This window comes from Cricetulus griseus, chromosome 4 (genome assembly GCF_003668045.3).
Source record: "Cricetulus griseus strain 17A/GY chromosome 4, alternate assembly CriGri-PICRH-1.0, whole genome shotgun sequence".
In the NCBI taxonomy this organism is placed as follows: domain Eukaryota; kingdom Metazoa; phylum Chordata; class Mammalia; order Rodentia; family Cricetidae; genus Cricetulus; species Cricetulus griseus.
The window spans coordinates 37,141,468-37,285,646 of NC_048597.1; the positions used below are offsets into that span (position 1 = coordinate 37,141,468).

Below are 144,179 nucleotides of genomic sequence, written 5' to 3' on the forward strand. Positions count from 1 at the left end.
ACATTAAATGAAATAACAATATTGAAAACTGAAGTAGAAAAGGATTCTCATTAGGGGGTCTTTGCATTTTAAAAGCTTTAAAATTAAAATTGCTGCAAGTAATTTCCATAAAGAGCTGAAATTTTTGGTTTAGACTAGATTAGAGGCTGCATTAGGCGCCGAGAATATATTGCCTATTGTCCTCAACCTGAAAGGTTTGACTGTTTCATGTAAAATTTCCATAAAATGGAATATTTTCTGAACTTTTACTGTTATTTGTTGGAAGTGCCTTTCTGTCACCTGTGACTTAAGTCAGCGGGGATTGTTGTTTTCTTGAGTAGCAGTGTAAAGGAGAGAAAGTAGAAAAGAAAGTCAGGACACATGACCTTATCCAGTTGTAACTCATTCACCACCAGCTTTAGAATTAGCAAGTAAGTACTTATAGATCAATTACCACTTTATTAGAAAAATGGTTAATATCTGTTAACTGCTTATTGTGTGTGATGATGATATTCAAAATAGCATCTGAACTTATGTCTATTCATACTTCCCTCTAAATAAACTTTGTGTATTAATTGACCTCTACTGGATCCACCATGATCATGTATATAAAGCTAATAGCTCAATGACTATATTTTGCTTTGTGTTTTCTTTGTGCATCCATGCTCTCAAGTGTCATAGCTCTTAGGTTCAAAGTTTCAAAGAAAATCAATTTTCTGACAAAAGATGATGTGCACTTGAAATCCTATAAAAAATAAAGATTTCTGTTCTTATATTAGCAAATTCAAAGCCAATGCACCTATAGCAAAGGATATATTCACAATAATACAGTCTGACATAATATCCATTTGACATAATATGAGAGCCTTCAGGAATGGAGATTTGAAGAAATAGCTAGGCTGTTTGTGCTTACACTGTTAAAGAATTGGATAGTTGTGCAGAAGTTTCATTGGACAAGGCAGATTTAACAGAAAGCCTATTGAGACTCTGTTCTCTGTCAATGTATCTTCAGAGACAGGAATATTCATTTTGATGATATATAAGTCAAACTTTGCTGTAATAAGATGTGTGTTTATGTGTGTGCATATGTATGTGCAAGTGTTCTTCTAAGTACAAGTGTAGATGCACATATATGTACTTGTTTGTGGAAGGCAAAGGACAGTCTTGGACATTATTCTTCAGGTACTTGTCATAACAGTTTTATGAAAGCCACTCACTGGCCTGGAACTTGATAATTAAGCCCCAGGGTTCTATGCCAGGCTTTTTATAACAGTGGCTCTAAGAATAGAACTCATGTCCTTGTGGTTTGAAGGTAAGCATTTTATTTACTAAACTATGTCTCAAGACCTCTGGTATGATTTTGACCTGTTGTGGAGAGAATAAAGAGCAGGATTCAGTTTCTTTTTGCTGTTTTTTAAGATGTTCAAAGACCATGGTTTGTATAGTATTTCTTATCTCCATCAAATCTATCATTAACAATATGTAGCAAATAATTGTACCAACTTCATGCCTCAATTTGCTTTATGATATAAATGTTTCAAATAGGAAAATTAAGTAATCTAAGTCTACAACATATCATTTTGCTTACTATGTCTAATTGGAGTATAAATGTTGCTGAATTATCTTCTCAAAAGAGGTCCTGCAGCCATTATGCTTCATTAATAACTTAATGCATACAATGCTCATATGTGATAGATGATATCTAGTTTCTTTATAGTGTTTTATTTAATATTTGTCAACAGTTCATGAAGTTTTTTCTAGTAATTTTATTTTGTTCACATTACAAAGAAGGAAAATGAGATAATGAGGAAAATGAGGGAAAAACAAAGGTATGAGCTTCCCTTTCAAGTAACTTGCTCAACTTTTCTTTTTTTCTTTTTTCTTTTATTAATTCAAATTAGGAAGAAGCTTGCTTCAGATGTAAATCCCCTCTCCCTCTCCCTCTCCCTCCCCTCCCCCCAACATCCCACCTGCCCCTAGCCATTTCCCCTACACTCCCCAGGCAGGGCAAGGCCCTCAAAAGGGGCTCCCCAAAGTCTAACACATCATCTGGGCCAGGCCTAGGCCCTTCCCCATGTATCCAGGTCAAGAGAGCATCTCTTCACAAGGGATGGGATCTCAAAATCCCTTCTTTTTTTTTTTTTAAAAGACCTTACATATTTAATACAGTGTGTTACTCCTGTACAAATGGAAAAAATTAAGTTCAACATTTCTAGACCAATATGGCTGTTAATTTTTGTACAATGCAAACTCAACACGGTAAACTGGGATACTTTTTTCCAAAGTTGACAGCACAGCTAAAGTTTCCAAAAATTCAAAATTCAAATTATACATATATATATTAATATATATATATATATATGTACACACCAATAATGGCAGTATGTTATGCATCAATAGCAGCAACAGCTTTTCCAGGTTCTGCAGTCATTTGAACAAAATTGTAGAGACATCCAGCACACTCCATTTAAAAAGAAATATAAAAAACAAAATCCCAGAAAAACAGCACAGTTCTGTTACTCTTGTGGTACGTGGCACCATTTTTTTTTTAAATTAGCTTCTCAATCATCATCTGGAAGGAAACCATTCTGAGCAACATCATTAAAAACAGCTCTGATAAAGCACAGTCACTATGTATCATAAAGCAGGTCCACATATGAGTGAGTACATATCATGTTTGTCTTTTTGTGATTGGGTTATCTCACTCAGAAAGGTTTCTTCGAGTTCCATCCATTTTCCTGAACATTTCAAGATTCCATTCCACTGAGTAGTACTCCATTGTGTAAATGTACCACATTTTCTGTATCCATTCTTCAGTTGAGGGGCATCTAGGCTGCTTCCAGTTTCTAGCTATTACAAATAATGCTGCTATGAACGTGGTTGAACAGATGTCCTTGTTATATGAATGTACTTCTTTTGGGTATATACCTAGGAGTGCAATTGCTGGATCTTGTGGTAGACTCATTCCCATTTTCTTGAGGAGTCGCCATACTGATTTCCACAGTGGCTGTACAAGTTGGCACTCCCACCAGCAGTGGAGAAGTGTTCCTCTTTCTCCGAATCCTCTCCAGCATAAACTGTCATTGGTATCTTTGATTTTAGCCATTCTGATAGGAGTAAGATGGTATCTCAGAGTTGTTTTGATTTGCATTTCCCAGATGGCTAAGGATGTTGAACACTTTCTTATATGTCTTTCAGCCATTTTAGATTCCTCTATTGAGAATTGTCTATTTAGTTCTGTACCCCATTTTTTAATTGGATTTTTTGGTGTTTTCAAGAATAGCTTCTTGAGTTCTTTGTATATTTTGGAGATCAGCCCTCCAGTCAGATGTGGGGTTGGTGAATATCTTTTCCCAGTCTATGGGCTGTCATTTTGTCTTGCTGACTATGTCCTTTGCCTTACAGAAGCTTCTCAGTTTCAGGAGGTCCCATTTATTAATTGTTGATCTCAGTGTCTGTGCTACTGGTGTTATGTTCAGGAAGCAGTCTCCTGTAATGATTAATTCAGGGTATTTCCCACTTTATCTTCTGGTAGATTCAGTGTGGCTGGGTTTATGTTGAGGTCTTTGATCCATTTTGACTTAAGTTTTGTGCAGAGCGAAAGGCTTGGGTGTATCTGTAGTCTTCTACATGTTTGCATCCAGTTATGCCAGCACCATTTGTTGAAGATGTTCTCTTTGTTCCAGCATATATATTTGGATTGTTTGTCAAAAATCAGGTGTTCGTAGGTGTGTGGGTTAATTTCAGGGTTTTCAACTCTATTCCATTGGTCTAACTGTCTATTTTTTTGCCAATACCAAGCTGTTTTCAGGACTATAGCTCTGTAATTGAGTTTAAAGTTAGGGATGGTGATGCCTCCAGAAGTTCCTCTATTGTACAGGGTTGTTTTGGCTATCCTTTGTCTTTTGTTTTCCCATATAAAGTTGAGAATTGTTCTCTCAAGGTCAGTGAAAAAATATGTTGGGATTTTGATGGGGATTGCATTGAATCTGTAGATTGCTTTTGGCAAGATTGCCATTTTCACTATGTTGATCCTGCCTATCCAAGAGCATGGGAGATCTTTCCATTTTCTGGTATCTTCTTTAATTTCTTTCTTTAGAGACTCAAAATTCTTATGGTACAGCTCTTTCACTTTTTGGTTAGTGTTACCCAAAGGTATTTTATGTTGTTTGTGGCAATTGTAAAGGGTGATGTTTCTCTGTTTTGTTTCTCTACCAATGTGTCATTGGTATATAATAGGGCTACAGAGTTTTTTTGAGTTAATCTTGTATCCTGACACTTTGCTGAAGGTGTTTTTCAGCTGTGGGAGTTCCGTGGTAGAGTTTTTTGGGTCAGTAATGTAGACTATTATATTGTCAGCAAATGATGAGAGTTTGACTTCTTCCTTTCCGATTTGTATTCCCTTGATCTCCTTTTGTTGTTTTATTGCTGTAGCTATAACTTCAAGGACAATATTTAAGAGTCATGGAAAGAGTGGACAGCCTTGTCTTGTACAAGATTTTAGAGGAATTGCATTGAGTTTCTCTCCATTTAATTTGATGTTGGCTGTTGGCTTGCTGTATATTGATTTTATTATGTTGATGTATGTTCCTATTATCCCTGATTTCTCCAAGACCTTTATGAAGGCATGCTGAATTTGGTCAAAGGCTTTTTCGGCATCTAGTAGTATGATCATGTGGTTTTTTTCCCTCAGTCTGTTAATATATTGTGGATTACATTGATGGATTTTCATCTGTTGAACCATCCTTGCATCCCAGGGATGCAGCCTACTTGATCATGGTGGATGATTTCTTTGATGTGTTCTTGGATTCGATTTGCCTGTATTTTATTGAGAAGTTTTGCATCAATGTTCATGAGGGATATTGGTCTGCAGTTCTTTTTCTTAGTTGTGTCTTTGTGTGGCTTGTGTATCAAGGTTATTGTGGCCTCATAAAAAGAGTTTGGTAATGACCTTCTGCTTCTATTGTGTGGAATACTTTGAGGAGAATTGGTATTAGCTGTACTTTGAATTTCTGGTAGAATTCTGCACTGAAGCCATCTGGCCCTGGGCTTTTTTTGGTTGGGAGACTTCTAATGACTGCTTTAATTTTATGAGAGGTTATAGGTCAATCTAAGTTGCTTATCGGTTCTTGATTTAAATTTGGAAAGTGAAATCTGTCCAGAAAATTGTCCATTTCCTTTAGATTTTCAAATTTTGAGGAATATAGGTTTTCAAAGTATGAACTGATGATTCTCTGGATTTCCACTGTGTCTGTTGTTATGTCCCCCTTTTCATTCCTGATTTTATTAATTTGCATGTTCACTCTTTGTTGTTTGGTAAGTTTGGATAAAGGTTTGTCTATCTTGTTGATTTTCTCAAAGAACCAACTTTTTGTTATATTGATTCTTTGTATTGTTCTCCTAGTTTCCATTTTATTGATTGCAGCCCTCAATTTGATTATTTCCTAGCATCTGCTCCTCTGGGGTATATTGGCTTTGTTTTTGAAAGCTTTCATTTGTGCTGTTAATTCTCTAGTGTGATTATTCCCCTGTTTCTTCATGTGGGCATTTAGCGCTATGAACTTTCCATTTAGCACTGCTTTCAGACTATCCCATAGGTTTGGATTTGTTGTGTCCACATTCTCATTGGATTCTAGGAAATCTTTAATTTCTTTTTTTTTATTTCTTCCTGGACCCATGAATTGTGCAATTGGGTGTTACTTAATTTCCATGAGTTTGTAGGTTTTCTGTAGTTCTTGTTGTTGTTGAATTCTAATTTTAAAGCCTGGTGGTCTGATAAGACACAGGGCGTTATTTCAATTTTTTTTCAATATTTGTTAATATTTGCTATGTTGCCAAGTATGTGGGCGATTTTAGAGAAGGTTCCAAGTGGCACTAAGAAGTTAAATTGTTTTGTATTTGGGTGGAATGTTCTATAGATATCTGTTAAGTCCAATTGCCCCATAACTTCTATTAGTTCTTTTGTTTCTTTGTTAATTTTCCGTCTGGTGTTCCTGTCCAGTGGTGAGAGTGGGGTGTTGAAATCTCCCACTGTAAGTGTGTGTGGTTTTATGTGTGATTTGAGTTTTAGTAAAGTTTCTTTTACAAACGTGGATGCCTTTGTATATGGGGCATAAATGTTCAGAATTGAGACTTCATCCTGATGGATTTCTCCTGTGATGAGTAGGAAATGACCTCCTTCATCTCTTTTGACTGATTTTAGTTTAAAGTCCAATTTGTTGGCTATTAGGATTGCTACCCCTGCTTGTTTCTTGGGTCCATTTGATTGGAAGATCTTTCCCCAACCTTTAATTCTTAGGTACCGTCTGTCTTTGAGGTTGAGGTGAATTCCTTGTATGCAGCAGAAGGAAGGATTCAGTCTTCTTATCCATTCTGCTAATCTGTGTCTTTTTATAGGGGAGTTAAGACCATTAATGTTGATGGATATTAATGACCATTGATTATTGTTCATTCTTGTTTGTTTTTGATTTGGTGATGGTGGCAAGATTATGTGTGGGATTCTATCCCTTTTTTCTTTTGACTGTTGGTAAGTTGGGATTATCTATTGCCTATGTTTTTCTGGTTGTAGTTAACTTCCCTGGGTTGCAGTTTACCTTCCTGTAGTTTCTGTAGGGCTGGATTGGTGGATATGTATTGTTTGAATCTAGTTTTGTCATGGAATATCTTGTTTTCTCCATCTTTAATGATTGAAAGCTTTGCTTGCATAGTAGTCTGGGCTGGCATCCATGGTCTCTTATTGTAGATAGAATATCGATCCAGGACCTTCTGGCTTTCAGAGTTTCCAAGGAAAATTCAGGTGTGATTCTGATAGGTTTGCCTTTATAGGTTATTTGACCTTTTCCCTTTGCTGTTCTTAAAATTTTCTCTTCGTTGTGTATGCTTGTTGCTTTTATTATTATGTGGCAAGGTGACCTTTTTTTTTTCGGTCCAGTCTATTTGGTGTTCTGTAGGCTTCTTGTATTTTCATTGGCATACCTTTCTTTAGGTTAGGAAAGTTTTCTTCTGTGATTTTGTTGAATATGTTTTCTGCACCTTTGAGTTGGATTTCTTCACCTTCTTCTATATCTATTATTCTTAGCTTTGGTCTGTTCACAGTATCCCATATTTCCTGCATATTTTCTGTTAGGGATTTGTTGGACTTAAGATTTTCTTTGGTTGATGAATCTATTTCTGCTAGTGTATCTTCAACTCCTGAGATTCTCTCTTCCGTCTCTTGTATTCTGTTGGTTATGCTCACATCTGTAGTTCCTGATTGTTTACTCAGCTTTTCTATTTCCAGCAGTTCCTCAGATTGTGCTTTCTTTATTGTCTCTATTTCAGTTTTTAGGTCTTGAACTGTTTCTTGTATTTTTTGGTTTGTATTGTCTTCAATTTCTTTAAGGGATTTTCTCCTGTCATCTTTGAGGTCCTTTATCATTTTCCTGAAGATGTTTTTAAGGTCATTCTCTTCTGGTTCATCTGCATCATGATGTTGAGGTCTTACTGGTGTATGGTTCCTAGTCTCCGGTGGTGTCATATTGGGTTTTCTGTTGCTGGATGTGCTTTTACCTTGTCCTATTCTCAAAAGTGTTTCTTTTTCTTCCTGGTGGGTGTGGGACCACAGTTCCCTTCTGGTAGATGCAAACAGATCCAATACTCTGATGTCGGTCCTCTTCTCGTGGATGGAGGTGTCACTGTTACCTGGGTGTGGGCAGTGTTTTGGGCGTGCCTGGTCCCGCCAGGTCAGCAGTTGGAGGCAGAGCTGTCACTGGGCCTCGGGGTGTTGGATCCCACTGCCAAACTCCGTATGGCATGCAGGTTGCTTTTGTCAGATGACTCTGAGCAGTGATGATGAGCTAGAGCCAGAAAAAGACCCTGGCCTACCTGGGTAGGTGGATGGAGGCCGGGCTGCCTCTGAGTGTTCAGTGTTCAGAGCCCGCAACCGACAAATTGGGTCTGGCATGAAGCTCGCTTGCCTCAGATGACTCTGAGCAGCGATGATGAACCGGAACCGGATACAGTTCCTGGCCTACCTGGGCTGGCGGATGGAGGCTGGGCTGCCTCTGGGTGTTTGGTGTTCGGAAACTGCCACCTCTGAACTGGGTCCAACTTTTATTTTCTTAACAACTTAACTACTTAAACTTGGACATATCAAGCTCTAGATACACATCACACTGAATGACACTCATTAATAACTGTGTTTTAATTCAAGGATTCAGTGGCCACACTTGTCTAAATAAAACCCACTATATTTGATATGGTGACAAAAATTACATCTTATTTAAAATGTTTTTACAATCTGACAGAGGGCTGATCACTAAAATATACAATGAACACAAATGGACTTTGGGAGCCCATTTCCTATGGAGGGATACTATTGTAGCTCAGATACTGCAAGGAGGGCAAAGGCCCTTCCTCGAATGATATGATGGACAATGAAAGTAGCCTGTGGAGGGCCTCACTATACCTAGGGAGGAGGTGGGGTGGGTTGAGGGGGTTGGTGGGGAACATGGGAGGATGGGAAGGTGAGGGAATGGGGGATGGATATGTACATATGAGTAGTAATTAAAGAATAAAATAAATACAATGTTTTTAATTAAAAGAACTCAAAGCTGGAAGCAATCTATGTTAATTTCAATCTCACATCATTGACAAAAGCATAACTTATCTTATGGTCATACATAAAAAAGAATAAAACATTCTACTATAAATCATCAGTTGTTATTTAAGATAAAGTCCCAAGTCATAGAACTGAGAATTTAATTGCATTGTAATAAAACATCATGTAGGACTCCTCATGAAGTTAATACAACTTTTATTAGGAAAAAAATAATAGATATAAGATTGACCAACAGAAATAATTTCAAATCTCGATAAGTTTCAGTTTTTTATATGTTCTGATAAATTAAATAATGAAATTTACAGCTGACTTTATTGTATTTAAATTCAATTAAAAACCTGGAAGTAGAAAAAAAGAGATTGCTTGTGTCTTGACTTTTGAAAATATTTGAATTTTGAAATGAGATACAATTTATTATTTTGCTGGGTGTTGGTGGCACACACCTTTAATCCCAGTGCTCGAGAGGCAGAGGCAGGTGGATCTCTGTGAGTTCGAGGCCAGCCTGGTCTCCAGAAGAAGTGACAGGATAGGCTCCAAAGCTACACAGAGAAACCCTGTCTCAAAAAACAAAACAAAAACAAAAAACAATTTATTATTTTATGTAGATTTTTATTTTGTAAATGTAGTCAAGTATTCTCCCCAGGTTTTAAAAGAAATTGCACAAAGCTATTTTCATGAAATGTAATTAGGAACTGATAAACTAGTAAACTCTAGACAGCCCAGGAAGAAGTTTCTCATGCAGGACAATCAATGTGGGATGGATGCAATCATCTGTCTAATCTCTATGTTGTTCAGGGTTGAATACATGTTTTAGTAAAGTTTGAAAATAATGAAGACATTAAACAGAAACACAGTCAGAGTGTCTTAACAATACTGAGGAATGCATATTCAATGTGAAATAGAAAATTAATTCTGTTTTTTCTTCATGGAATTGTAATAAGACCTAGATTGTTATACTGGCATTTGGAATATTAATTTATTTCAAAGTGCAAAATTGCTATATTAGGTTTAATATGAAATGAGTTCACTAGGTTTTGGTTGATCGGTCATAATATTATCTCCTAGGCTTTGAGTATTACTATAAACCATACATTATCTTTATTCTTAACACAGAAACTGTTCTGTTATAATCTGTGATGTCATCCATTTCTTTTGGCTGTTGCTGCAATTTCTTATAACATCCTATGGACTCATTTTTTTGGAAATTACCATTATAATTAATAACATGTTTGTTTAAATATTCAAAGATGTAATACACATACATGATTTGCATTTTCTTTGGATACATGTGCATGGCAAATGTCTTCTGAAATCTCTGTCTACCTCATTTTTTGAAATGTGACCTCTCACTGAGCCTGCAGATGGTCAACAAGCAGCAGATTTCCTCCTGCCTCAGTCTTCCCAGCTCTGGAATTACAGGTACACACCTCTGTGCCTAGCTTCTTGCATACATGATGGGACTGAATTCAATTCCTCATGCTTGCATGGCAAGCACTTTACCAACTAAGCCATTGCTCTACTCCATGATTTACCTTATAAAACAGGAAAATAACCCTTTTGAGAATAAAAATAATTCTAGATATGAGTGTGTGAGGTCCTGTGTTGTGGAATAGATTGTAGATGGATAAATAAAATGCTTTAAGATAGTTACTTAATAAAAGAATTGGAAAGTGGGAGCAATTAATTTGAATTTTACTTCATATTTCTTAAAATGATTTTAATGTTTTAATGAAAATAATGTTAAAATTTTATTTTAAAGTGAAACTAATAATAAAGTCATGTTGAAGCTTTTAGACTTGTGTGTGTGTGCCTGGTATCCTCAGAAGAAGAATGTGTCAGATGACCCAGACCAGAGTTACAGAATTCTTGTGAGCTGCCATCTGTGTGCTGTCAACTGAACCGAAGTCCTTTGCAAGAACAAATGCTTTTAATATCAGAATCATATCCCTACCCTCAATAGAGTTCAGTTTAAAGAAATGCATTGAAAAGAAAACTACCCAACTAAAAAACATTGTTTTTTTTATAAGGAACTCATAGCATGACTTTTTAAGACTTTGAAAACTAAAAAAGCAAAACCAAAGTAAATAATTTTTCCTTTAATATGTAAGATTGTAATATACATACATCTTTTCCTTTCTTCCCTCCAACCACCCCCTTACTCCTCTTTGCTCCTAGAATATTCATAGACTCCCTTTTCATTAGTTGTTGTTACGTGTGTGTGTGTGTGTGTGTGTGTGTGTGTGTGTATAACACACATATATTACTATACATAACCTGCTCTGTGTGTATGATACTATTTGTATGCATATTTTCAGCACTGACCACCACAATGTTCCCAGAGCTTTAGGTGTGGAAGTTGTTTTGTAAATGTAACCATTGACACTGGGCTCCACAACTCTGTATTTCCCTCTGAAGTTGTTTATATTTATTTCACTCAGAAATCAAGCAGAAATTACAAAACACTTGCTTGTTTGATATATGCCCCGCTTACTTAGTGAAGTTTTCAATCAGGTATAGTAAGAGTATTTTATTATCAGTAGATCTTCATTTCTGAAATAACTTTGCAACTTAAAACTTATTTGAAAAGTCTTTTTCTACTTTACTGTGTTGTATCTTGCTACTAAAATCTGTAGGGTACAGATGTCTCAATATATAAGCATACATACACTATTTCTGTTTCTTTGAGATACGCTCTTACTATTTAGCCTGGGCTGGCCTAGATTTTGTTATGTAGACCAGTCTGGCCTTGAAGGCCTACTCTTACACCAACTTCTGCCTTGCAAGTGCTAGTATTAAAGGCCCACACTAACACATAGTTTGACCCCATCTTTGATTAAATTTAATTTATTTTGAAATGTGGTTCTTTGTTTCTGGAATTATTTTTATTTGCTATTCAAAATGAAAAATCATCCCTGAAATTCACTTTTCATGCACACAGTAGTATTTCTACATAATTGCTTATTTTGTTGTTTGATTATCTTTCAATTTATTTGAATTTCTAGAGGGAACTAAAGGATTTTTAAATGTGCAGTTTCCCTTTAAATATTTAACATGCATAAATTTTTGATTTCTAAAAACTTTCAGTGACCATAATTCAAAAGCATGAATGCTTTTTTTTTTCATGGTACAGTCATTAGGGATACTTGTTTCAACTTCTATTCTGCAAAATTGAGTAAAAGTCATAACAATTAAATGGCTTGATACATCTTTTATATTTTTACTGTCAATAACAAAAACAGTGCATTAATAAGAATGAAACAATCTCATTACACTGCTCTTATAATCAACTTTCTTAGAATTTCATCAGTGGAGAATAGCATATTTGCAAATTGGTTTTATGAATTTGTATTAGTATAGCTTCCTATGACATATTTTCTGCCAGTGCAGTTGCTCTAGGATCTGGTAAGAGTGGAGACATTGAATAAAGGAGATGAGTATATTGCATGACACTAAATCCAAAGGACACTGGATTCTGTAACTTTAAAACTTTTGCTGTCATGTGGAAAATATTAAGCCATTTCCTTCTGGAATATATGGTTCACTGACACCTTTCAATATAAATATCTTTTATTTTTCTGTTCAGGTAACATTTGCGTTTGTCTGCTTTGAAAGTAAGAGCTTATATACATGAATATTGTGCATTTGTATCATAAAATACATGATAGGTAGTTGAATAGAATTAAATGTTTTTCATCCGTATTAAGATACCAATGCCTGTGTGCTTCCTTATACCATCTGATGATAGGGTTTTTTCTATCCTTTCATTTTCAGGTCATAACTAATTCTAAATATCAGGTGCTTTTCTTGTAGACAATATAAAGTTGGATTTTGACTCTCAATTCCATTAGCCTATAACATTTGTTTGAGTGCTGAGGACATAATAGTTAATGTTACTATTTTTAAAAATATGTGTTGACTGCCAGAGGAGAAAGGAAACAAGCAAGACCCCAAGAGAAGAATGCATAGTCCCTCAGAGTAGGGGAGAGGGACAAGAATCTCTGAGCAAATTGGGAGCAGGGTGGCAGGGAGCAGAAGGAGGTGTGGAGGGGAGAAAGGGAGGGGGAGGAGAAAAAAGGACTGAGACAGGGGAGGAATATAGGAGGGCAATAAAGGAGATGCCTTGATAGAGGGAGACAGTACAAATTTGGAGAAAGGTCTGGCACAGGGGAATTGTTAGGGTACCCAACTAAGAATTTAGGCAATGGTGGAGAGGAAGCCTTTGATGACCTTCCTCTATAATGAGATTGATGACTACATTGGTTACCATTCATAGAGCCTTCATCCAGTAGCTGATCCAAGCAGAAACAATCACCCACTATTAAGCACTGAACCATACTCCTGGAATCCAGTTGCAGAGAGGGAGGAGGAATGAGCAAAGGAGCCAGGAGAAACCCAAAGACATAGTTGTCCTGACCTAGTAAGAGCACGGACTCCCTAGTCGTAAAGCTGGGGAACCAGCATTGGTTCGAACCAAGCCCTCTAGATGGGGGTGCCAGCTAAGAGTCCAAGACAGTCTATGGGACCTCTAACAGTGGAGCCAGTGTTTATCCCTAGAGCACAAATGGGCTTTGGGAGCCCCTTCCCTATGGAGGGATACTATTGCAGCCCAGAAACAGCAAGGAGAGCCTAGGCCCTTCCACAAATGATATGACAGACTTTGACAGTCACCCCCATAGAGGGCCTTACTATCCCTGGGGAGGAGGTAGGAGGTAGGTTGGAAGGTTTGGTGGGGAACATGGGAGGATGGGAGTGCTAGGGAATGGGGGGGATGGATATGTAAATATGAGTACCTCTAAAATAAAAAATATAATTAAAAAATGTATGTGTTGATTGCAGTTTTTGCTGGTTATGTTTGTGGCAATTTGAATAAGATTTACCTTCATAGGCTCTTACATTTGAATGCTTAGTCATCAGTGAATGACATTACTTGAATTATTTGAAAAGGATTAGGAGATGTTGCCTTATTGGAACTGTTGTTGGTCACTGGGTGTGGGCTCTGAGGATTCAAAGGCCCAAACCATACCCAGTTTCTCCCTGTCTACTTGCTGCCAGTGAGTCCACATGTAGATCTCTTCCAGTCTCCAGCACCATGTCTCCCTAAGTACTTCTATACTTCCCATCACGAGAAGTGGATAATGGACAAAATCTGTGAAACTCTAAGCCAGCCCTAATTAAATGCTGTCTCCTATTAGAGTTGCCTTGGCATGGTATCTCTTCACAGCAGTAGAACAGCAACTAAAACAATGTGCTTAACTGTACACTGTATTTCATCAGTTATAGCTTCATTCACTTTGTTTGTTAGAATGATTGACTATGGTCTCTTCCCCTTATCAATTCAAAGTATTCTCTTTAGGGTTGGTTTGGTGGACAATTACTATTATTTATTTTAAGGCTGTTCATGTCATGGGAAGTTTTTCTTTTTCTTTCAACTGTGGCAGGTAGTTTTCTGAGTACAGTAGTCTAGGTTGTCATTCCTGGCCTTTTAGAACATGAGGTACTTTGTATAGTGGGAAATTACCAATACAGAGCCAAGTAGAAATATAAGGGTATTTAATAGGGAAAAGCCTTAGTTACAGAACGACCTAGCCAGCCAGTGCAGCAGCAGTCTGTACACAAGCCAAATGGGGTCAAAACGAAACTGAAAGCAAAACTCAGCCAACTGAAACTCTTACTCTACATCATCCTGACCATGCCCCTGCAGGCGTGGTCAGGCAGACCTGTAGCCAGCCCCTAAGCAGGCATGGCTACAGGTTCCCCTACAATTCCCCTTTTAGTATAAAAGAGGATTAAAACTTAACAGTGTAAAGTATCCATAATTAACAATCATAAAGCTGAAATATAAGAAGATACAACAATCTGCTTATGTCACATCCTAACTATTTTAACTAGATCCTAAAGTCATCTGAAAGAGGTGTCCAAGCTTGAACACCTCTTTCCAATCCTAACCATAAACGATAAGAAGCTATCCCTAACTAGGTATATACACTATCCTAAATGACAACAATGGGGAAAGGGAGCATAGCATTCTCCAAGTTACTTCCTGCTGAAATGGGACGATGATAGCCTTGTGGGGTCCAATAGAAAGAAAATATTAGTATAGTGAAAGTCTTGAATGGATTGTATCCAGTCCATGTTAGAAGGGATTCACTTGATTGAAGATCTCTATTGAAATCCTCAACTTGATTGAAGTCAGTACCCGAACCTCTGGCCAGAGTGCCAGTTGAAATGAGCAAGTTGGATCCAGTGCAGTCGAGGAGGTGTGGCCCATTTTCTTTTCCAGGGTATCCAGGGATTGCTGTCAGGCAGGTCTTCATTGGCTGTGTGGGACTCAAACAAAAACAGTTAGCAGAGAAGTGTTGTTTGTGATGTATACATACTGGGAAGGGCAACCATGGGAGAATAACGATTATGAGAGGATGTACATCTTGAAAGAAAGATCCAAGAAAAGACAAAGACAGTCCCCAAATTCTTCTTTTATTGTGTATTACATCAATTGGCTTCTTGATACAATACAGAAACTCTAAACTTTAGTTAAATAACATGCTTGGATTTTAGAGGAGGAAAGGCAAATCCACCTCTAAATCCAGCATTGGTTTAATTGAATAGGAACTAGGAAATAAAGAGAAATAGAGTTCTCTGAGAGACAGCTGTAAAGTTTACCATATGGCACGTTCCTTTTGTTTGATGGTTATAGCTACCTTTTCTTCTTAAGAATCTACCCATGCAGTGTCCTTTGCCTTCTGGAGATGAGTTTTTCCTCTGAAGATAAAACCAAAACACTTCCCTTTCCTTTGGGAGGTTTCTATTTAGTTTATAAGATATACCTTAGTAGAATACCTGTCATTTGTCCTCGTTGAGAGGTTTTTCCTTCTCCACTCGAATCTTGATCAACTTTGATGGTATCCAAAGTTTTTCATCTCCTGTGGAAAACAATGCAAAACCCCTACCCCAACGTAACACATGTCCTGGTTTCCATACAGAGGTCAGTACATCTTTGAAGTATACCGGCTGATTCAGTTCAGCAGTTTTTTCTGTAGTCCAGTGTCTTTCCAAAGCTGTTTGTCCTTTTTCATTGGCATTAAGAAAGTTTAGTGTTAATAAAGCATTATGCAACCTATGTTTGGGGGGTTTAGTCTTCCAAGCTTGTTTGTTGAGCATCTCCTTTTGTGTTCTATTAGATCTCTCAACCACTGCTTGTCCTATAGGATTGTGTGGTTTACCAGTAACATGCTTTATGTTATAATATTTGAAAAATTGTTCCAATTTTGTAGAGACATATGCTGGAGCATTGTCAGTTTTTATTTGTGCAGGTATACCCATAACTGCCATCACCTCTAGCAGGTGTGTAATAACAGAATCAGCTTTTTCAGAGTTAAGAGCACTAGCCTATTGGAACCCTGAGAATGTGTCTATAGTATGATGCACATATTTCAAATTTCCAAACTCTGCAAAGTGAAAGACATCCATCTACCAAACCTCCTTTCTCCTAATGCCCTTAGGATTACAACCTGCTGGCAATGAAGTTTGATTATAAAAGGAACATGTAGGACAGTTTTTCACTATCTCCTTGGCTTGTTGCCAAGTGATGGAGAAGTCCTTTTTCAAACCTTTGATATTTACATGATGTTTCTTATGAAATTCTGAAGCTTCTAGCATACTTCCAATTAATAAACGATCAGTCTCATCATTGCCTTGTGCTAGTTGGCCTGGGCAGACCCATATGGGATCTGATATGTGTAATATATATAGGATTACTTCTGTTTCTGATAGTTTCCTGTAATTGTAAAAAACAATGAGGTTAATTCTGTATTACCAGGAATGAATTTTGCAGTCTTAATGTGTAACACAACTCTCTCTGCATATTGGGAATCAGTAACTATATTAAGAGGTTCTGTAAAATCCATAAGTACCATGAGAATTGCATACAATTCTGCCTTCTGTACAGGTGAATATGGACTTTGAACTACTTTACTTACCTTACCTGCTTTATAACTTGCCTTAACTGATTTGTTGGCATCAGTGTAGAAGGTAAGAACTCTAGAAATGGGAGTTTGTCTTACAATACGTGGAAGAATCCAGAATGTCTTTTTTATGAATTAATTCTGTCAGTTTTGGGATAGTTGTTGCTAATTGTTCCCAAAAAGTCAGTAAGAGCTATTTGCCAATATTCATTATCCTTCCATAAGGAGGAAATTTCCTCATTAGTTAAAGGTACTATGATTTCTGCTGGATCTTTTACAGTCAGTTGACAAAGTCTTAATTTTCCCTTTAAAATCAAATCAGAAATCTTTTCTATATATGCTTTCAATTTTTTTATTATGTTTATGTGGCAGAAATATCCACTCCAATATATTGTCTTCCCTCTGCATCAGAATATCCAGAATACAGTCTAAATCAAGGTTTATCCGAGCTGCATGTGCATCCAATATTCTGTTTTCTACCCATTGTAACTCTTTTTCTGCCTCAGCAGATAACATTCTCAGACTGTTCAGGTCCTTATCCCCTTTAAGGGCCATTTTTAAAAGCTTTAAGTTATGCCCTTTTACACCAATAATGGTCTGTAATTGAGAAATTTACCCTAAAAATTTCTGAAGAGAATTAAGAGTTGGATAATGATCTCTCCTAATTTGTACCTTTTGAGGTCTGATTCTTTGTAAGTCTATGTTGAAAGCTAAATAGTTAATAGAATCTCCTCTTTGTATCTTTTCTGGGGCAATCTGTCATCCCCAAGGAGGCCCAACTTCCTTCACAATTTCAAACATACATTCCAAAGTTTCTTTATTGGAATCTGATATAAGAATGTCATCCATGTAATGATAAACAAGAGATTGTGAAAATTTCTTGTGAATTATTTCCAAAGTTTGCTGTATAAAGTGTTGACATAAAGTAGGACTATTTAGCATTCCTTGTGGCAAAACTCTTCACTGATATCTCCTAACTGGCTGTGAATTATTAAGAGTTGGTACAGTAAATGCAATTTTTTTCTCTATCATTTTCCTGTAATGGTATTGTGAAAAAACAGTCTTTTACATCAATGACTATGATAGGCCATCCTTTAGGTATTAAGGAAAGTAATTGTGGGGAGCCACAGCCCCAAGATGGCACCTGGCTCGATGCCAGGGAGACGGAGCTTAGCTGTAAACAAGCCTTATTTGGAAGCGCTTAGTGGATCTGGTGTGCCTCCTCCAGCTGTGACCTATCCGGGATCGCCAGGTGGCATGAGCTAATTGGGTAATGAGCTTGCTTTTAAGGGCTTGCTGTGGGGCTGGGAGAGAGAGGAAGCTGAAGTAGTGGTAAGAGGAGAAGCTGATGTACAAGGTTCCTGAATAAACTGCTTGAAGAAGAGTCAAGAGTCTCTGCATTCCAGGTTGCAGAGAGCCCATTGGTTGAATTACCTTATTTATGGCTCTCAGGTCTGTCAGCATTCTCCACTTATCTGACTTCTTTTTGATAACAAATACAGGAATATTCCAAGGACTGGTAGATTCCTCTATATGTCCAGCATCTAGCTGTTCCTGTACTAATTTTTCTAAAGCCTCTAGCTTCTCAGAGATCATAGGCCATTGTCCTACCCAAACTGTAAGCCACTTCAATGGCAGGGCCTTTGGCTCCTCTGAAGGTCCATCATTTATACCTAGTTTCTGTACAGCATGGATGGTTGGTAACCGTTTTCCATGGTGTCTTACCAGATCTTTTCTACTATCTAAAGATTGTACATAATTTGTATCTGACATTGAAGTAATATTAATCTGAGTATTCCATTGCTGTAAGAGATCACGACCCCAGATATTTAAACCTATATATGCCACGTATGGTTTCAGTCTCCCTTCTGTCCTTCCAGTCCAATGTAGACCACTGAGTTAACACTCTGTCGAACTCTAGATAGAGTCCCAATTCCTAAAAATTGTACATTTGCCTTTCTAAGGGGCCATTTTTGAGGTCAAGACTATTGAGTAATAATAGTTACATCCGCCCCAGTGTCTACTAAGCCAGAAATAACCTTATTATTAATTTTCACTTTCAACAGAGGCCTTTTATCATTAATAGGAGCTTGCCAAAATATGTGTTTCTCATTTTGTCAATTCACACTTGATTCTTCATCACTATTCAAACTACCATCTAGAGCAGTATCATTTCACAATAGGCAAAGAACTATCTATTTGTCCTGTGAGAGATTGTCTCCCACTGTTACTTTGAATGACACAACTTTTCTTGTTGTGGGGGCCTTCTTGAGTACCCCCCTCGGGGTTTCCCAGCCTTAACAGGTTTCCTTATATGTCCCTGGTCGATCTACATTCATTGGTCCAGTGTCTGCCCTTACCACATCTTCTAAACAATCCAGAAGGCAGTGGCCTTCCGTATGAGGCATTGTTAAAATTCATTTGTCTACAATTTCTCTTACTATGTCCCATTTTACCACAGTTGAAACATCTAGGTTCCTGGTGCCTTTGTGGTCTCCAGGGGAAGTCTCTTCCTACCCAAGATTCTGGTTCATAGTAGTAGTAACCTCTAACCTCTTAGTAACTATGTTGACCTCTGTAAGGTGCTTTTCCTTCCCAAGCCCTTGCATTCTCACATTTAGAACTTTTAATTTCCTGTTGCCTTTTTAAACCTTTTGAAATGGTTTTAAACCTTTTCCTACCCAAGCTCCAGTATCTTGCACATTATAATCAATGTTGGTTGCATGCAAAACCCATTCTTCTAGTGGAGCTGATCTGATCTTTAAAGGCAAAGGTATTCTTTTGCTTATTGGGTTTGCTTTTCATAAGCTATTGTATATAATTGCTTGTCTTGTTCCTGGATATGTTACCTGTAATTCTACTGCCCTAATTAACCTTTGTAAGAAGTCTTGGAACTGTTCTGTAGGTCCCTGTTCTATTCTGGTATAAGCTTCTAAGCATTCTCCTGGCTCACGAACTTTATCCCAGTCATTTAATGCTGCTTTCCTGCATAGGGACAGTATATCATCATCATATTCAGCCTGAACCTGGGGGTCAGCATAAATTTCCTCACCAAGAATCTTATCTAGTGGGGGCTTCAAAACCTTCCTTTATGCCCTGATGCTCAAGGAGCTTCACCTCTTCTCTCACCAATGCTTTCCACTGGATTTGGCATGAATTCTCAAGTACAGCTGCTACCAATCGTTCCCAATCTGTGGGTTTCACCCTGTTAAAGGTTGCCCATGAATGTAATAGCTGTTTTAGTATGGGCTATGGAGACCATATGAGATAACTGATTCTTTAATATTCTTAAGATCCTTCAGCTGTATAGGTTGCCATTCATAAGCCATCTGTCCATGAGGGTGTTTCTTAGAAGCTGGCTTTTCTACCATGGTAGCTGGGTACACTAATCGTGTAAGAGTAACAACCTTAGAAGAATTGTCATGATACCTGGGTGGAGTAGGTTCCTTGGATTGGAGTGATTCTGCCTCTGAGGCATCCCAATGATTTTTAAGCCTAGTAATGATATCTTTATGAAAAGTTTCAATCTCCTTAATCATAAAAGATTTCAAGCATGTTAGTAAATCTGTAAATTGCTCTAACTGCTCATCTACATGTTTTTCTAGGTCTTTAATAGATCATCCTTAGGCAGCATCTGGATGGAATGGAAACTGCCTTCTAGGTATTGAAGTCTAGATTCAAGTTCATGATTTGCTGATTTTGATTCCTCAGCAATCGACTGTATGACCTATGTAATCTGACAGCCCTGTACTGTAAATTATCTTCCAAACATTCAAATCTAGACTCAAATTTCTGATCTGCTACCTTGGATGCTGCAATAATTGATTGAATGGCATTGTCCAATTCTTCAACCCTATCCTGGGTATTTCGCACCTTTGCATCTAGTTGCTGGGTAACATTGCCTATCTGAGTTTCTAGCTGGCTGCAGATATTCTTTCAGTCATCACAGTCTTCTGACAGCCTAGCCTCTAAGGCCTCAGACATGGAGGTTCTCTCTGTGTTTTTCTTATCATAAATATCATCCAATTTCTGTTCCACTCTCTGCACAATTGTGGTCTGACCTAATCTGTTCTCCAAAACCTTATTGTGTAAAGCTTTATTTCCTGTAAGTAGGTGGTTAGGTTATCCTTATCCCTGTTCCTGAGTCCTCTGGCTAGTAATACTATTTGTACCAGCAAGCTAACTGCTATTATAAGCAGTAATAGCTGGTAATTGGCAGATTAGCATCCTCCTTAAACATTGAATTCATGTAATAAGTAAAAATATTACCAGTTTTAGCAAATGATAAATATTCCATCATAATTTTACCTGATTTCTACTCCAGATGTAGTAACTATCTTTGACCAGCATGGTGACACAGGTGTTCAGCCACTGGCTTGGCGTTTGGCAGCAGTCGATCAGCAGTGGAGAGAGGTCACAAAAGTGGCTGCACTTATCTTAGAGAGTATACAGTATATGGCTTTGTGGCAGCAACCACTGAAACAGATGTGGCTTTACCGCAGCAGTGGGCAGGGGAAGCCTCTGCTGAAAGCCGAGGCCTACCTTGACTCTAGGCAGCTAGAAACTGTCTCCAAGCTGGTTGGATGGTTGTGAGCAGCTCAGCTGCAGCAGGTCGGCTGCTAGCTGGGAGCACCTGTGGAGAGAGGAGGCTTTCTGGACCTAGGCCACAGGCCGGGTTGAACCCATAGCCTTTCCCAAATGGGGTATAGGTTTCCAATATCCCGCTCCTGACAACCAGATATAATAGGAAATTACCAATACGGAGCCAAGTAAAAATATAAGGGTATTTAATAGGGAAAAGTCTTACTTACAGAGCAACCTAGCCAGCCGGTGTGGCAGCAGTCTGTAAGCAAGCCCAAAAGGGTAAAAACTGAAAGTGAAACTCAACCAACTCAAACTCTTTCTCTACATCACCACCTCACAGGCGTGGTCAGGCAGACCTGTAGCCAGCCCCTAAGCAGGTGTGGCTACAGGTTTCCCTACAGGACTTGGCAGACTAGATACTACATTAAGATGTAAGTAATATAGTTGAGAAGAAAGACAGGATGCCACAGGCAAGGAATGAAATCAGGTATTAAGAGGGGTTCTGTGTTTGTTCATGAGATATGTCCCTCATCAGAGCCTGTAGGTTGTGTGCTGCACATATCCAGGAAATTGGGGCAGTTAACACAGATTATGTCAGGATACTAGGTGTGGGGACCTGGTCTAGATCTGTGGATAAGGTATGGTGCACGGAAGTAAGGGTCAGGCAGACTCAACCCACAGGGCCCTGATGTAATATCAAAGCTGTTTATTAATTTAAATAATAGAGAAGATATATAATGAAAATAAAAGGGACTCCAAAACTTTCTTATAACAATTAAAAGATGATTTTTGTGTGTGTCAGAATATAAGCATCAAGTATTAGGAGATGTACAGGGTTTAAGCAATCACGAAAACTCCTAGTTTGGATATACCTACTCAGGAAAACACAAATGCATCAGAAGTGCCCTCAATGTCTGTAGTTCCTAGATGAACAATACAATACAGCACAGAATGCAGGAAAACAGCAAAAAGGTAATAAAAATGAAGAAGGAAGTTTATTCCAGGACTAGAGGAGTCAAAAGACCAATTAGTTAAGGTATTTCTATAAAATATTTCAGAAACATAAAATTTGCTGTAATCTGTATTCAGGTTTGAACACTGTAATACTAATTAGCTTAGGATTTTCAGGTTGTCATTCATATAGATTCTAATTAAGACATTCTTGTTTAAACATTTTATACCTTTATATTTAATATTTGAACATTATAATTTAATGAGGAGTTAAATATAATTAAATGGCAGTTTAAAAATAATGTTTGGTAGCTATTAATCCTCTTTTCAGTGGACCTTTGTTAAGTAATATTTGAACTAAATTTAATCCCCTGTAATTCTCCCTTCTTCCTTAGTATAATGGTTTTGCAGTAACAGCCTGTAGAGAGGAAATTAAAGTAAAATTCATATAGTTGGCTTCATAAGCCAATGCAACTCGTGGCTTTGATTTGGCTTTCAGCCTCAAAATCTGTAAAAAAATGGTTGGTTTGTTTTGTTGCTGTTGTGGAATTACAACAAACTCAAAATAGTCATATATAATTTAACCCATTGAATTACCAATAAAATTGACTGCCAAACTACAAGCAATGCATTTTGGGGCATATACCCAAAAATGCACATTCATACAACAAGGACATATGTTCAACCATGTTCATAGCAGCGTTGTTCATAATAGCCAGAACCTGGATGCAACCTAGATGCCCCTCAACTGAAGAATGGATAGACAAAATGTGGTACATTTACACAATGGAGTACTACTCAGCAGAAAAAAGCAACGGAATCCTGAAATTCACAGGCACATGGATGGAACTAGAAAAAAAAAAAAACATCCTGAGTGAGGTAACCTGGCTACAAAAAGACAAAAATGATATGTACTCACCCGTATATGGATTTTAGACATAGAACAAAGGATTACCAGCCTTCAATCCTCTTCACCAAAGGAACTAGGAAACAAGAAGGACTCTAAGAGAAAAATGCATGGTTCACAGAGAATGGGAAGGTCCAGGATCTCCTAAGCTAATTGGGACCATGAGTGTAGGGGAGAGGGAGCTGGCAGAATGAGAGGAGGAGAAGAGGAGGGGAGAAGAGGAAATGGAGGAGCAGAAATATTGAGGGGAGAATTGAGGGGAGCAGGATGAGAGATATCATCACAGAGGGGAACCATTATAGGTCTGAGGAGAGATCTGGCACTAGGGAGATTTCCAGAGATCTACAGGGATGACACGAACTGACAATCTAGGCATTGGTGGAGAGGCTACCCTAAATGCCCTTCCCGTGTAATGAGATTGATGACTACTTTATATGCCATCCTAGAGCGCTCATCCATTGGCTGATGGAAGCAGAGGCAGACCCCCACAAGTATACACTGAACTGAACTCTGGAATCCAGTTGGAGAGAGGGAGAAATGACATTCTTTATTAACCTTTTGAGGACGCATCCTTCATTTCTTCTTCTGTTGAGAAAGTGCTTTGGACAGAGGATAAGGTAAGGAACAGATAATCATTTTCCAGAGTCGTACCACTTCATTATCTCATCTGTAATGCATCAGTTTCAGTATGTGTTTGCCACTCAAATGATACTTTCTGTCAGACATTGTTTGGAGCCTTTTGAAAAAATGCCCAAGTCATTAAAATCACTGAAATTCAATGAGGACATAAGCAGTTATTCTCTCATACCCACAAAGAAGGCAGTGCATTAGAAATAGAAAGTAAAGTTAACCTTTGTTTCTGTAGCCTCCCAAGGAGATTACACGTGAAATGATTTATAACTAAACCACAGCTGGAGGTATTACCAGAATACCTTCCATGAATAGAGTGACTTGAAATGTCAGGTGTAGAAAGGTGAGAAATGATAGATTTCTCCAAAGTGAATGAGTATGACAGTAACAATTATGTTAATGCGCCTACAAGATGTTCCCTGAAGATTCTTCCGTTAGCTCCGGGTGTGTACAGCTAAGGCACTAGGGATTCTACTGTGGAGAGATGAGCCAGAGAAATGAATCAGTAATACTCCACACTGATATTAAGGAAAGATACTTGTATCTCTCCTGGAATTGAAAATCTTCTTGAAGATTTGAGTGATAAGTACCATCATAGGTGTACAGGCTGAACAAACAACAAAAACTCACCCTCTCTCATGAAAAAGCCCTGTTTCAGTTTTTCCTTCATAGGAAGCTTTTATGCAACTATGTGGCTAGGTGGGAGAGACAGGGCTTTTGTTACCATAAGTGATAACTAAACCAGTTAAGGTTTACTGTTGGGTTAAAGAGAAGCTTTGTGGTGTTCTGTGGTTAACTGAAAAGCATAGATGAATTAAAATAAAAAGTAAAATCATGTTTCATACACACACATTTCCAGTTATATTAATTATTATAGAAAGTTACTCTATTCAATTTTTAAGGAAACAAAACTTACAGATTAAGTAAATCTCCACTGTAAGATAAAATCATTTCATTTTTTTTCATTCTAGGACACACACAAGAAGTAGATGTGGTCATATTTGTAAAGTTTACCTTTCTCAAAGTCCACTTATAAGTTTTGTATTTGAATATGCTTTCAGATAAATCAAATATGATGTGGTTTGGGGTTAAACCTTGGGCTGATGTATATTGGAAAAGACCATCCTGCAATATCATTTGTAATATTGGGGCTGCAGTGAAGATATTTTCAGTCTTCAATTTTGATTCCAGGAATATATTTGCTGTTCCTGCCAGCCTAGGTCACATTCTCACAGATTTCTCATACTTTATATCCTTGGAAATTTTTATTTTATTTTGTCTTGGTGATGGGAGTGATATTAAAGTTTAGTTTGAGCTAACTCATAAGGAAATAAAGATTGTATCAGATACCTATTAATTCAAATGGACCAATGAAAGAGATAATACTCTGCCAGCCAAAATAATATCCTGCACTAACTTAACTAATGCAAACTTTAAAAATGTATCAGAAATTTGAGAAAAAGGACTTTCATAAATAGTTCACTTGTGTTAGATAAGAGAGCTTTGGATTCAAATGGTCTGTTAATCAGTTAATAGAAGCTTTGCCCAGCTTTTTTCATCCCCCTCTGTCTATCTGTCTATCTGTCTCTCTCTCCGTCTCTCTCCCTCTCTCCCTCTCCCTCTCTCTCCCTCTCCCTCCCTCTCTCTCTCTCTCTCTCTCTCTCTTTCTCTCTCTCTCTCTCTCTCTCTCTCTCTCTCTCTCTCATATGCACGCATGCACACACACACACACAGAGTGGAAGATATATACACACAAAGGTCCACAACCTATTTTCAGTTTTTGTCTTTTTTTTCATGACTTATGCCATTGTAAGACATGAGGACAAGCCTACCAAAATTGGAATCATTCAACAATATTAACAACGTAAATATATACACAGAGAAACTCTTTAAAAACACACATAGAAACAACTTGGTATATTGAGGTTTTAAACAAATGAGGTTCATCTGTGATTCTTCATAGAAAATATGGATTACAAACAGGAAGACACACTAGATTCATTCCTTTAGTATGATGTTTAAAGTATTATGCTTAAAATACTTGTATCCAAGTTGAGATTACTTATTCCAAAGCAGCAAGCAAAACACAGGTTCAAAAGAAATGTCCCAGCCATCAGAAATGGCAGCAGGGGTAATCAAGTTTCACATCAATTGGTGAATGGGTATAAAGGACTGTAAATAATAAATAAACATGAAATGCCATTAAACTGTTTAAAACATAATCTTACTTTATGAAGTAAACAAAGGCAGCACTAATTCATCCATTAAGACCTGTATTTATGATGTGTGCAGCTATTTAGTAGAAAGGCAAATTATAAAAATATAATGAGTGTATCATGTATTGGACAATTGAAATTGGATACTGGTAAAGTAATGATATTTCCATCTGTCATTCTCACTTGCCTTATTACTTGAAACTTTTATAATCTGCAACATCCTATTGCACCCTTTGGCCTTTTGGTTGATTATTTTTAACCTTTCAAAAGTAGATATGAAGAATTAAGGAAATTGTAGTAAAATATGCGACATGGCTCCCAACAGATGGTGGCTTCTGCAATTGTAATAATTTTATAATGTATTTATGTACTTCCCATTAATTTAGGAACATATTACTGTGGTATTTATTTATTTATTTATTGGTTTTTTGAGACAGGGTTTCTCTGTGTAGCTTTGGAGGGTTTTTATTTTTTATAATTGTAATTAGACCAATTTTAAATTATTAACAGGCTTCTTTTACATGTCAAACCCAGTTCCCTCTCCCTCCCCTCCTCTCCTGCCCTCCACCCCCTATCCCAGCCCCTTTCTTCTCCCCAGTAAGGGTGAGGCCTTCTATGGGGGAATCTTCAGAGTCTGTCTGAAGGACCTAGAGGGATCAGAGAACATCTGATCAAAGTTCAAAAGGCTAAGTAACAGTGGAAATATAAATGTATTCTGGAAGCATCCTAGAAGCACAAGATTAATATGCTGGTAAGCAGGGTCTAGGGGGAGTAGGACCTAGATCCTCCTAGATCCTCCTCCGTGTATCCACCCTCTATGTGGAATGGACTCCTAAAGTCCATTCGTATACTGATCTACTACCAGAGGTGTGTGTTTTAATTGTAGGTAAAGTTGGCAGACTGATATCAAGCATATCTTACAATATCCAGGCCTAGCAAAAGATAGCTGACAGTTCTATTTTCCTTAATATATTCAAAAAATATTATCTTCTCAAAATGACTTAAGGAACGATTCATTAGCCCTTTAGGGAAACATTTTTGCTGTCTTCCATCGATCAATGAAGAGGAAGTATTTAGTACACAGTTCTTAATGTAATGATCCAAAATTAGGAAATTGACATATGAATAATGAAGTGAATGGATATTATTTCTTTATTATATTTCATTCTCTTGTTTCGTTTTACTCATGCAAAGTAAGTTTTCTTAGGATTTCTATGATGAAGAGGTATGATGATATGTTCATATCATCATGGGCTGAAAAGGTGGCTTAGTTGGTAAAGTGCTTGCAGGATTCCCTGTTACCCATGTCTGTAGGAATGGTGTTCATCTATTACTTCAGAGATGGGTAGGGGACGGAGTCATGCAGATTGTTAAAGCTCATTGGCCAGGAACCCTAGCTGAATTGATCAGTTTCAAGTTCAGTGATAGACCCTTTTTCAAAAAATAAATGAGGTGAGCATTCAAGGAGGTACCCCACATTGGCTTCTGGCCTCCCTGTGCACAAACATCTGAATGCTTATGATTATATAGTCATATTAACAGTGACATACACTATACACAAGTCCTCTGCATCACACACTCACAGGTGTATACACACACACACACACACACACACACACACACACACACAGAGAGAGAGAGAGAGAGAGAGAGAGAGAGAGAGAGAGAGAGAGAGAGAGACTGTGATAGATAGAAAAAGTTTTTTTTTTTAAGAAGACAGTGGTGTCTTCTAAGTTTAGTGTCCAGACAATAAAGTATATGGCTAAGAAAAATTGAACATGCAGCATTCATGCATATAGTTGTATGTCAGAGATAGAAGAACATCTGATTAAAGTCCAAAAGGCTAAGTAACAGTGGAAATATAAATGTATTCTGGAACTAGAAGCACAAGATTAATATCCTGGTAAGGTTCAAGTGATTAGGGGTATCTCTGACTGATAGGTGATGTCTCCTTGTATATCATGTTTCTTTCTCTAGCTTGGGACCACCCCTCATGACCTCATTTATCCTTAATTCTGTCCTAAAGACCTTTATATACACCAAGGGACAATATGTCAGCAAACTCATATGGAGAAGATGTAATTCAACTCACAATGCTATTAAAGCCTAGGAAATTTATTTAAGAAAATTAAGAATACCTTTATTAACTAGAGAAATGTTTTGCAATGTTCCCTTTAGATACTTAAGATTATCTTTACGGAAAAAGACTATTATGGAATATTTCATAACTTTTTTTACAGTAAATGAAACTCCAAACATAAATTGATATTTTAATTCAGTTATGCTTGTTTTCCAAATTCATGTATTTGAACATAGTTCATTGCTTGTCTTTCCTATCAACATAAGGGAATAAACATTGTTGAAACCATATTATTTGAATTTGAAACATTGTTCCAAAGAATAGTAATGCCACTCTGAATTATTTAGGCATTTTATTTTAAGGACTAGACATTTTTATTATATTATAATACTAGAAATCAGGATGAATACCAGTATTTTTTCCTAAAATTAATTAATAATTTTATTAGTAGTACTAACACTAACTTAAACAAACAAAAAGTAATAAAGTTTTGTTCTCTTTGGTCACTCTTCATAGCTCTTAAAGGCTTATAGACCATCTCTATTAGGATTAACCTCTTGATTAATTGGCCTTGACCAGTTTGTGTTACACCATACTTCAAAATCTATGTATGGCTATTTTATTTCAATATTGATAATTTCTTTTTAGATGTACAACTCAGTTGTAGTATGGAAGATTGTAGCAATCTATGTCTAAAATTGTTTATTATTCAAATAGAAACCATCTTGCTTAAAATCTAAAAATGTGAGAGCATACTGAGAGGGATGTTGTCTATTCTGGATACTTGAAAGTTTCTCCAAGCAGAGAATGAAGTTTTCAAATGCTCTTTGTGCTAAAATGCAAAGCATTGTCATAATAAATTGATGCATAAAAAGTCATTCAATTAGATTATTCTCCCTCTTTTAAAGGAGAACTGCAACTAATGAGCTTAATTGCTTCTGAGAGTTTGGGGCAATTTTTATTCTCCCCCCCATCCCAAATGTTTTATGTTTCATTTGAGCAATAATAGGTCTCTGATAATGCTTCTATACTCCAATTAGAGAGGTAAAGTATAAATTAATACTAAGCAAGCTCAACCAAGTGAAAATTGCAAATATTTTCTAAAGAGAAATTCTAAAGGTATGAGATGCTACTGTTAAAATACTGTCAGTATACAGTGTGCTAGAATTATTGAATTTCAATTAACAAATCAGAAAGAGTACATATGGGCAACAATGAAGGACAGACTTACAAATACCAAGGATGATTATTTTGCTGAAAAATTGTAAGCATTTTTAATTAGTTTTTATTTAAATTAAAAACAATCTTATTTTACATACAAATTCCCATTCTCTCATTCTCCCACCATCCCCCCATCCCACCCCTAATCTACTCCTAAGGGGGTGAGGCCTCCCATAGGGTATCATAAAAGTCTGTCACATCATTATGGGCAGGACCTAGGCCTTCCCCCTTGTATCTAGGCCTAGGGAGTATCCCCCCATAGTTAATGGGCTCCCAAAGCCCATTTGTGCACTAGCGATAAATACTGATTCCACTGCCAGAGGCCCCATAGACTGCCCAAGCACACCACTGCCCCCTGCCCTTGTTCAGGTGGCCTGTTTTGGTCTCGTGCTGGTTCCCCAGCTGTCAGTCTGGCATCTGTGAGCTCCCACTTACTCAGGTCAGCTGTTTCTGTGGGTTTCCCCAGCATGGTCTTTACCCCTTTGCTCATCACTCCTCCCTTTCTACAACTGGATTCCAGGTATTTGTCTCAGTGCTTAGCTGTGAATCTCTGCTTCTGCTTTGATCAGCTACTTGATACAGACTCTATGATGGCATTTAGCAAACATTTTTGCTCTTCAGTGCAGATAGTCTTATGCTAGAGAACGTTCTGCTTTGTAAAATTGCAGCATATATAAATCTTGCATGGGTAAATTTGACCTTACCGTTTTTTTTTTTCATGGTAAAGAAAATATTGGGGCTCAAATTCAGGGGTTTGCATATGTTTGGCATTTAATGTGCCATTGAACTACAATCCCATCCCTCCATTTGTTCTTCTTAAAGCTTAAATTGAATCTTTTATCAATAATACACTTAGGTGACAGCTTCTACTATAGTGCTATCAAATGGATTCAGGAAACTGTATCTTAGGTGATGTACCTCAAATCATACCCATCAAGCATATTGACACTGAGAAAAAAAAACAAACTATGTGTATGATGTGTGTGTGTATATATGTTAAACAATGTGCACTGAGATATAGTTTCTAATCAGAATCGAATGTCTAATCCAGACTATTCATGCTTAGAGAATGCATATAATTAGGGGTGAAGAGTAAAAAATGATTTGTAACATATGAATGCATATTTCTGAATGTAAGCCCAATGTGCCTCATATTGGAAGCATGATGCTCCTCTTACTCAAAGTCCTCTGCCTCTGTAACCTCCTTCAGGTGCCTACTCTACTGGGAAAAAAACTATTGTGGGAGCCACTTCCTTTAATGTCAATTCAAACCTCCACACTTGTTGTCTAGACTTCTTGGTACAGCTGAAAATGGGTGTAGAATAGCTTGCATACAAAGAATTAGCATGAGACAAAACAGAAGAAACTTTTTATGATGAATGCCCACTATGGCATCAGTTATTATTCAGTCATTCCCTCTGACTCTTCTAAACTCTTCTAAGCAAGATAGGCAGTAGCATTTTCAAGCTCTTGCCATGTCCTGGTGTTCACCAGAATGGCACAGTGCAGAGGTGATCTGAAAGTATGCTGAAGAGGACAGCATAACCTGTTTCCAACCAGGTCAACACTTCATTATCATTAGTACATCTGAAAGTGAATTTATGATCTGTGTTTTTAAGATTCAGCTTCTCAAATTGTCTGGAGCCTCTTGGAATTTTAAAACAATGATTGCTTTATTTTAGATGTATGACTATTGCACTGTATTCATAAGACTGCCTGAAGAGTCCAGAAAAAGACTTCAGAATCATTGGAACTAGAGTTACAGAGAGTTGTGAGCTGCCATGTGAGTTCTGGGACCTGAATCTGTGTCCTCTATAAGAGCAGCAAGTATTCAGTAGAGTGATCTCTCCAGTCCCTGTTGGGTCATGGTTTTTCAATAGACTTCTATTACATAAAAAACAAACAATGCAGTCTAAAATTCAATATCTTATTAGTGTGATCTTATGACAAACATATCTATAGATATTTAAGATTTTTCAACAATAATATTTTCCTTTTCTTCATTATGTAGAGCTGAGTTCTCAGACTCATTTTCACATCTGAAGTTACTTTGTAGTCTTTATCTTATTTCACTTTGCTTTTCCTGCTCATTCAAATTCCAAAATCTCTTCTGGACACCATTCATTTCTCACTTTCTCTTAGATACTATCTTACCATGTGAATAGTAGTAGTTTTCTAAGTTTCTAATGCTCTCCCCATCCAGAAACAAACTACGGAGTGTTTAATACTGCTGCTGAATTTGCCTTAGGTGTCTTGTTTTTCTTTAAGTAGCCACATTTTGATATGTTAAGGTATTATTCCTATCATTTTGTAGCGTCTGTAGTGGTATGATATAAACTTTGGTGTGTTTGGGGCAAAAATTAAATCTGATATTCAAATAATTGCATATTAAGCGTATTAAATAGTAAAGTCGTAATAGGTTACAAACATATATGAGTCACTAGATGTGAGTTAGTAATTTATACTATAAATATTCAGAAAAGTTTAATGTGAGATTCACTCTTGACATCCCATAATTTGTTTAGTATTTAAGTCGAAAAAGGAAAATGCATTGTACTCCTTGTTGAATTTAAGCACCGTCTATAAGATCCATCCTCAAATCATTTTTTAAAGGGCAAAAAGAAAAGATTGACTAATAATTAAGAAATATTACCATGTTAATGAATAGAAACCAAATCCCAGGTAAAATGACCAGTTAACAAAAATAACAGATGGCTTGCTGCCAGACATCTGCAAACCAAGGAGGACCGAGTTTCATTTTCTAAGACATGGAAGTTTCCATTAAGCCATTAAAGTAATCGGATTTCTTTAAAAAAAAAAGTCTAACATTAGAGAACTCTTACATAGAAAGTCCCCTTACAAATAGAGAAGTTGGAAAATTATCTTCACATTTTGTCTTATGCTGCTTTTATAGTCAAGTGGAAGAGAAAATACAACTACAGTAATAAAAGGGTAAGAACACTACAGCCAAGCAATTTCCCCATTCCTAATATAAACTTCAATTATTTCTTCCTCCTTAATCACAAATACAATCCAAAGCATAAACCAAGGATGAACTTGATCTCTCAGTGAGTTTTTGGCATTTGACAATTACAGAATTAGGTTCATCAAGTAGGCATTGATGCTAGCATTAGCTGGGAGTGGATAAATACTTATAAATATTGCATGCAAAAGAGAAGCTGCACTTAGATGCATGATTAATTGTTCTGTTGTTAGTCATCTAGTGTATCTTTTTGCCTGGAAAAAGCAATTAGAAATACATTTCCGACTATCCCAGACAGACCTTTGATGCTTCATAGCGGAAAATTAAAATTTTAGACATTGCAAATAATGTAATAAATATATTTTCAGTGACCACATTATAGAAGTACCTGGAGGCTGCTCACATACTCATGAGATCACAAGCTGGCATTTCTTCCCTTGTTTTGATAGTCTATTTTTATGAAGCCATGAAATTATTTGTTTTGATAGTGGATTCTCTCCCTCCCTTCCTCCCTCCCTCATTCTCTCCCTCTCTCCCTCCCCCACTCTCTCTCTTTATCTCTCTCTATGTGTTTGTGTGTGTTGTGTGTGTGTGTGTGTGTGTGTGTGTGTGTGTGTGTGTGTGTGTGTGTGTGTGTGTGTAAGAAAGGGGAAACAAAAGATAAGTTCACCCCAGTAAAGTTAGTACAAATGCACTAAAAAATTTCAACTACACAACAGAACCATAATAAGCCTATATGCATTCAGGTCAGGAATGTAAAACAAGATTCTGGAGATGAATTTTTACTATTATGCTCCCAGAGTCTTTTCATAACCTTTGGGTAAAATTGATTTTTTAATATGAAAAAAACTTTCAGTATATCTTTTACTCTAAAGTTTTATTATATGTACTACAAACTAGATATTATGAATCAAGTAAGTTATTGCAGGCTCAAAAGTATCACATTATGTTTCTCTCTGAAAGGCAGCTATGACTCATATTATTATGAACAATTGACTTAAGAAAATATTATATTTAAAATAGTCATTTAAAGTGTGCGGATGATAGGCAGCTAACTTTCTGCTACTAGGAAGTAAGAAACTATGCCTTCTGATCTATAAGTTACCTATAGAGACTGAGAGCAGGAAACTCACTGTCTATAGATGTCAATGCATGGCTCAAGTCAGAATGCCCAGGCTATATAAAACATAGAATGCCCAGGTTCTATAAAAGGCATGGAGATAGAAAAGGGATTTGTAGTGTGTAATGGATGGGGACAGGGGTAAGAAATAGATGAGCAGATAGGGAGCTCATGGACCCCAGACTGACAGCTTGGAAACTGACAGCATAGGGCAGAACCAGGGCCCCAGCAGTTAGAAGGCCTGGGCAATCTATGGGTCCCTGGTAATGGAACAGCATTTATATCTAGTAATATCCTAATGGACATTAGGACCCCATTCCTCATAGAGGGATACTCTTTCAGCCTAGACACACGGGGGAGGGACTCCAAATGATGTGACCGACTTTTCTGATCCCCCATAGAAGGCATCACCCTTTCAATGGAGTGCAAGAGGGATGGGATTGGGTTCAGTGTGGGGCATGGGCGAATGGGAGGGAGAGGGAACTGGGATTGATATATAAAATAAGGTTTTTTCTAATTTAAATTTAAAAAAGGCAAAAAAGACTGTGCATAATGCAAAAAAGAGTGACTAGAAACCATTTTTATACATGGATGAAAATGTCAATGAACAGATTTAATTAATAGAAAGAAGAAAAGAAGGGAATCCATTAACCTTTTTTTTTCTAGACATTTCTTTGATTTCTTGTTAAGTACCAGCAATTCATTTTTTTTCCAGAGGTAGAAAAACAACTCAGCCTTCATAAAAAAAATGTCTGGTTTCTCCATTACTACATGTAGCATGCTCACTATGACTGAAAATAAAAAATTAAAATTGGACTATTGTATGAGCAATGTCTTTTGTGTATCACTCATAGTACTTCTTGACAAAGTGTATATTAACTTTTAAATTTTGACACCAAGTTCTAAATGCTAAATTAGTAAAATTTCCTACTGGCATGATCATAAATTCCAGATAGGCAAAACCAAAATAAAAGCATACTTCTGTACCTCAAATTCTCTCTAATTGCTAACTTTTAGAACAAAGTTTAGATCAGAATAATAGTGTATGTTTTAGATAAATGTCCCAAATTGCTGTTGATAAACCTCAGAAGTGCATGTTATTACATGTAGTGATAAAATGTACTCTTCTGTGGATTCTAAATCTCACCATTTTAAACTCTTTGACTGTGATAATAAGAGTAATTTTAAAGAAAGAAAAGTGATACTCACAAGAAAGAACATAAAGAGGAAATATTCTTACATAAAACACAATAATGTCACTTTCAAAAACACATTTGATGTAATTTCATCTCTCCCTGTTAATCCTATATATAGTTGTGGCCAGTGCAACAATTTTATTCAGAAATAAACTGCCTGAAAAAGTCCTAAATTAAATGTTTTTCTATTAAAAAATTTTGTAGCTTATTTTCCTTTAACTTATAATGAAAGTCTAAACTTTATCTAACAAGAAATTCTATAAATCTCCTAAAATTCAGGAATGCTCATAGAATGTTTTCCTAATAAGTAAATTTCACATTATCTTGGAAAGCATGAGCTATTAAATAATGTTTTTTCAGGTGAACAAATCTTTTTGGATTTGATAGGGAGCTTTTTGAGTTATCTATACATAGTCTTTTGCTATGTTTAGTGTGCATAGAAAAGTCTATTAAGACCCGGTACATTTTCTGAGTTGATTTGAAATACATGAATTTAATGACAGAATACATAACCAACATGACTGTTTCTATAGGACAAACATTCAAGGTTGGCAGCCATATCTTCTTAGGAAAAGCATTTTCATTCAGTAAAATTTATCACAAACCTCCCAACTAAATCAGACACAACTTTTACATGCCAGATTAAGGTTTGAGGAAGCCAGAGATAGTTAAAGTATCATTATCTATGACAGACTATTTCTATTAGTATACATCGATTGCCCATCTGCTGGGGAAAAGGCTGGATTAGACACATTAATGTTCCCATGCTAGTATGAGTATTTTACAGTCTAATTCTTTAAGGTGATTGTATGGCTGCTCCAAGATGACTTATTCATTCACTACTGACAGTACTGTTGTTTATTTTCAGTAAGAAGAACCTACTTCATTGACTTCTACTAATCTAATTGTTGAGAATTTAACTTAAATTAAGAGTGGTGAGATGACCTTGAAAATCTACTGGACCTCCTGTAGTAAGTAGTTCAGTACTTACCCCTAGCATAGGTGTGGACTTTGGGAGCCCATTCCACACAGAGGAATACTCCCTGAGCCAAGACACATGAGGGTGGGCCTAGGCCCTATCCCAAAGGACATGATAGACTCTGATGACACCCTATGGAAGGCCTCATCATCCAGGGGGAGGAAAAAGGATATGTGATAGTTAGGGAGGGGGGTAGTAGAGAAGGAGGGGAGGGAGAGGGAACTGGGATTGACATGTAAAACAATCTTGTTTCTTATTCAAATTAAAAAAAACAACTGAAAAAAAGAGTGGTGATGGCATTTTGACAGTTAATTTCATGCACATTTTGCAGTTCCAAGTTACTTGTCATATGTCAATTACTTTCTAGAATACTATATTAAAACTTAGGATGGTTGACGCTTAATCCCCACTCTCAAATGTATACAACTCTCAACTACTGACCCATTTCAGCTCTTTCCTCCAAAGTCTTTGTGCTATCAATGAAACACCTTCCTTTCTGTTTGAAAAAGAAAGTAAAACACCAAGCCATTCTATCTCTGAGAATGATTCTATCGTTAGCAGCTTCCTGTCTCTCCCTGTGGTTTTCTGAGTTGACTTGCTTCTGTTCAGTGATGTTTAGTGTATACAAATCTAATGGCATGAGAAATAGTACCCATCTGCAGAGGCTCTCAAAGGGCATTAGATGAGGTATTCATGGCATGCAGGACATAAGTGTCACGAGATAAGGGGATGAGATTACACAAAGGCACAGCTCTATATCATGGCATCTTAAACTTTTTCAGCTTGGGACTCTTTTCAGACAAGATTTTTTTTTAACAATTCTGGCATATGTGTTAATAAAATATGCCAGGTAATCAAACACATCATCAATAAAGGTATAATAAATAATTAATGATATCATTATTGATATGTTTTATTTTTACATAGTTTATATTACACATACTTTTATCATTTATTAGAGATGGGAACAAATTTACATACTAATGGGACAGATGATTTGTTTGTTTTTGCATAATGAATTACATCTTGCCTGAATATTTTTCCTTATGAGATGTAGAATATCATCCAGGGTTTGCTGCGGTGATTGACATTTTTCTTTTATAATCCTCAGGACTGACAACAGTACTCTACAAAATCACATAGTATAAATTAGCAAGACTATATACAGGGCTATATGTTGGACATCATTGAAAATTCTTAAGAAAATAAATATAAGTAAAATTTTTATTTTTGCAATCTGGCCATTATGCTTTTATTCTGTTTTATTTTATGTATATGTTTGTATGCATGTGCACACGTGTATGGGTGAAAAGGATATGTGCATTTTGGTACACATGCACACATGCGAGAGTAACCTCTGATATCAGTCCTTGCATTCTACATTGTTTGAGACAGGGTCTCTATTTTTTTTTCTGTGCCATGGATAAGTGGACTCCTAAGCATCTCAAAATTCTCCTGTTTCTGTTTACTATCTCCTGTAAGATAACAGTGAAGTAATACATCTCTTTATGCTTTCCTTCATATTAAGAAACCTAGAAGATATCTTGCATGATATTTTGTACTTATGAGGTGCTAAGTATCCATTCTCAGCGGATAGAATGTTGATTATTCGAAGGGGGACATGTGTGAGAGTGGTACTCTTCACTCGTGTGTGGGAAGAATATATCAGGCTAGCATAATGCCTTTACTGAACAGTTGTGAAGGGTGTTACTATCATCTCTGTAATTAGTAGATACAGTGCCTAAACCCATCTAGCTAAAGTACCTGAGCTGATCCAGCAGCCTGACAAAAGAATAGAAGGAAATATTCTTTTTTGGTATGAAAATTTTGGAAACTCTACCACAATATGTTTTTAATATATATGATGTTGAACAAAAATGGGATGACATAATAAATCATTTAATGTTTTGACTGTTCAATCAAATCATTAAAGTTATTTAAATTTTCTTGATTAAATTTAATATACTAGATTATTTTCTTTTAATACAATACAAAATTCATATGGAAGCTAAGCTAAAAAGTCCCACTAAGGGTATAGGGATGGCATCTGCATTCAAACATTTGATCTTAGAGAGGTGTAAATTAATTTTCTAAATATAATAAATACTAAAAAAGAAAACTTATCTGAATAGAACTTACTGTTCCAGATGACAGGAAGCTTATTAAATAACCTCCACTCAACAATTATGATGGGAGTGCAATATGTGGGAAAAATAAACTAAAAAGTTAAATAAATTCTAACGAAGAGTTATGCCAAAGATTTTATTTTACAAATTATGGAACTGTTTTAACTAATTTCAAGTGCTGAGTATGTGTAATCTAACTTTCTAAAACTGTATTTTAGTTTAAAATATTTGTCTGTGTATCTGTGTGTCGATAGGTGCTTGTGAGTCCAGATGCCCTGTTAAGTGTGTAGGATCCCCGGAGCTGGAGAGAAGGGCATTGTGAGCCTATGAATGTGGGTGATGGGAACAGGGTTTGTTGTCAGGAAGATCAGTATGTACTCTGACTGCTGAGCCATCTTTCTAGCCCTATGTAATCCATTTTAAAAGAAAACCCCTTCTGGTTTTGAAAAGTCATTCAGGCACTGTTCTCACAGACACTACATAGTTCTTTACATTTGAAGACTTTCTTCTCCTGTTGGTAATGTAAGGAAGTTATTAAAGCAATACCTCACTCTGTTACAAACCTGCTGTTTATTCAGACCTCCAGCTTTTTCATAATTCCCACCCAGGGCATCTTATTATCTTATTACACTTAATCAGCACATTTCCCATGCCTGCTTCAAACACATTCTTTCTCAGAACTCCCACTGTTTTCTGATTTTGATTTTATAATCTAGACAGTTTTGAGGAGCTTTGAATAGATGTTTTTCATGACCTTGGATATGACTATGTGTGTTTTCCTCATGATTAGTCTGAGGTCATTGTTACTAGAAGCAATAGGGAAAATTCTGTGAAACTACAATTCATGGGTAGAGCTTTTTTTATGAATGGTAACATTAAACTTTATTAGCTTGTAGGGAGAGTGCTTTGTCTACTACAAATCAGGTTTTTATTCCTTCTCTATAAAAAAGCCACTATATAAACAAGTTGTAATTCTTTTGCATTATGTATTTGTTCATTCTCTATTATTTTATTTGCTCAATGTGATATTTGCATCATTTTAGCATGGGGGGTAATTTATTTTATGTTAAAATGCAATATTATCTTCATAATTTGGGCCCTAAGTTGTCTCAATTTGGGTTACTAGGTAATTTTTAAATTCACCTATCATGACAGTCTGACATATTTTCATATTTTGAACATTTCATAATTGTTTTGTCTTGCAAGATGAACCAGGCTCACTTTGGATGTTATATATTCTAGTTCACAATAATACTTTTGTCCAAGAATATCTGGCCTCTTGTATTTCATAATGTCAATTTCACTGTTTTTTTTTTATGTCTTCAGCTCTGCACTCAGTAGGCAGAGCTATAAATCATGTAGCTGACCAGCAGTCTAAACATTTACCCATACATATCTATGAATTTATAGTGTATATTTGAGAAAACCATATATCCAAATAGCATGTTAATATATTCATGTCCATCAATATAGAAATCAATTTAAATATAAATTTGTAATGATGTCTCTGCCTTTAATCAAATTCCTTATGATTTATTTTCATTTTCTTTCTGTAATCTCTGATTTTAACATAGAAAATGTGGCTACTCTCACAACTTCCTAAATAAATATACATTTAAAGTTTGTAGAGCAAAAAGAAAATGTTATCATGGGGAAGGACCTAGGCCTGGCCCAGGATGATGTGGTAGACTTTGGGGAGCCCCTTTTGAGGGCCTTACCCTGCCTGGGGAGTGGAGGGGGATAGCTAGGGGCAGGTGGGATGTTGGGGGAGGGGAAGGAGATGGAGAAGGGATTGACATCTGAAGCAAGCTTGTTTCTAATTTGAACTAATAAGATAAAATAAAATAAAATAACAATAATAAAAAAAATGTTATCTAAGTACATTTTGTATCCTGCCATTTTACTGAATTTCTCTGTTGGTAGTTAGTACAGTTTTGGATGCCTTTTTCTTTATATGATCATGTCATCCATCAGAAAGCAGATTTATATTCATGTTTTTAGCCTTTCTTCAGTTTTATATGGTATAGTAATAACCATATCAATACATTCTTTATTTTTTACTGTGTTTTGATTGTTTAACATTTCCTTTCAACTTTCAGGGCTCTACTGACATTACACATCTGGTCTTAACTGCTGCCTAGTTTTCTTATCTTATAAATCCAACATCTGTGCCCTGTCAGCATGAATATGAGGTTTACATTGTTTCTTCAGATAGTCTTTTTTTCCCTTAGGTTTTAGCATTCCTCATAATTTTTTATTCAGTCCCAAAGACCTTGGAGCAGGGAAATAGTTCCTCACAGTAAAATGATCTCTGGTATGGTCAATTTGTGCATGTTAGTGATGGTTGTGATTATGAGTGTAGCAAGGAGTCCTTTTCTCCCCTTCTTTGTTAGGAGACATTTTATACTGTTGCTCAGAAAGATTGGTTTTTGCTGCATTCTAGCTTTAATCAATTGTCACTACTATGGGTCCTACTGGTGAATTCGTAGAGAATCCAGGATGGATCCTGTTGTCAATCCTTTTAAGTCTTAGTCTAAGTCTGTTTGTATTCCTGGGCTTTGGCTTTCCCTGTGTGACTGTCCCAGCTTTCCCGCTTGATAATTACTCTATTCATTGTGCAGGTTTTCTTATTGTATTTCCTTGAAAAACTACCTTCTGTAGAACTTTTGTTCTTAGTCTCCTTAACTTAGGCAGGAAAGCTGGAGCAAGAGTAGAATTTCTTTCTACTTGGTACTGGGCTTCAGAATAGCATTTTGAAAAATTATTCCCCATATTTCCAGGTATTCATCAGGGAATTGAGTCTGGTTGTGAACCTAAATAGGTATTTTTTTCTGAGTCTCAGTAGTTGGTTAGGTTCTTACTGTTAGAAAACAGTGGGTTTATAAAATAGTTGTGTATGTAGATGTAGATGGTGTAGTGGTTGCTTTTGTTTTACTTGTTTAGCTCTTTTTCTCTTTGGCGGCCAGCCACTCAGCTCGAAAATAAGTCACACATAGTCTTATTCTTACTTATGAATGCCCGGCCTTAGCTTGGCTTGTTTCTTGTCCAAATTTTCTTAAATTATCCTGTCTCCCTTTTGTCTCTGGGCTTTCATCTTTCTGTATGCTATATACCTTTCTTTCCTTCTTACTTCATTGCTGATTGTGTAGCTGGCCCCTGATGTCCTCCTCTCCTTCTCCTTTTCTTGCTCCTCCATTTATTCTCTTCTATTTAGTTTCTCTGCATGCCAGCCCCACCTATCCTTTCTCCTGCCTTGCAGTTTGCCATTCAGCTCCTTATTAGACCAATAAGGTATTTTAGACAGGCAAAGTAGCACTGCTTCACAGTTAAACAAATGCAACATAAAGAATGCAACATATCTTTGTATCATTAAACAAATATTACACAGCATAAACAAATGCAACACAGCTTTAACTAATTTTCTACAACAGAATGGCCTTGCAATGACAACCCCAATAAATTCTACAGTACCCAGCATTCCACACTCACTGTGGTGTTCATGCTGGAATCTTACCAGCTCATGGATTTAGTGGCTGCTCCTCAAGTTGAACAAATGTCAGAAGTTGTATCTCTTTGGGTGTGTGTACTTATCTAGATTCAGGAAAATAGTCTGCCTTTTGACTTTAGTTATTTGTGAATAGAAATTGTTTTTTTTAATACTGTTTCACATTTATTCCCTATCATAAGGAGAGGAGAGATGAAGTTGAGAATCTTTATACATTTGATCTGAAACCAGAAGCTGGCGATTTTGTTTTATTTTTGACACATTTTAGCCACAACTAGATAATCAAATTTCAGGATTTTAGCATAGCTGAGATCTTTACTAGCATCCTAATATATACAGTAGCAATAAAATGAATAAATAGTATTCATATATTATCATGAATCCAAAAGAAAAATAGCCAACAAAAGCATCTTTAAAATGAGTAAGATCCTACCCCTTGTTTTTCCTGAGGGTTATAGACAAAAATAAGCTACATCCTTTCCTTCTGATTTGGAGCTGTGCTAGATTCTAATGTCCTTACTTAAATGTTCAATTATCATAACTCATTTTCCAAATTTACTTAAAATCTAAGACAGATCTTTTCTTCTTGGGTTTCTTCTGAGTGCTGAAAATTTAGAGTTGATGTGACAGTAGTTGAGAAAAGACTGATGGATACAACAGTGTGTAGTCAATCTGTCTTACTTGAAAGATAAATTGTCCAGGCTAGTAAAAGCATGGTCAGTGGATGATTTTATATGGTAATATTGTATAGCAAGCATTATCTCAGCAGAAGACATGCTTCCAGACCTGGTCTAAATTACATGACATCTTATAACTATTTGACTCTATAGGATAAAATACAGATTAGCTCCTCAGAACTTCTTGGATATAATTTTACATCTGCCACCAAGTCTTTCATCACAAATCTACTTACTCCTATTGTACAATGCCAATTTTATGATAGTCCAAAAGGAATTGTTCTCAAGCCCACTCCTAAAAAAACATATATTTTCTCAAAATGTATATTTCAATAAGATATTTTCAAATCTCAAATAAGTTTATTCAATAGTATTTTATTAAAGTCACATATATTGGTATTAAAAATTATATGTGATATTCTATTATGTGAAACAACATATATTTTAAATCTATTTATGGTCTATTATAATTTTGAATGCTTATTGTAATAAACAGGGTTTCCATTATTCTTTTTATGTCCAATTACTTACTTAGAACACATGATTAAAATGGGAATTGTTGATTATAAAAATCATATACTTAAATTCTACATTATAATACTTTTTAAAGGAAAAGGTTTGTTTAGCACAGATATAAACCTAGATTATCCTAGGCTAACTTTACTATGTGATACTATAGTTGTGTAACATTTCTTCCCTCATTTAGCTATAATTGTAATGCACTAAAATATGCTGTTTCAAAACAGCACTCACTCTGATTTATAATATTATAGATCACTTGTGTGTTTTAATTTGTATTATTGAAACACAAATATTTGTGTGAAACACAAATATTATAGTTCAGATTGGGCTGAACTCCAATGAGAAGCTCCTCTGATGGTCTACCTTGAGATAATCCATATGGTTGGATTGACTTTGAATGTTATTGGGACTGGAAGGTAGAAAAATGATTGTATACTTTGTGTTTGGGGGTTGGAGTGATTTGGGTTTTTCCATGACACCTTTTGTATTCATGAAGAATAGGAAAGAACATGTAATAATAATTTTGGAACAGAGAGGGATGACAAGATTCAATGCAACCAGAATTTTGAGTTTATTATTGACAGAAATCACAAGAATAAGTGTAGCCTTTAGGATCCAAAATTCACTTTACCTCTAGGTAAAAGCAACAGAGCCACACAATAAATGAAATTACCCACAGAAAAGAGAGGAAATTGAAGCCATCAGATAGTCTGTGAAAGAATGGAGATAATAAGTTACATGACAATGTCAGAGTTTACCCAACTATATTTTTACCTAATTTGACATTGACTTTGTAATATTTGACATTCTAGTTCTATAGTAGTCTATATCTTGTCTGCTTAATTTTTACAGCTCATTATGTATTGGATGTAGTATCATTTGAGTATTGACTTAATATTTATGATAATTTATCTTGAACATTGGTCCATATATCTAATATATATTTTCACTTCATAAGATGCTTTCCTGAACTATTCATTATTAGGATGTACTTCTGTATTTGGTTACAGCTCTTTCTCTTTCATATACTGTAAACTACTTTGTCAATAATATGTGTTGAAAATATTTGTTTCAAGTATGTGCCATATTTTATGACCTGGTTTTGCCTACAAGGTATGTACTGATGCAGAGATGTTAATAGTATTGATGCAAACTAAAGTGTCATAAAATTTTATCTCAGAAATTCTATTGTCCTATTTTGGAATTTCTAATTTCTTCCTGACTCACATAAGGAATGTTTTTTTTTAATGTTTTAATTTCATGAGTTAGTTTCACATTTAAATTCTTAATTCACTTGGAGTCTTCTCATCCTTCATTTTTTTGTTGTTGTAGAGTAGGAATTAATAATCCAGTTTACTTTTTTTGCATTATCTTCTGGCACTTTTTAATATATCACTTTGCAGACACATATAATTTTTGTTTCTTTGTCTTTGGATAGGATTTCTCTGTGTATTCCTTGTTAGTATTCAGGCATGTGTACTAGCCTGTCCTTGGGAGCACCATTTGTGCATATTTACTATGTTCTTTCTCTCCCTCTGTCTGTTCCCCTTCTCTCTCCTTCTCTCTCTCTCTCTTCACCCCTTTCTTCTCTCTCTCCTCTTTTCTTTCTCCCATCCCCTGCTGCTCCTGTCTCTGGAGGCTATTCTTCTCCACTATCTTTCCCCTTTTTATGATCCCTTCCCCTAATAAAAAATCCCTCTGCCTGAACACTGGCCCATGGTGTCTTTCTCTCCCACATGCACCCTTTCTGAAATTACAACATCCCTGGTTGTCCTGGAACTTGTTCTACAGATCAGGCTTACCTCAGTCTCAGAGATCTGTCTGCCTCTATGTCCTAAGTGCTGGGATTAAAGTAGTATGCCACTACTGCCTGGCATATTTATAATGGTTTTTAAAATATTATGCTTTCTGATGTATTATTAGTATTTAACAAGTGACAAATGTGTTAATGTTTCCTCTTTTCTAGTAATTATGTCCTTTTTTTCCTCATAGTTTCACACAGATAGCACAGTACTAGATTAAAAAAATGAGATTGAGTTTCTTATCCTAAATGTTCTTTTACAAATATAATCTTAATATTTGGGAATATCCTGTTATAATACCCACGGGATGATTGGAAATGACTGTTTTTGTTGTCAGTTTAGGTTGTGTACAAATATCAGTATAGAAGAAATAAAACTGTTTTTAAAGTACCACAACTCTTGGTTCTCACATGACTTCTGTCACTCACTGAATCTAGTAGATGCTCCTTAGAGTTGATGAGTCAATGAGACAGCAAATAAATAGGGAAAGGTGTCCGCATGTAAATGGCTATAAGACAAGTGAGTTTGGCTTTCACAAAAATTCTCTGGACTGTACAAAAGAAGAAAAGTAGTATAGTTTATTTATAACTGCATATCCTTGGCTTATCACCCACATTTAAATATTTTTATAAATTCTCAGAGGAGTTATTGAAACCAGTTTCCTGAAGGACTTTTATATTCTTTTTGTTTGTTTGTGTTTTCAAGTCAGGGTGTCTTTGTATGTTTTGAAGACTGTCCTTGAACTCCCTTGGTAGACCAGGCTGACCTTGAACTCATAGAGCTCCACCTGCCTGTGGAGAACTGGAATTAAAGGCTTGTGCCACAACCACCTGGCTGGCTTTTGCATTCTACATGGGAATCTATTTCTCTGAAGGGCTGTTACCTAGTTTGAGAGAATCAATGGTTGTTTAAATACAATGGAAGCTTCTTTTAATAATTGGTTCTGATTTATCAGTTGATAGTGAGACTCCTATGTTGATATGACTGGACTCTTTCTTGTCTGTCTCAGATCTCAGAAAAAGACCAAACCATTCTGTCTACTTATGTAGTACATAGTGTTGTCTTGCTCCCATACAAATCTGTGATAGTATTTACTATTTGTTTCTTCCTTGAGCTTAAATATTGAATTATGAAGCAAAATTGAGAATGAACTTTAATAAATGATACATCCTTTAGCTTTGAATCTCTCTTCATTCAACAACTAAGACTATTATTTTACCTTTGTTTTAACTTTAGTTAATTCCTGGTTACTGAGAGTCCTTAGGATGGATGCAGCAATGGTAGTAAATTATCTAACAGAGACATTGGGGTACATGACACCAATTAGAAACACATTTTTAGATATTACTGACAAAATAACATATGAAACATATGATGTAGCCTAAGGAAAAGCTGGAGTCATTTTTATACTGATGTGTGGTGTGCTGGGCCATCTGCAAAGAGGGAAGCTCAGCTGTGAGAATAATTTTAATGAAGCATATTCTCATTTGATTATAGACATGAGAGCACCCCTTCACTGTTTATGGTACCAATCTTCAGCAGGTAGTCTTCAGTTGTGTAAAAAGCAAGCTGAGAAATCCATAGTAAGCAAACCAGTAGGGAATATACTTCTCCATTGATCCTGCCTCTGCTCCTACCTGAGCTTCAGTCCTCACCTCCCTCAATTACAGGTCATGAAAGCCAAAGGAACCTTAATCTCACCAACTTGCTATTGGTTGTGGCATTCATCACAGAAAAAGAAAGCTGACTAGAGCATCAAGATAAGAGTATTCAAGACTGGATAACCTTCTGATTTATCTTAAGATCATAAGAAAAGCCAAGGGTTGTCCAAAGAGCATTGATTATAGTATAAATCAGGCTGTATTTGAATTAGGTTTTCTCTAACAGTGCTACAGTTTAGGATAATTTGTGTGCCAATTCTGGATATTATTATCCAGTGAAAGGGAGTTTAAATATCTATTATAATAATTCAAAGTAATATGAATTTAAATACCTAAATTGACAGTTGTTTAGGAAAATATTTAGATCTGGTATATTTCTATTTTGAGATGTAATTCTTCCATTGAATACATATACATACATAGTAGCACAATGGGTAAGCTGCTATTTCAATGATGAGACAGACCAAATTCTGTAATGAAAGAGATGAGGTTAATTTTTAATGCTCTTTGAAGATAACGTGGGCCAAAGATTAGCTAACTTTTTAAAATCAAATATAAATTATTTAACCTAATCTAAGTTTCACAAAGCACATCTTACTACTGGGTATTATATCAATAAGCTCCTATTTGTCATTCTTATGCTGCTTTTGGTTCTGTGGATTCTTATACCAAAGAAAATAATGGACATTTTAACATAAATTATATCACACACACACACACACACACACACACACACACACACACACACACATATATATATATATATATAAATTCTATTTATACAATGACTTATGCAAAAAATTTTAAAAATCTAATAAATACAAAATTTTAATAAGAGAATCAGATAATTTTTGATCATCTTAATCTTTAAAATAGGCATAGTTCATGGAGGATTGTATTCAATGGTATGTTTTCACAGAGAAAATTATTTATAAGACTTTAATTTTTATGAAAGAGACAAAACTGAAAATTAGATTTCTTTAATTATTCAGTCTACGACATTTCAAGGTTTTAAATAAAAATAATAGTGATTCATACTTTCTTCCCCACAAGGTTATTTTAACTAAGAAGAATGAGAAGCATAGACAATGCAGAGTGTGGAAGGTGAGCAGGATATAGTGAGTTTTAGGGCAAAAGCTCTTTGTGGGAAAGGAACAGACAAAGATATCTGAAAGTTGGTTCTGGAGAAGATGCTGTGCTTAGTGGGGGTGTATGAACCCTAGGTGGATTCTAAATGTATGCAAAATAGGTGAAACTTAAGGACCAATCAAGAGAAAAACAGCAAGGATGAGCAAAACTGAGAAGGGTTCTCATTTAGGACTTGGATGCCCTATTCCCATTCATCAGGAATTGCTGTGGATGCCAAGGAGGGGAAAATGCAGAAAATGTGGTGAATACTTAATAGTCCTCAGGTTTCATGCCACATTCCTAGGTACAAGTTCCAGTGCCAACTTGGGTACCCCCATATCAATCAATTAATTTCTAGATAGATTTGAATGACAAAAGTGGTATTAATATTACAATATATTCTTCAGTTCCATTTACCTTTATAACTTGTTCAATAAAAAATTACATTATCTTGTACCTGGAAAATGTTTCCAAAAGAGACATAGTACCTTCAACTTGGCCATGTGTGTGGATGCCAGCAGAGTAAGGCTGGAATACTGGTCTTATCCTTCTGTATCCTTGGCATGTGACTGGGAAAGAAGACTGATGGAAACATGGAGGCTAAATGAATGTTTCCATGCAAGGCAGGATTAATGCTATTGTCAGTTATATAAACTGTTCCTTCTTATGGATACTGAAGAACTTCAAATATGAAACATGAAGAGAGTTGCTTGGGAAAACCAGAAATGGTCAAAGTCAAGTGAGTCAATGAGGTTAACAAAAAAGAGAATAAAGTTCTGTCTTGCTTCTAAATATAGGTCCAGAGGGAGAATTTCCAGAGCTCAAGAATGATTCAGAATACCCCAAGAAGAAGAGTTGTGAGTCATTGTCATCAGATTGCTACAATATTTTATAAATAATAACACAGTCAATATAAATATGACTGAAGATACTCATGATTGTAACATAACTTTGGAATAAAATTAAATTATTGAAGATAGGTGCATGCAATTCAAGTAGAAGGATGAAACATTACAAGTGACAATGAGGTCATATACTACATAGAAAAATCACAAGCAACCCAAATGACATTCAGCATATATAATAGCACTATTTGTTTAATGTTTGAACATCATAGAATTATGCACACATGGCTTTATTATTTTGAAAATTGTTTGATATTTACTCCACTTGCTTGACACACACATTTTAAATTCTTATTTAAAATTGGAATGTATTAAGTAGTTTTTTTTTTATCATTGGGGGTCTTTATTACCTCTTTCTGTTTATTAATCATGTCTTTTTCAGTTTGTTTTTGTTTAAATTAGAAACCATCTTATTTTACATATCAATCCCAGTTCCCTCTCTGTCCCATCCTCCCATGCCTCCTATCAACCACTCTTTCCTGCCCCATTGCCATTCACTATTCACTCCCCAGCAAGAGCGAGGCCTTCTATGGGGATCACCATAATATGGCACATCATTTGGGGTGGGACCTAGGCACTCTACAGTGTATTTAGGCTGGGAGAGTATCCTTACATGGAGGAATGAGCTCCCAAAGTCAATTTGTGTACTAGAAATAAATACTGATTCCACTGCAAGAGATCCCATGGACTGCCCAGGCCTCCTGTCACCCAATTTCAGGAGGCCTGGTTTGGTGCTATGCTGGTTTCCCAGCTGTCTGCCTGGTGTCCATGAGCTCCCACTTGCTCAGGTCAGCTGTTTTGGGGGATTTCCCCAGTATGGTCTTGACTCCTTCGCCCATAACTCCTCCCTCTCCACAGCTGGATTCCAGGAGTTCAGCTCAGTGCTTCACTATGAATCTCTGCTTCTGTTTCCGTCAGCTACTGGATGAAGGCTCTAGGATGGCATTTAAGGTAATCATCAATCTCATTGTACGGGAAGGACATTTAAGTAGTCCTTCCACTATTGCTTAGATTCTTAGTTGGGGTCATCCTTGTGGATTTCTGGACATTTCCCTAGTGCCCCATTTCTCTTTAAACCTATGGAGGCTCCCCCATAATATTTTTCATTACATAGTGGATGATAATTTTATTTATCTATGTATTAAGAATTTTTGGTCAAATAAAAACTTTTGTTTACTTCTAAAATATTAGATCCAGTGTTTTATTTCCACTCTTCTCTTTTTTAGAGACTGTGATATATTGGCCAGGCTGGGGCTATGTACAAATAGAGAAATGAAAATGAAAACTAATATAACTGCTTCTTTTATTTTTAATTTTTTTGCCTCATGGTGACAATTGATGAAATATAGTTTGGGGTATTGTAGTCTGTATGTCACTTTACTTGTGGAATTCTTCAGATAGATATTTAAAGTTTGTCTCTTTGTATGAATTGAATTAACAATTCAAGGTCAAAGATTTATGTAACTATTTATAATAAACCTTGCAGAAGTATTCTGTAGGCTTCAAAGATAAGAAAACATATAGTATATTAATTCTCTAATTGTCTAAAAATAGGCCACTTCATCATAAGTTAATGAGCTGTCCACACACCTGTGGCAAGCCTTCCTACCACAGTGACAGCAAAGCATTCTTATTTAAGGAAGATCAATACCTGTGGACATTTTTCTTTTATGCACTCTAGTTTACAACTCACTTTTAATATCATTTAAAAATACATAAGCAAATCCTACATGACATTTTTATTACCATTGTAATATCTCAAGTTTAATTGGTAGCAATAAATATAGTCATGTGCAAACTTAGAAGGGGGCAAGAAAGAAAGAAGAAAAAATTCCAACAACCAAAATAAAATGAAAGAAATTAAGCATAGCTTAGATTTATACAGTATTTTAACATCAGCAGGTAAATGGCATTTTTGTGAAAGATACCTGTTTACATGATGAAATTGAAAGAGTTTAATTCTCAGATGATCTCTATGTGTTCTTTTTTATTTGTTCTTATTTATTTCTAGATAGGAAGATGTAATTGAAACATTTCTCAAGAAGTCATCATTGGTATATCCATGTTTAAATTAATACAGTTGATCAATTTACATAATTTAAATAGTCCAAATAAAGTTCATAAAAGAAGGAACCAAAGAAAATTTTAGTGCCTCTGAAAGTATGCTTCATCCTCAATATATATGCTTAGAATCTCACATATGAAAGGTTTCCAGAAAAGGCTAAGTTCATATTACACATACATATTATTATGTGTACCTGTATAGTACAGATATATGTATAATTGTGTGTATTAAACATACATGATTTTCACCTTAAGCACTGCAGTTTTTTTTCCTTTTAAGATGTAAAGAGTGGTTTTATTCTTGTATCCCAGTAAGTGGATAGAAGCAGGTTGTTCTCTACATGCCATGGAGACATAGGAATCAGCACTATCCCCTGAGTGGTTACAAGACAGGGAAGCATTAGCAGTCCAAAAGATGTATGATGCAGGGTTTGGGATGTGAGAAGTGGAACAGAGAATTTGAGTAGGAAAAAGCCCCTTGGGGAGGTAAAGGACCGTCAAGGTGTCACCTATATCCACCACTAGATCTGCCCATTAATTTATGAGTGAGATTAATCATTATAACTTAGGAATCATATTTATGTTGCACATTTTTTCTTTTTTATTAAAGGAGAATTATTTCCTATTATGATTCTTAATTATGGTTTCCCTTCTCCTACTCCGCCCATTTTTACATTACCTCAATGTTTACCTGGATTCACTCCTTTTCCATCTCTCACAGAAAACAAAACAAAAAATGTCCTCTAAGGGATAATAATAAAATAAGAAAGATAAAATCAAAAGAAACACATCAGATTAGGATAAAGCAAACAAACAGGAGAAAAAGATCCAAAGAAGCAGATATAGATTCGGGGACACATTTGTTTGCATACTCATAATCCCATAAAAACACAGAACTGGAATCCACAATGTATGCATGGGGTAAAATAAAAAAGAGAGAAAAAATAAAAAAAAAGATAAAATAATTTAAAAAAGAAAAAGAAAATAGCCTGTTACATGACATTATGACATAAGGAATCTCTAAACATGCTGTTGAGGGCATTTTCGGTTGATGATCTACTGTTGGGCATGTGCTCTGCCCTTAAGAGTAGTTGCTTCCCCAGTGAGTCTTCTTTGGAGAAAACTCATTTTTCATTTGCAAGTGAAACTCTTTCAGAGAAAACTAAATTTATATTTGTAAGTGGTTATCAGAGATAGCTTCTGGCTTGTGTCCACTTCTCCTTTCAGCTTTGGAGCTCCATCTGGTACAACTTTTTTAAAGACTGGGTTCTAGGCATAAGAGTGCCCTCTTCTCTAGTACCATTATCAGTAACAAAGAGAGAGCATACTCTTTATTCCATACTGTTATTGTGAGAACAATTATAATAAAAACTACAGGGTGAATTACAACTACACCATGCTGTTTGCTATTAGATGACTCCTTTTCTCCGGAAATGCAATTATTTGGGATGGTGGAATGTGACATTATTTAGAGTAGAACAGACGAGATTTGGTACTCATAGAAAAAAGTGAAGATCCAAACCCAAAACACTGTCCAGGACTCATAGCATAGAGTAGATAGAGCCTTCTTTAGTGGGAATCTCCATCAATGGCTCCTAAATGCCATTAGGAAATCAAAACAGTGGGCAACTATTAGGTTCTTTCTGGTTCATATTCCTCAGAGATTTATTTAAAATTAATTTTAACCTTGAGTTTTCATAAGTTATTTACTAAGAAGCAGAATGTGTGTGTGTGCACGCATCAGTATGCATGTGTTTAAATTGCCAGGGTTGTTTGAACTGTTTAACCATATAGATAATACTGGCATCTTTTGTAGTTCCCCGTTGTCTCTTGTTTTTGTGTTATAAATGACAATGCATCTATGAAAACTCATGAAACCTTTGAATCAATGACAGCCAAATAGCTATTGCCCTTTTTATGAGAAGATGCCAAGATAACATGAAATGATAGGAATTATAGCTATATAAAAGTATTTTAGAAAACAGACCCTAATACTTTGAAACACTCCACTTTTCTTATCTTTGTGTCCAAGACAACTCAGGATTTCTGAAACACTTCCACTTTGCAGTTCATTTTGACCATTATACATTTTAGTAATCCAATCATCTGAGCTTTTAATTTCTTACTGTGTTTGGAAAGAGCTTTTGCCAAGAATTAGAAGTCCAGCAGAGTGACATCCACTTTTTCTTGGCATCTAGCAAAGAATGGCTTAATCCCTAAGTACTCACAGCATGCTCAACCAAGTCATTACATAGCACCATGTAAAAACCTTATGATTTACTTAATATACCTCCTAGACTATGCTTTTTATTTTTTTCAAAAACAGTATCATGTCATGACTGTTTCAAATCATGTGATCTCAAAGGTTGTTGCTTTCTGTATGCTTTCCATTGGGGGTTAAAGAATTTTGAAGCGTATTTAAATTTTCAGGGCATTATACCAAGGTTATATCATAAAATTGATAATAGAATATTTACATTTAAAATTAACAAAGACATATAATAGAAACACATGAGATATCTGTGCCACTAATAAAGAGACTTGGATGTAGAGAAATATCATACATTTTGCACATTACAACCACAATGACTTATAGAGATATATAATCTAGAAAGCGGCTGCTCTTTTGACTGTAATGACAGGTACCCCTTGTAAATCATCCACAGACACTGAGGATGCACTCATAAACCATCACTTACAAGATGGTCATCACATTACCCTTTTCATTGCTCCATTCCTTGGCTCTAGAAGAAACTTTGTAAGTTATATTTTAATTCAGTCTTTCAAAAGCAATGTGTTTTCCTGGTTCACCTATGATACTCATTAAAATGTCATCACATTAAAAAAAACTGAAATCTATCTATCTATCTATCTATCTATCTATCTATCTATCTATCTATCTTCATCTCTCTATTTTATCTACCTATCTGAATGACATTCATCACATGGAAGCTGACATTTATTTTTCTTTTAGGCAATAAAACAATAATACCACTTCTCTTTACAAATAATTTTCCTTTGTTTTTGTTATAAATAGTTTAAAGTAGGTTTCATCATGTGTGTTTTAAAATATATTTAGTTCTCTTTGAGTTATGCAGAACATTCAGAACAAAAGTAGAAGACCAGAATTTTAAATACATGAGAGCATCTGGGAACTGTTTTTGTGTTCCAAATTGAAGATTTATTTGTAACTCCTCAGCCATATCTATTGTTTGAGTCCACAGTTTCCTTCCTTTGGACACAGTCTGTAAACACATTCTGTAAGGAGGTGAAAGAATGTAGATGAGAAGATACTTATGTCCACATGTTTGCATAGTCATAGTCAAGAGAAGTGTCTTTTCTGTCACATGTCCCCCAGCATTCTTTTTTTTTTATTATTGGATTTTAGAGACAGGGTTTCTCTGTGTAGCTTTGGAGCCTATCCTGGCACTTGATCTGGAGACCAGGCTGGCCTCGAACTCACAGAGATCCACCTGCCTCTGCCTCCCGAGTGTTGGGATTAAAGGCGTGCACCACCAATGCCTGGCTGTTCCTGCATTCTTACATAGGCCATTACTGAATGCAATGTTTCTTTTTTTTCCACCTCTTGTTTTTCTAAGATACACTGCTTATTTTCTCATTCTTGAGTCTCTGTTAAAATAATTTCAATGTTTTAAAAAGATACCTCTGGTACAGTAAACCTCTGAATTATTTCAGAACTCTGACTATATATCTGTTATTAGTAGTCTTTCATTATACTTTTCTATGAAAAACATGATTTTATTTTATTTTATTTTATTTGGGTTTTCAGCACTTGATAATGTTTGATACATAGTTGGATAGCAACACATTTATGTGGAATGTGTGAATTATGGGAAAAATAAAGTTCACTTGGTAATTGTATTAGCATAGCTATGTTTTATTATGTTGATCAATGTTTTTCAAGATTGTATATTAGACCATCAATTGCATGGCCACTGTCCACAAGAGCCAGAGAAAGATGCTGGATTCCCTGGGACTACAGTTATATATAGTTGTAAACACCTGTGGTGGCTAGGAATCAAACCTGGGCCCTCTAGAAGAGCAGCAAGTACTCGTAATTGCTGCGTCATATTTTCAGCTTCCTTCTTTCCTTCCTTCCTTCCTTCCCTCCTTCCTTCCTTCCTTCCCTCCTTCCTTCCTTCCTTCCTTCCTTCCTTCCTTCCTTCCTTCCTTCCTTTCTCTTTCTTGCTTCCGTCCTTCCTCTACCTTTCTCCCTCCTTCCCTCCCTCCCACTCTCCTTTCTTTCTTTTAGTTTAAATTAACACTTTCCACTTTTACACATCAGTGGGATATTTGGGGAGCCATTCTCCCAATTTTAAGCAGTCCCTCTTTTGGAATGTGTGGAGATGTATGGAATAAGGAAGTAAATTTAATTGCATAGTTTTAGCTTCATTGTCAAAGATTAGGTGTTCACAGGTGTGTGGGTTAATATCATTGTTTTCAATTCGATTCCATTGGCCTACATGTCTATTTTTGCACCAATGCCAAGTTGTTTTCATTACTATAGTTCTATAGGATAGCTTGAAGTCAGGGATGGTGATGCATCCATAAGGTTTTTATTGTACAGGGTTGTTTTGGCTATCCTGGGTCTTTTGTTTTTCCATATAACATTGAGGATTGTCCTTTCAAGGTCGGTGAAGAATTTTGCTGGGATTTTGATAGGGATTGCATTGAATCTGTAGATTGCTTTTGGTAACATTGCCATTTTTACTATGTTGATTCTACCTATCCAAGAGCATGGGAGATCTTTCCATTTTCTGGTATCTTCTTTAATTTACTTTTTAATGTCTCAAAGTTCTTGTCATATAGTTCTTTCACTTGTTTGGTTAGTATTACCCCAAATTTAAAAAGTATTAGAAAACCCATAAATTTACAAAATTCACAAGGTCCAACCTAAGTGCTAATATAAACAGAAACAACTGCTGGGAAGAGGAGATTCTCCAAGGGTCTAGCTCCCAGCCACTGGTACAGCCAGCTCCAGGAATGAACTTTCCTGGTTCATGTGTGCTCTTCAGTAATGCAGTGGACCTTGGAACATCACGTATCTGTGTATCATTCCTCATCTATGCTTGTATAAACAGTGTGATATTTTCATGCTCAGAATGTAACTATTTAAAGAAAAACAAACTATACATTCGTAGTCACCAACATGCTGTAATCGATCACATTCATACTACCTATCCTAACTCTAGAGAACCCATCATGTCCCAGGAATATTTCTCATGGTCACTTTGTTCTCCTCTTGCACAGGACTTTAGGAGCTTCATGAGGGGAACAGCCTCCTCTACTTCATGCTCCCCTGTCTTAACTCAGACCCAAAGCAATATATATGACCTAATGACCTTGGATTTAAACACCTGAAATTGTGGGCCTGAAAATGTAGAGACATCAAACAACGTGTTGAAGACCACACAGCTAAGAAACTGAAGGGTGGCATTTGAAGTCAGGCAGAAGTTTTGGGGTTATTACAGTGCTGGGAATGGAGCCCAAGAAGCTAAATATGCTGCTGAGCTTTCTGCCACTTAATTTAACCTCGACTGCAGCACCATAGCACATTTTCTTGAGGCAGGGTCTCAGCATGTAGCCCTTGTTGGCCTGGAACTTGCTTTGTAGACCAAACTGGCACATAACTCACAGAGATCCACCGACTTCTGTCTCCAGAATTCTGAGATTTAAGCTATATGCCGCCATGCCTGGGTTAATCTTGTTAACATTTTTGTTATTACATTTATTTAAAAATCACTTTTAACATATAATGCAAAGTATAAATAAGTGTGAAAGTAGAGGTTATTAAAGAGAACATACAGCAGCATTATAGTTAGGACAGTGTGCTCAGGGTTTTAACATATTCTAGCTTTACTATCTTAGTCAATGGAGATGATTAATTAGTCCTTGTTATATTTAATCATTAACTAATGATTCATGTTTTTTTTCTTTAAAGGACAATTCACAAATAATATTTAAAAATCAATGAAATGATTCCTAGGGATATTCTGCTATACTCACAGATTGGTGACTGGCACAGTTGTCATCAGAGAGGCTTCATTTAGCAACTGATGGGATCTGGGGCAGAGAAACAAAGCCAAACATTAGGCAGAGCTTTTTTCCTCTCCAAGTATATAAAACTTACTTATAATTCAGAGGTGGACAAGTTCTTTTTATTTTTTCTCCAAAGCCCAGGGTGGTGATTTCTTAAAATCCCACCCCAATTCCATTACTTGCCAAATATGATGAAGAGAAATTTAAAATAAACTCCATTATTTGGTGGCTTCTGTTTCTATTCTATTTTTCATCTCAAGCATTTTAATTTTTCTTAGAAATGTACATCAAACCTGATATTCATTTAAAATGCACATCTCACAGTTTTCCCTCATGGATTAATTGAATTATATGTTCTGAAAATGGTTTTGCTGTTGTTTTTCTGTTTGTTTGTTTTGATGTTTGTTATTATAACTGGAGAGCCCATTGTTTATTTAATGACAAAATGAAAAACTAAAATCCACAGAGTTAGGACCCACCTTATTCAGAGACACTGATGTTCATTATATTTAATTAAACTTATGCATTCAGCTCAAATATGGTTTACTTTATTAAAGTTTTAGATTTGATAAAAGTGAAAATAGAAGTTATGATGAATGACTGAAAAATACATGTGCCATCTTTGATTATTTGTGTTTGTGTTTTTTAAAACAAGTGACAAAGTAGTTATATATAGTATGTGATAGGAATGATATAGATATTTGTGAAGTTTATTAAATACTTGGATGTAATTGAAGATAGCATCTAAAAAGACTTGCCTTTAGAACCAATATGCCATGGGTTACAGTTAGAACTTCTCAAATATCTGACATGTACTTATTCTTTAATACAAGGTGACTTTGGGAAATTTTTTCTCTATATGACCTTCTTGACAAAATGAAAGAAACTACATATAGGTACAGCACAGAGATAACACATTTTATATTCTTATAGAGGTACTTCTCCAACTGAAAATTGTTCTTTTTTGTCATGAGTCCATCAGCAGACAAAGCAAGTGAAGAAAGTGATTTTCATCATTTATCTATATTATACAATCTATGTTATTCTTAAAAAATTGATTCACAGACCATGATCTAGCTGGTTATTAATTTGATATATCCAACGATAATCTGAGCTGAAATATAGATAGATGAAGTTGTGAGAGAGCAAAATGAGAATAACCTCTACTTCCATAGTTCATTCTGCAGGAGACTAAAACAAGCAAAGAGAAACATATGACACCATATGTGAAGTATAGTTTTTTGTCAGAGAGTAATCTAAGAAGAATGAATACAAAATTACCTTTGACACAGTCTACATCACATCATGGGTAGGACTCACATTTGTTTATATGTGATCTGATTTTGACACAATGAAGTTAAAATGCAGACTTTGTAGATATTTCTGTTTGTCCAAAATTCACTCATATTCCTTTGCCTTTTAAAATTGTAAATATATTGTTTTCCCATATAAAACATTCTGATTATGGTTTCCCCATCTCCTCCCAGTTCCTCCCATCTCCTCACCCAACTGAAATGACATCCTTCCTTGTTCTCTCTCATTAGAAAAAAAAATATATATATATAAACCATACCTGAAAAGTGATGGGGGAAGTGCTTCTATGTATCAGGTTGTCTTATTGGATGATAAATAAAATACTGTTTGGCCAATGAGGCAGCAAATTAGTCGAGACTAGGAGTCAAGGAGGATTCTGGGAAATGTAGTAAAGAACTGGTGATCCAGGCAGGAAGTGACTTAGCAGGGAGACTCATATATAAGAAAGGGCAAGAAGGAAGTTGCCCCTTCTCTCTTCCTCCTGGTCTCTGCTCTGGAGTTGCCATGTGATCCGCTGGCAAGAGAGCACACCAGCAGAAGGCATCCACCATAAGATGTCTTATAAAATATATAGATTTATGATAATTAAGACTGGGCTAGTAGAGGCGAAATCCTAGTCATTGGCTAAGCAGCATTTGTCCCTAATATAAGTCTCTGTGTTACTTGGGACCTTAATGTGCAGCAGGCAGAACTTGGGCGGCCTGGCAGAAAGTGCCCACATGGAAGCAAGGCTCGGGTGGCTTGGAGTAAAAGTTTACTGTTACAGAAAAGGATAGGAAAAAACAAATGAGCAGAAAAACAAGAACCAAATAAAAAGAACAAGAAACACATAAAGATGGAGAAACATAAACATTGGCACACAGAAATTTCTTAAGAAATGCAAAATAGGAAACTATGATATGTAAGTAACAGACTTGTAGGGTGAGATAAAAAATGAGATTAAAATAACTCAAAAATACCATTGACTTTGATTTGTGTCGGGCATCTACTGTTTGGCAGCAGGACAGGCCTTAAATTTTTTTTGTTTATGCAGGGTGACTACTAATTAAAACAAATTTTCCATTTGTGAGTGATTGTCAATTATAGATAGCTTCTGGGTTAGAGATTTGGGCTTGTGTCCACTTCTACTCTCAGTCCTGGGTCCCAATCAGGCCCAGACCTTGCAGGTCCTATGCTGCCACAATATTAGTAATTTCATATGTGCATTGGTCCTGCTGATTAGGCAGCCTTGTTTTTTTGTGTCCTCTATTCCCTCTGGGTCTCAAATTCTTTCCTCCTTCTCTTCTCCAGGATGGTAACAGAGCAGGGATGCAAGGAAATTGATGGAGATATCACATTTAGTATCTAGTGTTCCAAGGTCTCTCACTCTCATTCAATGGCTGTGGGTCTTTGTATTTTTACCCATCTACTGCAGAAGGAAGCTTCTTTGAAGATGGTTGAACAACAAACTGATCTACGATTATAGCAGACTGTTTTTAGGATCCATTTTGTTGTCCCTATTGCTCTAGAAGAGCAGGTTTTCCCTAGGTTTCCGGGATGTTTAGTCTCAAGTTCTTGCCCACCTGAGCTGTGTCAGGGATAGGTTCCATCTCATGAAATGGGCCTTAAATCCAACTTGATATTGATTGGTTAGTCCCACAAGACACTTTTGTGCTAGCACATCTGGTATGCTGGTCAGCATTGTAAGTCTAAGGATTTGTAGCCAGGGTGCTGTTTACCTTTCTTCTTTGGTAGAGTGCAGAGTACCAGGAACACTAGTCAGTAGGAGTCAAGGCACTAAGTAGATACCAGCTCCATTCCTCCATGTTCAGTGAGTTGTGAAGCAATAGAAGAGCAAGAAATAATCTTGAAAAAGCCTGGATTGTTTGGGGATTCCCATAGGATCTCTTTCACCAACAACTAAAGTAGATGTAACTCAGTCCTGGAACTGGGAATTTCATTTGGTAAAGATAAATGTCCATTTGAATCATGTTCAAGGCTTATTAAGATTGCTTCTTCCATGAAATCCTCTTGAAATAATTCATTATATGCTATGAGTCTATCTCTTAGAATCCTGGAAATCCCGAGACTTAAAATCCATTAAAACATTTATCAGCTGTAGGAGTTCCCTGGTAGAGTTTATCAGGTCACTCATGTTGACTATCATATCATCTGCAAATAGTGAAAGTATGACTTCTTTCTTTCCGATTTGTATCAACTTGATCTCCTTTTGTTGTCTTATTGCTCTAGCTAGAACTTCAAGGACAATATTGAAAAGGTTATGGAGAGTGTGGACAGCCTTCTCTTGTCCCTAATTTTAGAGGAATTGCATTGAGTTTCTCTCCATTTAATTTGATGTTGGCTGTTGGCTTGCTGTATATTGCTTTTATTATGTTAATATATGTTCTTGTTATCCCTGATCTCTCCAAGACCTTTATCATGAAGGGGTGTTGGATTTTGTCAAAGGATTTTACGGCATCAGCAAAGTGGCAGGATACAAGATTAACACAAATAAATTGTAGCCCTACTATATAAAGATGATACATTCGTGGAGAAAGAAATCAGAGAACATCACCCTTTATAATTGCTATGAACAACATAAAATACCTTGGAGTAATACTAACCAAAAAAGTGAAAGACCTGTACTGTAAGAATTTTGAATCTCTAAAGAAAGAAATTAAAGAGGATACTAGAAAATGGAATGATCTCCCATGTTCCTGGATAGGTAGGATTAACATAGTAAAAATGGCAATCTTGCCAAAAGCAATCTACAGATTCAATCCAATCCCCATCAAAATCCCAGCACAATTCTTCACAGACCTTGAAAGAACAATTCTCAACTTTATATGGAAAAACAAAAGACCCAGGTTAGCCAAAACAACCCTGTACAATAAAGGAACTTCTGGAGGCATCACCATCCCTGACTTCAAGCTCTATTACAGAGCTAAAGTTCTGAAAACAGCTTGGTATTGGCACAAAAATAGACAGGTAGACCAATGAAATAGAGTTGAAAATCCTATATTAACCCACATACCTATGAACACTTGATTTTTGACAAAGAAGCTAAATTTATATGATGGAATAAAGAAAGCATCTTCAACAAATGGTGCTGGCATAACTGGATGCTGAAATGTAGAAGACTGCAGATAGATCCATGTCTATCCCCGTGTGCAAAACTTAAGTCCAAATGGATCAAAGACCTCAACATCAATCCAGCCACACTGAACCTATTAGAAGACAAAGTGGGAAATACCCTTGAATTAATTGGTGCAGGAGACTGCTTTCCTGAACATTACACCAGTAGCACAGACACTGAGATCAACAATTGATAAATGGGACCTCCTGAAACTGAGAAGCTTCTGTAAGGATAAGGACACAGTCAGTAAGACAAAATGGCAGTCCATAGACCGGGAAAAGATATTCATCAACCCCACATCTGTCAGAGGGCTGATATCCCAAATATATAAAGAACTTAAGAAGTGAGTCACCAAAACACCAAACAATCAAATTAAAAAGTGGGGTACAGAACTAAATAGAGAATTCTCAATAGAGGAATCTATAATAGTTGACAGGCCCATAAGAAAGTGTTCAACATCCTTAGCCATCAGGGAAATTCAAATCAAAACAGCTCTAAGATACCATCTTACTCCTGTCAGAATGGCCCAAATCAAAAACAACTCTGAGATACCATATTATTCCTGTTAGAAAGGATAAAATAAAAAACACCAATGATTGTTTATGCTGGAGAAGATGTGGAGAAAGGGGAACACTCCTCCACTGCTGATGGGAGTGCCAACTTGTACAGCCACTTTGGAAATCAGTATGGTGACTCCTCAGGAAAATGGGAATCAGTCTACCACAAGATCCATCAGTTCCACTCTGAGGCAGAGAATCAAAAGAAGCACATTCCTACAACAAGGACATCTGTTCAACTATGTTCATAGTAGCATTATTTTTAATACCCAGAACCTGGAAACAACCTAGATGCCCCTCAACTGAAGAATGGATAGAGAACTCTGGAACTTAGTTGCGGAGAGGGAGGAATGAAGATCAAAGGGGTCCGGACCAGGTTGGTGAAACCCAGAGAAATGCTGGCCTGTACAAGGGGGAGAACATGGACTCCAGACTGCTGTCTGAGAGGCCAGTACAGGACTGATCCAGACCCCTGAACATGGATGTCAATTAGGAGGCCTCTGCACTCTAGGGGGCCCCTGGTAGTGGATTAGTATTTTCCCTGGTGTAAGAAGGGACTTTGAGAGCCCATCCCATGTTAAGTGATGCACTCTTGGACTGGACACATGGGAGAGGGCGGAGGCCTGGCCCAGGATGATGTGGTGGACTTTGGTGAGCCCCCTTAGAGCTATCCTATCCTGCCTGGGGAGTGGAAGTTGGATGGAGTCAGGGGTAGGTCAGGGAGAGAGGGTGAGGTGGGGGAGGGGAGGGAGAAGGGATTGACATGTGAAACAAGCTTGTTCCTAATTTGAACTAATAAAAAATTACAAAAAGGAAACAACATCAACAAAAAAGAATATAGATACTCCTTGGCAGTCTCTCATGTGACAAGTTCCCCATAATAATATATATTTTCTTGCCCATGCCAGACCAAATCTCAACATAAAGAAAGGAGTCAGGGAATCAAGCTCACTTCAAGTCATGCAACAAGTGATGATTATTACCTTCTGGTATAAGTTCGAGAAGCTTTCTCAAAGAGTCTAGCTCCTGGTAACAGAACAATTCTCCAGTGGCCAGTCACCTGCCCATTAATATTTGATGGCCCAAGTTGGTATTATAGATATTCTTGGTCTTAATAGGATTAAATCGAACAAGCAAAAAACACCAATTAGAATAGGTAGGAATGCATGGGTGGTAAATGAGAGAAGAGTTGGGAAACCAAGTGAATATGATCAGAGCATGTTTTATGAAACTATCAAAGAATTAATTAAAAATCCATACAACTATTAGCCAGATGCAGAGTGCTTAAACTGGTCCAATTCTGTCTCCCTTGCTGTCTGTTTGGAGTCCATAAGATGATGAAGTGTGGAGGAGCTTGGTACTGCCTCAACTTGATATGCTATGCTTTGTTGATTTCTACGGAAGGCCTTACCTCATCTAATGGATATGGAGGAGGAGTATATATTGTGTGTGGTGGGGAGGGGATAGAAGGTAGGTTGGAGTAGGGAAGGGGAGAATAGGAGGGTGGGGAAACCATGGTTGCTATGTAAAACAAAAAGTACATAAAAACAAAAAGTTGAAGCCTAAATAAAAAACAATTAAAAAAATAATAATAGTAATTTTGTTAAAGTATATGTGGTTCTATATATTACACATACATAATATATAAAATATATAGTATGCATTTTGAATTAAGCAATCAGAACTTTTCAGGAAAGACAGACATTAACATTAAGTTTCAAATATCTTAGTTATTCAGATAGCTGTCATTTACAGTACAATTTCTTACCTACAATATTAGTTAAAGAATCTCTTAGTTTTTATATGTGTCAATTCTCACTATTTGCCAAAATTTAAATTCTTGATCACAAGTGCAAACAAGAGTTTGGATAGCGTTGAGCAGACATATTCTTTAGGGGATGTATGGATGAATGGAGAGTACAAAGGACTAATATTACTTTTCTGTATTTTATCTTGCATCTACATTCATGTATATTTCTGAAACAGTAACACTCTGTGAGGAATAATTTTATGTTTTAATTTTCTGCATTCCCACAATATTTTTTGCACTTTACCAAAAATATACATTAATCTAAGCCATCTTGACACATATTAAAGAGCACATTCTCCTGAGGGTACACTGAATTGAGGGGTCTCCTAGTTCTTTTAATCAAGTTCCACAAAGTACTCCACAGTAGTCTGTGTCTTTGGTATAAGAGCATAAAGTGATTTTTTTGCACTATCTTGGTCAGAATTTGCCTTTGTGTTGTTTAATCAGTTGTACATTAATTACAATTATATATTGATAATAACTACAGAAGTAGCAATAAAAATCACATTATAAAACTAACATTTGCATTTTGGTTCTGTAAGTTATGCTATAGTGATCAATAAAAAAAAATTTAGCAAGAGAATACTGTTTGCATGAATTCTGTGAATATACAATTGAGTATGAGAACTTGGGTGAGGTTATTTACACTTGTTGTCAAATAAGTGTTTGCAAGAATCAATCTGCACAATATTTATGGTCTCTTCTCATTCATGTGTCTCTGAGAGTAAAATAACTGAAAATTCATATGGTGTCCTCCAACTACAAATTCTTTATTAAAAGGAAATCATCCTTATGGATGAATGAGTGTTCTCAAGTCTGAGATGGGAAATATATTGAGTAATAACTGGAAACTTCTTTTTTCATGTTGCAGGAAAGCAACTGAACTGTAAAAACACAAACTGAAGAAAACTAGTAGACCATGTAGAAAGTAGCAGTTTCTAGTGGACACAGGGTGAGCATCACAAATAACATCACAGATTTTATTGGAAATTTTCAATGAAACTAAAAATTTTTTTTATTAGTTCAAATTAGGAACAAGCTTGCTTCACATGTCAATCCCTCCCCCACTCCTCCAACCCCCCAACCAGCACCCCCATCCCCTCTCTGCTCCCCAGGGAGGGTAGGGCCCTCTATCGGGGCTCCCCAAAGTCCTCCACCTCATCATCCTGGGCAGGGCTGGGCCTGGGCCCTCCCCCATGTGTCCAGGCTGAGAGAGCATCCCTTCATGGGGGATGGGCTCTCAAAGCCACTTCTTACACCAGAGAAAAATACTGATCCACTACTAGGGGACCCCCAGAGTGCCAAGGCCTCCTCATTGACATCCACTTTCAGGGGTCTGGTTCAGACCTGTGCTGGCCTCCTAGACAGCAGTATGGGGTTCATGAGCTACCCCTTGTTCAGGTCAGCTGTTTCTGTGGGTTTCACCAGCCTGGTCCCGACCCCTTTGATCTTCATTCCTCCCTCTCTGCAACTGGGTTCCAGAGTTCAGTTTAGTGTATAGCTGTGGGTGTCTGCCTCTGTTTTCATCAGCCACTGGATGAGGGCTCTAGGATGGGATATAAAGTAATCATCAGTTTCATTATAGGAGAAGGGCATTTAGGGTAGCCTCTCCATCATTGTCTAGATTGTCAGTTCGTGTCATCCTTGTAGATCTCTGGAAATCTCCCTAGTGACAGATCTCTCCTTGGGCCTATAATGGCTCCCTCTGTCATGGTCCTTTACTGTTATCTGTGAAAGCTTAACTTATGGTCCATTCACAGAGACATACAGTTTTGCTCTTGAGGTTTTGAATCAGTTAATTGTATGTGGCTTGTCTGAGAAGAAATTGTTGCTTTCTTTATGCCAGTCTGAGCTAGTGATAAGAAACAGGGCATAAGTGTCTCATAGATTAATAGATCTGGTTATGAAGCATATAGAGTATATTTTCTATTTGTCAAAATTATATATGATAATGAGAAGTCATCTCCCTGACTATCCATTGAGATGTAATCATGAGAATATATATATATATTATATATATATATATATATATATATATATATATGAGATTACATATTACAGTGTAAGTATTGGGGAGATACCATCACTGTCTTTGCACATGTGAATTTACAGACAAGAGCAGTCAGTATTTACAGGCAATATTTTCATAAGCTTTGCCTATGGATTTCCTTCATTAAATTAGTTGACCACCTGATGGATTGGCCTTACAAATATCAGCTGCCATTGCTGTAATTGTGTCCTGGCCCTCAATAGCTTGTGACACAGGATATTTGATCACACTTTATGAGAATGTGTCTGCCCTTCCTCACCTGCCTAAGGCACATTCTGATTGGTTTAATAAAGTACTAATAATGGATAGTATCTAGGGAGGAGAGAATAGTCATGACTTCTGGGGAGAGGAAGGAATTTGGGGGAAGAATCTGGGAGACTGGGATTCAGCAGACAGAAATGGAAGAAGTGGTACAATCAGTACAGAGGAAAGGTAATGAGTCAATAGCCATAACATATATTAATACAAATGGGTTATTTTAGTTTTATGAGCTAGTTTGTAACAAGCCTAAGCTAAGGCCTAGTTTTCATAATTAATTATAAATCTCCATTTCATTTTTTGGGAGCTGACAGTGCAAAGAAAGACAGGCCACAAATGACTCAAAGACATTTACATCACAAAATCCTCCTGAGCATGAGTGACAGGTCACCAGAGCTGGAAAGTTAGAGCTCTCTGAATGACTGAAAAACAGCTCCACAGGTTGGAGAGTGTCTTTTCCAAGAAGCCCAGTTTTTCTTAGCTTCCAGGAAGCTGAGCTGGTCTTTGTTTTCCAGATAACTAAACTGGTCTATCTTTCAGGCAGCTTGCTCAGTCTGAGCATTTTCTAGGCAGCTCAGTCTGAGAGGTCCCTTAGCAGTCCTCATTGCATATGGAAAATTGGGTAAGGAGATGACTTAGGGAACCTCATTGTAGAACACCCTCTGTCTTTTTGAGCTTCCCTCCAACATAGAATATTTTAGCTAAACTGTATTCACTGCCTATATCCAAGTATATTTAAAGTTTAATGCATCAATCTGTGAAGTATTGCAGAAAAACAATTGTGATTAAACATGGCAAAGTTTTGATATTCAACAATTTATGAAGGTTAAGTAGGCTTTCAAACAAATTTTTGGCGACTGTGTGAAAATTCTTCCTCTCTCTCTCTCTCTCTCTCTCTCTTTCTCTCTCTCTCTCTCTCTCTCTCTCTCTCTCTCTCTCTGTGTGTGTGTGTGTGTGTGTGTGGTTGTGTGTGCATGTACTAAGGCACTTATATGTAGATGAAGAAGATAGAGTCAGATTTCTTGGTGCTAGAGTTAGATGTGGTTGTGTGCAACTTATATTGATGCTGGAAACTGACCTCTGGTCCTCTGGGAAAACACACTATTTTAATAACCCTGGCTATATTTCTAGCACCACAGAATTTTTTGAAGAATGTGTCTCTTACTACTAATCTATTGAATAATACAAATTGTCTGATTTAGCATTTATTCATTCATCTATTGGTCATCCAAATACTATACTCATAGCATTTAGTTAATACATATATAAAAATAAAGAGCTCTACATTGATTTCCTTGCACAATAATTAATTAATTTGACATCCAACATTTTGTTTGTTGGTTCAGTCTTAAAATTATATCATTCACTTTTCCAAATATTTATTTTATTGATTGTATCTGTGACACTTTAAAGCTTAATGTTAAAGGATTTTAAAAATATCTTTTCCAGTCTTGTGTAGAATTGACTTTCACATTCCAAATTTCATGCTTCATGAAGTGTAATATGCAAATCATACTTATCACTTTCATGATGGACACTGGGGTCATGGATGGGAGATTTACTGGTGAAGTTCTTTTTTATTATTAAAGGAAAGGAGATTGCTGAATGTGGCATGCATTTGAACAAATTCCGTGAGAATAAAAAAACATATAAAGGATCTTTTTCTTTAGTGTGAGTAGTTATCACATATTAAATCATAGGTGACTATTTTTTTGTCAGCCAGCAGATGGCAAGATGTAATGCTGCCTTACAGTATAAAATTCTAAGTTCCAAAATATGCCACAATAAAAAATAGTGTCTTGGATTAGAAAAGGCAAATAAATTGGGGTGTTAAGCACCCAGTTTATAAAATCAAAATATTAGAAATAAAATATATCTTTTATTTATAGTAGTATAACTTAAACTTAATCAAAAATATTTCACTTCAGTAGGCTACAAATGCTTCTATGGCAAATCATCTTCGTACTGTAAAAGTGAAAAATTCCATGAAAGATGTTTGTGCCATTATCTTACATTGAAAATGTTTGTACAGCACATTTCAGAAAATATTTGCTACTTAAAAAATACACTATGGTAGACCTGGGACATGGAGTTCTTGTGTGCTCCTTTCCCATCATATTAAAGTATAAAGATCACATAAAGCAGTGAAGAAGGTCCATTAACACACAGACATCACACAGTGTTTTGGCAGAATCAGTACAGAAGAGTTATATTCTGTATTAAACACAATTTCAATCCATAAACACAAATCAAGCCTTACAGAATCAGGAGTAAAGGCGAAATGGTGTGTTGATGCTTCTATAAGCCTTTTCCTTGCTGTGTTCCTGCTATTATCTACAGACAACAAGTGGAAAAAGATTTCAGAAACTAAGATGTTCCAGGCCCAAGGGCATCTGGGAACATATAAAGCTCACAGCGTACAGTGGCTACTTAAAACTAGTACTAGATACCTTCTCATAGAAGTTATACAAGTGGTCTTACTTTAGATAAAGACCTTAAATGACTCAGTAAATATCCTTGGGTAGATTATGTTCCATTAGGTTAAGGCTTATTTGTAGGTTAAGGATGAGGCTGCAGCACAGTGTGTGTTGAAGTGCTTTTAAAGAACTCATGGCCCCAAATGTCTTTTCTGTGGTACATGCACTTCTCTCCTCCCCAGCTACTATAAATGATGCCTGTGTTGACATCTCCTGAGCATGCTTACAATGTAAACATTCTCTCTCCATGGAATCATGTTCATTTCCCTTGTGGATTCTAACCTTCTTTCTAGAGTTATTTATTTGAAATAATTTACTAAGGGGATATTTCCAAGATAATCCCAGTCTCTTACAGAGCCTTACCCTAATTTCAACTTTCTTCTGTCCCCAGGAAATACTGAGATTTTCATGGTTAAATTAAACTTACTCACCTGCATACATTTCCTTTCAAAGAAAGACATGGATCAAATTGAATTTCTTTCTCTTTATTTTAAAAATATTTTTCATTTTACATACCAACCCCAGTCCCCCATACAGCCCCTTCTCCCACCACCCCCTTTCTACCCTTTCTTTATCCCCCATCCACTCCTCAGAATGGGTAAGGCCTTTCTTGGGGAGTCAATAAAGTCTAGCATACCACTTTGAGGCAGAACCAAGCCTCTCTACCCTGTATCAAGGCTGATCAATTTATCCTACGATAGGGTGTGGGTTATAAAAGGCCAATTCATGCCCGTGGGTTAGGTCCTTGTGCCACTGCCAGGGTCCCCCACAACAGATCAAGTCACATAACTGTTACCCACATTCAGAGGGTCTAGTTGTGTCCCATGCAGGTTCCCCAGTTGTCAGTCCATAGTCTGTGAGCTTCCTCTAGCTCAGGTCAGCTGTCTCTGTGGTTTTGCCCATCATCGTCTTCATACCCTTTGTTCTTATGATCCCTCCTTCCTCTCTTCTGGGAAAGTTACAGAGCTCTCTGAAGGAGTATTATTGTATGTAGTTCATCTCTCTAATCTCCTCTAAATCTTGTGTCTACTGATACTCTTAGCATGTTTCAGTAACAGATTATTTCCATCTTAAACAAAGGGAAACAATGCAATGAAACCCTCTCTGAATCTCATTTCTGCTTAACTTTAGCCCATGTGTCTTCTCTTTGTATATACAATATTTGACCTTAAAAGTTGTACACTTTTCTCATATGTAATGAAATTCTACTTCTGCCCTATTTCTCCACTGAAGCTCAGTAAAATTTATGTTTTTTATGGTCTGCAAAGTCCTTGCATATTGGACACACATCACAAAGCAATAGTAAATGAAAGCTGTGCTCATTCATTTCTGGAGATCCTAGAGATGGTCCTAGTCCACATTTGAGCTAATTCTGATCACAGTGAAGGGAAAGGGAAAGGATGGGAAGTTGTATGCAATGGAAGTGAGAAAATATCTCAAGGAACTCACACTAAGTATTGTGATGCTAGTGTCTCCATAAGGGCTGACAACAGTCCGGCATTTTCTCCCTCTTGACACTTCCAGTTGTTGTTAACATTAATTCTTCAGCAGAGTTGCTTTACTTGTGATTAGAGAACTGAAGATGAATCAGGTGTGGATGCCTAAAGTAATCATTAGTAAAAATAGTAAAATATATATGTGGGTTCAGCTTTACATTAAGACCCCAGCTTTTTATTGCCCTATGGAATAGCAATTAATAATATGTAAATTAATTTTTCCAGATTATTTCAACTTTCATGATACTGAACCATCCATTACAAATGTTGCCACTGAGCACAAAATTCTAATCTCTAGGTACTTTTTGTCTCTTTCCCCTTATTTTCTCAGCCAGTGGAATGAGTCAGACCTATATCAGATGCATTTTTCTTTTCCAAACCTGCATTTATTTCCAAATGCTGCATTTTAAAATATTCTATTAGATGTTAATAACACAGAAGGTAGCCCTACTGTCCTTCTGGCACACTCTTTTTTCAGTAGCATTTTGGGTCCCAAGGGCCAGATGTTATAATGTATATATATTCTTTCAAAATCTCCTGCCAAAGATATAGCATCTAGAATTGCCAATTTCAGAATAAATAAATTCTTTATGTTGAATCTTAGTCTTACTTCCTAGTAGCAATTCTACTATTGTGAAGAGAATAGAACTTGAAGGACAAAAAGGAAGAAAAAAGGTGATTGACTCGGATGCATAAAAATGGTGGTTGAAGAATAGAGAATTGTGAATTGTAAAAACTGAAAAAAACATCTCTAGTCCTTCAAACTAAAAATGTACCTTTTCTACTTATTTGGCACTTGATACACTTTTAGGCTTTTTGAATGGCTATCATTTTTGTATAGTTCTCAATCAACCTAGTACATCAAAGCCACTTGAAAAGGACACTGAGTTCTTATTGAATCTGGATTCCCTACAGTACTTAGTATTTTAATTTTAAATAACGTTTTAGAACAAAAACAGGCTGTGGAAAGTTGTTTGCTATCATATATTATTTAAATAATAAACCACTATGAGTATATTAATTCACGAAGGACTTTTATCTGTATCTTATACTTACAATATATGTAGGAAAGTTTGAGACATAGAATAGATGACTGATAGTGTATTTGGATCATCTGCTATGCCTCCAATATCATCCTTAACCAGTTGTCCCAGCTATGCTTTAACAGGTGCCACACTTTTCCTTCAAGATGACAACAGTCCATAGTGGTTATTGGTAGAGCCAAAGACCAAAATCTCAGTCATGCTTCTCCAGTCAGAACATCTTCTAAGAATTAAAGAGATAAACAAGCATTTATTGCTCAGGAACCCACTCCATGCAAATTCAGAGCTTTCCTAATACAAGAAGTCGTTTTGTATAGGACTACAGAAATGCATAGGTGATAAAGTAGTGAAGGCAGAACACATTCCACCAATGTCCAAATAGCTTTCTTGTTCTCAAGCTTTATTTATTTTCATCAAAAATGTTTTAATTGAAATTGAATCACTCACTTTTTCTCCCTTCCCCTTCCTTATCCCAGCCCTTCCATGCTATCTCCATGGAACCTCTCCCATGTCCCCCATTCTCAATTTCATAACCTCATTTTCTCTGATTGTCATTACATATATGTATATTTGTGTCTTTGTGTATGCACATATATACATACATATATATGTACACATATATATGTTATGTATACAAGCTTCTGAGTTATTTTTTTGTTGGTGGTGTATGTATGGCTTCAAGTCTAATCATTGCATTGAACAACCAAAATGAACTCATTCTTGGGAAAGGCTATTTTTTCTCCCAATAGTCATTAGGTGCCTGGAGTTTTTTGTCTAATGTTAGGACCCTGAGGTACACCCTCACTGAAATACATTCACTGATATTTCCATTTCTCCAGTCTTCTTTATGTAGCCACTTTTAGGAAAGAATATTTCAGTTCCTGGAATTGTTGTCCTTTCAATCTTTCTAACCATCATTCTTCTGTGATGTTCTCAGAGGAACTGTGTTTATATATATCTGAACCAACCCCCCATGGCCTGTTGATATCTGTACTCTGTGAAGTTGTGGTATTTTTTGAGATGTTCTCTATTAGCAATAAATTGAGGATTCTTTGTGGTAGCTACACTTATCTGTCACTGTAGAAAAAAGGATATGGTTTAGAATGTAGTAAGGAACTATGCTTGTTTAGTTGTTCAACAAATTGGTGGTTAGTGGATTTTTTTCTAAGGTCCATATCATAAGCCCTGGCTAGGTTTCTAGGCAAGATTTCCCTTCTGTTTAGTGGGACATACATCCAGTTAGACAGTTGTTGGGTATCACTCATATAAATGACGAATGGTTATAATTCTAACATAAATTTCACTATAATACATTATTCTTTAGGCTTTACTTTTTACCTGTTATTCTAATCAAATAATTTTATGTACTCAAGTAATGAAAAGACTTTTCTTAAAGTCAAGCTTTGTTATTTTCACATTCACATACACACACACACACACACACACACACACACACACAGAGAGAGAGAGAGAAGAGAGAGAGAGAGAGAGAGAGAGAGAGAGAGAGAGACGGAGGAGCATGCCCGTGTGTGTGTGTGTGTGTGTGTGTGTGTGTGTGTGTGTGTGTGTGTGTGTGTGTTCATGTGTTCATGTACACATGTATGTGAAGGCCCAAGGTAGATGTCTGGAATTATTCATTGAGATATGGGCTCTCACTCAAATTTAGAGCTCATAGACATAGTGAATCTTGCTCTACAACTTGTTTTGGGGATTTCCTGACTCTGCCTTCCAGACTTGAATTACAGGCATGCTGTCATGCTCAACTAGCATTTAGATGGGTTGTGTAGATCTAAATTCCTGGTTCTCATGCTTGTCAAGGGCTTTAATAACTAGGCAATCTTACGAGTCCCCAAGGAGTTATATAGTTTTAAATTTTTAAATATTTAACAATTTTATTCATATACTATGTTTTAATCAAATTCCCCATTCTCCCCTTCACTTCCTCCTATATCTATCCCCACTACTTTCCATCCATGATTAGTGTGCTTTCTTTTTAAAACCACTGCTTCCTCCTGCACATGTGAGTATAATGTCATGTACTTTTATGCGAGTGGCCTCTCCAATAAATCTCTGAAGAAAACTGGCTTCTATCCCTTAGCAACCAATTTGCTCATCTAGGGAAGGGACATCCTGAGTTCCTCCCTTATCCATGCTGAGAATTTGATTGTCTTGATCTTTTGCAGGTCCTATGCATGTATACCCAGTTACGGAGTTCAGGTCAACAATAGCCCTATTATAGCCAACAAGTAGTACTTTGCTTCAGACATCCACTATCTCTGGCCCAAGACACTAATCCTTATTGTTACCAGTCACAATAATAAATATGTGGGTTGGAACACATATTTCTGAACTTTCTTTAATTTTAAATATTTTTCTTTCAAATTCAGAAACATTGATTTTCTAAGAGGTCATGATTAAAATTGGGCACATGGCATGGAAAACAGGAGTTTGCAAAATTAAATGGAATTAGAATTTGAATCTGGAATGTGCCTCATAGGCCTAAGTTTTGAATGTTGTTCCCTGGTGCGGAGTGATATTTTAAGCTAATGGAAAGCATGGGGGGAGGGGAGAGGGAGTTAGAAGAGAGTAAAGGGGAGAAGAGGAGGGGAGAGGAGGACATGAGGGAATGGGAAGATATATTCGCAGAAAGAGTAGAGAAGAGCAAGAAAAGAGATACCATCATAGAGGGAGCCATTATAGGTTTAAAGAGAAATCTGGCACTAGCATAATGTCCAGAGATCTACAAGGCTGACCCCAACTAACAATCTAAGCAATAGTCCAGAGGCTACCTTAAATGCCCTTTTTCCAATAATGAGATTGATGATTACCTTATATGCCATTCTAGTGCCTTCATCCAGTAGCTGATGGAAGCAGAAGTAGACACCCACAGCTAAACACTGAGCTGAACAAAGGAATCCAGTTGCAGAGAGGGAGGAGTGATGAGCAAAGGGGTCAAGACCAGGCTGGAGAAACCCACAGAATCAGCTGACCTGAACAAGGGATAGCTCATGGACCCTAGAATGATAGCTGGGAAACCAGCATAGGACTGTTCCCGACCCCCTGAAGGAAGAAGTCAGTTCAGAGTTCTGGACAATATATGGGGACACTGGTAGTGAATCAGTATTTAGCTCTAGTACACAAATGAACTTTGGGAACACTCTCCACTTAGAGGGATACTCTCTCAGCCTAGACACACTGGGGAGGGTCTAGGCCCTGCTCCAAATGATATGGCAGACTTTGAATATTCCCTCATGGAAGGCCTCACCCTTCCTGGGGAAGAGAAAGAGTTTGGGATAGGGGATCGGTTGGGGGCAAGGGTGGAGGGGAGGGAGAAGGAACTGAAATTGACATGTAAAAGAAGCTTATTTATAATTTAAATAAAAAAGAGAAAAATATTTTAACAACAACAACAACAAAAAAGAATACATAAAACATTTAAGAAATGAGGCCTTGCTTGTGAACGTGGACAAGCTAAAAAGGCTTTTCAAAATTATACTGTTTCCTATTTCTTGCCTGATCTGCCTTGATTTCTGCTTTGTATCATGTGTACAGGGCTCTTCTTGAAGCTCCTGACACCATGGACTGAGCATCTATTGCCTGATGAGTAGGCTATGTCTATCTGAGAACATGAGACAAATAAATCTTTTTTCTCTTAAGCTGTTCTTTTGGGTGTCTTGTTTCAGCCCTAAAAAGAGAAACTAACATGCACAAAGACTTCCTTTTTATCACAAAATATTTTATAGAGAATATCTATAGGAACACTAAGAAAGCTATAATTAAACTCATTCTCAGAATATTTTGCAATTAGGAAAAATAGTTGGAATTTTAGCCAGTATGTTTTTTGTCAGTTCCAAATGAAGCATTAGTATTTTGTTGAAAGAAACAAGTTAGATATCAGGCTTAGCCAAAACTGCTGTATCCCATCCACTCATGCCTATTGTCAACACTGTTGATTTTCAAACTATCTTTAACAAGCTTAAAATTCACTCAAAGAATTAGAGACCATATATGCATGGGGAATATGACTGCTTTGTTAAATGCTGAATTGACTATCAGGTAGAACATACTTGCTAACATTTCAGGGAAGTGTTGTTAAACAAATTAGAAACAAACCAGGCAACCAAATCAAGTACCCAATTACAGAAAAGGGTAAAATGTAGGCAGAGGGTGTGTGATAGTTGAGAGAGAACGTTTGGCTTGCACTCTCAAAAGCATGATGGCAGTGAATACTGCCAGTTCTCACAGAGACACAATAGAAATTACTTCCATTGAAATTCACTTGATTTATAGGTAATAGGTAATTTTGGTGTATATGTGATTACACAGGAGGAAGTATCTTCTAGTTAGTATGACAAAGAAATATTCTTTCATTGTTTATGAAGATTAGGATATTGTAAATGTGCCATAAGCCTGGGTTATATTGATTTAATCTAAATTCTTACTTTCTAAACAATTCCCTGTTCTTTTATTTATTTTTTAACTCTGGCTCCTACCAATCTTTGTGTTTAATCTTCTTTGGTTCTTATGGCCCCTCTTCCATGAATATGTTTGATTTCAAGAGCATGGAAAATTTTAAATATGTCTCTAAGACTTCAAATATTTAATTAACTCCATAGTATATGCTGTAAGTAACAGGAGCTAGTTCCTTCATTTGTTTTCCAACAACCAGACACTAAGTTTCTTCCTTATTTCTGGCCTTAACAGTTACTGAGAATCAGGGTTCAATCATGATTCAAAATAAACCATGAAAATCTCCTGATTACTCTTCGTTGTCAGAGTAGATGTCACAATTAAACAGACAGCAAACTGGAATGCAATATGATAAGTTCTACCTTGGAATAGAGTTCAGAAAAGTTGGGGAAGACTATGTTGTTATGTAAAAAAAAAAGCTGTTTCGTAGGAAAAAATAAGTGTACATAAACTATTGGGGGAAATAAACACTCTCAGACTATTGGCAAGTAATTTGCTTCTTTTAGTATGGGCACAAAGTACAAAGTGAAAAGGGTTTAATTCCAGAAGAATTTATATAATATAAGACTATGTATATCAACTCTATGATCTGGGCAAAGAAAGGTACAGAATATTCTTATTTTAATTCCAGAAGATTTATACAATATAAGAATGTATATTAATTCTATGATCTGGGCAAATAAAGGTACAAAATAGTTTTAGTCTATAGAGTGAAAATAAGTTTGATATTATAGATGATCCTGACTTCAAAAGGGAAATTATGGAAGGTATCTTAGAATTACCAAAAATAAATAAGATCATGAGTCTCCCTCTTTCTTTCTTTATACACACACACACATATGAACACACATACATACATTTCCATTATATGCTTAAGTATATACACAAATGTGTATTTTTATACTTAGCACAAGTACCCATGTATCCATTTATGCAGTTTCATATATGCATGTGTGTATATACATATGTATGTATTGGAACTTTACAGACTATATGTGTATATGCCAGATTAAAAGCATATATATTTTATTAGTATACAACAACTTTATGTATGTTTGCATAATTGAAATTTAGGTATTTGATGATATAAGATAGACAGCATACACATACAGAGATGTATTAAATATTTGTCATCAAGGAAATATAGTATATGTTTTCAAGAACCAGTACATAAAGAGATGGTAGCCACATGGTATAAGAAAATGGTACTCTGACCTGCAATTTCTGCAGGAACCAGTATAGGAGGCCAAACCATAAACTCCAAACAATATAGAATAGGAGAATTCTGCCAATGTCTTTTAATTTTCATTTTATTTTTAATCTAGCTTCAAAGTCAAGAAGCACTAGAGAAAGATTATATTCAAGCCCTAATATGTTTCAAATGCCTCTGCTCATCCATAATTTATATCTTGGGAAATAATAGACTATGTAACAATACAAATGAGAAATTTAGGGTTGTGAGTTATTTTTAGACCATGATTAGACCATTTGAACATGATTAGTGACCTTATCATAGAGGTTTAATAGAGTATCAGTTCCTTTCAACAGTTTTGCTATCAGAGAATACCAAAGGTAAAGTTTGAGGAATATAAAATATGTTTGTGACCTTTGAAAAATGTGTTTCTATTGTTTACCAATTTGTCTGTGGTATTTTCTTATAGTAGCCAAAGTGACTTCATGCCCTCCCAAGATCAATTACATATTATACCCCAACTTGACCTTTCTTATGCTACAAAATCTCTAATCAGGGCACTCCACAACTCTTCCCCTAGTTTTTTTCCATCGTAAGATTCCTCAGGTGCTAAATTATGGATTGTAGCAACTGTTTGGAATGACCCAAAATGTGACTCTGACAATATTTTTCCTTAGTGTAAAAGTAAATTAATAGAGGTTTCCTAAATAGTCAACATCTCTTAAAAACTATACATGAAATATTTTAAATAAAATTTGACAGAAATGTCATCAAGATACACAAAATAGAAAAAAAAAACCTCTCAAACTAGAAGAAAATTTTCAGATATACTAGAAAACCCCTCCAATGTTATTTGGGAAATTAGGTTGTGTGGTGGAACAGCAGATTTTTCATATTGACTTATTCATGGAGTTAAACATGCAAGAAAAGACTCGATTCCACAAAAGAATTTAGAGAGACATCTCTTTTACCTGAGCTACAAAACTATCAGAATATTTTGAAATGCATTTTTTACAAAAATGAGACTTGATCCCCGAATAGATATGTGGCTCTGCACATCAAATAGGCACACTGCTAACTTCTTAAGTCATCATCATTGGCATGGACACTGGCAGATGGTATTAAATAGCAAGGAAAAATATTTCCCTACCTTTGGGAGAAAAACCCAGGGAAAGAAAATGTCCCTAATTCACATACATAACAATAATATAAGGAAGAAACAAAAAGACCCTGATATACTGAGTTAGCCTAAGACACTTATACTAAGTTAATTAATCACAAATATTTAATTAGTTCCTGTTCCTGTTCCATCTAGCTAATTCTATCTAACTCCCTTCAACTGAGTAAATTGCTCATATGCAAATTTGGATCATCAAGTAAAGTAGACTACATCCTTATCTTGAACCTCTTTACTGTAATGATTAAATATTCTACGGAAAAGATTTTATTTTTGTGATCTTTAAAACTACTTTTGAAATTTTAATAAAGATAAACTTTCCTTGAAAATGAAAAATTATAATCTTAAATGCACAACAAAAATTTTCCTTCTTGAGTCCTGGAGGATCCAGCTATTCATATTCAGGCTGTGACTTCTCTGGATGTAACTTTAGTTTCATTGTTATAGTTGATGAATGTCCTAGATTTTTTTAGCTTGAAACTACACCAATAGTCTTTTCGATAGAAATTCTACTGCCATAAGAAAAATAATTGGAGCAAAGGCTACTAAGGTTCAGATAGATCTTTATGAACAGTTATCAAAACTTTCTGCAAACCCTTTGCAGCCTGAAGCACAGCGAAGGCTGAAGTGCACACTTGAAGGCCTTCTCTTTCCTCACATCAACAACCTTTGCAACATTCACATTGTACCAGTGCAAAAATCCTAAATAAAGATAATGGTTTCTTCAAGTCCTCAGGACTATCAACAATATTATTAACCTTTATTTCCCAGGAGTATCTAACTCAAATAACATCCTGTTATTAATTTCACCACAAGCCTCTGGCTCCCTGTAGTGTTTCCGAACTCAGGCCACCTCAGTATTTTTCTTTGTGCCTTCATTAATGAGGACATCAATATATCTGAATAGCAATGGCCTTGAAGCTTGCTCAAGCTGCCTCCTTCTCATTGTCTCCATCAACACAAAAAAGACAACTTGCCTTTGTGATTTAGTGCTGACACAAAGGGAGATCTGAACTATTTTCTTTAGAGAGCAAATAAGCATGGAAAAAAGGATTCAGTTTATTGTTAGCCACATCAGCAAGTGATACAAAGCTTAAAAATCCATTTTACAGCTATGTTAAAACACAGGTGATTATGGAGGCGTGGTCCATCTAAACATCAAAGCACCCTTTCCTGATAATAAACATAGACTCTTTAGACTCCGGATAGATGAAAATGCTGTTCCTAGGCACAAAACTGGAACACATTTGTCTGAGATTGTGAAACCTCTTTATAAATCCATGAAATCCTTATTAGGACAGCATTTTCCCTGGGAACCCCCAAGAGAATATGTCTCCCCAAAACTAAACACTGGAACAGCTTCTATCTAGAAGTCCCTGTTAACATACAAAGAAACTGTACAAACCTTGGAGCTTAATTCAGCTCATTTGGAATACCTAAATCAATCACTTAGTAGCTTCAAACTCAAAAAGGGTAAAAAGCTTATCCGTTCTCTGTAGAGCAACAGGCACAACTGTAAAATTTATCATTGATTCTGCTAAACTAGTTTGACATTGTCTTTCTTCTACATCATAGACATGAGTAGTGAGTGAGAATATATGACACGCATTATCCAGTTGATTGAGCTCTTGTGATATTATATTACCCTTTCCTATAACATAAGAACTCATCATTACACTCTAAATGCTGCCACTATTTAATTTTATCAAGTGTTCTTTCCACATATATTGAAATGATGCTGTAGACAATGTTTTCATTCTGTTAATGGTGTGTACCACTCTGATGGGTTATCTGGGTTGTCAATATGACTGTATCTGGAGTCACCTAAAATGTAAAGGGAAATTTCTTGAGTAGGTTACTAGAAGCAGAAACATCCACCCTAAGTGTGGTGGCACCTTCTGGTTGCAGCCATAATGAAAATGCATGGACGAAGGAAGCATTGTTTTTTGCATCTTTGCCCTCACCTTCAAGATATAAATTTCTGGAGGAATCCCCTAGGCCTGTAGCACCATACTGGGACTGCTGAGACATCCAGCCTCATGAGCTAAACAATTGGATATGACAAGAAGTGTTGGACTAAACCAGTCTAACAAACTCTATCAGTTCTATTTCTTTTTAATTGTTTTAGAAAATAATGGTTAATACAACCATTTGTGTTGATTTACATATTAAATTGTCTTCACACAATAGAATTAATCTCACTTATCAATTGTGGATAATCCCTTTAATGTGTTGTTGAATTTAATTGGCTAGTATTTTTTAAAGGATTTCTGCATCTATACTTTTATAGGGTATTGGCTTATGATCATTTGGCTTATTGACATTTACCATAGTCTTAGATTTTAGGCAAAGATGACATTTTTTTGTGTTATGTATATTTTAGATACTCAAGTCTCTAACACTGATTGACACACAATTTAGGGACAACAAATATCAGACTCTGGTTGATACAGATGAAGTAAGGTAATTTCTCTCTTTTGTAGTCTAGAGAAAAATCTCTCTAATGACATTACTCATTTTGCACCTAGGTTTGTTAGAGTCCATCATGCTTAAAAGTAACTGTCCTAATAATGCCCTACCTCCTCTTTCTCTCACACATACATTTCACAGTTTACTTTCTCACTTCAAGTGACATGTTGCAATGGTGATGTATGATTTTTATGTCAGATGCCCATGCTTGTAAAGTTCTTATTTGTCTATAACACCTTAATATAGGTTTATCTTCACCACAGTCTACAGTTGTTCTGTATGATTTAATGATGGAATGTTACCAGAGATTTATCTATCAATATATAGCTACATGCATTAATTTACATTGTAGCTAAATATAATATTCTGAAACTTATGCTTAACAAGTTTTACTGTATCTAATATTTCTAATTTTTACAGATAGACACTATGAATAATAGGATAGAAGATTATATACTTTATAAGTAACTTAAAAGATTAAAAACAGTATCTAGAATTTATGATAGCAAGATACCATATTTTATGGTATAGTGCTACCATCACCAGAACGAGTCCAGACTTTCAAGGAAAAGGTTGCATACTTTTACATAATAAATAACATTAGACAGATTTCAAGGATGATTGCTAATTTTTGAGAGTCAGAGAGAGTATTTCAAGAGGTAATAATGGCATTTTCAGTATCTATAAGTTCTAAAATGGTAAGAAAGTGTGTTTCTACACCACACAATAAAATCAAGAAAGATCTTCAATGTTTTACTTAGTGTCCTATATTTTTAAAAGGTGATAAGGAATTACTAATATTTTGGCTATGGAAGGGATACATTATGGGAAGTTGGCATGGAATAGAGCAAGATCATTCAAGTTGGACTGGGAAAGGGTGTAATAGTTTTGACTCATATTAACTTACTATTTATTGTTGTTTTTCATATTATCTTTGTAATTTTATAATATATTTTATGAATAATGATATTGTTCTAGTACTTTAAAAGCCATACAGGTTAAAAGAAATAACAAAAGGAAACATATTAGTCATATTTTAAATAAATGAACATTATTTGAGTTGACTAAATGCAAAATAAAACTTAAAAGAATGATAATTTGAACAATTCCATATCTCAATTTCAGATGGCAGAATGAAGCATGACAGAAATATAAAATTTAAATGGCTGTCCTTGTAAGGAAAAACTAATAATTAAATGAAAGTTGTCTAAAATATAGTATTTAGTTTATCTACAATAATAGGTGCAACTGAAATTATAATTAGAATTTGGAGGTTAGAAAGATTAATAAGAGTTTTGGGAGACATTAATATAGATTAACATTGAATTTATGTCTCATCATATAACTTAGAGACTGATGCCTAAATTATTCTCATTTTCTTGTAAGGACTACATATGGGTTTTCATACTGTAATAGTTACCATTTATTTTTTAATTATTAAAATGAGAATATTTGACCATGTAACTTCAGCTATGCCATCCATGAAAAAATGGAAGTAACTAAATGAATACATGGGGTAATAAAATTTGTAAATTGCAGAAAGATAATTAAACTAATCAGGAGAACTTTTTTTCAAGCAGTAAGGTATAGTGTAGAAAAACAGTGTTTGTCAAAAAGAATGATTCTAAGTTCTCTAATGAGTCACAACAACTCAGAGGTCAACAACAACTGTTTCTATAGTGAGATGTGTCATGGTAATTACAATAGATTGAGTAATCATAAAGCTAGCTGTAGTTTACTTATCCTTCTAATATCTTTGGTTTCAAGAGGATGCAAGTAGCTATTATTTCTTTGTTAAAGAAGATATGGAGAATAAGGTTAGATTTAGAGACCAATATGCTTTTAGAACTGCCTCTCCATTCTATGGCCATACCACCCTGAATGCAACCAATCCCATCTGAGCTAAGCAGGGTCAGGACTGTTTGGTACTTGGGTGGGAGAACTGCCCCTCCAAAGAGTCCGTGGTTTGCTTGTCAAGGAGGGCTAGAATCTAGATATGGGAAAACAAGCCACATCCTTCTTTATTTCAATGGAATCACTTTTAATTGATGTATTTTATGGCTTGAATATGAAATAACACCCTTATTCTCATTTTCTGTATGCTTCATCTGCAAATGGGGCCTGTCTTGGGAGGTTATACAGGTCAAGGCCTAGGTAAGGAGTTGGGTTACTATAATTAGATGCTATGGAACATATTGTTCTTGGCCCTGTCCTGTCTTGTGCTTGTCTTTCTTGCCAAAATGAAGTTATTTTAGGACACACATGTAGTGGTACCTTGCCTTTCCAGTGAACATGGGACAGTGGACACACCCTTAGGGATAGTTTTAGGTACAGACATGACCCATTATTAGGTAGAGGAGGGGCTGGCTCTCTCTCTCTAGGTTGTGGAGAGCATCAGAAGGGCAGAGACTGTATCTTCTGAAGCAGGAAGACCAAGGCGGTTATTTATTCTTATCCATGTAAGTGCTTCCCTAATAAATACCCATTTATCATTTTTCTTGAGGCTGGTGGACTCATTTAAACCCTGCCTTCAACTGGTACCCATGTGGTTTGATTGTCACGATCAGCCTACACACATGTTTCTGAGGCCACACTGTTCAATGCCAGCAGATGGAGAGAAATGAATGCAGATTGAACACCCTGAAATCATGAGTGCAAATAAATTATTTCTTCTATTATGCTCACATTTTTAGCATAGTAACTCAAAAGTATAGCATGGGAATTGGCAGCAGATTAGTGAGATATTGTAACTTTCCTTGAGTTGGCAGTATTCTAATGCTTTTGAAACTACTTAGTTGGAAGACAATATTGGAAGAATCATGGGTTCGAGCATCAGTGTCAGCAGATCTGTATGTGTATAAACATGTGATGATCCTGTCAGAATCCAGGCCATAATAGTGGACTCTGGAGAAGGGGACATGTGTTACATTGGTACTTTACAAAGATTTTCATTGCTTGCTTGTCCAAATAATTAGGCTTCCAAGCTATTTTATAGTTTTGTTTTTCTCAATGAGTCCATGTAGGGGGTGGAGCTGGATAAAGCTGCCTGGCTACTACTTGGGGCTTCAGCAGGTCAGACTTCTCAGGGTAGATTACTAGGCTACTTCTCAGGGTTGTAGGTCAAATTTTGGGGTCATTCACCCACCAGGGTTCTGGTAAGGTGAACAGTCCCAGGGTGGTGCAGGAGTAACACTGCCAGTATGTTTAGCAAAAGTGGATAATTGTTCATAAGACCCCAAGTTGTCATGGTCTCAAAATAGTCTCTTTGTTTAAGAACATTGGTAGTGGAGGCCACAGTGTACACTTGGCCTTTTCCAGGACAATATAGTAATGCAAGTTATCAAATGGCATCTCAAGGGACTGAGGACACTCCTGGCTCCTTCCTTAACAAATATGCTCTGTACCTATAATACTAACTGGAACTGTAGAGGGGATCCTGCTTATACTTTTTCTTATAAACTCAGAGCATCTTTGTTAGGGTATGGTCATGATAGGAGACAATATAATGGATTATCTCATTACTTTTAAAAGGCCATCACATGTCTCTCTATCCTGCTGTATCCCTTCCATATCATTATTGTAATCTGGGACTATGGCTATAATTCCTCCGTTGCATAGATGTTGTTTCTTCCTTGGTTTGATCTTCTGGGAGCATCTCTTATGAGCCATCACATTGTCATTAAACATACTTCTGTTTATCTATGCTATTCTTCAGCTGCTCTCTTACTGCCTAGTATGATATTTCCCAATTTGTCATTGTTACCACCAGAAAGCCTAAATTTAGCTGAATAATGCTGTGGATTGAAGAAAACAGGCTACTAGGTTACATATATGATTTTCTGAGTCATGTTTATTTAACTTAATATTAATGTAGTCATCCCCAATTCCATCCATTCCCCTTCAAATTATATAATTATACAATTCATTATGGCTCAATACAATTCCATTATGTATATATACCATAATCTTTTTTAGAACTTCTTTCAGTTTTGAGATTTTAAGGTAACTAAATTTTTCCATTTTCTTTCCTCCAACCAAATTTTCCTGTATAACTCTCCTTGCTCCTTTTAAAATTCATGGTCTTTTTGTTGTTGTTACTTACACATACTATATATACATATATATGTACATATATATGTATATATATTATATTATATTATATTCATAAATAAAAAGCTGCTTATTCTATATAGTGTTACTTGTATGTGTACATTTTAAGGACTAACCATTTTGTATGGGATAACCAATTGCACTTTTCCTTGGAAAAGACCTTCTCCTGATCCCAGAATTCCTTAGTAATTGGTGTAGGGTTGAGACCTCCTGAGCTTTTTGCAAAAGCAGTCATCTTAATTGAGCAGCCTAACCACAGAAGAGACTATCCACTTTTGTGGATAACTTCTAGGAATATGGATTAACATTGAGAGACAGGAAGTTTGTTGTGACTTCATTGACATGGTAATTTAGGAACTTTAACTTTTTCTTATCATCATTGTGCATGTATTTGCTCATTAGTTCTCTTTTCAATAGTGCTTTGTTATTTTATTTCTGTAATGGTGAGTACAAATTGATATTATAACTCTAAAGTACATATTTGTAATTAATCTCTAAAAATTCTGTGTTCCATAAACACTTATTGCTTAGCTTCTTTCTGTGATTCAAAATCTTAACAATTCGGAAGAATCTCAAAGGAATTAGATATATGTTTATCTCTTAAAGCTTTCATTATAGCATGAAAGAAAAACTTATGTTAAAATATAATATGATGAGTTTGAATAATAATTTCCAATTTGGGAACAGTAATAATATTAGTATTGAATAAGTTCCATGGTTCTTTGCAATTTCATAGGAAGAATGTTGTTACACATACAATTTTATGTAGAGCTAGTACAAGCAGGTAGAAATATCTAATACCTAAAGCTGCAATGTTTTTTCTCAAAAAGTCATTGCTAAATGGAATTAAGATAAAGCTTAAATGACACTAGGAGGAAGCACACAATAAGCCCATGAGGAAAGGCAGGCTAAGACTCATCTTAAGACAGGACTATAATGTATTTAGCAAGCTGTGAAGAAATCTGAGATGTACTTACTGAACACTTAAATTATTTCACATACTGTGAGGTCCTACAGCACACTAAATAGTCTGAAATTGCTTTTTGGCTGGCCTGTAATCCAACAAATCACTTACACACAAAAAACCACAAATACATATGTAACATACTATGTAAGATTATGAAGACAAAATCTTTGAAAACTAAATTAGCATAAGAGGACAGGAGGGCCTGTAAAGAAAATAGAATTACTAATGTATATAGAAAATTACTAACAAAATCATAAAGCTTTAACAGAATGGAGAACAGGCACATGTAGATATTTGAAAAGTTATTTCTGATAAAGTGAAGAGGCATGTATGATTATTGAAGTGGAGATATGCTTGAAGAAGTTCTGATTGGAACATACTGAGGCTCATACTCCTGCTTGTGGTGATCAGGGTGTGGAGGAGTAAATGCACACAGGTGTCAATTTGGAAGTGAGAGAATCCTGTTGGGAGCTACAGGTCAGAACTTTGACCCTCTGAATGACAGACTTAATGCAATACCATTTCAGCAGATGAATGGGTAGCATGATCTTATTTGTGTTCTCAGCATGTGTAGAACAGAATAGAGAAAAGAGATAGCAGCTAGGTGGGGCAGAAAGTATTCTTTACAAATGGGTCAAGGAAAGAATGGTAGCCATGTCATGGCATGACTATATAATATGCTTTCACATACACTCTTAAAGGAGAAGTTACATTAACTGATATGTTCACTATATTGTTCATGTGACAATTGCTATTTTTTGCTCCAAACAATTCCCACGTTCGGTAATGAGTGGCTAGCTCTGAATATATGGAAAATGTCATGTCTTTGGACATCCTGAGTCTTATTTTGGGCACTGTTAACTTTGATTTGACTTCAGTATATCTGAGAAGTGTCAAAACAGAATAAAACAAATGAAATAAAACAAACAATTGAATATTTAGGTCTGCAAGAAATGGACAATGTAGTGATATGAATGTTGGTTAGAGTATATAGTCTACTTAAAGTCAGGGGTGAGGGGAGGTGGCAGGAGGAGCTGGGAGAAATGGAGAGAGGGAAACTGTGATAGGGGTGTATCGTAAGAAAAAAAGAATATATTTTCTTTTTTTGGTTGTTTGAAGCACTGAATTATTAATTTTATTGTAGCCATTGATGTAAGAATCTATTTCCTTTTTAATTTTTTTTTATTATTTCAAGTTGGGAACAAGCTTGTTTTACATGTCAATCCCTTCTCCCTCTCCGTCTCCCTCTCCCTCCCCTCACCCTCATCCTTCCTACCTCACCCCGACCTACCCCCACCCTTCCACTCCCCAGGAAGGGTAGGGCCCTCCACAGGGTCTCTGCAAAGTCCACCAAATCTTCCTGGGCTGGGCCTGGGCCTTTCCCTGTGTGTCCAGGCCGAGAGTGTATCGCTTCACGTGGGATGGGCTCTCAAAGTCCCTTCTTGCACCAGGGAAAAATACTAATCCACTACCAGGGGCTCCCTGGAGTGCAGAGGCCTCCTTATTGACATCCATGTTCAGGGGTCTGGATCAGTCCTGTACTGGCCTCCCAGATAGCATCTGGGGTCGATGTGTTCCACCTTGTTCAGGCCAGCTGTTTCTGTGTGTTTCTCCAACCTGGTACACAGTTGAAATCTGAGCTGAAATCTGGAACTTAGTTGAAGAGAGGGAAGAATGAAGATCGAAGGGGTCAGTACCAGGTTGAAAAATCTATTTTCAATTTAAAAAATCTTCAGAACTGAGTAATATGAAAAGAATGGTAAAATAGCATAAACAGCTTCCAAAGACTAAGTTTTGTGTATCTCTATGTTTACCAGATTTGGACAATATTTAGAAAGTGGAAGCTGTTAGTGAGTTAGAGAATCAGGACAGAGCAGTGAGTTGAATTCTAATGTGGAGAAAGTTGATTTGTGTTGTGAAATTATACTCATGCTTTAGTTAAAGTGAATAAGACTGAATCGCAGATTAGAAATGAGAAAATTTGTGGTTTGTTCATCAAGTGAACAGATAGCCATGAAAAGTATAAATGGAGGTGATTCAAAAGTATGATGTCTCTAGATAGTGAAAGCTTGCTTGGTGCTGCCTAACACAGAGATAAAAAGAGACCAGTTTTTCTCCCTAGTGGAGTGACTTTACCTTCTTCTGAATTACAAATATAATTCCCCAAGAGCCTGAAATTCAAGTTCAATGGAACCAAATTTGCCTCCCTTTTATTGTTTACTGACTTAATATTGCCTAGTGAAAATTAACAAACTGTAGGCCCATATCAAGCCAGTGCAATACACATCAGTGTTACATGACAAGTAGGCTGAGCCTGTTTGGTATTGTGGCATGATGAGTGCAATGGAGGAGGGAGTGCCTCCCAACTTTTCCACAACTTACTTTTTTTTTTAAATTTTATCTTCCCTCAGAAGAGATTAGTCCTTAGACTGTCTTGACATTTATGGAGTCCCTGACCCTACTTAGACAGTTTGTGTTGTGATCTGATACAATTTTTTGGGGGGGAAATGTTGTAACACTGTCTTTGTTTCTATTTCTTCTTAAATTATGATACCTTGTCCTCTGATAGGACATGTAGCTTCCTCCTACACTTAACTGTGAGTTTGTCTTCATCAGTAGAGTGTGGCAATAAAATAAAACTTTGTAAAATGTCTGGCTTCTCTCTCTCTCTCTCTCTCTCTCTCTCTCTCTGTGTGTGTGTGTGTGTGTGTGTGTGTGTGTGTGTGTGCTCACACACCTATGTGCACCTTCTCTGGTATGGCCATTCATGACAAGCCTGTGAAGTCTTTAGAGGCTTCACAAGAAAATCATGAGTGTGAAAAGCCAACATTAACTTTAGCAAAACTGTTGCTTACTGTAGGAGCCTGAGTTTTGGAAGCAGCTGTTGTTTAATGGTGGTAATTTAGGAACAGTTTGTTATCTTCCATAGATAAGTCTTGCAGAGGCCACATGAGGAAACACTGATAATCTTTCTATAGACAAGAAAGAGATGGAGAAGTCCTTAGATACAGGTATAAGAACAGAAGATTTTCATAATATATTTAAGATAAAGAATCTGTCATATTAGAAGTAATATATTAGAAAAGGAAACATTAGCTGGTCATTGGTGGCCCATGCCTTTAATGCCAGCACTAAATTTATTTATTTATTTCTGCAGAGGCAGGCAGAACTCTGTGAATTTGAGGCCAGCCTGGTCTCCAGAGTGATTGCCAGGATAGGCTCCAAAGCTACACAGAGAAAACCTGTCTCAAAAAAACCGGAATATTAACAAATTTAGTAAATAGAAAATTTAGACTATCATTTCAGAAAAGTTAGAGATCCTTTAACTATCTGCACTGTCAGAAGCAATGTCTAGCATATGATATATCATAAATAATAAGAGCTAATAATTGATCGCTACTAGATATAAGAACATGTAGATATGCCCGGGAACAATCCCAAAATATATTGAATTCTATATGTTAAATATTATGCTTCTAAAGTTCTTCAGGAAATTTACTTCTTGGATATACATTATTAGTTCTGTTTTCACTTATATGTTCATTAAAAACATGTGTTCTACGATGACAATTAAGGAAGACATCAATCTAATTATAGGGGAAGTCCAGTTCAGGCACCCTCTCCACTATTGCTTGTGTCTTAGCTGGGGTTATCATTGTGGATTCCTGGGAATTTTCCTAGTGCCAAGTTTCTTGCTAACACCATGATTGTTCCCTCTATCAAGTTATCTCTTTCCTTGCTCTCCCTCTCTGTCTTTCTCCCAACTTGAGCATCCTACTCCCTCTTGCTGTGAGAAGAATAACCAGCAAAGAAGTATCTTGAAGAATTGATGATTTATATTAGCTCAGAATTTGAAGGAAGAACCACAGGGACATTCTGAACTGTAGCCATTTTCCTTCACAGTGATCACAAAGGAAGAAAAGCTTGTTTAGTGGACATGCTGGAGTGACACCTTGGGAAAAAAGGATTCTGTACTTCAATTTCAAGTGCTGTTTTTATTTTTATACAGTTAAGTGGCATGTACTGTCAATGTTGTGTGTGGGGTGGGAGGCATGTATTGTGATTTTTCTAGGCTACATGTACAGAAGGTCCATTTCTTTCTGACCTCACAGTTAGGTCCTGAGCCTCTTGACTGCCTGGCTGCCTCCCTGGCATTGTCTTCTGCTCATTACATCTTGCAACTATAGTATCTCCCTGTCTCTCACACTGTAAACTTTCTGCTAGTATTGATTTTTATAATAAATTTATTAATATATTTATTTTACATCACAGCCTTATTTTCCACTCCTTCCTCTCCTCCCAGTCAGTCCCTTCCTCCATCACCCGCCTGTCTCCCACCCCCACCAATCCAGTTAGGAAAGGTCAGGTCTCCCATGAGTATCAACAAAACATAGCATATCAAGTTGCAGTAAGACTCAGCACCTCCCCATGTATTAAGACATGGCAATTTGACCCAATATGATGAGTAGTATCCCAAAAGCCTGCAAAAGAGTCAGAGACAGCCCCTGTTCTCACTGCCAAGAGTCTCACTGCCATGAGATCCAAGCTGTGCAACTGTAACATATGTAGAGTGCCTAGGTCAGCCCCATGAAGGCTCCCTAGCTGTGGGTTCAGTCTCTGTAAGCCCCTGTGAGAATAGGTTATTTGATTCTGTGAGTTTTCTTGTGATAACCTTGACCCTTCTTATGGCTCCTACACTTCTTTCTCATCTTCTATAGGAACTCCCCCCCAACTCTGCCTAATGTTTGGCTGTGATTCTGCATCTGTTAACATCAGTTGCTGGATGAAATGAATATTGGGCTAGACACCAGTCTAGTCACAGGAGACATTCAGTTCAGGCTACTTATCTACTATTGTTAGGAGTTCTGTCTCTGTCTTCGACAATGCCATAGCAGTAATGAGGTTATAAACATTATACACTGCATCAGGATGTTATGTGTACTTAGGGTTTTCTACTCAAGTCCCTATCCTTGCATGGCTAGTGCTTTATCCACTGAGTGATACTCTTAGCCCTGAACTTTTCTTCTACATCCTACTATTATTGTTAGTGTTGGTTTTCTAGGAAGCAAGCCTCCAAGCACAGTAGTGGGGCATTATTTAGATTAGGTTGGCAAATTTAGGCATGACTGTAAGAGATTAACTTGAGGAGGATTATATTAGTGAATCACAGTAGAAGATACAACATAAATGTGGTTAGCATCTTTCTGTTGATTTTGGACCTGGATGGCATAAAAGGAGAAATCTGGGTGAACATGGGCATTCACTTTCTTTACTTCCTGACTGTGGAGGCAGTGTGACCAGTAATATGACATTCATGCTACCAGGACTTCCCTGCCTTACTGGACTGTATTCTCAAACTACACTTTTTCACAGCAATATGAACATAACTAAGGCACTTGATATATAAGTGCAGCAAAAAATAAGGTGCTGAATAAAATTATATTAAATGTTATTTTCTATAATTCCACAATTGAACACATCATCATTCTGTTTGTTATAATGCAATGACTTAGTTTTAATTGTAGATAATTTGAATACAATGTGTTTTTTATCATCATTTCTGAGTTCAAGCATGGTAGATGTGTAAATGTTTTCACACTTGGTATAAAATTTCAGTTGAGATTGGTCTAAAGTTGTAGTTTTAGAAAATTATCTTCTGTACAATTTCATTTTAATAACTGTGTATTGAAGATAGGCCACTCATTTACAATATCTAATTCATCTAAAATATCCCACTTCAGATCTACTGGAATAATAACTTGTCATGTATTTCTCTGAAAACAGTTTAAGTAGCATTAGCGCCTACAAAGCGTTCTAAGTTTTAGGTTACATTAATTAAATTATGTGAAGGTAAATGATGTAGAGTCTAACCGCCCATGTTAATGCTTTTTCTTTTTATTTCTATACTGCAGATAGACTTCAGGGCTTTGTGTATTTTAGGCAAGTTCTTTCCTGTTACGATAAATCTTTCCACCATAAGCCACTGAGGCCAGCTGCCACATGTGTGCTCTACGCCAGCCACCGGCCCACCCAAGTTAGGCCCAAATGAATACACAGAAACTTGTATTAGGTTCAATGCTGCTTGGTCAATGACTAGGATTCTCATCTGTTAGCTCAGTCTTAACTATCACAAACCTATATATTTTATAAGACTTATCTTATCGGATGCCTTATTGGCATCCCTCCTTGCCTGTGGATCACATTGTGCCCCTGGAGGAGGAACGGGGAAAAGGGGCCACTTCCTGTTTCCTCGCTTAGATATGAGTCTCCTTGCTATGTCACTTCTTGCCTGGATCACCAATTCTCTACTACATTTCCCAGAATCCTCTTTGACTCCTAGTCTAACTTGCTGTCTCGTTGGCCAAACAGTATTTTATATAACAATCAATAAAATAAACATGTACAGAAGTACTTCCCCCATCACTTTCCTATGGAGAGCTATCTCCAGTCCCATGCATTCTTCTGTGTTATAAATTTTACCATTGTTAATTAACTGATATTCCAGTGTATCAAACCAACCCAGTAACCATTTTGATTCAGAGTGGAAGGTAAAAAGTGGAGAGTTATGCTAATAATAGAAGAAGCACCAATAAAAAAGAGAGTTCTTAACTATGTTTATCTTTTTTTAAAAAAAAGAGCTACCTACATATATGCCTTTTGCAAAGAGAACTATAGTTTTATGCTGTGAAATATATAACTTCTAAAAATTGAATTTTTCCATTATTAAGTCATAGTTCTGAGATGTCAGAATGACTTGACCCAAGATTATTCTTTTGGTGACTCCAATGAAAAGAGGTAAAGATATAGGAAGGATGCTATAGGAGTATAACAGGATAAGATGAAGAATAACCATGCTTGGTGATGATAGATCTGGAAAACAAGCATCCAAATGTTTTGCCAAGCCATAGAAGAACTTCCCAAATCAAGCAGTCCTAATAATCAGGCAATAAAAGCATAACTATGTCACTAATCATAATGAAAGACCCTTTGTTTCAGTGCATATGGACTTTCTTAGAGATAGCAAGTTATTCCAGGTTATACATATTTTGATACTGGATGTAATAAAATGGGCAATTAGTACAAAGACTTCAGGATTTCAAAATCTATTCTAACCTATATAATAGTCAGGAATTTTAATATTTTATAATCATTCTTTTTAAAAAAAATTTTTCTAACATTCAGTATTTATTATATAGTAGTTCTGTGGCAGATGTCACTTAGAACTATAGGTCCAAATAATTGAAATTGCAAAAAATAGTAAGTGGTAGCTTTAATTGATTGAGGTTATGAAAGTTGGAAGGTAAAAGTGAGTCATTTTGATTCCAAATGTATTTAGTTTAATAGACAAGTATATTATATTTGAAACAATATCCATTTTGGTTATTAAATGTAATAAGCTTCTGATTATGTGGAATGAGGTGCAAAACTAATTTATGACAATTCAGAAAATTCAGAGTTGATGCATGCATGATCTTAAGCAAAATTAATAGAGAAGTTGTCTAATTTGTCACTGAAGGAGCATACAATGCTTGGTGAGGCTGAGAGGCATGCAATTATATTTCAGAAGAGGTTGATTGGCACTAAAAAGTATTGCAAGTACATAACAAGAACGAACTTCCTTGATGAAATAAGCAGATGATACTTACTGTCTAGGAAGACAATAGAATGTCTAATTGAATGATGCACTGTTTCCTGGGGTAGATTATGTGATATAGTACAAAAGTTTTATCTCCTTATGCATTAGGATTAGACTTCAGCTTCATATTCTTAGTGAATTAATGCTGGATCAAAAGGAAGAAACTCATGTGTTTAAATCATTTCTATAATCGAAAGAGTGTAAGTCTCAGAAAACTATGATCAATAGTAAGTAATTCCCCCTGCAAGGAATTGAACAATGAAATATAAATTTGTCTTTTATATTGAGCAATGGAATATGAATTCAGTAGGCATTTAAGTACTTGAAATTGACAAAAGAACTCCAGTTTATAAAAACTTACTGGGCAAGAAATTGAAAAGATCATTATGCACAGTCTTTTCCCTTGTAAATATATAAGAAATGCCATTAGATAGAGGAAGTACAGAAATAAAAGTATTTCATTGCTTAAAACTACCTGATGCTTAGAATTGCTTGACTATTAAGAACACTGAGAACAAAGTATAGTGCTATATATTCTTTATACTAGAATATCAAAAGTTTTATATTATAGTATATATGATATATTATATATAATATATTTATAATCTAAAAAAGTTGTTAGACTATACAATTCTTTCTCAAAGGGATGTCAGTTAAGTAGTTACCTTACATCAAACTAAAGTTAGTTGTTTAGCTATCTCCTAATCTAGGAATGCTCATTTTATGGTTGATGGTGAAAGGAAGAAAAAAAGGATGCCAAACAAAAGCAATTCAAGCTCTCTCTCTCTCTCTCTCTCTCTCTCTCTCTCTCTCTCTCTCTCTCTCATAGCATGTTGGGTCACATTGATCTTCTGAACACATTTTGTGCAAAGTTACAAGGCAATCAGGAAGCAGAACCTGGAGTAACAGGGAAAAGGAAGGACAGGAGAGTAAAAACCTGAATAATATGTTACTATATACAGTAACAATGCTATGTTTCAGGTTAGAGGTCAATGAAAATAGGCTGTCAGGATCTACTCTATGTTTGCTTTTCCAGGTGAGGCAGACATAAATGGGGGTAGACTGCGGGGGGAGGTCAAAGGAGGCTGGGAGGAGGTGTGAGAGGAGGTGAGGGGGCAGAAAGAAGGGTGGGAGGGAGAACTGTGATTGGAATGTAAAATGAAATTTAAAAATAAACAGTTGAGGTGATGTCCTCAATGTCTTGTAAAAAATTAAATTGTGCATCAATTTTACCTATCAGTAGTGAAAACTATTATGAAATCTGAAGAACTCTTTTCTGCAATGTAGAACTGACATTGATGGTAATATTATTTTTTCTTCCTTGTATTTGACGTTCTTTATGGTAGAAAGAAAGCAGGCTAACCATGTTTCCATACTGTGATATTATTTCCCAGCACATAAGTTTGGGATCACAAATTTCATGCCTGTCATACTTCTTGAGTATCAAATTCCTTGGGGGCATAGGAAATATGTGGCAAACTGTTGGACTCCCAACATCTGGCTCATTCTCTGACCTTTAGTAAATGTTTAATTGATGCTGTTTAGCATCCAATTACATAAGATGAGGGAGGAATACAGAGAGCTTAGTTGTGTCACACAACAGCATCATCCACTCTCTCCTTCTTCTCCTTTTACTGAGTTTGTTCTATGAAACTGCCATGCACATGTAACATAAAGTTTGATTATTATAACAACCGCAGTGTCCCTCTCACCTCTATTAGTCTCCAGACAAGTCCCCTTCCCAAAATCATGACATATTGTTGTTGGTATTGTTTTTATTAAGTTTGAGACCCAGTGATTGTAACCAGAGTCAATTCTGTGACAGTGAGTTTAGAACTATCCACTGGACCTATTTCCAGAATCCATTAGCAGCCAATAGCTATTAAGGTAGCTAGGGTCCCAATCAGGTCTTCCCTGATCCATGAATGACTGAGGATAGGTTTTTTGAAGGTTCTTTGTAGTCATCCTCACTTGCTGTGAGGTTTTGACTGCATCAGTTGTGCCATGCTTAGAAGATGATAGCATTCTATAATCCTTCTCCCTCGTTGACTACTCATTCCTTCTTTCTGCCTTTTCTTTTGTGATATTCGCTGACAGGCACTCTCTCACTTTAACACATAAACAAAATAAACAAAATTTTCTACATTATTTATACAGTAAGGATCAATTAAAAACAAATTCCATGTTTAGTATCCAGGTTTAATATACAGTTATTGTTAATATCATTAGACTATTTTATTGCAAGATAATCACCCAGTGTGTTAATTTTTGAAATTACCAGCCTACTTAACTAAAGTATGCATTATTAAACCTAATAGAAGCTATTCTGTTTCTTCACTGCTTTGCTCACATCACTATAATAAAAGGAAACTAATGCTGTACAGGGCTTGTCCTTTATTGACTTGTAGCTTGTACTTTGTGGCCACACCTATTGTACTTTATATTGTTGTTAGTGGCTAATGAGAGTGGGAAAGTGAAGGAAAGAGAAGGTAATTTTGGTTTCATTTTCCTCATATATACATATAACTTCTGAAGGTAATTCTGTGGCTAGGGATGCCTGTGAAATTGCCTGTGAAATCCCATGGGGAGGAATCAGGGTTTGCCATTGAGCATCCTGCATTTCAAATGGGCTCTCCTCATCAGTCTAGCTCAAACTTCTGGTAGTCCAGCTTTTGCCAAATTATAATAATGTCTCAGGCTCTCTTGTGTTCCAGATATATTAAGAACTTTGTATTTGCTCATCTCTATTTTCTTAAACAAATTTTGTCTCACTGGGACATTTTTTCTGTCTGTGTGTCGTGGGGGAGCTCCCTCTCTTGACATGAGCCTCAAGTTGGACCAGTCACTGGTTGGCCACTCTCCCAAGTTCTATACCACAGTTATCCCAGCACATCTTGCAGGCAAGACAAATTGTTCTTTGAAGGTTTTGTTTTTAATGATCAATATATCCCATCATCTCATTCAGATTTCTCTTCAATATAAGCTCAGATGATATTTTTGACAATTCTTTATGTTTGCACCCCACTCTTTGTCATTTAAATTACTTCATTTTAATATAATGTAATATGGGATTTTCAAGTGTGCATAAAACAATCCATAACATTATTATTATTATTATTATTATTATTATTATTATTATTATTACTGCTGTTGTTGTTAGGTTGTTGTCTTTTTCTGTCCCTGGTGTTGGAGCTCACCTGATTACTACAACTGTTATTAGTAGAATCAAGAACAGTATATGAAGCCTGTTAGATACTAGAAGGGTGGTGTATGAATAAAGGGACAAATGAGTTCTCACAGTTCACATCCTACCAACTGTCCTGTATCTATACCAAATTCTGATGCCTTGAGGATATTATTTTTCTTTGTTTGTCTAATAGTTTCTCTTGCTTATCCTTTTTCTTTAGATGTTAAAATAAATGCATTTCTGTTTTCACTAACATTATCAGAATTGGTGTTCATAACTTCAACTACTTAGCAGAAAATGGATGCTGCAAATCACTTATCCTATGTATTTCACTAATCTGCTGCTTCATAAAGCATCAGTAAAAATGCTCTCAACAATCAAGTTCAGCTCTTGCCTCGGATATTATTTTCCTGGTTGACTAACCCTAATTTTTATGTCAGCATATACTATTTAAATAGGACTATTACATTTTTCTTAAAATAATCACTAACTGTCACAAGTTTCACTGTAAGTAAGAATTAAAATTAACAAGATATCCTCTTCCTATTGAAGGAAATTGATTCAGACACATCTCATAGGAAGTCAGTTAAATCATATGGGCCATGAAAAAAAATGCGCTCTCTCCAAAGCTACACTAAGAAACCCTGTCTCAAAAACCAAAAAAAAATGTATTCTCTTTCTCAGATATGTTTTGTTTTGAGATACTTCATTTAGGAACATAGGGTTATATATAATTCATTAACAGTAAATGTTATAATTGTTGTAGTGGATAGAAATTAAGTGAGAATCTTTATCATTTTGAGATAGAGACTAAAAATCCAATAATTGACTATAAGTTCAAACGGAAGATGATATGAGGTTTGAATCTTTGGCCTTCTTGGTATAGAGACTGATAAAAATGCCAAGGCTCTTTTGTTTATGTCCTTATTCATATGTTTGTGAATACTGTATATCTTGTATGCTCATACTTGAGCATGCAAATATATACACTGTTATACATGTATGTGCATAAATATTCTATGAAACTCAGAACTTGATACTTATATATAGTTTTACTTTAAATTGATGACTACTTTTTTTATGCCATCCTAGAACCCTCATCCAGCGGCTGATGGAAGCAGAAGCAGACATCCACAGATATACACTGAACTGAACTCTGGAACTTAGTTGCAGAGAGGGAGGAATGAAGAGCCAAGAGGTCGGTACCAGGTTGGAGAAACCCACAGAAACAGCTGGCCTGAACAAGGGGTCACACATCGACCCCAGATGATGTCTGGGAGGCCAGTACAGGACTGATCCAGACCCCTGAACATGGATGTCAATGAGGAGGCCTCTGCACTCCAGGGGGCCCCTGGTAATGGGTTAGTATTTTTCCCTAGTGTAAGAAGGGACTTTGGGAGCCCATCCCACGTGAAGGGATGCACTCTTGCCCTAGACACATGGGGAAGGGCCTAGGCCCAGCCCAGGATGATGTGGTGGACTTTGGGGAGCCCCTGTGGAGGGCCCTACCCTGCCTGGAGAGTGGAGGGTGGATGGGGTGGGGGTAGTCGGGGTAGGGCAGGAGGGATGTGGGTGAGGGGAAGGAGAGGAAGAAGGGATTGACATGTGAAACAAGCTTGTTCCTAATTTGAACTAATAAAAAAGCTTAAAAAATAAAATAAAATGAAAAAAATTTTGATTATGTTCATTACAATTGAATCTCTTAATTTAAGTAAAAAACAATTTACTTCTTAATGTAATTATTTTACTTTCTTAGAATATTCAAAACTTAGTTTACTAGCCTTTGCCCTTGTATTATAAATACTTTTAACTGTTTTCTAGAAAGTATTGCTTTTAGTACACATTCTAATTATAATACATTTATGTTCATTTTCATTTAATTCTATATTTCATTCATTCAGTTCTATATTTCCCTCGAGATTCTTTGTTGACTCATGAATTATATTGTAGAAAAGTGTTGAAATAAGAAAAAAATCCTACTTGGAAGGTTAGGTTTGGCTTGTGTCAAGCAATATGATACTTGTGGAAAAAGTGGTATCTGTGTGTCTTAAATGATGAAAGTCGCTTACGGTGTCTCAACAGTTTGTATAAGCTTTGTGAATTAGACTATTAGTTTTTCTCGTTGACAGTCTGGATTTTAGTTGCATGTTCTGTAGAGTGCAGTGACCCATAGTTTCTGAATGTCTTCCTGACTGACAGAATTACAAACAATCTTTAACTGCCGATGGTTCATACATGGGGAAACCCTGGAGTATGCCTTTGGAAGCTTGCCCTTAGTTTCTGTGCATTTTAAACCATTTTCCTTTTTGCTGTGCCAATTTTAAGTGTACATCATTTTAATGTAATAATTCAAAGCTTAGGTAAAGCTATATGCTGAGCGCTAAAGTCTCACAGCACATCTCCACACGGGGTACTTTTGGGTAATTCTGTCACAAGTAAGAAGTTGTGTGTTGCTTCTAGACATAAGTTAATATTGAATGATTTTCTGGCATTGAGATCTACTTTATTTCCATTAATAATTTAAATTATATAGTTTGGTTCATATTCTTTAGATTTTTGTAGGGTATGTTTTGGACAAGTTTATTCTTAATAGTGAATATTCCATGTTTTCTTATACGAATATATTTCTGCCTTCATTGAGATATTTTATGAACACAAGGTTAATTTGGTTGATTATATATGAACATATAATCATTTCCATTTATTTTTCTGTGTGTTTTATTATGAAGAGAGAGAATATTAGCTTATTTCAGCAACTATAAATTTGTCTATTCCTTCAAGCAACAGTTTTGTTTTCAAGTACAAATATCAAGTGATATTTATTCCTAAGGATACTGCCTATTATGCAATTGAGATTTCCAATACTAAAATGCTACTTCAGGTTCTTATAGATAATTTTCCCTTTTGTATTTTTGTACACACTTTCTGTTTTTACTTTTTGGGATAGTTTTGCTAGGCTAGTTCTAGGCTGGCCTAGAACTAATGCCATAGCTCAGGCTGACCTCAAATATGCAGTCAGACTTACTGTCTCTGCTTTCTGAATGTTGAGTCTACAGGAGTGTGACACCATGCTCAACACCTTTCATACTTTTAAATGAGTCTTTATGTTCATAAAAATTTTAAATGTATACAATATTTAGATTGTTTTTCTTATAAATAGCATATATTTTATTACTTCATTTATGTTTTTATCTGTCTTTTACTTGGCATTTTTGGATTTAATGTGGTTATTAATATGAATAATAGAAACTACTTCACTCTCCACATCCTCTTCCTATTTGTTATAATTGAACTTCAGTGTTTCTTCTTTTCCTATGTCAATTTAGTTTTATTAAACATATTTAGTCCATTATATTGAAACTACTAACTTAAATAAACTTCTTATTATAATGATTTCCCTTTTAAAGGTTTAGTGGTTATTTCAGAATTTTAATCAGCATTGCTGAGTATACTTCATTTTCATATAATATTGTACAATAATTTGCCAATCACCTGTTAAAAATAGGGAAAAATTAATTATATGTAACTATTGTTTTTGCTCTTCTATTTACACACTTAAACAAATTTTGGTATATAATTAACTGTCTTCTTTTGTGATAGGTCCTTTTTATCTAAATCATATCTTCTTATGTTCCTGTGATCATATATAATCCAATAACCTTTGCTCTCCAAATTCTACATGCTTTTTGCTTCCTGAACACAAGTCACTATAACTTTATTTCTGTCAATTCACCCTCTCTACCTGTTTTTCCTTACCCACACTATGAACAAAAATTATGTCAAAAGAAAGGAAGGTCAAGGGAATATAGTGTCCATATAATATTATCTCCATATGTTTGATCTCACAACTGAATATTTGGTATAGTCTAATCTACTGGACAGCTCTTCTCTGAGCTAATGTCATTTTCCCTGCTCTCAACAATCCACACTTTCTTTTAGTTCTTTGTCTAAGGTTGAGGCACTTTCTCAGTTCCATGATTGCATGTCCATTGGTCTAGTGATTGTGTTGAGAGTAGGGGAGAGAAATAGAGAGGAGGTGTAGCAGGGTGCAGGTGCTTTGGAGGAGAAATAGAAAAAAAATGGGAGATAGGAATTGGGGAGATAAATATAGAAATAGGAGGCAGTAGGATTAGAATAAGAGTGTGGGTGTCTGAACAAAACTCAGGAGGAAGAGAATTATTATCTCTCTACCAAAAATTAAACTACATGTATAATGCATATAAGTTATTGTATACAAATGCAGATCCAAATTCATATCTGGTTTAAGTGAAATTTTGCCATTTAGTCTGACAATGGTCATCTCAAGAGCCATAAACTTGTTAGTAAAATCCCAACACCAGGTATGGAAAGCCCTTCTTTGAGTTGTTGGTCAGAGTTTCCAAGAGACTCCCAAAACATTACTTGGTACTGCAGTTGCCCTTGGGTGGTTCACAAAAGTAGAAATTAAGTCCCTGTTGCTGAAGATATTATGATTTCAGAGTAAATTTCAGGACAGGCTCCAAAGCTACAGAGAGAAACACTGTCTCTAACTCCCCTCCCCACCACCTCCAAAAAAAGTTGCCGTGGTCATGGTGTTTTTTTACAGCAATAGAACACTAACTAAAACACTAAGACAGTGTTCTGCCATTGAGCTACATGGCCAGCCCTCTTTTCTATTTTATTTTGAGACAGGGTCTTGCTAAGGCCACCCTGAACTTACATTCTTTTAGCCTCAGCCTCCTGAATGTCTGGTATTACAGGTGTGTGCCACAGCTTGCTTTAGGCTTCTTGTTGTTTTGCTTTAGGCTTCTTGTTGTTTTCCTTAACAAACATGTTTTTCTACTTAAGAATACGACTTTTTTTTTTACCATCACCTTTCCTCTGTTATGAATGGTCACCATCTTTCTTTTGTCAAGTATGATTGTTAGCTGGACAACTTCATTTAGATGTAATTTAAAAGGTATTTTTCAAAAGATACCACGATTTCAAACTAGAAAGTTGATTTTCTGAAGGTTGCAGTCTTTTAAAACCATTATTTCCATGTCCCCATGCTCCTATAGTTTTAGAGAAGGAAGAGAAAATGATGACCCCAGGCATCCTTCATTCATTTGTTCATAATCTGGGAGTATGACTTATTATGTAACTCTGGATTACCTGGGGAAAAAATTGATCCTTCTGTTTGGGCTCCTAACTGCTGGTATGACAGGTAGGTGTCACCATATCTACTCTTACATATAGGTCTTCTTTGTCACATGACTAACCTCTGATAAATAGTAGATTCTGTATTCATGGGGGAAGCTAATAAGGAACAGACAATGTCTAAACTTTTTGATATACTTAATAATCTCATTATTTATTTGACTATGTAAAGTAAGAAAGGCACAACCATTAAAACATATTTTCTTCCTTACTTGATAAAAATGTCAAAATGCTGTAATTATACACAAGCAGGATAATGTTTAGTAATATATATATATATATTTGAGCTACTGTGATGACCATTAATTGGGTCAGATTTTCAAAATTTTTTGATCATCTGTAAAAGAAGAGTTCCAGCTGTCTACCTGATCAAAACTCCATCCTTTCCCCTGCTGTTATTAGCATACCTGTCCAGATGTCCATCATTAAGTTACAGATATTGATTATTGTCTAATATTAGAGTGAGCAGATAGCAACTCAGTGGGTGAGGCTATAAATGTGGTACCCAGAGAAAAAATAAAAGTTTGTAAATTATAGTGTTGCCATATAGCTCACAAAAATCAAATTTTTGAACATGAGAAAATATATCCTCATGTTTAAGTGTTATTTGTTAAAGAATAAATTTGTTGGTGATAGTCTTTGTGTTTTGTTTTCTTTGGTTTTGTTAAAGTATCTTTACATTGCCCTATTTATCTGTAACTATTTGGGCTTGAATTGAAATGATCACTACCTATGAGACAAGGCCACATTTTTCTCCTTTCAAACAATGAAATGGGAATTATAGATGCTTTAATAATCTAGAAACAAGAATATATTATATAAATTTAGGAATGAGAGAACAATCATAGACATGCACCCCCAAAAAAGGTCAACTTACAGAAAGCTCTCAAAGTTTTATAAGCCATTATGCATTTCTAATTTTCATAATTGTCCATTACTTATACTCTATTGGGTAGATGAGGCATAATTCAGGAGCGTCAGGTGATATGAGACATGTTGCATGGCTTTTTATCCTTCTACATATTTCAGTTCACTGTGAATGACTCAGTTAGGTTTTGTTAAAAGGATAATAAATACAAGAAATAAGCAGGAACATAAGGCACTTGAAGCAAATGGTATAAATAAATTTAAGAGGAAATTAGACATTTTTATTGCAAGTGAATGTTTCACTGGCAATGGATAAAAAGAACAAAGAATTAAGGAAATACTAGAACCCAATGGATCATGTCAGGCAGGGACATTGGACAAGTGGCCATTTTTACCCCTGCTGTTTCTTATGTCTCACTGGAAGAACCTGTGTTTTAAGATAATTATGTACAGTCAGAGAAATAGTAACAGCTGCATTTTGGAAGCTTGGCATGCAAATTACTAGTTCTATTCAGGTCATGTAAGCTGGAATTGATGAGACAGAATGACTGTCAACAGCTTCTAGTTGAAAGATCTAATCAGCATTGTGGAAGTTAATGAAAGTATGAAGCCTTACTGCTGTCAGAAATGGCTCCAGGGTTTGCAATCCAGTGGAACTGGGGGTTTAAATCACACTCATGAAGCAACTCAGAGGACACATATCTATAGGGAACATGGCATCATTAGATAGTCTGAGTTCTCAAGCCAGTTATATTTTTAAGTTTCATTTAGTGGGGCTAGAACAATCCAAATTGATACAGCTGCAAATGGTATATAATTGGGTCAGAATGCTTTGTTGTCTGGATTCTCAGTTGCTTGTATTGGCTTTTGAAAAGGTCATTATGAGAAAAGGGATCTGAATAGCAAAGATATTCCAGCTGGTTAGCTATTATTTTAATTATGTAATGAAATCAGCTGTTTCCCTGCCAGTAGCTGAAGTTACTATGGAAAAGTTATTCAAAGACTCCAAAGATGCCCTTTTTGTATCATTTACACTGTATGTCACAGATCTTTAAACAACCTTCTTTTTTAGAACTATTTATTTTCTTTTATTTGTTTCCACTACATTTTATTTGTAATTTTATTACCTATAATGCCATAAGCTGCACTTTCCCTCAGTTACCATAAATGAAAAGGGTGTCAAAATATAATCAAACTTAGGATTCCTGTAAGATATTTAACTAAGCTTTGTGGTTTCTATTGAGATAACAAATTTTAAAAATTCTGGTAACATTTACCAGTCATAAGGTGTAAGACTTTTTTGATGGGTTATGTTAAGAATGGCAGGAGAAATTATTATGTTTTACAAATCAATTTAGTAAGCAGCTAATTGTTAGGAAATGTTTGACCTGGGTGACAAAACCGTAAGTTAACAATTACATTGGGAGTAATGGACAGAGCAGAAAGCAAAATTGGTCTCTGCAGTAGGACCTCAGTCCAGCATCATTCATTATACCACAAATTGCTTTGTGGGTAATTATAACAGTAGGACTATGTGGCAGCAATAAGAATAATGAGATTAAATAACGCAGTAAGAGCCATTTATTTCCCGTTTCAGGATATTGGCTATAAACTAGGCATTTAACCCCAGAGTTTTGGAAAGTAGAGTCCTCCATTCAGATGCACTTTACTGCACCCCCCCCCCATTTTTGTTCCCTCCAATCTAGTCCAAATAACCTTTCTTCTCCATTTTGAGATTTCATGATCTCCATAATTACACTTCACTGTTTTTCTGCAAATCTAAGTTTTTCCCAGCCTTTGTGAACTAAGTGGCTTCTCATATACAAAGATCTCAACTTGAGAATCTACTATCTTATCTTCATATTCACTTATAGAAACTTTACCTACTTTTTTAATATTTCCAATAAATAACATAAATGTAAGTTAATTTAAAGATCCACTTTACTTCTTACTTTGTATTTTCCCATAGAGATTTGATTATAAATATCATTATGTGAACAATTATTATAAATTTAATAAATGAATGATTCCTGCAAAACATTATTTATGTATGTATTTATTTTCTAAGGATAATGTAATGCATGATATTTTAAAACAACATCCCAAAGGATATTCATATATTCTTGTATAATTATAGCTGTCTCTTATGCAGAATAGATAAAATTTCCTGATGAACATTGTTCATTCATAGAACAGATATAGTCAGCTTGATATGGAAATTATATATTGGTAAATGGAATATAAAAGCTAAATCCCTTCATTTTCAAGTTCTAGACCAAGTATTTCATCAAAAATTTATCATAGAGCTTTGACAATGACTCAAAGGACTACTCATTAGACTTATTAATTTTATATCTCTATAGCCTCATTAAGCACAGAATCTGTGCATTCAATTTATGTTGTTTTATTAAGTTATCAATAAAACTGAAATGAGAAACCATTGTTTTGCTTAGATTCATTGAGATAAAACACACAGAAATGAATTCTGAAAATCATTGTCTTATTTACCTAAAGATTTAAAATTTTATTGTGGTAATTGTTGGAGTATATTTTATGTAATGTATGTACATGTAATGTATGTATTATAATATACATGGAGGCAAAGTGTATTTGGTCAAAAAATTCCAAGTATAGTTAAGATATTTATATGATAAACATTTTATCACATATTGTGTCTATGATTTTATTCTTTCTATTTTATCTTTCATGAAGGGTTGTGCTACTGAATTAAAATAAGAAAATAAGTAAGTATGGGACTTTTTTGTCTAAACATATAGGCATTAGTAATCTCTGTGGGGGTGGATCCGAGTAAGTGCCATAGATCACAACCACTTCTATTTAATTCTTGTTAACATAATTTTATTTTCAGAGCTGTTCCTTCACAGATTGTTTAGAAATATATGGATACATGGGGGAGGACAGAGCACCAGAGTTATAACATTAAGTACCCTTATACATTAGCAGAACCCATAAAGCACACAATGTGTTGAAGCAGCTGGAGTGTTCTTTTTTTTTTTTTTGATAGCAGCTAGAAGACAGGAAGATGAGCAAAACTGGCAGTTGAATGATAATGGCAAAAACAGCAAATCATGCAAAGAAGTGACTGTGAGTAGGTCTGAGACTGACATGTGCGATCACATTTTACCTCCTTTGGCAGGCAATGCTGTGATTTTGAATCTTAAGTGACTAGATAATACCAAACGGTGAGAACTCCTCAAAGGACATTTTATTTGAATAAGAATTTGCTTATCCTCTTATTTTAGCCAAGCCTAAAGTGGAAAACTTGCTGACGACTGGCATTTAGAATGGGTACACCAGTTTGGTGTGAACAGCTGTTTGTTTGTCTCAATTAGAAGGGAGAGGAGGGAGGAGGTCCTGGGAGGGATTACAGGGAGAGACAGATAAGATTAAGGAGCATTTGAGCAGTATGTGAACAGAACCTTATATAGTAGAAAATTGCTGAAATATATACATATACAAAGGCAATCTAAATGAAATCTCTAAATAATGGGGAGACAGTGTCCCAATTGCCTACTACTTGTCACCAAATGGAGCTTCTGGTAGTGGGATTGGGTTATACTTAATTCACACACACACACACACACACACACACACACACACACACACACACACACACATATATTTTTCACAGAAAATGAGTATCAATCTACCTCAACATCCAGCTATACCACTCCAGCATATAACCCAAGTGATTCTCAATCATACCACAAGGACACTTCCTCAACTGTGTTCATAAGAGTTTTATTTGTAATATACAGGACCTGGAAACAAACTACATGTCTCTCAAGTGAAGAATAGATAAAGAAAATGTGGTAAATTTACACAACAGGGTATTATTCAGCTGTTAAAAATAGAGGTATCATGAAATTTGCAGGCAAATGGAGGAAACCAGAAAAAAATCATTCTGAATGAGGTAACCCAGATCCAGAGACAAACATGGTATGTGCTCACTTATGCATGGATATTAATTCTTAAGGAAGGGATAACCCACAGAACCAGAGAGGCTAGGTAATAAGGAGGGATAAAGGAGACACTTAGATCTCTCTGGAAAGGGGAAATAGAAGAAGTTTTGAGGTGGACTTGGGGTGGGTAGGGATAGGAACATAAAGGATCAGGTGGGGATGGCAAGGAGGGAGACTACAGAAAGAGCCAACTGGAAAAGGGGTTCTTTCTGGGTCAGGTGTAAACCTGATGCAAGGGAAACTCCTGGAATTTACAAGGATGATTCCAGCTAAGACTTCTAGCAAAAGAGGATACTTAGCTTGAACTGGGCACTTTCTATAGCCAGGCAAACTACCAATGGAAGGATTGGTGCAATAATCCAGTCACATAACTTTCTACCTACAGTCTGTCTGTCCCATGGGATATGCTGGATAAAATTGACAAAGAGATTATGGTGTAGCAACCAGTAACTGGTCCAGTCTGAGACACATGCCATGAGAGTGAGCCCACTGTGACACTTCCTGGAATGCCAGGACCCAGAGCTTGGATGGCCCAGAGACCTAGAATAGAACCAAACACAACCAGAGAAAAATATCAATGTATTGTTGCCTAACATGTTCTGCTATATTCATAGATTAGTGCCTAGCCCAATAGTCATCAGAGAGGCTTCATTCAGCAACTGGCAGAAACAGATGCAGAGACCCAGAGGCAAACATTTGGCAGTATTTCGGGAGTCCTGCTGAAGAGAGGGAGGAAGGACTGTAGGACCCAGATGGGTCAAAGATATTATAAGTAAACACAAAGAAACAACTAACCTAGGTTCATAGCAACTCACAGAGTGAACCAAGAACTACGGAGCTTGCATAAGACTGACCTAGGACTTATTTGTAGCTTGATTGTCTTGTTGGACACCTAACAGTGGGAACAAGGTCTGTCTATGACTCTTTTACTTGCTTTTGGGACACTATTCCTCATACATGGTTGCCTTGGCCAGCCTTAAAAAAAGGGGGTTGTGCTTAGTCTTACTACAGCTTGACATGCCATGTCTTGGCAATACCCATAGAAGGCCTGCCCTTTGCTGAATATAAATGGGATAGGAGTGGATGAGGTGGGGCAGGGAGGCAGAAGGGATGTAGAAGCAGAGGACTGAGAGGAGAGGAGGGAGGGGAAAATGGTTGGATGTAAAATAAATAGGATGTTTTATTTCACAGGTTTTATTCAATGACTAGGCATTGAAAGATCCAGGAAGTTCCTCTTGTGTGAAGTATTATCTGTTTGCCTTTATACTTATTAAGTATAATAAGAGTTGTCAGAAGGTACTGAATGGTGAGAAAGTCAATTTTATGTATGAGGCAAATGTTTTTATCTGGTCCCAAGTGTGGTCAATATCCCCAGGGTTATCTTTTATCTTTGGAAAAGAAATACGCATTCATAACATAGTTTAAAACAATAGGTTGGTTATTTTATGTAGCTTGTATTCTGGGATCAAGATATTTTAGTTTTCCTGGGAGAGACTTGGGATGCTTCATCCATGTGACACCATTCTTTCTGTCCTTGGAAGGAAGAATGTTTCCTACTGTAGGCACATGTGTAACACTTATTCTGTATTCATTCATATATGGAAGTAAAACAAGTTGTTTCCATACATTGAATATTGGGAATGTGCTAGAATGGAAGGAATGCTGATAACTCTGTACTTACAGGAAGGTAGACATAGGAGCCATCTCCTGAATTGAGATAAAGGAGAAACCATATGATGTTTCTTTTTTTAAAAAGAGAATTGGGCTGGGCAGTGGTGGCACGTGCCTTTAATCCCAGCACTTGAGAGGCAGAGGCAGGCGGATCTCTGTGATTTCGAGACCAGCCTGGTCTACAAGAGCTAGTTCCAGGATAGCCAACAAAGCCACAGAGAAACCCTGTCTCAAAAAACCACAAAAAAGAGAGAATTGGATGTGAGGGTGCTGATGGGTTGATAAAACTATTAAAGAGCTGAGGGATGCTTGAGCATTTTCATGTCCATCATCACTCTCTTCAGTTCCCACAAAATGCAGAGAGTGTAATAGAAAAACCTGGAAAAGAAAGGACTGGGAGACATTGTTCTTAGTGTATGACCTGCAGGAGGCTAGGTATAGTCCTTGGTCAAGTGTCTTGTGCTGAACATGAAAGGCAGAAAGAAGGTTAAAAGAATGAAAGGGAACATCCCCAAAGTTGAGAAATATAAAAGAGTGAATAGTACTTCCCAATAACCTTCAAATGTGACAAAAAGGTTACTAAAATTATGTTGTGAAATATTGAGTGTTTTTGGTCTTCAGATTCAAGACATAGCAAAATATATATTGTAACCCTTTGCCCAAAACCTGTGAGGGTATTATAAATGGACTCTAATTAAAGCTATAGCAGATACTGAATTAACCTATAAGTAGTTTGTACATATCACTGTTTATGCAGTTTATGCAGAAATGACTGTTCCTTACACATTAGTGTGCTGAATAAAAAGCATGTATATGTTCCAATTTGGGAAATACATCATTAGTTTATTACATAACACATTTTACAGTGCAGTAGTAGCAGTGTAGAGTAATAGAAAACATTACAAAAGAAGTGAAAAGTTCATGAAAAAGAAAAAAATCTTGGTAATAAATGAAGAGCTGAAAACTTATAGATGTTGAAATTTTCCAATAAGTTCACTATCTGACTTCAAATCCTAGCTTCAGGTAGGATTTGGGGGTCTCTCCAGGTTTGTGTAGAGAGGAGGAAACTTTGAGCCAGATATGTCTTTATAAGATCCAGGTGGTCAGGTGATTCTGTCTTACTTGCTTGTATCTTTGCTCTTTTTCATTCAATTTCTTTAAAAAAAATTCTTACAAATTAGATAATAAATTCTTATGCTATTTAAATATATTATCATCTAAGGGATTGACATGTGAAGCAAGATTGTTCCTAATTTGAACTAATAAAAATTATCTTCCAAAAAATATTTGTGAAATAGATTTAAGAACCAGGAAAATAAACATAGGACCTGATTTTGATTCAGTGGGCTAGGATTAGTGTCAGAAAATACAGTGTAACTGAACTGGGTTTTAATTTTTTTATTTTCTTTCTTTTCTTTTTTATTGAAATTAGATATAAGCTTGTTTTGCATGTCAATCCCAGTTCCCTCTCCCTCCTCTTCTGCCCCTCACCCCCTATCCCATTCCCTTTCTGTTCCCCAGGGAGGGTGAGGCTTTCCATGGGGGATCTTCAAAGTCTGTTGTATCATTTGGAGCAGGGCCTAGACCATCCCTGTGTGTCTAGGCTGAGACCCTAACCCTCTATGTAGAGTGGGCTCCCAAAGTCCATTCCTGTACTAGGGATAAATACTGACCCACCACTAGAGGCCCCATAGATTAACCAGACCTTCAAACTGACAGTCCTATGCTGATTTCCCAGCTATCAGTGTGGGGTCCATGAGCTCCCTCTTGTTCAGGTCAGCTGTTTCTGTGTGTTTCTCCAGTCTGGTCTTGACCACTTTGCTCATCACTCCTACTCTTCAACTGGTTTCCAGAGTTTAGCTCAGTGTTTAGCTGTGGTTGTCTTCTTCTGCTTCCATCAGCTACTGGATTAAGGCTCTAGGATGGCATATAAGGTAGTCATCAATCTCATTCTCAGAGAAGAGCATTTAATGTAGCCTCTCGACTATTGCTTAGATTGTTAGTTGGAGTCAACCTTGCAGTTTCCTGGACAATTACCTATGCCAGATTTCTCTTTAAATCTAAAATGGCTTCATCTATTATAGTATTTATTTATTTTTTTGCTTTCCTCTATTCTTCCCCTGACTCAATCTTCCTGCTGTCTCATATCCTCCTCTCCCCTACTCTTCTCCCTTTCTCTTTCTCCTAACTCCCTCCCCATGCATCCTATACCTTGACTAATGAGGAAGTTAAGAAAATAGCTCTGGATTGTTTATGGATTTATTTTGTTTCCATGTTCATGGTCCAGTGAACTAAAGTGTCTCTTTTCTCTGTGCACTCTACATTTTGTCTGATTGGGACAACATGCAACTTTGCGGTTGTGAAAACACTGATATTTCTAACTTTTATGAGCCTGAATGACTGGTATGCACATCCAAACTTGCACTCCATTTGGAGATAGTGTAATATTTCATTCCACAGAAACAACTTCCACCTATAGTGAAGATCCGTGTGGGTTTAGGAGCTGAATTGGCTAATTCATAAGTTAAGCAAAGACCAAAGTTTGAGTGGCTAATAGGAATTTAGCTGATTAATGGTAATTAACTTTCTTAGTAACATCAAACTCACATTTATACCTTATGTCTCAGATCAATTAGGTACTTTCTTCTTTCCAGTCAGATCTTTCACACAGCTGTGGAGAGAAAATAGCAAATAACTAGATTTCTGAAATTTGCACCAATTTTTCTGAAGTCTCATTGGAGTCTCATTAACGGGCTATTAAGCATCCTAAAGGGTAATTTGATTATATTTCCCTATATTTTGAAGTTTTTATTGAATTCTTTTAATAAAAATAAATTTAATAGTTTAAATATATTTTGATTATATTCTTCCCCTCACCCAGGTCCTTCCAAATCCTCTGCACTCCAGCCCATGCTGTTTCTCAGAAAACTAAGCCTCAGTACAACAACATCCCTACACCAATAAAATAAAATAAAAACACAGACATACATACAAATAAAGCAATGGCCATGGAGCCCATTATATATTGGTCAACTACTCATGAACATGAGGCCTCTCCTGGAATGGTTAATATACTCAGTGTCAGTCTATTGGATAAACCTGATTTACCTTCTCCCAGAATGTATGGGACAATACATTTGTATTGTATTGGAGAGAATGGAAAACTCCTATAATATTATTGCTTAATCAGACTTCGAGGACTTTAAATCTATTCACCAACTGATGAACACTTACTATTCATAATCTAATCTGATTACAGTGAGTATGTATTGAGAAAGGCACTGGTGAGTCATGCCATTTCTCTACCTTAACCACAGGAGGCTTTGGGAAAGTCCCAAGTGGGTTTATGCTCTCCTTTCATTATTTCTGGCTCTCAGCAATCTGAAGAAGAATCTGGGAAATAAGAGACAATTTTATTCACTCATACATGTTCTCAATGATCAGCTTATTCTTCAATACAACAATTTTTTTCCCATTGATCCACTTTCTTCAGGAAAACTCTTCCTGATTTCCCATATGTTGTTTGGAGAACAATAGTCTGTTCTCCTCAAATCAGATGCTTATCAAGATATTTGTTTTTGTTATGATCCTTGCCTTTAATTGTTGAGCTATCTCTACAGCCCATGATTTAATCTTTAGAAGAATATTCTATAGCTATCTAATCTAATACATTTAGTTAAGCACACTTTACAACCTAATGCAGACTTCAAAATCTTGTTAAGTTTATAGAAGTTGAGCAACCTGAATATAGATTATTCTGAAGGTTTTGTATTAATAACCACAGATACACATTCTATTCTTGAAAAATCCTTTATTGAACCTAATTTCAGAGGGGAAGAAGTGCTCACAGTCAGACATTATTCTATTTTCAGCCACTTATAATGTCTATAGCTATGTCAGGTTATTGTCTCCCAATGGTACAAGAATGAAGTGGTTAGTGCTTAGGTATATAGCAGCACTATGGAGGGGTGGAGTCTTTGAGAAGTGGGGTCTGGTAAAATGTCCATAGGTTTTTAAGGATTTACTATTTAAAGGTATTGTGGTTCCCTGTCAATCTTTTTTGTTCAGCTACATATTCCTGCCACAATATGATGGCCTAAAGTGATGGGGTCATATAGAGGGAAATTGCCAATACAGAGTCAGGTAGAAATATAAGGGTATTTAATAGGGAAAAGTCTTACTTACAGAGCAACCTAGCCAGCTGGCGTGGTAGAGGTCTGTACAGCAAGCAGCAAAGAGAAACCAAAAGAGCAAACGCAGTCACACTACGTCATTCTGACCATGCCCTCACAAGCGTGGTCAGGCACACCTGTAGCCAGCCCCTAAGTAGGTGTGGCTACAGTTTCCCCTACAATTCCCCTTTTAGTCTAAAAGAGGATTAAAACTTAACAGTTTAAAGTATCCAAAATTAACAATCATAAAAGTAAAATGTAAGAAGATACAACAATCTGCTTGTAAGGAGCCGTTAGCACGGGACATCTGGTGCTGAAACCCGGGATCGAACCAGGGACCTTTAGATGTCCCGCGCTAACTGTCTTGCCAGCAAAAACGATGCAGGAACACTCCTCAGGATCCTTCTTCAGTAAAGCTTTAATGCGTCTTGAGAGAGCATAAGCTTACAGAGCGGAGACTCCGAACTCCCAAAAACCCATCCCTTATATAGGCTGGCAACCGCTGCCTCAGAAGTGTTACTCCCTGACTGGCTGAAGCTCATTAGACCATATGACGTCACGGGAGGGGCAGAGACCAAGGGCTGGAAAGTTACAAAGTTACCTAGTGCGCATGCGCACTAGCTTGTAACGGCTCCTTACATATCCCCCTTTTTTTTATTAATTAATGATAAGGCTTCATATTTTTACAAGCAAGTAGGTCACCCATACATTGAGGGATAGAGGCAGAGGTTGTACCTCCTAAATCATACAATAAGACTGTGTATGAGAGTCACCACTAGGCTGTTAGCTTGACCCGAATCGCTCTCGACCTGTCCTCCGCCATTTTTCTGGGAAAGGGAAACTGGGGCAGGCAACCCTTATGCAGGACAACATGCCTCCCAGAGAAGCCTGCATATTAGGCAACTCTCTGCGATGCTTTGCTCGACATCCCTCATGGGATGCTCAAGCCAGATACTCTACCCTGTGCAATGAGCCTAGGCTCCAGGTGTGCAAGAGCTGTCTGGCCGGCGGCCTATTGCTTAAACATTGTTAACCAAATGTCAGTGGAAGCCCCTTGTTCCAAGGCTACAAGTGCTTAGGTGATCTTAGTTTGAGCCCTGAGCCTACAGACCAGCCAGAGAAGCAACACCAATCCACAGCAAATGGCTGTGCCAAACATTCCCACCCCCACCCATTCTTTGAAGTAGGAAACAGCTGAGGTGACCCATGACGACAGTCCCTCCATCAGTGACAGATCCATGCGCATGGAATTAATCTGAACGATAGCTGCTCTCAAATCACGCAACGTCTGCTCAAATTCAAAGGTCCAATTCTGCAACATAAACTGGGAAAGGCTTTTAGACAAATTAGCTGCTTTGGTAAAATTCTCATATTGGATGGAGGTGACACATAGGCCAGGGAGCTTCTGCTCACAGCCTAGTTGGGCCATCTGCCATAATATCTCCAATTGTTCCACATCTAAAGTAAGTTTTTTTTTTCTGCCCTCAAAGACAGGAAAAGCGAGGCGCAGCTTTCTATTTACCTTCTCATAGGGAGGGGGCGCTGAAGGAGCAACCTGTGAGAGGGCTGTTTGAAACTGCCGTCTTCGAGGTTTTTTGCTACTTTGTATATGGTCATCCAGATGGTATCTTTCTTTCTCATATTTAGCAGTCTCCTCACCTAGCTCAACTTCTAAGACTTCATCTCCTGAGCTTTCAGAGTCATCAGAGCTATCAAGATTTAAGGCTTCAAGCTCATGTACAGGATCTGACAAATACACTCCCTTGTCATTAGACACACCAGGAGGTCCTTTTTCCTTTTTTGGGACCGCGCGCGCCCAACCTCTCACTATGTTCGGTTTCTGACATGTTATTCTGGACTGCTTTAAGATTGCTACAACAGCGAAAAAGGTCAAAAATCCCAGGCCAAAGTCCAGAAAAGACATACCTCTCCGAATCGTACCTCCCTGCAGTTCTGAATCCTCCTTGCAGCCAAGGGGTCTCCGATGGTGCTGACGATGATGAGGTCAATTTCCCGGGTTTCGGCACCAGATGTCCCGCGCTAACCTTCTCGCCAGCAAAAACGACACAGGAACACTCTTCAGGATCCTTCTGCAGTAAAGCTCTAATGCGTCTTGAGAGAGAGAGCATAAGCTTACAGAGCGGAGACTCCAAACTCCCAAAAACCCATCCCTTATATAGGCTGGCAACTGCCACCTCAGAAGTGTTACTCTCTGACTGGCTGAATCTCATCGGACCATATGACGTCACGGGAGGGGCGGAGACCAAGGGCTGGAAAGTTACAAAGTTACCTAGTGCACATGCGCACTAGCTTGTAACGGCTCCTTACATCTGCTTATGTCACATCCTAACTATCTATGTTAACTAAACCCTAAAGTCATCTGAGAGAGGTATCCAAGCCTGAACACCTCCTTCCAATCCCAACAGTAAACAATAGGAAGCTATCCCTAACTAGTTATATACACTCTCCTAAGTGACAACAATGGGGAAAGGGCACGTAGTATCCTCCAAGTTACTTCCTGCTGAAATGGGACGATGATAGTCACGTGAGGTCCTGTAGGAAGAAAATGTTAGTATAGTGAAAGTCTTGAATGAATTGTATCCAGTCCATGTTAGATGGGATTCACTTGATTGAAGATCTTGCTTGAAATCCTCAACTTGATTGAAGTCAGTACCCGAACCTCTGGCCGGAGTGTCCATTGAAATGGAGCAAGTTGGATCCAGTGCAGTCGAGGAGGTGTGGCCCATTTTCTTTCTAGGGTGTCCAGGGATTGTTGTCAGTCAGGTCTTCATTGGCTGTGTGGGACTCAAACATAAACAGTTAGCAGAGAAATGTTTGCTTGTGTATGTACACATGCTGGGGACACCTACTTAGGGGCTGGCTACAGGGTCACTCATTTTTATACATGAATATCTTTAATAGTGACCAAAACAAGCAATAACTTTTAATCACAAGTTGCCTCAAATATTTTGCTACAGTAATAGAAACACAAATGATATATTTATCTTGTACACTTTTCTATTTTAATTTGTATAGAGAATTTAAATATTATCATTTTCATAACTTTAACCTTAAGTTTAGCCTAATTTTGAGCATACAACAATTTTTCATTGAACATTAGATAAAAATCATGGTGTGATTTGAATGAGAATTAATATCCCCGTAGACTGATATATTTGAATACTTGTTATCCACTTAGTTAGTGGTGCTATTCTGGGCAGTTCAGGAATTTTTGATTAGTGCATCATTGGTGGAGAAAGAACATCACTAAGACAGGATTTGAGGGCTTATAGTCTTGTCTAACATACAACTATCTTCCTGTGGACAAATGTATTGAGCCTATTTCCTGTTCCTGCTATAATGCAATCTCCTTCATTACAGACTCCAGACCTCAGGAAATATTAGCCAAAACTTATTGTACTCCTTAGGTTGCTTTGGTCATACTATTTTCCCACATCAACAGAAAAGTAACTAATAGAAATTATTCCTTGATCATAATCAGGGCCAGATTGAACTTCCAAACACTTTGTTCTATTGTGTTCATGGCTTTTAAATAAACTCTACTATAAAATATTTAATAAGCAAACTCTTTGGTTTGTGAATTCATGTCATTTGTCCTGTTCCAGTCATTGATTTGAATTTCCATCCCAGTGCTTTAAGCAGAGTGAATGAACAATGAATATTAGGTGCATGAGCACAAAATGATGACATATTTAGTCATTTTGTTAAAAGCAAATGAAGTGTTTTATTGTAATTTTTTGTTCTTACAAGGATTACACTTATATTTTATAGAATTGTTAACAATATGTATTTTATTATTTTTCTGTTGGTTTATAATAGAGAACATAAGAGTTCACATGAATATATAGCTTAAATGCAGATAAAGATATTGACTATACCTGAATATAGAACAAAAATAAATTTTGCACAGGAAGGGTCATGCCATCAAAGCTCTTTTGTATAAATTGCAAAATGTATTATTCTTCTAATGATCATCTACACAAGTGAGATCACTGTAAAACACATTTGTAAGGACCACTCATAGAGGTCTAGCTATGTAGTAGACACAGATAAAGAGCTATGGGAAGATCATGGAATAAAAATAATTATTATTAAAATTCCCTTGATTGGAAAATTTATTATTGTCAAAGGAAGAAATATGGTGGGTTCCAAAATTTAGCTTAAAAAATCTGCATTATATTTTAATAATTTAAGACTTTACTGTCTGAGAATAGCTGAAGCTATCAATGGAGTATTCCCACAATTCCTATATAATTTTTGCATAGGATTGATTGTTCTACTACCAAATATGTCCAGAAGTACCACATTAATACTTCTTTTAACATCTACTTAAAATCCATTTGCTTATGTTTCTCTGTTAGCATTCAGAATATTTCATAAAATCCAATTATGACTGTAGTCTTTATGGTGAAATATAAAATTGGCTTTAGTTAATTCAACTGGTATTTCAAACCAGTGAAAATCCTAAAATGAAGCCATTCATTATGAGAACAATCATATTTCTTGTATCAAAATATTTTACAGGATTTTCATCTCATCATAACTCATGTTTCCAGTGCATATGTGTTTTAAAACATTAAAATACCTCTTGATTTTATTGTTATGATAAATTTCTGCATTGTATGGTAAATTGTTACAAATTCTAGTTTCTTTTCATTATTGTCACAAACTAAAATGTATCTCTGTTACATACAGCTGTATGCAAGCATTCCCTCTGTTACATTTTTAGAAGCAATCCACTGATAAAATAAGTAATAATCACAAACTTGGATTATGGATCCCATAAAACACTTAGGAGAAACTATCCACTAGAGAATTCAGTGTATAATTGGGCATATTTAATCACACAATTTACAGCTCTTTTAAAATCTTTGCAAATGAAATAGATATTGAACCTTCTAGGTAAGAGAAATAGGAGGGGAGAAAGAGGAGGGCTAGGAGAACAGGAGGAATCAGGAAGGTTGAGTTAGATGAAGAACAGAGAAAGAGACCAAGGAAAGAGATACCTTAAGAGAGGGAACCATTATGGGCTTAAAGAGAAATCTGGCACTAGGTAAATTTCCAGGGATCTACAAGGATGACCTCAACTCAGAATCTAAGCAAAAGTGGAAAGCTACCTTAAATGCCCTTCTGCTATAGTGAGATTGATGACTACTTTAAATGCCACCCTAGAACATTCATCCATTAGCTGATGGATGCAGGAGAGTTTCACAGCTAAGAACCGAGCCTAATTCCTGGGATCCAGTTGTAGAAGAGGGAGGAGTGACAACACCAAGCTGGAGAAACCCACAGAAACAGCTGACCTGAGAAGTGGGAGCTCATGGACCCCAGACTGACAGCTGAGGAAGCAGCATAAGAGTAAACCAGGTGCCCTGAAGATAAATGCCAGTTGGGGGACATGGGCAGTTTATGGGACCATTGACAGTGGAACCAGTGTTTATCCCTAGTGCAGGAATGGCCTTTGGGAGCCCATTCACTATGAAAGAATACTGTCTCAGCCTAGATTCAAGGGAAGGGCCTAGGTCCTGCCCCCAAATGATGTGACAGACTTTGATGATCCCCTATGGGAGGCTTCATCCACCCTGAGGAGTATGGGGAGTGGGATGGGGAAATGGTGGGGGCAATGAGAGGAAAGGAGGGAGAGGGAACTGGGATTGGTATGTAAAATGAGATAGTTTTTAATTTAAATAAATATTAATACAAAATAAATAGATACTGAACCAATAGTAAGCAAGAAATTGGACCAAAACCAAAACATCAGCAGAAAACATGGCAAGAGGAAGGCTTGTCTGCCACACTTATTATTTTTAGTGCTGCTTTTCTTTCTTTCTTTCTTTCTTTCTTTCTTTCTTTCTTTCTTTCTTTCTTTCTTCCTTTCTCTCTGTTTCTTTTAGCCTCATACATATTTGCGCTGACAAAATATTCTTTTCAAAATTTAAGGTATCCATAAATACTTAAGAGACTTAGAAAATTTTTATTCAAAAACCATAACCTCTGAATCACATGCAAAAGGATGAAGATTCAACATTAAGAATTCAAATATGTCTTAGATAATTTTTATAATCAAAGTTTATGTTAAAAAACTATTTTTCTCATAAGAACATTTAACTATGGCAGTACTGTTCTAACTGTGTCAAATGAATACATGAATAAATTCACACAGACAATAGATGGGGCCATTTAATAGCATAAAATGAAGAAAAAGATAGGGATATAGCATGGCTAAATTTATATTTTTGCTCTTTTCATAACCCTGAATTATTTTACATATATATGTATATATCACAAAATAGACAATACAGTGAAATGAAAAAGGTGTGATGAAGTTTATCTGACACCCTTGTGCAAAGAATAAAACTTATTTAATGCTTGAGAAGAAAAATTAAAGTTCAATATAGTCTGAATCCCTATTAGATTAGAAACAATCTTCTTCCTGTATTACTTTTATTAATGAACATGATACAGCTGATACATTTGAAAGAAATAAATTAATAAGCCTCAAGAGTCATTGCAAGATCATAAATTATTTCCTTGTGGAAAATTTTAGCATAAATTGGAAATGCTTTAATGACATTTCTTTATACTTGTTAGCATTTTCTGTTTTCTTTGCTTATTATGTATGCAGCTGAATTACCAATGCTGAAGTTGTAGATGCTTGAGGGCATTTTATTTCTTTGGACAGAATGTAATTAGTAAAACACTATCAGAATTTAAATTTAAATATGTACACATTGATCACATATTCCAGCATGGGATGGAATTTCAAAGCTTACTTGGATACATGCATATAAGTTCACAATTTCTGATAACTGTTCATTGTTTTCTTTTTCTGTTGTAATACTAACTCATCCTTTCTCATCTTGCTGGCAAGGATTCCAGTGGACATACTGATTCAAATTATCCAAGACTTATCTGCATGAGCTAGCTACAGGGCTCTCTGGTATTCCTCAAGTTTACAGTATGACAGTTGGATAATGTAGATAGTCAGTCACATTTGCATGTACCAGTCAGAAAGGAAGAGATAAAATGCTTCTTCCTATGCCTAACAATGATCATTACAGAATATTATAACTTCATAGAAACCCATACAAGGCTATACTTCAAAATGCAGTTTAATTCTTTCAAGTAACAAGTAGGAAAAGACAAGTAGGTGGAACAGGAAAAAAGACCCGTTAACAGCATGATTTATCAGAAAATAATGAAGTAGCTCTCAATTGCTTCTTTAACTCCTTTTCTCATGATTATCCTTCAAAATTCTGCTTGGGGGACATTGGCTATTCATGTTTTTCAGATATGGGTTGACACAGTGGTTCTTTGTGCATAATGTTACATTAGATTCCAACGATCATCTGTCTGAAATGCCAGAATTTACATTATTTCAGTCTCTCACTTTATTAAATTACATTAAAGCCTTCTTTACTTATCTGTCCTATACTATAATAGCTTATCACCAAATGTAAAATATATGTCTTCTTTACATTTATATTTTACATTTCCTATTCTATGTCAAGTTACTCTAGTAATCATTCATATTATATAAAGGTTGTAGATCCCTTTTTAATATTTATTTTAAATAATGTATTTATTAACTCAAATGTACTCTCAGTTCAGGGACAAACTGCAATGAAATTACATATAGTACCGTATGAAGAGTGATAAATATTCCACAGCTTCAGATGTTTAAATCTATGTGTAAAATATAGACTGGGAATAATGTAAAAGATGTCTATGACATAATAAATCCTGCTTCCCTTTTTTAAACTGAATGTTTCTAGATTCTTCATTTTTCTCTTCATTTGTGGCCAATTTTACCATATCATTGTTCATGACAAATCACTATGGGTATGTTTATGTAGCTTCACATTCAGATATTCTGCCATTCTCAGTATTTCTCAATAGCTATTGAATTACCATTTTAATCAGAAATGTATGTAGCCTTTCAAAATAGGAATTGATTATGTGTCCAAATTATCAATTTGATTATATATCATGTTATTATTGGCAGGAACAGGTGTGTATATACGTGTGTGTGTGTGTGTGTGTGTGTGTGTGTGTGTGTGTATATGTGTGTGTATGTGTGTGTGTGTGTGTCTGATGGTTTCACAGAGTATTATTGTTTATGATTAAATAGAATGGATTTCTCTGCATTCAATGTTAATGATCTTAACCCGCCCATTAAAAGATACAGGCTAACAGAATGGATATGAAGACAGAATCCATCCTTCTGCTGTATACAAGAAACACACCTCAACTTCAAAGAAAGGCATTACCTCAGAGTAAAGGGTTGGGAAAAGATTTTCCAATCAAATGGACCCAAGAAACAAGCTGGTGTAGCAATGCTAATATCTAACAAATTAGACTTCAAACTAAAATCAATCAAAAGAGATGAAGAAGGGCATTTCATACTCATCTCAGAAAAAGTCCATCAAGATGGAGTCTCAGACCTGAACATCTATGGCTGAATTACCTTTGTAAAAGAAACAAACTAAAGATCATAAAACCACACACACTTACAGTAGGAGACTTCAATACAACCACTAGCACCACTAGACAGGACCACCAGACAGAAACTCAAAAAAGAAACCAAATATATAACAGAAGTTATGACCCAATTGGGTTTAACAGACATCTATAGAATATTCCATACAAACACAAAAGAATATACCTTCTTCTCAGCAACACATGGCACTTTCTCTAAAATTGACCACATCGTTGGCAACAAAGCAGATAAAAACCTCCACAGATAAAAAAGAATTGAAATAACCCTGTATATTATCAGATAAAAATGCTTTAAAGCTAGAATTCAAAAGCAGTACAAATTGCTGAAAAACTACAAACTCATGGAAATTGAATAACACCCAATTGCACCATTCCTGGGTTGAGGAAGAAATAAAAAAGAAATTAAAGACTTCCTAGAATTTAATGAGAATGTAGACACAACATGCCCAAACTTATGGGACACTTTGAAAGTAGTACTAAGAGGAAAGTTCAAGCACTAAGTGCCCACATGAAGAAACTGGAGAATAGTCACACTAGAGAATTGACAGAACAACTGAACGCTTTAGAGCAAAAAGAAGCAAAATTACCACAGAGGGGTAGATGCCAGGAAATAATCAAACTGAGGGCTGAAATCAATAAAGTAGAAATTAGGAAAACATTACAAAGAATCAATGAAACAAAGAGTTGGTTGAGAAGATAGAGATAAACAAACCTCTATCCAAAATAACCAAAATGCAGAGAGAGCATGCAAATGAACAAAATCAGAAACAAAAAGGGGAATAAAACAACGGACTTTGAGGAAATCCAGAGAATCATCAGGTCATACTTTGAAAACGTGTACTCCACAAAATTTGAAAATCTAAAGGAAATAGAAAGATTTCTGGATAGATATCACTTACCAAAATTAAACCATGAACAGACAAGCAGTTTAATTGACCTATAGCCCCTAATGAAACAGAAGCAGTCATCGAAAGCCTCCCAACCAAAAAAAGCCCAGGGCCAGATGGCTTCTCTGCAGAATTCTACCAGAAATTCAAACAAGAGCTAATACCAGTACTCCTCAAATTGTTCCTCACAATAGAAGCAGGAGGGACATTGCCAAACTCTTTACGAGGCTACAATCATTTTGGTACCCAAGCCACACAAAGATACAAGTAAAAAAGAGAACTAAAGATGAATATCCCTCATGAATATGGAGGCAAAATACTCAACAAAATATTGGTGAAACAAATCCAAGAACACATCAGAAAAATCATCCACTATGATCAAGTAGGCTTCATCCCAGGGATGCAAGGATGGTTCAAAATATGAAAATCCATCAATGTAATTCACCATATAAACAAACTGAAAAAGTAAAAACACATGATCATCTCACTAGATGCTGCAATACCCTTTTGCGAAATCCAACATGCCTTCATGTAAAGATCTTTGAGAGAACAGGAAAAACAGGAACATATCTAAACATGTTAAAAGCAATATACACCAAACCAAGAGCCAACACCAAACTAAATGGAGCAAATTCAAAGCAATTCCTCTAAAATTGGGAACAAAACAAGGCTGTCCACTCTCTCCATATCTCTTCAATATTGTCCTTGAAGTTCCACGTAGAGCAATAAGACAAGAAAGGGAGATCAAAGAGATACAAATTGGAAAGGAAGAAATCAAACATTCACTATTTGCAGATGATATGATAGTCTCCATAAGTGACCAGAAAAACTCTACCAAGGAATGCCTACAGCTGAAAGACAACTTCAGCAAAGTAGCAGGATACAAAATTTACTCAAAAAAGTTGTGGCCCTATGATATACACATGATAAATGCAATGAGAAAGAAATCAGAGAAACATCACCCTTCACAATATCCACAAGCAACATAAAATATCTTGAGGTAACACTAACCAAAAAAGTGAAAGACCTGTACATTAAGAACTTTGAGTCTTTAAAGAAACAAATTAAAGAAGATATCAGAAAATGGAAAGATCTCCCATGCTCTTGGATAGGTAGGATAAACATAGTAAAATGGCAATCTTGCAAAAAGTAATCTACAGATTCAACACAATTCCCATCAAAATCACAACACAGTTCCTCACAGACCTTGAAAGAACAATACTCAACTTTATATGAAAAACAAAAAACCCAGGGTAGCCAAAACAACTCTGTACAATAAAGGATCTTCTGGAGGCATATATATATCTATATCTCACTAGATGCTGCAATACCCTTTTACGAAATCCAACATGCCTTCATGTTGGATTATATATATTATAATCCATTATATATATATATATATATATATATATATATATATATATATGCCATAGTTCTGAAAACAACTTGGCATTGGCACAAAAATAGGCAGATTGACCAATGGAATCGAAATGAAAACCCTGATATTAACCTACGCACCTATGAACACCTTATTTTTGACAAAGATGCTAAATCTATACAATGGGAGAAAGATAGCATCTTCAACAAATGGTGCTGGCCCAACTAGATTCGGACATGCAGAAGATTGCAGATAGATCCATAACTGTCACCATGCACAAAACTTATGTCCAATTGATTCAAAGATCTCAACAAAAATCCAGCCACACTGAATATTCTAGAAGAGAAAGTGGGAGATACCCTTGAATGAATTGGCACAGGAGGGAGACTGCTTCCTGAACATTACACTAGTACCACAGATATTGAGATCTGCAATTAATAAATGGGACCTCCTGAAACTGGGAAGTCCTGTAAGGCAAAGGACGCAGTCAGTAAGACAAAAGCACAGCCCACAACAGAAAGGGAAAAAAACTACACCAACCCCACATCTGACAGAGGGCTGATTTCCAAAATATACAACAAACTCAAGAATCTAGCCACTAAAACACCACGCAATAAAATTAAAAGGTGGGGTGCAGAACTAAATAGAGAATTCTTAACAGAGGAATCTGAAATGGCTGAAATACACTTAAGAAAGTGCTCAAAATCCTTGGCCCTCAGAGATGTGCAATTCAAAACAACTTGGAGATACCAAGTCACACCTGTCAGAATGGCTAAAATCAAAAACACCAATCACAATCTATGCTGGAGAGCATGTGGAGAAAAAGAAACACTCTTCCATTGCTGATGGGAGGGCAATCCTGTAAGAACACTTTGGAAATCAGTATGGCAGTTGCTCAGAAAATTGGGAATCATTCTACCTCAAGATGCAGCAATTCCTCTCTTGGGCACATACCCAAATAATGCTCATTCATACAACAAGGACATATTTTCAACCATGTTCATAGAAGCATTATTTGTAATAGCCAGAACTTGATACCAACCTAGATGCCCCTCTACTGAAGAATGGATAGATAAAATGTGGTACATTTATACATTGGATTACTACACAGCAGAAAAAAAGCAATGGAATCTTGAAATTTCCATGCAAATGGATGGAACTAGAATAAACCATCCTGAGTGAGGTAACCCAGTCACAAAAAGACAAACATGGTATGTACTCACTCATATATGAATTTTAGATATAGAGCAAAGGATTACCAGCCTACAATCCTCTTCACCAAAGAAAATAGGAAACAAGAAGGACTCTAAGTGAAAAATGCATGGACCCCAGGAATGGGAAGGGGCAGCAACTCTGAGCTAAATGGGAACATGAGAGTAGGAGAGAGGGTGCTGAAAGAATGAGAGGAGGGGAGAGGATGAAATGGAGGAGCAGAAATATTGAGTTGGGGAAAGAATAGAGGAGAGCAGGATGAGAGATACCATATTAGAGGGAGCCATTATAGGTTGGAGGAGAAATCTGGCACTAGGGAGATTTCCAGTGACCTACAAGGATGACACGAACTGACAATCTAGGCAATGGTCGAGAGGATAACCTAAATGCCCTTCCCCTAAAATGAGACTGATGACTACTTTTTATGCCATCCTAGAGCGCTCATCCAGTGGCTGATGGAAACAGAGGCAGACACCAACAGATATACACTGAACTGAACTCTGGAACTTATTTGCTGATTGGGAGGAATGAAGACCAAAGGGGTCGGTACCATGTTGGTGAAACCCACAGAAACAGCTCTCCTGCCAGTTCAAGGGGGAGCACATGGACCCCAGACTGCTGTCTGGGAGGCCAGTACAGGACTGATCCAGACCCCTGAACATGGATGTGAATTAGGAGGCCCCAGTACTCTATGGGGCCCCTGGTAGTGGATTAGTATTTTTCTCTGGTGTAAGAAGGGACATTGAGAGCCCATCCCTTGTGAAGGGATACACTCTCGGCCTGGACACATGAGGGAGGGCCTAGGCCTGGCCCAGGAGGATGTGGTGGACTTTGGGAAGCCCTGGTGAAGAGATCTACCCTGCCTGGGGAGTGGAGGGTGGATGGTGTGAGGGATAGGTCAGGAGTAGAGTGGAGGGGTGTAGGGAGGGGAGGGAGAGGGAGAAGGGATTGACATGTGAAACAAGCTTGTTCCTAATTTGAACTAATGAAAAAATTGCACAAAAAATGGCTAGCAAAATTAGCTGTGAAGCTGCTGTAAAACTTGTATTAGGAAACACAGATACATGTATTGTTGAATTTGCTGTTTCAATGAAATGCAAATAAGCAAGAGAAGTCACTGTTTAGCCAAACTATTATACCACTAAGATTATGTTACATAATACAAGAAAAAACAATAATAATTACTACAAATATAGATTTTATAATGCATTGTTACCCAAAGTCAATCATTACTATTACTATTAGTATGCAGGTATAGCTTTGTGATAGTCATGTTGTATTCTCAATCTTGCCCAAACATAGTAATTCAGGTTCAGCAATTATATATATATATATATATATATATATATATATATATATATATATTTGCATTCCAGCAAAACAAACTTGAATCATTGCCAAGATTATCCTATTTTCAAAATCCATAATCCATGGCCTTCCTCTTCTTTTGCGAACTAAGTTCCTAGATACTATGAGGAACCTGAAAATACTCAGAGACCTCCTTCAATACCAATTTCAAGTTCAAGGAGTAAATAATTGGATTTTAGTTTTGGGGGCATTTTGTAACTTCAATCATCTTGAGTTACACTTCAAGAAAAGTAACAAACTCCAAATATTGAGTGTGTGTGTGTGTGTGTGTGTGTGTGTGTGTGTGTGTGTGTGTGTGATGTGTAACATTTATTTAATCAGAATGTTCTTGCATTTGCTCTTTGAATGTTTTAAACAGATTCAGCAAGTTCCATAACCAGCCGGTGTGGCGTCGTTCTTGCTGGTCAAGGGTGGACGCTGCAAGTGGTGGCCCGTACGGGGTCTTCAGAACTTCTCACAGTCGGGGCGGCGCGGGTAAGTTCCCAAGGTAAGTGGAACTGTAAGGTCTTCGGTAAAGGAGCACCAACGTCCTCAGGAAAAGAGGAATTAGGTCTTCAGTAAAGGAGTACCAAAGCCCTCGGGGAAGAGGCAGTAAAGTCTCCAGAAAGGAGCCACACTGTTCTCGACAAAAGCGAACCAAAAGTAAAAAAACCTCGCTTCTGCTTTAACTTGCAGTGTGAAAGTAAGTTAATGGACCCCGCTATTATAGTGGTGATTTGGCTGCTTTTTAACATCGCAGTGTGGGCTTTTGTTTTCTGGTGTTGTTATCCGACTTGCACACCTTCAGAGCGCGCTAAGACAAAGCACGCACAATGGGATCGTCACAATCACATCCAATTTTTCTGGCTCTTCACGAGCTGCTTCATTCTAAAAATTTAAGGTTAACTAAAGCCACATTACAGAGGTTCCTGAATGAATGCGACACCATTGCACCCTGGTTTGCAGCCTCGGGCAATCTCACTGTGGATAGTTGGGATAAATTAGGGAAAGACCTGGATTTTGCCTGGGAGCAAGGAACGTTGAAGCCGAGTGTTCGCCCGGTTTGGCGTCTGGTGCGCAGCTGTTTAGAGGACAAAGGGGGAAATAAGAAAGCTATAGCGAATGGACAGGCTGCCCTTGAAATGCTCCAAGAAGAAAGATCAGAACAGTCAGAAAATGAGAGAACAAAGGAGAAACAGAAAAGGGATAAGAAGAGAGTCTATCCTTCTCTAGGAAGGTTGAGGAAGGAATTAAAAGAACCAGGAGAGGATTCAGAATCAGAGCAGGATATATGTGAAGATGAGGACATCATGGAGGAAGAGGAGGAAGAGATTATTGAGCTCATGGAAAAACATTCATTAAAAGTATCAGAAAAACAGCGTCCTAAAATGGCGACTGTAAAGCAAGGGCACTGCCCTATTGCTCCTCCCCCCTACTGCTCAAAAGAGGAAGTAGGTGGTCCTGGTTGCTCCACCTTCTGTCCGGAAGTGTGGCATACGGTTCGCACTGAGCTTCGGGTTACTCGACCACTGGCTTATCCAGTTTTTACAGATGGTAACTAACAGAGATATCATGAACCAATTGACTTTAAAATAGTCAAAGCTCTGGCAGAATCGGTACGCACCTATGGGGTGACGGCAGCTTTTACAATTGCCCAGGTAGAAGCACTCGGTCGCTACTGTATGACACCCAGTGATTGGACAAATTTGGTAAGAGCTTGCTTATCACCAGGACAATATTTGGATTGGAGAGCTTTCCAAATTGAGTTTGCCAATGATCAAGGTGCGATTAATCACGCAGCTGGTGATCAATATTGGGATGTGGACATGCTTCTTGGTCAAGGATGTTTTGCACAGCAACAGACAGGATATCCTCCTCAAGTGTATGATCAGATTAATCAAATAGCCATTAGGGCTTGGAGGTCTCTGCCTAACAAAGGTGAGGTCAGTGGAAATCTTACAAAGATATTACAAGGTCCTATGGAACCCTTTTCAGACTTTGTGGCAAGAATGGTAGAAGCTGCAGGAAGAGTGTTTGGGGATCCAGATGCTGCTATGCCTTTGATCAAACAGCTGATTTATGAACAGTGTACAAAAGAGTGTAGGGCTGCAATAACTCCATATAAGGGTAAAGGCCTTGAAGTCTGGATGAAAGTCTGTAGGGAGTTAGGGGGTCCGCTGACTAATGCTGGCCTAGCAGCTGCTGTGATGCAATTAACTAAGAAAGGCGGAGGTTCAGGAGCTTGCTTTAAATGCGGCAAGCAAGGGCATTTGAAAAAGCAATGCCCCGAGGGAGGAAACACTAAAGTCAATAACTTTGCTCCGCGCCCTAAGCAACCTGGCTTATGTCCTAGATGTAGAAAAGGAAATCATTGGGCTAAGGATTGTAGATCAGTAAAAGACATCAGTGGACAGCCTCTTGTTCAGGGGTATGGAGGAGCCCGTCCAAAAAATGGACGACGGGGCTCACGACCCCAGGGCCCACAAATATATGGGGCCATGGAGGATCAGAACCAGGAGCAGAGTCCCAAAACCTGGCCCTCTCTTCGTCATCCGAGGGACCGAGGTGAGCCACTACAGGCTCCGTGGGGCTGGACTTACGCTCCACCACCAGACTCGTATTAACTCCCAGAATGGGGGTCCAGCTTGTTGACACTGATTTTAAGGGAACCCTTGAGCCTGGCACAGTAGGTTTGCTTATAGGAAGATCATCTGCAGCATTGAAAGGTTTACGAGTACATCCTGGAGTTATAGATCCTGATTACATGGGTGTAGTAAAGATCATGGTAGAATCTCCTAGAGGGATTACAGCCATTTCTCCTGGAGACAGGATAGCACAGCTACTGCTTTTGCCAAGTTTGCATGACAAGTTTCCAGCACAAGCCAGAGAGAGAGGAGAGGGAAACTTTGGTTCCACTGGATCAAACTTAACTTTCCTAGCTTTAGACCTTGATCAACGTCCAACCCTTGAGTTAATAGTGAATGGTAAGAAAATCTTAGGCTTACTAGATTCTGGAGCTGATAAGAGCATCATAGCCACTAAAGATTGGCCCTCTGGCTGGCCTATACAGGTTTCTTCTCAAACTTTACAAGGTTTAGGCTATGCTAAGGCTCCTGATATGAGTGCTAGACAATTGCCTTGGAAAGATCAGGAAGGGCATTCAGGGACCATGCAACCTTATGTGTTAGACTTACCAATTTCACTATGGGGAAGAGATTTGTTAAAGGATATGGGTTTTAAACTCACAAATGAATACTCAGAAACCTCTCAAGGTATCATGAAACGAATGGGATACGACCCAGGCCGAGGCCTCAGGAAACATCTGCAGGGTCGTACCAGTCCTATTATCCCACAACCAAGACCAAAGAATCTAGGTCTGGGTTTTTCCTAGGGGCCACTGAGGGAGGTATTCCTATTACCTGGAAAACAGAGGAGCCGGTATGGGTTCCTCAGTGGCCACTTTCCTCTGAAAAACTGGAAGCTGCTAAGACTCTAGTGTGGGAGCAGCTGGATCTGGGGCATATAAAAGCCTCTGTATCTCCATGGAATACTCCTATTTTTGTCATTAAGAAAAAATCTGGTAAATGGAGACTGCTTCACGATCTTAGAGCTATTAATCAGCAGATGCAAATTATGGGCCCTGTACAATGTGGTCTTCCACTTTTAACTTCTTTACCTGCATCATGGCCTATCATCTCTATAGATATTAAAGATTGTTTCTTTTCCATACCTTTGTGTGCCAAGGATTCAGGGCGTTTTGCGTTTACGCTGCCCTCTTGTAATCATGAACAACCTGATCTAAGATATGAATGGATAGTGTTGCCACAGGGGATGGCCAATAGTCCTACTATGTGTCAGTTGTTTGTAGCAGAAGCAATTTCTCCTTTGAGAGTGGACTTTCCAAAGATTAGATGTGTTCATTATATGGATGATATTTTATTGGCTGCCAAAGATGATAAAACACTCAATAAGGCATATACAAAATTGGTAAAATTGCTTGAGATGCATAATTTAGTCATAGCCTCAGAAAAGGTACAAAAGGACACTGTTGTTAACTATCTAGGGGCTAAGATTCTCCCTCATACAATTATTCCACAAAAGATAGAGATTAGAAAAGATAATTTAAAAACTCTTAATGATTTTCAAAAGTTGTTGGGAGATATAAATTGGATAAGATGTTATTTAAAATTACCTAATTATGAGTTGAAACCATTGTATAATATTCTCAATGGTGATTTGGCATTAGATTCACCTAGGCAGTTAACCGCTGAAGCCAGAGAAGCTTTAAAGAAAGTGGAGACAGAATTACAAAATGCCAGCCTTAAACGGCTAATAGAAAATATGGATATTCTTTTGTGTGTGCTTCCAACATTCTCCCAGCCTACAGCTTTGCTATGGCAAGATGGTCTGTTACTATGGATTTATTCTAAATCCTCCCCAGGAAAAACTATTGAATACTATCCTGCAGTGGTTGCTGACTTGGCTCAAAATGGGATACAGCAATGCATTCAATATTTTGGGAGACTACCAATTAAGATTATAATCCCTTATACTGCTCAACAAGTTAAGATACTTTGTGGAACTGTGGATGATTGGGCCATTCTTCGATGTGGATTTTCAGGAGAAATAGATAATCATTATCTGAAACACCCTCTAATGTCATTTTTTAAAGAACATCCAGTCATTTTTCCTAAAATGACTGCAGCAGCTCCTATTGCTGGAGCCACAAACATTTTCACTGATGGATCCAAGACGGGCTGTGGAGCCTATATGATAGAGCATCAGGATCCAGTGCAATTTCAATATCAGCCTGGCTCCCCCCAGATTATTGAATGTAAAATTGTTCTTGAAGTGTTTAGAAATTGCCCGTTCTCCTTTAATCTGATTTCTGATTCGGCATATGTTGTGAATGCTGTTAAGGCCCTGGAGGTTGCAGGACCTATCAAACCTAACAGTACAGTTTGCAAACTCTTACAGGAGTTGCAAAAGTTGATCTGGCATCGAGATCAGAAATTTTTTATACAACATATTAGAGCTCATACCAACTTGCCTGGACCTCTATCAAAAGGCAATGAGATCGTAGATCTCTGTACTAGAGGGGAATATGTATTTTTCGCTTCCTCTATGGAATGAGCACAGCAATTTCACAAACAATTCCATGTATCTGCAAAAACTTTACAGCAAAGGTTTCAGCTATCTCGAGCAGAAGCTAGACAGATAGTATTGAATTGTCAACAGTGTATAACCTTTTTGCACCCCCCTAGCCTGGGGGTCAATCCCAGAGGGTTATTGCCCTTGAAGATCTGGCAAATGGATGTAACTCATTTTTCAGGATTTGGAACTCTTAAATATATCCATGTGTCTGTGGATACCTGTTCAGGCATTTCCATGCCACCCCTATGAGTGGGGAAAAGGCTGGCAATGTCATTGGACATTGCCTTGATGCATGGGCTGCCTGGGGACAACCTCAGCAATTAAAGACTGACAATGGTCCTGCTTATACAGCTCAATCTTTTACCTCCTTCTGTAAACAGATGGAAGTCCAATTAAACCATGGCCTGCCTTATAATCCCCAAGGACAAGGAATAGTTGAAAGAGCCCATCCACATTGAAAGAATGTTTATTAAAACAAAAAGGGGGAATAGGCCATGGTAGAACACCAAAGGAACAACTATCTTTGGCTCTCTTTACTCTGAAATTTTTAAATTTGGATTCTCAAGGCCTTTCTGCTGCCGATAGGCACCAGATTCAGGCACCTGCTCAGAAGGGCTACGTAAAATGGAAAGATATCCTTACGGGTCTATGGCATGGACTGGACCCGGTGTTAGCATGGGCGAGAGGTTCTGTTTGTGTTTTTCCTCAGGATCAGCAAGACCCGGTGTGGATTCCAAAGAGACTAACGAGGAGGTGCAACAAACAAGATGAAGCCTCCGATATTGATTCTGCTGCTGACCTTGACAACACCGTGGCTGATCCAGGCCAGAGAACAAATCCTGTTGGCCATAGCGAAAGCATGGCCAATTCCCTTGCCTGTTCATAGCACATCTAAAGTTTTGCCTGTTTTCTTTTCTACTAGTTGTGAATTGGGCTTGCCTTGTGTCAATTTAGATCCTGACACTGCCCAGTATTCAGCCACTAATATTTCTCTCAATGGAGCATTATGCTTCTCCCTTATTAATAATTCTAACCCATGCATTTGGTTGAAGAATGGTTCTGTTGGCAATTGGCTTGATCCCCTTACTAATAACCAGATCTCGAGTACTATGCTCACTGAAGCCCTGACTCAGTTTGGTACAGGCGCTAGTTCTGGCTCTGGCACTGGTACAAATGGGACCAAAGATGTAAATATCACTACATTTCTGATGCTGATGGAGGGGCTCCGACCCTCAAATTCAGGCTTTAGTCAAGAGAACTCCACTGCTCGACAAGTCTTGCCTTATTGTGCACCCAATCGAGGCTATCCTCCTCATTGGACTCCTTGTCAGAATCCGGACCACAAACTTAAGCAGATAGCTCCAGGTTTTGAATTTACTCCCCCTCTTGGCAAGTACCAGTATAACCTAACTCAGGGAGGTTCCCAAAGAACAGGCAGTAAAAATACCTGGCCATGGTTTCAATGGCTACTCTCCAACGAGCATGGAGCATTTACTTCTCTTGAACCTTTTGTGGTTCTCCAGAATCTCTGCATAAGACTTCTTAATGTTTCTGGTACAAGGGATGAGAAGGGACCTTCTCTTAAGAATCTATCAATACATAAAACTTTGAATAATCTCACTGTTCCAGCTAGCCCAGTATGTTTGAAAGCTCCTTTTTTCTTTCTGCTCTCTAATGCTACTGATGCTACCAAAGATGTGATCTTATGCAATTCGACTGATGTCTCCTGCATTGCTAGCCAATGTTGGAATGGTTCAGCTAATACAGCAGTAGTGATGAGGATTCCTATGTATGTTCCTATTCCGGTCAAAGTGGATACAGGAACGTTTCCCATTATGGAAATCATCAGAACCAAACGGGATTTTGGCATAACTGCAGCATTGGTTACTGCCATTACCCTTTCTGCAGCAGCGGCTACGACTGCCGCCGTTGCCATGGCTGCTCAGGTCCAATCAGCTGAGACAGTCAATGACATTGTGGAAAAAACAGCTACAACATTAACTACCTTGAGATCTATTGATGGCCACTTAAAAGCTGGCATTCTAACTGTGAACCAAAGAGTGGACCTGTTGCAGGAACAGGTGGATGATTTAGTAACCTTAACTTCCATAGGATGCATTCATTCCTTTTCTTCTTTGTGTATCACCTCCAGGATGGCCAATAATTTCACGGAGAACAGCAACCTGAGTTGGCAGCTGAGTGCCTACCTTCAGGGAAATTGGAGTCAACAGTTCGAGAACCTGACAGACACCCTGACACAACAGATTATTGCCGTGAATGCTACACTCCTGAGCCTGCCCACTGTTAATACCCTTTTAACTACCCTTAAGCAAGCCTTTGGTTTAGATAAGGAATGGGCTGGAGTAGGGGTTATGTTTTCCATGATTCTGTTAGCCATTTTTGTTTGCCTGTGGTGCCTATGCAGGATCAGGAAGTCGCAAAAATCCCAAGCTGCTATGTTGGTACAGGCCTTTGCTGCTGTGGAAGCAGGACAGTCCCCTCAAGCATGGTTATCCATGCTGACAGACAAATACATGTCTGTCTTGCCCTTGCTGAGTGAGTGATGCGTATCTGAATCAGTCATGCTCAATGATGGGCACCTACCCTCTTGCTGAGCGAATAAGCATACATGTGTTCCCTTCAACCTAAGACATGAGCCTGTGAGGGCGACACAGTGACTCTTTGACGGGTAAGATAGGGACACTGGGGTTGAACCTAAGACAGAGATGACTGAAATCTGACAACAGATAGATACTGCTACTCCTATAATATTAAAACAAAAAGGGGGAACTGTAGGGAGCTGCAGAATACCGCACCCAAAAGATGGCACTGGTTTCCGCCCTCTGCCAGCCCGACAGCGAGCGCTCTCTGTGGTAAACAACTCCAAATTTGGTAAAGGTCATGTATCCTCTTAATTCTGCATGGAGACAACCTATCCTGGCACGCCACGTAGGGTTAGGTGATTGGTAGATGTAGACTATATCAGGCCCCGTCTCCCTCGGCCCGGGGCCGCCGCCATTATACACTGTAAAAAGCAAAGAGGTTCCTGATTAAACTGTGTTGAAGAAGATTCCTCGGTGTGGCGTCGTTCTTGCTGGTCAAGGGTGGACGCCGCAGCACCCCACCTACTCTATACCATTTCTACTTCCCAGAGAGAGTGAGGTCTTCTGTGGGGGGTAATATTTAGAGTTTGTCATATTCTTTGTGATAGGGCCTAGGCCCTCTCCTTTTTGTCTAGGCTGAGGGAGTATCCCTCTATATGAAATGGGATCCCAAAATCTATTCCTATGCTAGGGATATGTACTGATCTACTACAAGTGGCCCCATAGATTCTGAAGTCTCTTTACTGATACCCACATTCCTGGGGTCTGGATCAGTTCTATGCTGGTTTCCCAGTGATCAGTCTGGGGGCCAAGAGCTTCCACTTGTTCAGGTCAGCTGTTTCTGTGGGTTTCACCAACCTGGTCTTGACCTCTTTGGTCATCACTCCTTCTCCTCTGCAACTGGATTCCAGTTCAGTTCACTGTTGAGCTGTTGGTATCTGCTTCTACTTCCACCAGCTTCTGGATGAAGGCTCTAAGATGGCATATAACGTAGTCATCAATCTCAGTAGCAGGGGTGGGCTGGTTGTAATGCATGCATACTGAACAGACTGTACATGTGGAATATGGTCAAATTATATGATATGCATGTATGAAAACATCCTATAAAGTGTATTATTTATATAACAAAAATGCTAACAACACTTTCATGAAAGTTCTCTTCACTATTTGTATAATACCAAAGACTAAAAAAAAATATCAATTGATAAGTAAATATACCACATAGTGTAATGTAACCTGACCATAATAAGAAATTATATATCATACTACAATGCCCATTGTTATGTTCAATAAGCCAGTTACAAAAAGAACATAATCATCAATCTCATTATCAGGCTACCTTAAATGCCCCTGAAAAAAGGAAAAAACAAAAGAGATTGATTATTTAGCAATAACTGTATTTGTGATTTTTGAGGTTATTAAAGTAACAGGATTTGAAGGATGTAACTCATGACTAGGTTCAAAGTTTAAAGAAGGTTTAAAAATAAAAAAGACATATTAGTAAAATAAATGTAACAAAATATAGCAACAACCAATACCCTTTCCTAAATTGGTATTGGCTCATTTGTACTTAAAATGTTTCGCTGAGCAAACTGTGCTTACAGAATGCATGCTTTTGGTGTGTTCAGTTCTAACCTTTTTAAAGCACATTGTTCAGTATTCAGCATCTAAGTGGAGGATAAAAAGGTTATTTGTTGGGTTGAATAGCTACCCAGACACCAGCAGGCTCAGCCTTCCCTTAGTAGTTTCTCTACTTCAGTACCAAATGTAATTCAGGGCTATTGCCTCCCCTATTGCTTTCCCTGTGTGCTGGATGGCACTATTTACCTTTCATGGATTTGTGTTCTCACTTCTCATGTGGTCAAGTCCATGCTCTTCCTTAACCTTTCATTATGTCTATATTACCAGTTCTCAGGGTGTCTGTTTTTTAATGTCTCTGGTCTTGGATTTACTGAGGTGACTCCAGATCCATTTGTTCGTGGGTGAGGTGCTCATACTTCCTGCTGTTAGTATATTGGGGAGGTACACTTATGGCAAGTTTCTCTCTCCTCTCTCCTCTTCCCTGCAGAGTGTCTCTCTGAGTTTGATACTTCCCAACCTAAGGATTTCGGGTAGTGCAATGGGATGCTGGGCACTGAGTTATCTGGGTGTCTGCTTCAAGAGCCTTGTGGTCCTTTCCAGAAATGAAGTCAGCAATCCAGGGAATAATCCTCAAGAACAGTGTGATTTGACACAATATTAACTACTATAAAGATGCAGTGTGGAATTTGACAATGCATTCTTACTCATGCAAGACGAAACTAAATTTGATTCTTGACTCTTCTAAATATTTGAATGGTTCTAAAGATGCTAATCAATCAGTCTGCCTTAATTTTCCTGACATAATTTTGAACTATAATACCCACATTATGTATTTATTTTAAAATGCCTTAAAATTTCAGTGTAATGGCATGTAAAGCTATAAAATGACTGATGCAAAGCTTATATATTTAATGCACTCAGATTAAATTGCTCTACTTTAGACCCCATTTCATTCTTTTATAACATATCAATTGTGAATAGAATTTATCTTGAATATTTTATTTCATTTCTCATAATCTGTCTTGGTCTTCTAAGATGTAAGAATCATGAAAGTTTGATTTCTGTCTTTTTTGCTTCTGGCCATACCCAAACATTTAAGACCATGACTATAATATAATATAAATATATATTTTTGAGTGAATAAATAATAGTTATTATGAACATGTTATTTTAGATTTCAGTCTTTGGAACTTGAGATGACAAATTCACATGAACTGCCCACTTGCTCATTACAGAAATTGATGTGCATGTATGTTCCCAGGTAGAAGTGAACAGTGACAGAATTTAGACAAATGTTCAAGTTTGCATGGTCAAAAAGAAAAAAAAACTGAGCCAATTATCCTTACCATAGTTCTCTGTCCATCTAATAATTATCTAAATGGGAAATGTAGCCAGTGTATCTATAGCCCACTAAATAGAAAATTATTATCATTATGTACTATGATAGGACCAAATCCAATATGTATGGGCAAATTCCTATGATTTCACCAATGTTTATCTGGAAAATATCCTACTAATCTTGGAGATAAATCCTTTCTAATTGTCAATATTTGGGACAATTTTCTAAGGTACTAGACATTCTCAGAAACTGTGTGAATGAGGATAAGGAAATAAAGGAAGGTTTCACAATTTTATCAAGTAAGAAGCTTTCTCTTCCATTTCAGCCACAATACTAACTGAAATCCAAGTATTCTAAGCATTGAGGTAAAATAAAGTCATAAACCCTTCTTAGTTATTTTCTATGCATAACAATGTGGTGAGGAGTAATTAGAGATCAGTAGGCTATATAATTCATCTAAATTACAGGAATAAAAAGCAATAGCAGATACAGAAATTTATTTTATGAAGGCCAAAATTGCAGTTAGAAATGACAGCAACTTTCAATATTGCATTTGTCAGGCATTAAAGTTTTGGCATTGTCAAGAGACATAAAGGGTCTACTATTTTATCCCCTTTACTAAGTGTTATCTCTTATTGTTGCATGGAGCTTTGCAAACATAAAAAATAATATAGAAAGGTACAAGTCTCCAAAATTGAGTCATAAGAGCCCAATAGAAGAACCTTTCCTTAGTTTTTGATGGTTCCTGTGTACTCCCAGTCAGTGGGATGTCAGGGGCTCCTCTTCAGTGCTTCCACACTCTGTTTTCTTACCTGTGAGAACCACTGAGGTTGAAGACATAATGCTTTCATGGGAAACTAACTCAAGTTTTCCAATTGTATGTGATGAGGAATTGGATACTTATTACAACTCAAAATTTCTTGTTGAGAAAGAACCTACCTATAGGAAGACATACAGGAATTTGAGTCTTTCTCTCCCTCTCCCTCTCTCTGATTTTTTCTCTCTCTAATGTGTGTGTGTGCAAGCTATATGTGCATGTACATGTTCATATAGGCAAGCATCAGTACCTGTATATAGATGTAAAAAATGGTAATTGGTATTCATGCCATTTTTGATGTATTTTCTCTAACTGAATCTCTAATTCACACAGCTAGATTGGCTAGTTAATGAGCATCAGGGTTCACCCATCTCCATCCTTCTAGTAACATTTGTGGTACAAATGAATACAGCCATATCTAACATTTTACGGGTATTGGGGGTCAAAACACTGGTCTCCAAGTTTTAACAGCTTTTCTAATTGATTTGTATCCCTAGCAACTATCTATCACTGGCCTCATATTCAGAAAATACCTTGAAAGGCTTGCAAACAGGGAAGTTTCACTGCAATCCATCTCCTCAGTAATCTACTCCCCTAGGCTGAAATTATGTTTTAGACTTTGGAATTTTGGTGTGATTATGCTACTCTGTAAACCAATGCAATTTTATTAACTATTATAGGCTAGTTTCAAATCTCAGTTTGTCTCCATCCAGTATTTTAGCTATAATCACTAAGACTCAATGCACCAAGCTAAACTGAAGCACTGACTGACCTCACTTACAGTCCATAGTACACAAAATAAGCATGAATAACTAAGAAATATCTTCCCCAAATAGTTCCATCACATTTTTTCTTGAAGTTGTACAGCTATTCTAGATTACCATGTATTGCCACACTTTCTTTGATATGGAATAATTAATACAGGGGTAAATTCAGTTAGCATAGTGAATTATATTCTGACATAATATAAGACTTCTATGACATAAGACTAATGAGTCTGGAACTTATGTTACAACAATTGAGGAAGTCTTTGTGTCTTATTCCACCTTCTTTCAGTAATTGAACTGTGAGGATAGCAAAGGCAGTAGGGTTTCAAAGTGTTCAGCAGCAGCTAACAATGAGGGTACCAGCTACAACAGAAAGGGTCAGAGCCAAACTTATCCACTAGATTTTTTTCAGGTTTTATAGTTCAGAGACAGAAGCCATAACACCAAGACAAATTGACAGCTTCAGATACTCCTTGGTTCAAATGTGAGGTCCTACATTCACATGCAAAGCCTTGTAAGCCTCCTATGATCTAATAATTCACTCCACCAAGGCTGAAGTCTATAGCTCTAAAAGCATACTGTACTTAACATTTCCCAATTCTGAATCTTGGCCATTTCTCTCCATCAGCTCTTTCCCACCTTGCTCTGTCATACAGAAAATCCTGAGTAGTGGTTCAATTTTCAAAATAGGTCCTTCTGACTCAATTTTCATCCTGTTCCTTATATATTTAGCAGTCAATTAGACAAGGATCATTTGAGGAAGAAATGCACTCATTAACTGATCTGTGATGTTTATGAAGGTTGTAGGAGTAAAATAGTCCAGCAATGTTCAGAGTTTCCCAGTATCTAAAACAGGCTGTCTTTGCAATTTTCATAAAAAATTAATATACACTAAATATAAAAATGTAAATATGAAAATGAATTTTGAACTTGGAATAATCCATTTTCTCTGTGTTTCAATGGAACAATAGGGATAACTTTGTGTATGAGAAAAACTTGAAAAATTACCCAGAAAATGGCATAGCACTTGGATCCTTATCCTACTCTTCTCCTTCTCTTTCCCACATTTCCTACGTGATGATTGCAATAAGCACAACCAATTGGGAGTCACAGTCTGTGGGATGTTTCACCTATGCACTTCTTCTTACAGCAGAGAGGAGTCTTTCTCTTTAATCCTAGCTTCTTCTCAATTGAAAATGCTCACATTCTAATTTCAAATTTGACTCACAATCAGTTTTTAGTAGAAAAAGCTGATTGCATTCACAACATGTCTACATGATATATCAAATCACATTCAGAGTGTCAGTTGCTGGAAACTTAGCTTTCTCTCTACCTCTACCCTTTTCTCCCACTTTTGTTTGTTCCTGACAATTTCTGAAGCAAATCTTCTGGAGCCTAAGTGAAAAGGTTAGCCAAAAACTTTCATTTCATTTATTCCATTAAAATAAGTACTGCCCATTATCAGTTAATATTCTTTCAAACATGAATCTTAAAGGGTCATGTTAAATCCTCTGGAATAAGTAACATGGAAGGGATCAGTGCAGAAGAGGGATAAGAAAGAGTGTTAGAACCTGAGGAACAACAGTTTTACTATGAAATTTTGTCTCCTACCAATGTGACAGAAGTTACACAGCCTCATTAACATGGCTGCCTATGCATGACCTGAACAAAGACAACACCAATTGAGATTCTAAGATGCAATTGAGAAAGCTCAAGGTTCTCGATGGTAGACAAAGAATTATGGGCAACTGAGTGATGATGAGATCAGAAAAATAGTCTTCATAGGGGAATCATAATCTGTTATCCAATACCAAAATGTCAGAACATATGCATACAAATATCATGGTGTGGAATGTGAAGATTTTCTTATTTTTAAAAATATACAGACCATTAATATATCCATGAACATTTAAGCATTGTCCTTGTTCTGCAATTGCTAAAATCCCATGCATTAGGCAGACACAGACCTTTTTTATTGACTTAAGCAGAAACCATCCCTTTCCTGATACACTATATTTTTTAAAAGAGGTATCTGTAACTTCTGTCAAGTATGCATTATATCAATTTAATATTTTCTGTGAAGCCCTGTGTACCTCTCATGTCACAGATAACTTTGGAAACCATTTGATATGTGGGATGACAGATAAATGTAGAGATTATATGCAAGTCCCTAATCTTTCAAAGTCGAAAACTTACAAAGTTCTTCATCAATAATTTCAGTATGAATGACTTTCACAATGCTACATTTTAACTAGATTTGCATTGCAAAAATAACTTTATGTCCTGTAGAAATATGTTCTTCAATTTTGTGGAATTAGAAGGGAAGTTTAAGATACTTGGAATATTAAAAATAATATTCAACTCTTTTCCCTAGATTTTTATAATAAAAAATTGTTAAGGAAACGAAGACCACATTTAACAGCTGGATCTCCAAGAATTTCAGACATTCATGAAATAATTTTATCTGGTTTCCACCTCAGAGATTTGTCTGTGTTTATCTGCTTTGTTACCAATGAACACACCTTGGTACTTGCCTATTTATGGTATTATTGTTTTGTTTTACAGAGTCTTGCTAAACTGATTGTGAACTCATGGTGATCTTTTCTTTATTTTATCACTGTTTTACCAGGACTGAACTTAAATACCTTGGTCATAGATAAACTTGATTTTTGTTGTTGTTGTTGTTGTTGTTGATGTTATTGTTACTCCTCTCTGTGTTTGTACTATAATCATGTCTGACTGGCCCAATGTTTCTGTTTACTGCTAAAATGAATTATGTATGAGTTAGAGCTTAAACAACATATTAAAATGTTTCATTTCAAAATAATAATGTATTTTATACTTTTATGTATGGCTCATATTTATACCTATAATTTGATAGTAGATATCTTTTTTGATATAGTAAATACCTTAATTGTATTTTTGAGCCATTTTTTCCTCTTCAGTATGTAAGAACATCACATTTCTAAGGTTAGTTTTCTAAGGAAAGTGACCCCCTTCTTTCTTTAACCATCCTCACAGTTTCAAACCTCCCAAAGCGACTTTAGCCCTGTCAACTTCCAAAACAACCAGCCATCATCAGCCTTCCTGTCCTGATATCTTAAAGCATATTAGTTGTGCCACAAATGTATTATATTTACAATGTATTATATTTAGTTTAGCACTGGATGTCTACTCAGCCATTACAGAATTGACATTGTAGAGAGAGGAAGGGTTAATAACTGAGGTGGCAAACTGCTTTTAGAGATAGAAGAATTGGTAATGCAGAGACTGACTGTAAAGCATTTTTCTCAACTGACTGTTCTCAACTGTTTGTGAATCCAAAGAGACCTGCTGAATACTATCATTAAACAAAACAAGTATCTGGTAAATAATAATTAATTGGCAAATTTGTAGATTGTAACAATATAATAGTTTCACTTGTCTTTACTTAACTGTTCTATAGTACACACCAAAATAATATGACATGTTCACCTCTTTTCTATGTGAAGAGAGGGCAAGGAACCTATTCCTCATAAATAAATATATAATTGTGACTTGAAAATAACAAGAATGCCATCACCTGTCACAGGAGTTCCTGATTCTAGAGTAAATTTCAAACATACATTTCCAGTTCTATTCAGATATTAAAGTATATGTATACTAATTTAAATTTGTACTATGAAATTATCCATGTATACAGTTTATATTTTTCTGGATATCACAACTCAACGTCATAGGATAGTACCAATGTATGCATATACTTGACACCTTCCTTACTGTCTGAATAATGTTAGAATTGGGAGAGCCTTTTAAAACATCCAGTGGTCTTGTTAGTAAGCCAAATCATAATCAGAACTCATTTTGAAAACTCTGTTCCCATGGAAACATTGACTATCCTATTATTTATAAGACTCTGATTTTAGTTAGGGAATCAACTGCATATTCTACTGAAAACTATTTATGAAAAGAAATTCTGAATGTCAGTCATTGAAACAGGTAGAAAAGGTCATCAGAAAAGCTGAAAGTCTGTGACTTAGACATGGGATCATTCAGAAATACTTTAGTTTAATCTTACAATGTTAAGAAAATGAGAGACACATTCCTATTCCTAAGGTTTTAGGCAATTCCCTTTACTGTAAAATTCTCTGTTCTTTAACCTAAAACTGAAAATTGATTTCAACATTTGATTGTCTAGTGAAACTATTGAGAACAATCCTCCAGTTCATTCCACATGGCTTGTTTTGATGGCAGTTTCACTGCTCTCCACACAGTGGCAAGCTTCTGGAGTGGGGTTAAATATCCACTGAGGGCCAGGCTACTAATGATTTCTAGGAAGCTTATGAGGGTTCTGGACGTGTCTTAACCAGGCAAATCCACTGTTATACATGGCACTGTTTCTTAGAAATTTCGGTGGGATGACATGGCTGAGACTTCTATTAAATCCTGTTTTCCAGTCTCCTCTTCACACTTAAAGGAATTTCTGCTTCCATGATAATTACAAAATGGGACAAAAAACTTCTTTTCCAAGGCTCCCTTTAAAATGAGATGGATAGGCTTTGGTTTAATGTTCTAGTCAGAATTTATTCAATAAAACATTCCAAAAAACATCCTGATTTGACTTGAGTCAAGAAAGAAAGAAGAGAGAGAAAAAGAAAGAAAGAAAGAAAGAAAGAAAGAAAGAAAGAAAGAAAGAAAGAAAGAACAAACTTCTTTGTGTCTCCCTTGAAGTCATTCTTTACTTGCACACAAGTCATGGCTGGAGTACCACCAAATTCACTATGAGAGTGGAACCATTGGGTCAGCCACTTTCTCTGACTGTCTGGCTTCTTAATATAACAGAAAAGTGAGATGCATTATTTCATTCATTTGCTAATGTCTATACTTTTACTTGAATATAAACAACATGTTGCTAACTTAAACTCCAAAAATGAAAATGTGATTACAAATTCCATTATTATTATTCCCTATAACTTTTGTATTCTGAGGCCTGTTAGAAGTTATTTTCATTTAGTAGCCTGACACATTCTTCCAATCGTTGCTGAATTTGAATAGGATATTATTAAAGATACACATTTTATTTTCATAATATTCAAAATGAAGAGGTAAACGATGGGAAGAGGGGGGTAAGAAAGGGGGCTGGAAGAGAAAGTAGAAAAGCAAAAGAAAATCAAATAACTTGTCAAATACTTGCCATTAGAAATTCATATGGACAAAAAGGTTTTACCATATATCATGTTCAACACACAGGGGTTTTGTTTGACATGAGAAGAAGATACCTGCATAGTTTCAGACATCCGTGGATGCCTTGGAAAGTAATATCCCTAGATTGAGGGAAAGCACTCTGTTTGATATGCTTATGGTCTTCCCAACATGATAAACAAATAAACAAACAAAAAGCCAAAACAAAACAAAACAACCTTAAGGGTAACTGAAATGAGTTTAGAAATTCAGAACATAGCTTGTGTGTCAAAGGAACTAGTGAGGCCTGTGGAAAAGAGAGATTTGTAGTGGTGGGGGAGTATTTCAGTGCAGCAACAGAATGTGTTGCTTGAGTTCACCATTTTATATGGATGAGCTTCATGGTGTCCAGACAACTGCAATGTGACACCAAAGGTCTCTAAATAAAATTAGGATGAAGAGGCAGAGAGATTCTGAGTAAAGGTCATCCAGCTGTACTCAAGGAGGAGTTCTAGGCCAGCCTGGGCTATGTAGAGAAACTCTGTCATCAAGGATAGATTACCATAGCAGCCATCAAGACTATAAAAAGTTCTGCAAATTACTACTGTGTGACATGAGTGCATGCTGGTAACAAAAGTAAACAGTGCAAAATATGTGGATTGCAGAAAATAGCAAATCATCTTCTTTATATCTGTGGATCCTATAATTAAAATCTGAGTATCAGAAACTGAAAAATATCTTATGTTTTTAGTTTTAATGAATTAAATTCAAATTTAGGGCTGAAAATTCTGCAATTGCTTATTTTCTGTATCTTGGCCAATGTGGGTTTGTATGATGAAAACACTTTATTAATAAGCAGATGATTAGATGTAGATGTGAACCTCATTGAACTACATTGGATTTATTTTAAATATTAACACATGACTTTTTACTTTTAAATATGGATTCTTTTTAGCAATGGTTTGTAAACCTCAATGGTTCAAGCACACAAAGACCTTATTAAGACATTTATGGAGACAAGCAGAAACATAAATTCATCAATAAAATTATTGTATCTAACTTAGTCTTTTAACCTCTTCAAAAGTTTTAGAAATACATTGTTTAGGAATAATGCCCACCCTAATATTTTCTGAGGTTAAAATGTATAGAAATAGAGATATTATCAGTATAAATAACAATCACAAGAACAAAGTACCCTATAATATCAAAGCATTATAAGTTGGAGTTAGAAAACTAAAAACAGCAAAAGTCCTTGAATTACATGACTAGAACCCCTGTCAAGAATAAGGAGGAGCAGTTATTACCAAACTGAAACTTTATATCAATTCCAAAAATTTCTGGGGATTTAAACATTTGACATTAACCTTAGAAAACTTTACAATAAATATGCTCTCAAACTTTGAATACTTGGCTATGTCTATAGTTAAATGAGTGTTAACTATACAGAATTATGATACAAAAGAATTTCATAATGAAGGTATGTAATTGTGGATGTTCAGTTAGGGGTTTCATTTCTAAAATATTGTTCTGCAAATAGAAAATGAATAGCACAATTTTAAATGTTGTAATTTTAATGCAAACAATGTTTGCTCCATGATCAGCCAAAGGAAGAAATTCATCATTATTGAAGATTTTGTATCAGGATGGTTAGATAGAAAATATTATTTATTACAGGCATTTTATATTTCATATTCATATTTTTAATAAAGCTTTCAAAAACAAAAACAAGGAATGAATGAAGAAGAATACTAAATGCAAATTCAAACACTTTTCATCCTATAGCATAAACTCCTTTCTTTTAATTTCTTAGGCAGATATAAAGGTCAATTCAGAGGTAAGTTAAAAACAATATTCATCTCCATCTCTTGCATATCCCTACTTGCTGAAATGTGATGGTATGGACCTTGACATCACACTAACAAGTCAGCAACACTGATTTGGTTGAAGCATATACATTGCAGATGGGGAAAACAAACAAATGAAAAAGCTTTGAAATTCAAAACAACGTTTTAGGAGCTGAACTTGCAAACCTAAAAATACAAAGTGATGACAGTATTATCAGAGATAGCTTCAAAACTTGAAAAGAATCTAAGTGTGAATCTTACTGTTTGTTTTGACAGAGCTGGAGAGCTGATAATTCCTTTTTGCTAACCCATTTCCTAAGCAAATCTGTCTAATAAATCATTGCTGATAAATCTTATCCAGAATATTTTATTTGAGGAGGCAAAGTAATGTAAAAACCAGAAAGGGAAGTTGCTTAGGGATCACCTGAGATGTTTAGACTAGGGAGTTTGCTCTATTACTTCCAGAGTTTCACTGTAAACACACACACACACACACACACACACACACACACACA

The 144,179-nt window shown here is 36.6% G+C and overlaps 1 long non-coding RNA gene across 4 annotated transcripts; it reads left to right on the top strand.

Moving 5' to 3' along the window:
* Window positions 1-9,132: 9,132 nt before the first annotated feature.
* Window positions 9,133-63,604, top strand: LOC103163458. Of its 4 annotated transcripts, XR_003484819.2 has the most exons (7): window positions 9,133-9,997; window positions 23,428-23,598; window positions 35,296-35,398; window positions 46,753-46,803; window positions 47,625-47,684; window positions 48,651-48,683; window positions 63,524-63,604. It is a non-coding gene; the product is annotated as an uncharacterized LOC103163458 (long non-coding RNA). The 4 variants fall into 4 exon arrangements; XR_003484818.2 differs by lacking the exons at window positions 48,651-48,683; window positions 63,524-63,604 and adding an exon at window positions 48,591-48,648 and having other exon boundaries at window positions 9,134-9,997; XR_004769908.1 differs by lacking the exons at window positions 48,651-48,683; window positions 63,524-63,604 and having other exon boundaries at window positions 9,136-9,997; window positions 47,625-47,802.
* The last annotated feature ends 80,575 nt before the right edge of the window (window positions 63,605-144,179 follow it).